At 39.7% G+C, this 144,179-nt stretch overlaps 1 protein-coding gene and 2 pseudogenes across 5 annotated transcripts; 1 reads left to right on the top strand and 2 right to left on the bottom strand.

Annotated features, from left to right (window-relative positions):
- Positions 1-35,081: 35,081 nt before the first annotated feature.
- On the top strand, positions 35,082-120,664 carry Ark2n (arkadia (RNF111) N-terminal like PKA signaling regulator 2N). Of its 5 annotated transcripts, none has more exons than XM_027935662.3 (5): positions 35,082-35,176; positions 75,021-75,805; positions 96,511-96,681; positions 108,385-108,511; positions 115,691-120,664. In XM_027935662.3, the coding sequence occupies exons 2-5, from the start codon at positions 75,091-75,093 to the stop codon at positions 115,878-115,880; spliced, it is 1,203 nt and encodes a 400-aa protein (XP_027791463.1). In that variant the 5' UTR covers positions 35,082-35,176; positions 75,021-75,090; the 3' UTR covers positions 115,881-120,664. The 5 variants fall into 5 exon arrangements, with proteins under 5 accessions (XP_027791463.1, XP_027791464.1, XP_027791462.1 ...); XM_027935663.2 differs by lacking the exon at positions 35,082-35,176 and adding an exon at positions 35,481-35,744; XM_027935661.2 differs by lacking the exon at positions 35,082-35,176 and adding an exon at positions 35,481-35,768.
- Positions 47,272-49,204, bottom strand: LOC114092967 (elongation factor 1-beta pseudogene; annotated as a pseudogene).
- A 3,809-nt stretch (positions 120,665-124,473) lies between the features above and the next one.
- On the bottom strand, positions 124,474-124,930 carry LOC114093045 (ubiquitin-conjugating enzyme E2 D3 pseudogene; annotated as a pseudogene).
- Between the last annotated feature and the right edge of the window lie 19,249 nt (positions 124,931-144,179).

Raw genomic sequence — 144,179 nt, 5'->3', positions numbered from 1 at the left:
CTGGCCTTGAACTTGGTACTGGGGATTGAATCCCCTGGTACTTTACCACTTTTTATTATTTTCATTTTGAGACAAGGCCTAAGTTTGCTTACGGCCTTAAGTTGCTAAAGCTACTTTCATTCCTCCTGCCTCAGCCTCTGGAGTCACTGGGATTACAGGAGTGTGCCACCAGGACAGGCTGGACTTGAATTTTTGATCCTCCTTCCCTTGGCCCCTGAGTAGCTGGAATTATAGCAGTCCTGTGCCACTGTACTGGGCTGGCTTCTGGTCTTTTTTTTGCTTTGTCTTTTGTTTTTGTGTTTTGTTTACTGGCAATTGATTCTAGAGCCTGGTGCATGAGTGCTCTACCCAGTGAATCACATCCCCAACACCTTTTTATTTATTTATTTTTTTGTACTGGAGATTGAACCCAGGGGCACTCAACTAGTGAGTCATATTCCAACACCCCCACCACCCCACCCCCCACCCCCTGAGATAGGGTCTCGCTGAGTTGCTTAAAGCCTTGGTAAGTTGCTAAGGCTGGCTTTGACCTTGCGATCCTCTTGCCTCAGCCTCCTGAGCTGCTGGGATTACACATATGCTCCACCATCCTCAGCTATCTATTTATTTTTTGAGGTAGGATTTCACTAACTTGCCCAGGCTGGCCTCAAACTTGGAATCCTCCTGCCTCATCCTCCTGAGTAGTTCTGATCACAGACAGGCATCTCCTAAATAGTTAGGATTGCTGTGCCTGCAAGTTTCTGGCCTTTTTCTTAAAATTTATAGGAACCCCTTATAGATTAGATAAATTAATCCTTTGTGATTTGATTTATAAATACTTTTCCAAGTTTTTTTCATTTGATTTAATTGCTGTGCTTTTGCTAAAGTAAGGCAATTTGGTAGGTTGATTACGGAAATGACCGTGTGACTTGTTTTGGCCAATGACACCATAGCAAATGTGACAAAAGCAAAGGAATAAAAGTTTTGTACATTGGAGCTTCCGAGCCCACCATGTAAAGAAGCTTGGACCAGCTGTGTGACTAAGACCTTCTTAGACTATTTAGACCTGATTGATCCACCAGGAGACTTTAAAGATCAACCAAACTGGCCCAAGTCAGAAGCTGAACTGATTTGGAATGTTAATTACATTTGCAAAATCTCTCCTACAGCAGCTACAGACTTGTGGATGGCTGAGTAACTGGAGAAAGGTAGGTACATGCCACAAAGTGTACCTGCTATTTTGTGCCTCATTCCTCCCCCAGCAGTAACTCTAAGCACCTGTTACCTCGGCTCCTGGAAGTCTAAGCATGAAAATCTTAAGTTTGAGGCTACCCCGGACAATTTAGCACAACCCTGTCTCAAAATAAAAAACAAGGCTGGGTAGGTAGCCCAATGGTAGAAATGGTAGAGTGTTTGCCTAGCTTGCATGAGGCCGTGGGTTCAATCCCCAGTTACCACCACCCCTCCCCCCCAAAAAAAGTGAAATAAAGATATCAGACAAACAAAAATGGATATGGAGTATGGAGACAGTTCATTGTCAGCAGACTTACACCAATGGGAATTCTAAAAACAAAAACAAAAAAAAAGGAAGGAAAATCATTTCAGATAGAAAGCTTAGAGCACATAGATCTAAGAGCAAAGAACATAGCAAATATGTAGGTAAATGTAATACATACTGACCGAAAAAAAAAAAAAAAAAAAGAAAGAAAGAAAAAGATGAGTAAGAGATTAAAAAAATAAAAGCCCTCATAAAAAATGCATCAATAGAGACGGGAGGAGGAAGCCGCCCGACACCAGCCAAGCCAGACAGGAGGAGGAAGGTTTGGCGCCAGCCAAACCAGACAGGAGGAGGAAGTCTGGCCCCGCCCCATGTGCTAGTCCGGAGGAAGCCCATCAACCCTTAAAACCCATCAAAGGGGGTGTGGCTACCAGCACAGTTCTGCGGCTGATCCAGGTACCCGGTTTCCAACTCCCCCACCCTTAGCTGCGATAACTCAAAATATTTCCCACAAGCTTCTGGGGGTTGTAGCTATCAACACAAAACAACAACTGTACAGGCACCTGGTTTCTACCTCAGAGACTAGAGTAGGGAAGATACAGGTGGAAGCTCATTTCCTTTCACACTGGCTATACCCACCACCCTGAATACAGAGGCTCAAGCTAGGAATAGACAACGCCACCTACTGGAAGCAAGGAAAACAGTGTTCTGAGAGACTTTTTTTTTCTCTTTCTTTCTCTCTTCTCTCTCTTCCACAACTTCAACATATGTGAAACCAAGAACTGTGCATGAATAACCGAATTACCAAAGTAATATAATATAGAGGAATTGCATATACCCCACCTTCCCCCCATTTTTTTCTTTATTTCTATCTTACTTTCCTTTTCCTTCTCTTATTTCTCTTTTCTTCCTTGTTATTTTTTTTCTTTTTTTTTAATTTGTATTCTCTCTATCCCACTTTCAATCTCCTAACTTTTGCTATCTATACATAGGGTAACTATCTAAATACAGACAGGAGGTTGAGTCTATACATTCTTCCATAAATTACCAGTCTATTGGTTAGAGTTCTCCAAAGGTGCTAAGTTAGTTTAACCTCATACTCTCACTCCTTTCCCTCTAAGTATAACATCCTTCGTCTGAAATTAAGTTTTCTATATGCCACCAGATATGGTATGCCTTTTATGAAACTAATGAATATATTCTTAAGTAATAATTAAAACCAATATCTATAGACTTAGAATCTAACTATAAATGTATTAATAATGAAAACTTGTGCTTAGATAATGTACTGTTGATATTGGGAACTGTTAACATTGTCTTTCTCTGCAAAAGAGGGATTTTGGAGCTATACAAGAACAATACAAATATATAAGGGGAGAAACATTAACACAACAGTTTCACAAAGCTAGAAAGAATCATGAGCAGTATGAAAAGACAAAGAAAGAAAGGACCACAAACAATACAGGTCAATTCAACATTAGATGAGGTAATATCTGCAGCTGATGGAATGTCAGACAAAGAGTTCAGGATATACATGCTTCAGATGATCTGGAGTCTCAAGGAAGACTTTATATAGCAAATTTAGACAATGAAAGATCACTTTGACAATGAATTACATAAACAAATCCAAGAAGCAAAAGATCAACTCTCTAGGGAGATAGAGGATATAAAAAACAAACAGAAATCCTGGAAATGCAGGAAACAATAAACCAAATTAAAAACTCAAATGAGAGTATTACCAGCAGAGTAGAACACTTAGAAGATAGAACTTCAGACAATGAAGACAAAGTTTTTCAACTTGAAAAGAACATAGACAGCTCAGCAAGAATGTTAAGAAATCATGAGCAGAACATCCAAGAAATATGGGATAACATAAAGAAACCAAACCTAAGAGTATTGGGATACAAGAGGGTATAGAGGTCCAAACCAAGGGAATGAGCAATCTATTCAATGAAATAATACTAGAAAATTCCCAGACTTAAAGAATGAAAAAGAAATCCAAATACTAGAAGCCTACAGGACACCGAAAGTACAAAATCGTAAGAGATCCACACCAAGACACATAATAATGAAGATGCCCAACATACAGAATAAGGAGAGAATCTTAAAAGCCACAAGAGAGAGGAAGCAGATTACATTTAGGAGTAAACCAATCAGGATAACTGCTGATCTTTCAACACAGACTGTAAAAGCTAGAAGATCCTGGAACAACATATTTCAAACGCTGAAAGAAAAAGGGTTCCAACCAAGAATCATGTATCCAGCGAAATTAAGTTTCAGGATTGAAGATGAAATAAAAATCTTCCACAATAAACAAAAGTTAAAAGAATTTGCAGCTAGAAAACCAGCTCTTCAAAACATCCTTGGCAAAACATTACAGGAAGAGGAAATGAAAAATAACAATGAAAACCAACAGCAGGAGGTAGTACAGTAAAGGAAAAACTAATCATAGAGGAAAAACAAATCATGTTAAGTAACATACATAATCAAATATGGCTGGAAATACAAACCATATCTCAATAGTAACCCTAAATGTTAATGGCTTAAATGCACCAATCAAAAGACATAGGCTAGTAGAATGGATTTTAAAAAAAGATCCAACAATATGCTGCCTACAGGAGACTCATCTGATAGGAAAAGACATACACAGACTGAAGGTGAAAGGTTGGGAAAAATCATATCACTCATACGGACCCCAGAAGCAAGCAGGGGTGTCCATACTTGTATCAAATAAAATAGACTTCAAGCCAAAGTTAATCAAAAGGGATAAACAAGGACACTACATACTGCTCAAGGGAACCATACACCAACAAGACTTGACAATCATTAATATATATGCCCCAAACAATGGTGCAGCTACGTTCATCAAACAAACTCTTCTCAAGTTCAAGAGTCAAATAGACCACAACACAATAATCATGGGAGATTTTAACACACCTCTCTCACCACTGGACAGATCTTCCAAACAAAAGTTGGATAAAGAAACCATAGAGCTCAATAATACAATTAATAATTTAGACCTAATTGGTATATACAGAATATACCACCCAACATCAAGTGGATACACTTTCTTCTCAGCAGCACATTGATCCTTCTCAAAAATAGACCATATATTATGTCACAGGGCAAATCTTAGCAATTACAAAGGAGTAGAGATACTACCATGCATTTTATCTGATCATAATGAAATGAAATTGGAAATCAATAATAAAATGAGAAAGGAAAAATCCTACATCACATGGAGATTAAACAATATGCTACTGAATGAACAAAGGGTTACAGAAGACATCAAAGAGGAAATTAAAAAATTCTTAGAGGTAAATGAAAACTCAGACACAACATATTGAAATCTCTGGGACACTATGAAAGCAGTACTAAAAGGAAAATTCATTTCATGGAGTTCATTCCTTAAAAGAAGGAAAAGCCAACAAATAAATGACCTCACACTACACCTTGAAGCCTTAGAAAAAGAAAAACAAATCAGCAGCAAATACAGTAGAAGGCAAGAAATAATTAAAATTAGAGCTGAAATCAATGAAATCGAAACAAAAGAAACAATCGAAAAAATTGACAAAACTAAAAGTTGGTTCTTTGAAAAAATAAATAAGATTGATAGACCACTAGCCACGCTAACAAAGAGAAGAAGAAAGAGAACCCAAATTACTAGCTTATGGGATGAAAAAGGCAACATCACAACAGACAATTCAGAAATACAGAAGATAATTAGAAATTATTTTGAAACCCTATACTCTAATAAAATAGAAGATAGTGAAGGCATCAATAAATTCCTTAAGACATATGAACTATCCAGATTGAGTCAGGATGATATAAACAACCTAAACAGACCAATATCAAGTGAGGAAATAGAAGAAGCCATCAAAAGACTACCAACCAAGAAAAGCCCAGGACCGGATGGATATACAGCAGAGTTTTACAAGAACTTTAAAGAAGAACTAATACCAATCTATTTCTACAATCTATTTCAGGAGATAGAAAAAGAGGGAGAACTTCCAAATTCATTCTATGAGGCCAATATCACCCTGATTCCCAAACTAGATAAAGACACCTCAAAGAAAGAAAACTACAGACCAATATCCCTAATGAATTTAGATGCAAAAATCCTCAATAAAATTCTGGCAAATTGGATACAAAAACATATCAAAAAGATAGTACACCATGATCAAGTAGGATTCATCCCTGGGATGCAAGGCTGGTTCAATATACGGAAATCAATAAACGTTATTCACCACATTAATAGACTTAAAGATAAGAACCATATGATCATCTCGATAGATGCACAGAAAGCATTCGACAAAGTACAGCATCCCTTTATGTTCAAAACACTAGAAAAACTAGGGATAACAGGAACTTACCTCAACATTGTAAAAGCTATATATGCTAAGCCTCAGGCTTCTAAATGGAGAAAAACTGAAGGCATTCCCTCTAAAATCTGGGACAAGACAGGGATGCCCTCTCTCACCACTTCTGTTAAGAGCCACAGCCGAAGGGGCCCCAGCAAACTTCCAGCTGCCATCAAACTTCCAGCTGCCGGCTGATGATTGGCTCACAGCGGCCCCAGCAACATCTAGCTGATTGGCTCCTCTGTGGTGATGCTCATTGGAGATGCTCATTGAGCTGTTTCCCCGCCCTTTCAGACTGCCAGCTGATGATTGGCTCACAGCGGCCCCAGCAACATCTAGCTGATTGGCTCCTCTGCGGTGATGCTCATTGGGCTGTTTCCCTGCTCTTTCAGACCATGGAGCTGCTCATTGGGTGACTTTTTTGGCTCCGCCCACGCGACCCAGCCAATCGGCCTCAAGAGCAGGAGGATGGGGGGAGGTGGTGAGGCTTGTGGTTGAGGAAGAGGCTTGTGGGAAGCCGGTGGTGGCGATTGGGGCTCTGAGGGTTTTTCCTGAGGAGCTGTTTTGTTTGGCGTGTGTGGTTCTAAAAATAAAGTTAGTTTCTTTTGACAAGTGGCTCCTGATTGTGCCCAGCCAGACTGTGGCATACTTCTATTCAATATAGTTCTTGAAATACTGGCCAGAGCAATTAGCAGACAAAAGAAATTAAAGGCATTAAGATAGGAAAAGAAGAACTTAAATTATCACTATTTGCGGATGATAGGATCCTATACCTAGAAGACACAAAAGGGTCTACAAAGAAACTACTAGAGCTAATAAATGAATTCAGCAAAGTAGCAGGATATAAAATCAACATGCATAAATCAAAGGCATTCCTGTATATCAGCGACAAATCTTCTGAACTGGAAATGAGGAAAACCACCCCATTCACAATATCCTCAAAAAAAATAAAATACTTGGGAATTAACCTAACAAAAGAGGTGAAAGATTTATACAATGAAAACTATAGAACCCTAAAGAGAGAAATAGAAGAAGATCTTAGAAGATGGAAAAATATACCCTGTTCATGGATAGGCAGAACTAACATCATCAAAATGGCGATATTACCAAAAGTTCTCTATAGGTTTAATGCAATGCCAATCAAAATCCCAACGGCATTTCTTGTAGAAATAGATAAAGCAATCATGAAATTCATATGGAAAAATAAAAGACCCAGAATAGCAAAAGCAATTCTAAGCAAGAAGGGTGAATCAGGAGGTATAGCGATACTAGATTTCAAACTGTACTACAGAGCAATAGTAACAAAAACAGCATGGTACTGGTACCAAAACAGGCGGGTGGACCAATGGTACAGAATAGAGGACACAGAAACCAATCCACAAAATTACAACTATCTTATATTCGATAAAGGGGCTAAAAGCATGCAATGGAGGAAGGATAGCATCTTCAAAAAATGGTGCTGGGAAAACTGGAAATCCATATGCAACAAAATGAAACTGAATCCCTTTCTCTTACCATGCACAAAAGTTAATTCAAAATGGATCAAGGAGCTTGATATCAAATCAGAGACTCTGTGTCTGATAGAAGAAAAAGTTGGCTCCAATCTACATATTGTGGGGTCGGGCTCCAAATTCCTTAATAGGACACCCATAGCACAAGAGTTAAAAACAAGAATCAACAAATGGGACTTACTCAAACTAAAAAGTTTTTTCTCAGCAAGAGAAACAATAAGAGAGGTAAATAGGGAGCCTACATCCTGGGAACAAATCTTTACTCCTCACACTTCAGATAGAGCCCTAATATCCAGAGTATACAAAGAACTCAAAAAATTAAGCAATAAGAAAACAAATAACCCAATCAACAAATGGGCCGAGGACCTGAACAGACACTTCTTAGAGGAGGATATACAATCAATCAACAAGTACATGAAAAAATGCTCACCATCTCTAGCAGTCAGAGAAATGCAAATCAAAACCACCCTAAGATACCATCTCACTCCAGTAAGATTGGCAGCCATTATGAAGTCAAACAACAACAAGTGCTGGCGAGGATGTGGGAAAAAGGGTACACTTGTACATTGCTGGTGGGACTGCAAATTGGTGCGGCCAATTTGGAAAGCAGTATGGAGATTCCTGGGAAAGCTGGGAATGGAACCACCATTTGACCCAGCTATTGCCCTTCTCAGACTATTCCCTGAAGACCTTAAAAGAGCGTACTATAGGGATACTGCTACATCGATGTTCATAGCAGCATAATTCACAATAGCTAGACTGTGGAACCAACTTAGATGCCCTTCAATAGATGAATGGATTAAAAAAATGTGGCATTTATACACAATGGAGTATTACTCAGCACTAAAAAATGACAAAATCATGAAATTTGCAGGGAAATGGATGGCATTAGAGCAGATTATGCTAAGTGAAGCTAGCCAATCCCTAAAAAACAAACGCCAAATGTTTTCTTTGATATAAGGAGAGCAACTAAAAACAGAGCAGGGAGGAAGAGCATGAGAAAAAGATTAACATTAAACAGGGACAACAGGTGGGAGGGAAAGGGAGAGAGAAGGGAAATTGCATGGAAATGGAAGGAGACCCTCATTGTTATACAAAATTACATATAAGGGGATGTGAGGGGAAAGGGAAAAAAATCAAGGGAGACAAATGAATTACAGTAGATGGGGTAGAGAGAGAAGATGGGAGGGGAGGGGAGCGGGGATAGTAGAGGATAGGAAAGGCAGCAGAATACAACAGTCACTAGTATGGCAATATGTAAAAACGTGGATGTATAACCGATGTGATTCTGCAATCTGTATACGGGGTAAAAATGGGAGTTCATAACCCACTTGAATCAAATGTATGAAATATGATATGTCAAGAGCTTTGTAATGTTTTGAAGAACCAATAAAAAAATGCATCAATAAAAAGAGAAGTAGAAATACATTGGTCTGAAAGGAGAGTGAGAGTTTATTTTGAAGCCAGACTGTTGGTACATACCTGTAATCCCAGCAACTCAGGAGACAGAGACAGGAGGATTGCAAGTAGGAGGCCTGCATGGACAACTTAGCAAGACCCTGTCTTGAAATAAAATATAAAGGGGCTGGGGTTGTGGATCAGTGGTAGAGCACTTGCCTTGCATATATGAGGCACTGGGTTTGATTTTCAGCACTGCGTATAAATAAATGAATCAAATAAAGGTCCACCAACATCTAAAAAAATAAATAAATACAATATAAAAAGAGGTGGGGATGAGCTGGGTGTGGTGGCACATGCCTGTAATTCCAGAGACACAGGAGGATCTAAAGTTCAAAGCCACCCCAGCAACTTAGTGAGGCCCTAAACAACTTAGCGGAGGATTGTATGTGGATGTCCTTGGAGCCTGTTTGATTGCCAGGAAAATTTTTCTTATGGGTTGTCACAGGAACACGTGACAGATGGCTCACCCCAGGCTGACTGTGGCCCTGTGCCTGGACTGCTGATGTTGCGGGTTGGCTGGGACACCACCCAGAGAGGCCAATCTGCCGGCTTTATTTGGGATCATCACGCACATACGTCCTTCTGATCTTAGCACAGCTTCCTCTCTCATTGGGCAGGTGTGTATTTTTAGGCTTATCTTGCAGTGCGCAGCTCCCACATTTACAGTTTTCTTTAAATTCTGCAGCAGCAGTTGTGGGCTGACAGCTAGCTGCCTCCACAGTGTTGGGAGGGAGAACTGCTCTCTCCACCTCTTCAGAATCCAGATTTTCTGCAGCGTGTTCAGACACTGAGCATGGAAGCTAGCCCTAATGCTACCTAGCAATGTGACCTTAAAGACACCATGTAAACTGCCAGATGTCAAATGGATAGCACAGCTGCCCACCTTCCTCATCCCTCATGCACTCCTTCCTGAACAGTATTGAACACTATGTGTTAGGTAGTGGGGTTATAAAGATAAATATGAATTCCTTCAATCTCAGAGAGGCACTTTATAAATTCACAAACTACTGGCTCAGTAATTTGTTCAACACAAAATTTAGTGTTATACAGCTCAAAGGAGGAAAATGACTGCCCAGACGTCATATCCAACCTGGATTGCTTATTTCCCAACCCAAAGATCTTTCCTCTGTATTACTTGCTTTTGACTAACCTATAAGGTCTCAGTTACCCTATTTAGCTTTTAACTACTTTAGAAATCTCAACTGGGCATGGTGGCCCATGCCTATAATTCCAGCGGTTCAGGACGCTGAGACAGTAGAACTGCAAGTTCAAAGCCAGCCTCAACAACTTAGCAAGGCTCTAAGCAACTCAGCAATACTCTGTCTCTAAATAAAATTTAAAAATGGGCTGAGGATGTGGCTCAATGGTAAAGCGAATCGGAGTTGTCCAAGCTCCTCAAATGAAAAAACAGTCAAACAGGGGCTGCGGAATATAGCTTAGTTGGTAGAGTGCTTGCTTCACATGCCCAAGGCCATGGGTTCAATCCCCAGAGTGCGCGCACACACGCACACACACAAAACAAACAAATAACACTTCCTTAAAAAAAAAAAAAAAAGCAGCAGAGCTGGAGTTATAGCTCACTGGAAGAGTGCCTGCTTGGCATGTGTGAATACTTGGGTTCAATCCCCAGCACCCAAAACAGTAAATACATAAACTCTGAACTACTCTGTTTTCCCCTGTGATCCTGGGGATTGGACCCAGGGCCACTAAGGTCCTCACAGAAAGGTAGACAAGTGCTCTACCACAGAGCTAAATCCCCAACCCCTTCTGTTTTTCATTCTGAGACAGAGACTTGCTAAGTTACCCAGTCTAGTCTCAAATTTGCCATCTGTTATGTTTTAGATATTGGGTGTATCAATATCTAGAAGCTCATGTGTTACTGCAAGAAAGTTTAGAGGTAAAACGATTAGGTGAGGAGACCCTGAACCTAATCAGTGCTTTGATTTGGTTGAATGGATTAACTGGGTGGTAACTGTAGGCATGCAGGTGTGGCTTGAGGAGGTAAATCATTGCGGGTGGGCCTTTGGGATATGTATTTTGTCCCTGGTGAGTGGAGCAATCTCTCTGCTTCTTGGTGGCCATGTCCTGACCTCCTTTCCTCTGTTGTACTTTTCTGCCGCATGTCCTGTCTCAGAGCAATGGAATCGGCCATTTATGGATTGATATCATGAGCTCCAAAATACACTTTTCCTTCTCTAATATTCCATCAGGTCTTTTGGTTACAGCAGTCAAAAAGCTGATTAAAACACCATCCTCCTGCCATAACCTTCAGAGTGACTGAGATTACAGGCTTGTACAATTTGGGTTTTTTTTCCTTTCTCACATTTTTTTCTTTATTAGTGCATGAAGGATATGGGAAATGACAACCCCCAAGACAGTGTGGCCAGAGACAAGAGAGGGAGGAAGAAGGCAAAAACATTGATCCTTCCCCAATAAATCCTTTCCCAGTGACAAGACAATCCCTGGGAAGGAGGCAAAAACATCAATCCTAAAATGGCAGTCCCTGGGAAGAGAGCAAACATTGATCCTTTCCCAGGAAATTCTTTCCCAGTGACAATGAAGCCATACATGAATCCTGTTCCAGTGACAACATGATGACCCCCAGAGGGAAAACATGAGCGCTGAGCTTTGGATCCTCCATCCTTTGCCAGTAACAAACAAGTTTCAAATTTTTACTACCTTTTTCCTGAATGCCCAGACACATACTGTTGAAGTCTCCAATGATTAAGTCACCTCTCAGTGCAACCTGTAAAAACACAAACCCCTCCTGTAACCAGTGGCCATTTTCTACCCAGAAAATGAGCCCCTCCAATGCCTGACTGATTGACTCTGCAGCTCAATAAACAGCATCTCTGATCTGGGAGGTATGCTCTGTCTCTGTCATTTGTGCTTACAGTGCATTATAATTATATGTGTGTGTGTATGTTTTATATATATATATATACATATACATATTACGTATGTATGTATGTAAATATTATATATATGTGTGTGTGTGTATATGTGTGTGTGTGTGTATCACATTTTTTTGTACCAGGGATTGAACCCAAGGGTGCCTAACCACTGAGCCACATCCCCAGCCCCTTTTTACATTTTTTAGAGATAGAGTCTCGCTAAGTTGCTTAGTGCCTCACTAAGTTGCTGAGTTTGACTTTAAACTGACAATCCTCCTGCCTCAGCCTCCAGAGCTGCTGGGATTACAGGCATACACCACTGTGACCAGCTATTATTTGTATTCTTGATGACTGCCATTCTAACTGATGTGAGATGAAATCTCAGTATAGTTTTGATTTGCATTTCCCTAATAGCTAATGATGTTGAACATCTTTTTCATATATTTGTTGGCCATTTGAATTTCTTCTTTTTGAGAATGTCTGTTTAATTCTTTCCCCATTTATTAACTGGGTTATTTGATTTTTTTTTGGTGTATAGTTTTTTGAGTTCTTAATATATTCTAGATATTAATCCTGTCAGAAGAGTAGCTAGCAAAGATTTTCTCCCATTCTGTAGGTTTTCTCTTCACATTCCTAATTGTCAGAAGCTTTTTAATTTGAGGCCATCTCATTTATTAACTCTTGGCATTATTTCCTGAGCTTTAGAGGTCTTGAGAAAGTTGTTGGCTATGCCTATATACTTGACGGTTGACCCTACTTTTCTTCTAGGAGGTACATAGTTTCTGGTATAATTCCTAGGTGTTTAGTACATTTTGAGTTGATTTTTGTGCAGGGTGAGAAATAATAGTCTAGCTTCATTATTCTGGATAAATGGATAACCTGTTTTCCCAGCACTATGTGTTTAAAAGTCTGTCACTTCTCCAATATATATTTTTTTTAATTTGGGGTTCCTATGAACAAAGCCACCATGTACAGTATTTCCGTATAACCCATATATATGCTCCCATATACTTTAAATCATCTCTAGATTACTTATAAAACTCAATACAATGTAAGTGCTATATAAATAGCCATTATACTATATTGTGTACAGAATAATGACAAAGGAAAAAGGGTGTACATATCCAATACAAATACACCTTCTTTCCCCAAATATTTTCAATCTGTGATTGGTGAATCTGCAGATGTGGACCTGCAGATATGGAGGAGAAGCTGTAGTTTTTGTTTGTTTGTTTTGTTTGCTGCACTGGTTGATGGACCCAGGGCTTTGCACATGCTAGGCATAACTTTATTGAGTTAAAAAAAAAATTAAACACACAGCCAGGTATCATGGAGCGTGCCTGTAATCCCAGTGATTTAGAAGACCGAGAAAAGAGCTGGGTATATAGCTCAATTGGTAGAGTGCTCTCCTCACATGCACAATCCCAGTACCACACACACACATAAAGACTGAGACGAGAGGATCACAAGTTCAAAGCCAGCCTCAGCAACTTAGTGAGGTCCTAAGCAACTTGTCTCAATCTTATCTCAAAATAAAAAATAAAAAGGGCTGGGAATATAGCTCAGTGTTAAAGCACTATGGGTTCAATTCCCAGTACTATTACTACTAAGTATACAGTGAATTCTTTCAAATGTCTTTTTAACATCTATGAAGAGTACATAGAGACAGCAAAATAAGGTAAAAATAAATGAATGGGGTTCCCATTGGGAGAGTAGTTCATTCATTTATTCATTCATTTTTTTGTACCAGAGATTGAGCCCAGTTCCTCACACATGCTAGGCAACCTCCCTGCCATTGAGCTACATCCCCAACCTTTTTTGAATTGTTTTATTTTGAGACAGGTTCTTAGTAAAATTGCTGAGGCTGGCTTTGAACTTGCGATCCTTCTGCCTCAGCCTCCCGAGCCCTGGGATTACAGGTATGTGCAACCACACCTGGCTTGAGAAAATTTTTGTCCACTGTCACCCCAGGTCCCAGTAACCTACCCTAGAAAGTTTCTCAGTCAGAAGGTGATCCCTCATCCAATTCATGTTTGAAAGATAGGAGCAATGACATATATAATTTTAGCCACCAGAGGGCAGTCATATCTTTAAAATACTTTCAAAGGATGTGTGTGGGGGCGGGAGGAGGGGGCACCTAAACCCAGTGCCTAAAGATCTGGAGCCAAAGTCAAATCACCGAGGAGACTCACTACCAGAGCGACACAAGCCTAGTACCCAAACCACTGTACTCAGGCCTAGGACTGTACCAATTTGTCCCTTAAAAAATGGAGGATGATATGATGAAACATGAGGAACTAGATGATAGGGTCTCCCAAACCAAACACTTCCAAGGAAGTTAACTGCACAGGAACCCCTGGAGGAGGCCGAGGGCACCCACAAACCTGCCACCAGTCAAGTACACTCAGGTGTCAGCCAGGGACCACTTACTGAGCAACATCTACTCTATTCAATAACCAGCTCTGCCCTTGGGCTGGAGAGAAATAGATTTATTCCACAAGGAGAGATCTGGTTTGCAAAACACTATAAGAAAGCAATAAAGGAGGGCCTGAGCTTCCAGCCAGAATGTCCCTTCCCTCCATTAGGTGGTGCACCTGCAAGCCGAGAGGTGCCCAAGACTCCAGCCTGACTAGACATCACACACAGCCCTAGTCCTGGGAGTCCTGTCAGCTGAGGATTGCCTCCTTCTCCTTCCACTTCTTTGCCTGGTATGGAGGATCTACTTTCAGTCTTTGGTTGGTTGGTTAGTTGATTGACTGCTTGGTGTTTCCTTATCTAAAGTGTTTTGTCAACCAGGCTCTGTGAAGCACAGTTGTAATCCCACTGACTCAGGAGGCTGAGGCATAAGGATCACAAGTTGGAGGCCAGCCTGGGCAACTGGAAGAAACCCTGTCTAAAATATGGGGAGGCTGAGGATGTGGCTGAGTGCTGAAGTATCTGGTTACAGTCTCTATTACCCCCCCCCTCCAAAATTGGTGAGAACCTGAGAGAGAGAAAAAAAAAACAAACAGTGTTTTTATCAAAGTCCCACATTCTCTCTGCAATCTGGGACATCAGCAGCATTGGGAAAACAGGATCTGGTTGTGCATGTCTCTAATCCCAACACTCAGGAGGCTGAGGAAAGAGGATCACTTGAGATCAGGAGTTCAAGAACCACTTGTGCAAAATAGCAAGAGAGACTTGGGCTCTACCCAGCCTCCTCCCACCTCTATGTCAATGGTGCAGACAGCCTACTTAAATGAGAGGAAGGGAGGGGGAGGAGATACAGGGAGGAAAGTGGTTTGTATGTCCAAAATATTATTCCCCCACAGGGCTGTGAGAATGCAGCTCTTTGGCCCAATTCGAGCAAATGAACTCTATGAACATCAGTTATTACAGGTTCACAGTTCCTTACTGGAATTTCCAAAGCTCCCCAAAGCTCTAAAAACCCAAAGATTTTTCATAATTCATTTGCAAAATCTGATCTGGCCTGAATCTATTTGGAAACAAAACCTTACCTGAGCCACCGTTTGGTCTTCTCTAAAGCATGTGAGGAGGACTGGTGCCAACCCAAATGCCAAACGGTGGTTATGGGTTTACGGTATAATCACGTGCTTTCAAGACTTTGGTCCGAGGACCTGCTTCTACATACAATCGGGGTCTCTGCCGTATCTCTGCTGTTTTCTAGCTGTGGGATGCTAGACATGGTGACAGATTCCAGGGTGTCCACAAAGTGCAGGTCTCCTGCTGCTTACGCCAGTATAACTCCTTCCTCTTGAGTGTGGGTAGATCCTTGTGGAGTTTCATGTTAGGAGTCACGTTGGCCAGATGAAGGGGCACCTAGAGAACTGGTAGAGCTTTGTTTCTGCTTGTGTCTGTGAGGTCGGTCTCCAGAGGAGACTGGCATGTAGGTGGGGGACTGAGTGGGGAAGATTGGCCCTCACTGTGGGTAGCTACCATTTAGTCCACAAAGGTTCCAGATAGAACAAAAAAGTTAGAAAAAACCCTGTCCTTCCTCCTCCTTTTCTTCCTCCTCCCCTCTCTTGAGCCAGGACCTTCTTGTCCTTCTGCCCTTGCAGGATTCCAGGCTCTCTTACACCAGGGTTGTCAGACCTTCAGCCTTGAGCTGAGAGTTACACCATCCTACCCTACAGGAAGCTTTCCAACTTGAACAAAGCTATTGGGATCTCTGGGTCTATTGTGGGACTCCTCAGCCTCCATAATCACGTGGGCCAAAATTCCCCTAATAAACCCCTTCATCTAGCTAGGGATGGTGTCACATGCCCACAAACCTACAATCCCAGCTACTCAGGACACTAAGGTAACAGGGTCACTGGTTCAAGGACAGCCTCGGCAACTTAGTGAGACCCTGCCTCAAAATAAGATAAAAAGGACTGAGTGGGCTGGGGTTGTGGCTCAGTGGTAGAGTGCTAGCCTAACGCATGCAAGGCTCTGGGTTCTATCCTCAGCACCACATAACAATAAATTAATAAAGTATTGTGTTCAACTACAACTAAAAAATTTAAAAAATAAATTAAAAAAAAGACTGAGCACTTGCCTAGCATGCATAAGGTCCCAGGTTTGATTCCTTAAATATACATATATAACATTTTGTGTGGGGCTGGGATTGTGGATCAGCGGTAGAGCGCTCGCCAAGCACGGGCAGGACCCGGGTTCGATCCTCAGCACCACATAAAAATAAAGGCATTGTGTTGTGTCCATCTACACCAAAAAATAAATATTAAAAAAAAAACCTTGTGTGTGTGTGTGTATGCACACACACACACACACACATACACATACACATATTTTGGTGGGCCTGACTTAATCAGGCAAAAGCCTTTAAAAGAAGGACTAGGCCTTCTCTGAGGTCGAGACTCTTAGTTGTTGGCTTTGAATAAGATGCCATGCTGTGGAAGACCCATGGAGAGGCTGCTTGGCAAGGAACTGTGGCCCAGTTAAAGACCTGTGACTGCACCCAGATGAGCACCAGCAATGAAACAGTCCTAGAACTGCAAGAAGATGAATTCTGCCAACAGCCTGAGGGAGCTTGGGAGGAGATGTTCCCCGACTTGAGCCTCTAGGGAGCCTGCAGCCCCGGCTGACACTTGGATTGCAGTCTGGTGAAACTGGGAGCAAAGTCAGCCACCGCTTCAGGCTCCCCATTCACAACACCAAGCTAAGTGTGTGTTGGTTTCCATTTGTTTTTTGTTTGTTTTATAGTGCTGGGGATGGAGCCCAGGGCCTTATGCATGCTAGCCATATGTGTGTGGGTTTTTACCTGCTAGATGGTGATAATCGTCTGCAACATGGAAAACTAGTACTTTAGAATGTCACTTCACCTCCCTGGGCCCCAGGTGGTCCTCTGTACATGAGGGAGATGGTTGGACTAGGCCATCTACCTAGGATTCATCAGGCTCTAGCTTTTGCAGACTGCGTGTAGGTGGCAGATGCTGAGCACTGTACCGTTGAGACAGGGAGAATGGTCTTCCCCTGGCGGGGGCGAGCAGATCGGCCAGGGCACTGTAGGTGCCAAGGAGGTTTGCTGTTGATGTGGCTGGTGCACAGACAGAAAAATGCAGGCAGCTGAGGACTCACTGAGTCCCCAGTGACCCATTTGCCAGGCTGGACACTGATCACAGCTGGCACCAGTCCTGGCTGCAAAGGCGATCAGCTTTCAAGAGCAGGAGAAACAAACGTTCTCTTTTCCCAGCTTGTAAGGCAAGCTCCACCATGCTGGACCTCTGCACCTGTCTCTGTGAATTTAGGAGGGGGGAGCAGCCCCCCCTCTCGACAATCTTCGTCTTGAGGCATCTGAAGCTCTTGGGCTTGTGACCTCTAGAACTTGGGGACCTGGTGGGGAGCTGAGTCAGGGAGGGCATCAGGTTTCCTTCTGGCTCTCGGCAAACTTGGAAACCAAATGAGGTTGTGCTTCTGTTTTCTCCCACCCAGTCAATCTGCCAAGCCTCCTTGCTTCCCATGTCTCCTGCCGTCTGTCCCATGGGTCCCCACTGCACCCCAAGGTGGAGCATCTACGTTTTGCCCTCCCTCCCCTAAATCCTCACTCACTTACACCTGCCGCTCTCATCTGACTGTCTAAAGGAACTGTCCCTTATTAAATTCCTTGGGGGATGATCTCATTAAGCCTTGTTATGGGTCACTTCTATTTCAGGGAGTATAAATGTGCTGCAATCTATGGGCAGCTAGTTAATTGAGACCCGAGGAAGGGGTTGGGGGGAGGGGGCCCCAGTGAGGTGGCAGAGAAAGCCTGAAAGTGTGGGGAGTGTCTGGCCCAGTGAGGAACTGGGTGCTGGCTGGAAGGAAGAGGCTGGGGGGTACCTGTGAGCGAGCCAATAAGGAAAAAGACCCAGACCTTGGAGTGGGAGGGGGTCAAACTCTGGGTCAGCTGCAGCCTGATTCACTGAGGTAGCTTCAAAGCCACCTCCCAGCCCTCTTTACTCACTCCTGCTCAGACACACGAGTCCAGACTAGCGCCAAGTGATAAGGGCCTGGGCCAGGATGTGGCCACAGTGATGGAAAAGAAGGAGATATGAGAGAACTTGGAAACAAATTTGATATGGGGATGATGGAGAGGAAAGAGCCCAAGATGACCTCTAAAGATCCCTGGAGAACGGAGATTGGTGCCACAATACAAGCCCAGCAGAAGCCTCAGATCAATGCCAAGTTTACTGCTCTGGTGCAAGAATTCTTCTCCACTAGTTTAAAAAAATTTTTTTTTTCCTTTCTGCAGTTCTTCCAGCTCTTTCACAATTCATTTATTCCTGTGTACATTCAACCCAAAGAAAATGAGATCTATGGTAGGTAAGACCCAGTGCTGAGCCCTGGCAAATATTAAAAAACACATTTCTTGGGCCAAACACCTTAGTTCTTATAGAGTAGTTAGGTGCTCTCAGCATCTCTCACTTGTTTTTGGCACTACCAAAAGTCACATGTTCATGTGACTTAAAGGCCCCCAACCCCAAAGCTTTATTCATCTTTGTATTCTTTTCTCAACATTAGCTCTCCGGAAGATTAGCACAACTGTTTGAAGAGAGGGCATTGAACCCAGGGCCTCAGTCATGCTAGGCAAGCACTACATCCTCAGCATTTATTTATTTATTTATTTATTTATTTTTAATTTTCAGACATGGTTTCACTAAGTTGCCCAGTTGGTCCTCAAACTTGCAATCCTTCTGCCTCAGCCTCCTGAGTAGCTGAGATTACAGGTCTGCGCCACAGCACCTGGCTACCTTTTCTTTCTATGCTCTTATTTTAAGGATGTGAAAGTGTTTTATGAAGTTTGTTTTCAGGCAGGTGTGCATGCCTGTAATCCCAGTGACTTGGGAGGCTGAGGCAGGAGGATAGCAAATTCAAAGCCAGCCTCAGCAACTTAGTGAGGCCCTAAACTACTTAGTGAGAGACCCTATCTCAAAAAAATAAATAAATAAAAGGGATAGAATATGGCTCAGTGGTTAAGCACCCCTGTAGTAAATCCCCAATACCAAAAAAATTAAAAGTAAATAAATTTTAAAAAGTTTGGTTTCAGGATGGGGATGGCAGTTCAGTGGTAGAGTGTGTTTAGCATGAACTAAACCATGGGTTCAATTTCAAGCACCAGCAAAAAAACAAGTTTGATTTCTAAGTAAATGTGGGGTAATTCTCTATTTCAGGAAACAATAACAATGTGAGTTTCCACAGAGTGGATGTGGGTTGTGACACAGAACCTCCACTCCTGACTCCTAGTATTTCCCTGGAGAGAGGGCTCCATTTGAATCCCATTCCTGAAATCTCTCTGGCCTGTCTCCCTTGGGAAGAAGAATGACTCTCCTGATTTGAGAGTTGCCAGGAAGGAACTGTGCTCACTTAGCTAAACTTTGCTGGGTCCTCTCTTTAGGACTTTGTCGTCTACAGAGAGGGTCTGTTCTCACTGTGCAAAACACCTGCCCTTTGTGGGAGAGCCAGTGTTGTTCAGCACCTGAGTACATGTCTGTCTGCTTTAGCAATGACAGAATAGGACGTGCCTAGGGATTATACATCTACATTATGTCCTCCAGTGGAGCTTTATCTGCCATAAATTGACATTCAAACGCCCACCCACACCTGTAATCCCAGCAGTTGGGGAGGCTGAGGCAGGAGGATCATGAGATCAAAACCAGACTCAGCAACTTAGGTAGCCCCTAAGCAACTTAGTAAGAACCTGTCTCTAAATAAAATATTTTTTTAAAAGTCAGGGGATGTGGCTCAGTGGTTAAGCCCCCCTGAGTTTAATCCCTGTACCAATAAATAAGTAAAAAAAAATTTTTTAAATATAAATGTCCACTTGTTTTCTATGTCTTATTTCTCAGTTGGTTGCAAACTTGAGGAGAGGAAGAGAGAGGGGGCGTTATTTATTACACACCCTTCCAGATCATCAAGGAGAAAAGAAATACAACCCATCATAGTCCAAGTTGCCCATGAACCTTCCTTAGGGAGTTCATTGTTTTTTCGGAACTCCTATCTCACCAGTGCCTCCAACCACTCCCAAATGGGCATCTATCCCCAGGCACACTCATTTCCAGAATGGCCTGACTCTCATTCCACGTGAATCTTTCTAGTCCCCACTCCTTTGTGCTGCCAAATTCTCTTCATTCTTGGAGTCCTGGCTCAGAGCTCTCCTCCCAGGACAGTCCTCACTGAAAGGCGCAGGCCACATTGGCACTTCCTTGTCTCAATTGCTAAGATTCTGGGTGCATATTTCTCTTATGCTGTCAGACAGTTCTAATGTTAGGTGACTTCATGACTGTCTTCCCCACTAGGGCAGACCAGGTTGAGGGCTGCACTGGAAGGACTTCCTATGGTTACACCTATGTCCCCAGTGCCTTACTTGGTGCTTGGCTCCAAAGCAGGTGCCCTGAAATCCCTGCTTCAGTGAATGAGTAGTAGATTGACTTTTTTTTGGGGGGGGGTGGGTACCAGGGATTGAACTCAGGGGCACTCAACCACTGAGCCCTGAGCCACATCCCCATCCCTATTTTGTATTTGATTTAGAGACAGGATCTCACTGAGTTGCTTAGGGCCTTACAGTTGCTGAGGCTGACTTTGAACTCGTGATCCTCCTGCTTCAGCCTCCTGCGCAGCTGGGATTAAAGGCATGTGCCACCATGCCTGGTGGGGATGACATTTTTGATATATTAAATTATATTTTTTTCTCATAGCATTCTGCTCTACCCCTTCTACTTCAATCATACCGCCAGGCAGTTGATTCCCTGTGTCAGGGATTTGGACTTAGTACAAAAACAGAAGGAACTGAAGACCAATAATTCTTCTTGTCTTTTTTTTTTAAAAAAAAGAAAGAGAGAGAGAGAGAAAAAGAGAAAAAGAAAGAAAGAAAGAAAGAAAACAACTCGGGTTAGGTGTGGTGGCGCACACCTGTAATCCCAGAGGCTTGGGAGACTGAGGCAGGGGGATAGCAAGTTCAAAGCTAGTCTCAGCAGTTTATCTAGGCCCTAAGTAACTTAGGACCCTGTCTCAAAATAAAAAATAAAAATGGGGGGTTGGGGATATAGCTCAGTTGGTAGAGTGCTCACCTCGTATGCACGAGGCCCTGGATTCAATCCCCAGCACCACAAAAAAAACAAATAAAATAAAACAGCTAGAGAGATGTGGCTCAGTGGTTAAATGCCCCTGGGTTCAATCCCCAATACCTACCGCCCCCCCCCCCGAAAAAAAAAGAAATGGCAAGTATCCCCTTCTCTCTTCTCTTTAGCTTCACTCTGTCCTTTGTACCTCGATGTTGAGACCTAAGCTCTCAGGGATCACATGGAAACGGAATCTCCTTCTTCTTCCCATGCGTGGAAACTGGGGACTAAAGGAGAGAAGGAGATGTCTGTCTGCGTGGGAGCTGTCAGCCTGGGGTCCCTCAGAAGCAGGCCTGAGATAAGAGCTTGCCAACTGGCTGCGACAAGTCCTTCTGTCACAGTGACTTTGCTGGCACTCCCTCTGGCACGCAGCAGGCAGGGATGGTTAACCTTGGCAGTGAGTGCACAGCCTCACCCCCTGTAGCTGGGGGTAGTCTCTTTGAGGCCTCCTGGGAAGACAAACTGTTTCCTTGGCATTCCTGGCTCTTCAGGTTCAACAGCATCCCTGGAGTTGTTCTGACCAAGGACACACCTCTGTGAAGGGACAGATGTGAAGACACATCATTACATGAAAGGATCAGGACCTGCCAGGACAGGAGCAGCTTCCTGCAGTTCTATGGCAGAGGGCTCTCCAGCTTGAGTCCCGGTTGCCCGCTCCCGGTTGCCCTCATCCTTGGGTGGATTGTAGATAAGTTCTTAAAGGTCTCTGGGGAAATTCTGGGAAAAGTAAGTGTTCCCGGGGAACTTCTTCAGTGCTTTTTTAAAAGATCTAAACAGTCTATATTTGGATTCTAGCTATGCTTTATTGTTATTTTATTTAATTTTAGCAGAACTAGGGATTGAAAACAAAGGCACTATACCACTGAGCCACAACCCCAGCCCTTTTTATTTTTTTGAGATAGAGTCTCACTAATTTTCTGAGGCAGGCCTCTAACTGGCAATCCTCCTGCCTCAGCCTCCCAAGTACTTAGGATTATAGGAAGTGCCACCATACCCAGTGCATCTACACTTTAAACCTAGTCTTATCCTTTCATAGAGGGAAAATTTGCCCCCACAACAGCAATCTTTTCCTTCTCTAAATTATGACATCAATAATTTTATAGCAAAGATTTATCTGTGTTTTTTTTAAGTTATTCTTGTCTTCTTAGATTGTAAATACTAGAGCTTGTTATTTTCCAGCTTTGGAAGAGTTGGGGTTGAGGATTGATATGAATACACAGATGTCTGTGTGTTAAACTGGCCTTTCTATGTCACCAGAATGTTATGATTTGAGGATTCTGTTTTTGGCATGGGGTACTGGAGATTGAACCCAGGGGTACTTAACCACTGAGCCAAGTTCTCAGCCTTCTTTTGCATTTTTATTTACAGACTGTGTCTCACTAAGTTACTTAGGGCCTTAAATTGCTGAGGCTGGCTTTGAACCTCCCGATCCTCCTGCCTCAGCCTCCTGAGTCACTAGAATTTTAGGTATGCACCAGTATGCCCAGCCTATGATTTAAGGATTCTGTAAAGCCTGGCTCAAGAAAAATATCTACCTCTCCCTGTCCTGTCTTATTATGTGAATTTCCTTTTTCTTTTTTGGTACCAGGGATTGAACTCAGAGGCGCTCAACCAATGAGCCACATCCTCAGACCTATTTTGTATTTTATTTAGAGACAGGATCTCACTGAGCTGCTTAGTGCTTCGCCATTGCTGAGTCTTGCTTTGAACTCACAATCCTCTTGCCTCAGCCTCCTGAGATTACAGGAGTGTGCCATTGTATCCGGCTCCTATTTGTCTTGTTACATCACTCTGACAGATTTCAGAAATGTGTTTGTATTAGTTGAAGAAAAAGTATTCCATCATGGAAGGGGTAATAGATAGTCAAATATCATTCTAGTAAGAATTAGTTTCCATAATGAATTGCTTAAATATGGAGACTTGGAAGGCTTAGAGACTGGGTCCTAGGCCAGGAAGGTTTGATTATTGAAAGGAGGAACAACAAGGAGAATTGAAGTTTTAGGGTCTTAAAAGATGAGAGAAAGTACTGGCTGGCTAAGTAGGGTCTTGAGTAGAGTGGGGAAACATACACTAAATAAAAACTTTGATTTCATAGTTTTGCCTTGGATAAGGATTCCTCAAGCAAAGGTTACTCATTTAGGAGACAATGTTCTATTTCATTAAGAAAGTCTTAGCTCTCTGAGGGTAAGGACCAGCTCTTATACATCTTAAGTGTCCCTCAATGTAAACCAAAGTTTTCATGAGTGTATATTCTTTTTTTTTTTTTGGTCAGGGGAGGGACCAGGGATTGAACTCAGTGGCACTCGAACAGTGAGCTACATCCCCAGCCCTATTTTGTATTTTATTTAGAGACAGGGTTGCTTAGCACCTTGCTGTTGCTGAAGCTGGCTTTGAACTCTTGATCCTCCTGCCTCAGTCTCCTGAGCCAATGGGATTACAGGCGTGCGCCTGGTGTTCTGGAGGCCTGTCCAACTGGCTGGAGGCCCCACCACCCACCCTGTTACCTCGCCCAGTTCTGTAAATCTCTGCTTTGTCTTTCTCTGGAGTGCCCATCCTGGTACCACAAGGTCTGACACCTTTGCCCCAACTCTTCAGGAGAGGGCTCACATGAAATACTTTGCTTTTTAGTTTTAGGAGATTGTTGCTATTTTTAGTCTACTGAAGTACTTCAATGAATGCTTGAATTGTTTTTATGCCAGGAGTTTTTTCAAATGATCAGCATATTATAAAACATAATAATGAGTCTAATTCCCAACCTCACAACACACACACACACACCATGGCATTGCTAAATCATGTATGTATGTATATATAAGTATGTATATGTATATATACTTTGAACCAGAGATTAAACCCAGGGAGCTTAAGCACTGAGCCATATTCCCAGCCCTTTTTCTTTATGTTCCTTCTTTCTTTCTTTCTTTCTTTTCTTTTTTCAGGGGAGGGTACTAGGGATTGAATCCAAGGGCACTCCACCACTGAGCCACATCCCCAGCCCTATTTTGTATTTTATTTAGAGATAAGGTCTCACTGAATTGCTTAGTGCCTCACTGTTGCTGAAGCTGTTTTTTTTTAAAATATTTATTTTCTAGTTATAGGTGGACACAATATCTTTATTTTATTTTTATGTGGTGCTGAGGATTGGACCCAGTGCCTCACATATGCTAGACGAGTGCTCTATCTCTGAGCCACAACCACAGACCTCTGAGGCTGGCTTTGAACTAGGAATCCTCCTACCTCAACCTCCCAAGTCTCTGGGATTACAGGCATGCACCACTGCACCTGGCTCCCCAGCCCTTTTATGTGTGTTTGTGTGTGTGTGTGTGTGTGTGTGTGTGTGTGTGTGTGGTGCTGGGGATTAAACCCAGGGCCTTGTGCATGCAAGGCAAGTACTCTACCAACTGAGCTATATCCCCAGCCCCTCTCCCAGGCTCTTTTTATGTTTTATTTTTGAGACAGGGTCTCACTGAGTAACTTAGGGCCTTGGTAAGTTGCTAAGGCTGGCTTTGAACTGGCTATCCTCTGCCTCATCCTCCATTCTCATCTTCCCAAGTCATTGGGATTATAGCATGCACCACTGCACGTGGCTACCTCCAGATATATTCTGAGGTAGAAAAAAATTGGGAATTTGGAGGCACAAGAGAAAAGCTAGCTCTCCTATTTAGCGCTGGTGGCCCTGGACAAATCATCCATTCACCCATTTGAGGCAGGATAGAAGAAATAAAAATAGGTAAAAAGGAAGCAAAAAAGAAAGAGGTACTAACTGGAAATCTAAAAGCTCCATAAGCACCATGATCAGACTAATCTTCAAACCTGATTTTCCTCCAGGCCAGTCACTCTCAAATTTCTGGAAAATCTGAAAATCTTACAGTTACTGTAAAATCACTTATTTATGAGAATTACCCCTCCTCTGCTTTTTTTTTTTTTTTTTTCAGTACTGGGGATTGAGTCCAGGGGTGCTCTACCCACTGGGCTATATACTCAGCCCTTTTTATTTTTTTATTTTGAGTCAGGGTCTTGCTAAATTGTTCAGCCTGTCCTTAAACTTGCAATCCTCCTGCCTCAGCCTCCAAGGTAGCTTAAATTACCTTATTTTGATTAAAGCTTGCGTATTCTGTTCACCTATAAAATATTTTCAGATTAGAATAAAGGAGATGTATTGGGGGGTGGGTACCAGGGATTGAACTCAGGGGCATTCAACCACTGAGTCACATCCCCAGCCTTATTTTGTATTTTATTTAGAGTCAGGGTCTCACTGAGTTGCTTAGTGCCTCATTGTTGCTGAGGCTGGCTTTGAACTCAAAATCCTCCTGCCTCATCCTCCCCAGCCGCTGGGATCCCAGGTGCGTGCTATGGTGCTGGCAAAGGAGGTATATTTTAAGAAAATTCATAATATAGGCATATTCTAAACCTTACTTAGATAGAGGAGACAATGCCAACTTGAAGATACAGGAGAGTGCCAGACCATCATAAAAGTCTTGTGAACCGTGATCAAAGAACTGAGTTTGCCAGGCTGACTCCTTCTCACATACCTTCCTTGGCCTACCTCTCAATCCCCACTCCCCATTCCCTGACCCATTTTTTTTTCTTTTTTTGAGACAGGGCTAAATTGCCAAGGCTTTCATAGTTTTTTTTTTTTTTTTTTTAAGGCTCTCATACTTGAACTTGCAATCCTCTTGCCTCAGCCTCCTGAGTAGCTGGGATTATAGGCATGCACCACCATGCCTGGCTGTAAATTTTCACTTTAAAGAACTCAAGTTGGGTGTGATGGTGCACACCTATAATCCCAGTGGTTTGGGAGGCCGAGGCAGGAGGATCGTGAGTTCAAAGCCAGCCTTAGCAACAGTGAGGTGCAAAGCAACTCAGTGAGACCCTGTCTTTAAATAAAATACTAAATAGGGCTGGGGATGTGGCTCAGTGGTCAAGTGCCCCTGAGTTCAATCCCTGGTACCCCCTCCCAAAAAATTCCCTGAAGCCCCCCAAAATGTTTCTTGCTCCAGAGGGGGTCTGCATTCTTCTCTGGGAATTTAAATGCATATCTTCAACTTTTACTTTCTAATAAAGCTCTTGCTCTTTACTAAAACCTGATGCATCCTTAATTTTTTTTCTGTTTTTCCTCCCATATTTTACTGGTGCATTATAATTAAATATAACAGTGGGATTTGTTGTTACATATTCGTACATGCACAAGATAGAACCAATGTCATTCCCCAGTCTTTCCCCTTTCCCTACTCACATTCTTCCCCCTGGTCCCCTTCCTCTACTGATCTCCCATTTTTATGAGCTCCTCGCTGGCTTTCTTTTCCTTTTTCCTATCTGGATCCCACATATAGGAGAAAACATACAACCCTTGACCTTCTGAGTTTGGCTTATTTCGCTTAACATAATGTTCTTAAGATCCATCCATTTTTCTGCAAATGATGTTTTATTCTTCTTTATAGATGAATGAAATTCCATTGTATGTGTGTGTGTGTGTGTGTGTGTATCACATTTTCTTTATGCATCATCCATTGATGGACACCTATGCTGGTTAAATAATTGGCCTATTGTGAATCTTAAATTCTTTTCTTCCAGGAGTCAAGAGTCTGGAAATTGCTAGCCCAGCACGGTGGCACATGCCTGTAATCACAGCAGCTCAGGAGGCTGAGACAGGAGAATCGAGAGTTCAAAGCTAGCCTCAGCAACAGTGAGGTGCTAAGCAACTCAGTGAGACCCTGTCCTCTAAATAAAATACAAAAAAATAGGGCTAGAGATGTGGCTCAGTGGTTGAGTGCCCCTGAGTTCAATTCCCAGTAACCCACAGCACCCCCCTTCCCCCGCAAAAAAAAAAAAGAAGAAGGAAAGAATGGCTGGGGACGTGGCTCAGTGGTAAAGATCCCTGGATTAAATCTCACTTCCACACCTACCAGAGGCAGAGTCTCCAGATTACAATTATGTACAGAGGATTGCAAATCCGGGGGTTCCTTTAACTGCCCTCTCAAATCTGATGATTCAACCATTCTTTCCCCTAGCGCTGGGGCTGGAACCCAGGGCCTAGGCCATGCAAAATTCAATAATTCTCTAGAATGAGTCACAGGATTCAGGGAAGCACTTTACTTATTACCACCCACTTATTATATTTTAATTTATGTACTTATTTTTTGCAGTACTGAAGCTCAATCCCAGGGTTTCCTGCATACTTGTCAAGTGCTCTATCACTGGGTCACCTCCTCAGTCCCAACAGCTTATTATAAAGAACACCACTCAGGAACCCACAATGACATGATGAAAGAGACAAGAGGGTGGCAGTGAGCCTGGGGACATGCTTGTTTGCTGCACCTGTAAGGAAAGAAGCCAATGAAGGAAATGAGGAGAGAGCAGAGGCTGCCCATCAATAACACAGGTTTATTCAGGACAAAGCTGCTAAGGGGGCCCGGGGGAGACTGAGACCCATCTTCTGCTTACAGTCTGGGGTAGATATGGGGGGGGTGGTGGTGGTGGGGATGGTGTGGTGATTAGGCCATTGCTAGTGGGCTGTCAGGCTGTCAGGAAAAGGGTCTTTGTGGTGTCACCTTCATAAGGAACTAGGTGTTTTTTAGGATTTAGCCCCAGATAACAGCTTCCTTTCTTATGATGATGGACTGTTTGGGATTTCTTTGCATGATGGTGGAGCATTGTCTGGGTTTAGGTCAGGCTGAGTCAGTGTGACCATGAGGTGACTCTTGTTCTAAGATAGAGGATATATTTCAAAATGGCGTTGCCTATGTCAAGTTTTGCCTAACGCCACGCACACCACCCTCCCAGCACTTCACCATGCTCACCAGCAGGAAGTTCCCCAATTCCCAGGTTTCCTTACAGGCCGGCGTGTGGTTGAATCATTGACCTTTGCTCCTAGAATTCAATCTCCATCCCCTTGGTCTTTCCCACGGTGCAAGTTTGGGGTTGCAGATGGGTGTGAAGGATGGAGCTGAAAATCTCAACCCTCCTCTGGTGACCATCCCCACTCCTGAACTCTGTGGGAACCTGCCAAGAATCACCTCATTAGCATCAACTTTGAAGTGGTTAAAAGGGGCTTTTTATGAATAACAAAAGACCCCTGTCAGGGGCTAGCGTTGTGCCTCAGTGGTAGAGCACTTGCCTGGCCTGTGTGGGGCCCAGGTTACATCCTCAGCACCACACATCAATCCATCCATCAATTAATAAAGATCCATTGACGACTGAAAAATATATTTTTAAAAAAGAGACTCCTATTAGGAAGTTCCTAGAGTGTGAGAAGCATGTGCCAGCAACTGGCATAAAATTCTACCACAGATCTTCTGACTTCCTTATTTAAATACCATAGATGTCAGAGACGGAGAGGGAAGGTGGTGGCCAGGCTGTTTCAAAGGCTTTAAAGCTAATAGAAGGGCCTGGCGATACAGCTCAGTTGGTAGAGTGCTGGCCTTGTATGCACAAGCCCTGGGTTCAATCTCCAGCACCATAAAAAAGAAAGAAAAGAAAAGAAAAAAAAAAAAGCTAATAGAAGCCAAAGCTTGAACTTGGTGTCTCCTGCTGCTACTCACGTGGAAGCCTCCTAGGGCTGGAGACACTTCCCTCCTTCCCAGTGTCGTCTTCTTCTTCTTCTTCTTCTTTCTTCTTTCTTCTTCTTCTTCCCCAGCCTGTTTCATCCTTTTCTTCTCCTACTAGCCTCCTGGGGTGGTCAGCATGAAGTCCTTTGCTTCTTTCTCTCCAAGCTGTCAGTGGGCTGGGGGAGGATCTCTTTTTCTGCTGGTCTTGACCTTGACAGGTGGAAGTTTAGGTTAGGCTGAGTGCCCATGGTACACACTTGTAATCCCACATACCTAGGCAGCTGAGGCAGGGGCACTGCAAGTTTGAGGCCAACCTCAGCAATTTAGCAAGACTCTGTCTCAAAAATTAAAAAGCTGGGGATGTGGTTCATTAGTAGAGCGCTCCTGGGTTCAATACCCAGCAGAGGGGAAAGTCTAGGTAAAAGTATCACAACCAGTATTTAAAAAAGAAAGCCCAGGGACCTCGGGGATGTAGCGCAGTGGTAGAGGGCTTGCCTCATGTACTCAAGGGCCTGGGTTCAGTCCTCAGTCCAGCCCTGGAAAAACGAGAAAACCCTGGGGGCTACGGGGATTGCTTTTGTGGTATAAGTCTTGCTTAGCATGCATGAGGCCTGGGCACAACCCTCAGCATCGAAAATAAAATAAAAGCTGGGCCTAGTGGCATACACCTGTAATTCCAGTGGCTAGGGAGCCTGAGGCAGGAGGATCACCAGTTCAAAGCCAGCCTCAGCAACTTAGCGAGACCTAAGCAACTCAGGGAGACCCTGTCTCTAAATAAAATATAAAAAAGGGATAGGGATGTGGCTCAGTGGTTAAGTGCCCCTGGGTTCAACCCCGGTCCAAATAAATAAATAAATAACCAAACAAATAAAATAAAATAAAAATTAATTAAATAATTGAAGCCCAGGCTTCTTATGTTCACATTCAGACCTCAGACTTCCCTTCCAAGCTCCTCTTTCCTCATGTTAGGGGACAGACAGGTATGAATGGAGGGAACGTGAGTTAAAGAGAATAATTCTATAAAATGCCTTATTTTCCCAGAAGCCATTTATCTGCTGTCCTGTCTTGCTTAAGTGGTCAGGATATATCACATTCGGCAAACTGCCTGCTATCTGCAGGAGGAAAGCAGACCGGAAATAATGTTGATAAGAGGAACCTAAGTTTCCATGAAGGGGATGAAAGGAAAGCAAGGAACCAGGAGTCGGTCAAGCAAAAAGTGAAAGATGCAGACCAGGCAGAGATACACATGAGAGTTTGTCAGAGCTGATAAATTAAGGCACAGCTCTCCATAGACAGGGAGAGGCAAAATAGGCTTGGGGTTTGGGACTTTTATAGGGCAGGCTCAGGGATTAGAGATGTTCAGGTCCTAGTGAGGGGAGGGGTTTAAGGATGGGGTTGGTATGAAGGAGTGGCAGGCTGTTCTCAAAAATGCCCTTGGGTGGGAAAGGGAAATTTTTCTTAAAATAGTGGTTGTCACGTAAAATGGCAATCCAGAGGCTAAGCAAGGACCTTACAGGGGAGATTTTGTGACATTTAACAGACCAGATTCCAAAACTCACAGATATAAGGATGATTCCTCCCAATCACAAAATCTGTAAGAATTTATGGTTCCAATTAGAAAGGGTCAGCATGACCTACTTTAGGTCACTTTGGCTCATGCTGACCCTGTCATGGCAGTGAGTATTTGAAAGTCTGATGTCATCTTGCTGTCAGTCAAAAGTCAAGAGGCGAATATGGGCAGGACTCTCTGGAAACTTTTCTGGGATCCCCAATAATACTGGGTGCAGGGCTGGGCATGGTGGCACACGCCTGTAATCCTAGCAGCTTGGGAGGCTGAGGCAGGAGGATTGCAAGTTCAAAGCCAGCCTCAGCAATAGGGAGGCACTAAGCAACTCAGTGAGACTCTATCTAAATAAAATACAAAATAGGGATGTGGCTTAGTGATCAAGTGCCCTTGAGTTCAATCCCTAGTACCCCTCCCCCCAAAAAACAAACTAGAGTGCAGAGAGGCATAATGTTCCTCTCTCTGAGAGGACCTGTTCTCTCCCTTGAGAGTGCCCCCTTTCCCTTTTGCTATCCCTTCAATAAACTTATTCCTGTTACTTTGAGCAGTATGTCTGAAATCTTTCTGACTTGATCGCAATAATTGGGGTTTGAAGGGGGATTCTTCCCTCTGACTCAGTTCCTCTGAAGTCCCCAACTCTGTAACATTGGCTTCTCTGATCAGCCATGGGCAGTCTGGCCCTCAGATCATTGTCCTCCAGATTTCCCAGGGACTCTTGCTCCCTCCTAAAGACATCAGCTGCTCTGCATATTTGTTTCTCCATTACAAGCTAAGTGTATCCTTTCTACCAAGTCCTTTGCTAGACAGCAAGGGGCTGAGGAGGGGAACATTTAATCAGGTAGGTCAACTGACAAGACATTCCCTGCAGCTTCTTATCTACTTGCCACCTGACACTGCATCCTTGTAGTTTCTTTTCTTCCTTTCTTTTTTCTTTCTTTCTTTCTTTTTCTTTTTTTGCAGTACTGGAGGTACATACCAGGCAAGTGCCCTACCATTGAGCTACATCCCCTGCCTTTGCCATTTTTATTTTTGAAATAAGTTGTCTAGACTGGCCTAGAACTTGCAATCCTCCTGCCTCAGTCCCCTGGGACAACAGGAGTGTGTCACAGTGCCTGGCTCATCCTTGCAAGTTTCTGAATCTCAGACATATTTCTTCCACTGACCAGAAGTGCACTCAGTGTTCCTGGGTCATGGTGTGAAGGCCTGAGCAGGACAACAGAGTCTGTCCTGTGGGGCTCTACTCTGGTTGTCAGAAGCATGAGAAAAAATAGGTCCCTAGAACACAGGAGGGGGAAAGTTAGGAGGTAAACACACAGGTGCTGTGATGGATTGTCAGGTGCTAGTTCGGATGGGATGTCAGGGGTCAGGTACCATATCATACAGATCACAAGGTCAGGGTCAGGTACCATATCATAAGGCTGATCCCTTCATTAAAAAATGAGAGGAAGCTAGGTACGGTGTCGGTGTCTACACCTATAATCCCAGCTCCCCAGGAGTTTGAGCCAGGAGGATCTTATTTGAGATCACTTTGGGCAATTTAGTGAGACCTTGTCTCAAAAAAAAAAAAAAAAAAAAAAAAAAAAAAGGTGTGTAGTGAACTGGCAGTGTAGTTCAGTTGCTAGGGTGCTTGCCTAGTATGTACAGGCACTGGCTTCAATTTTCAGTACTACCAAAAAAAAAAAAAGATGCAAAGATAAAAGAGAGGTGAATTCATACTTGCTGATAAATTTATAACTGTTCTTTATATTTATTTCTACCTGTTTAAATTACAGACTTTTGCCAGGTGTGGCAAATATATGCCTGTAATTCCAACAACACCAGAGGATGGAGCAGGAGGATTGCAAGTTCAAGGACAGCCTCAGCAATTTAGTGAGGCCTTAAGCAATTTAGTGAAATACTGTCTCAAAATGAAAAAATAAAAATGGCTGGGGATATAGCTCTGTGGTAAAGTGTCCCTGAGTTCAATCCCCAGTACAAAAAAAAAAAAAAAAAAGTTAGAGACTTTCTATATGCACCAGGTTTTAGGTAGATCATCTGATTGGAAAGAGGACATCGGAGCTGGGTTCCAGAGTCCTTTACTCAAGACAGCAGAGACTCCAACATCCATCCCAGAGGACAGGAGAAGTCCAGGGAGATGCCCTTTCCTGCCATTCTTGACCACCTCCTGGCTCCCCTTTCATGACATCTCTTTGCACTATTCCATTCTGGTTCTGGTTCTAAGGGAACTTATTGCTCTGGAAAAATGAGCCTGTGGTACATGCCTGTACTGTGATCCCAGTCTCTCAGGAGGCTGAGGTAGGAAGACCACCAGTTCAAAACCAGCTTCAGTAATTTAGTGAGGCCCTAAGCAAGTTCAAGAGACCCTGTCTCTAAACAAAAAAGGGCTGAGGATGTGGCTCAGTGGTTATTTTCCTTTCTCTTTTTCTCCTGAAAGAGCCTGGGCCTTTGTCAGTACCCCACAACTTCTCAAATTCCTTGAGAACTAAAGTAGCAGAAAATGAATGAACGAATTCATGAAATAACACAGATAAAATATTTGTTTGGCACATAGTATATTCTCAGTGAATCTCAAGAAGGCAGTTCGTGGTTATGGTTTAAAAAGTGGGCTATGGAGTCAGACTGTCTGTTAGAATCCCATTACCAATGTGTCATCTTGGGCAGGTCACTCAGTGCTTCAGTTTCCATCTTTGCAAACTGGGATTAGTAATAGCTTCAAACTCACAGGGTTGTTATGAGGATTAAATGAATGAATCCATTTTTTGTTGTTATTGTGGTGGTGGTGTTGGGCAAACACTGATAGGCAAGCACTGTACCACTGAGTTACATTCCCAACTAAGGTGGATGTAACTTCTAATGTTTTGTAGCAGAGAAGTATGAGTGTGATTGATAACAATTAGTTGAATATTTCAAAATAGGTACTAGAAGCCGTGAGCAGGCATGCAGGTAATCCCAGAAACTGGGAAGGCTAATGCAGGAGGGTCAAAATTTGGAGGGCAGGCTGGACATGGTGGTTACATACCTGTAACCTCATAAGCTCTGGAGGCTGAGACAGGAAGATCCCAAGTTCAAAGCCAGTGTCACCAATGTAGGGAGGCCCTAAGCAACTTAGTGGGACTCTGTCTCAAAATAAAAAATAAAAAGGGCTGGGAATATGGCTCAGTGGTTAAGTGTCCCTGGGTTTAATCCTTAGTACTAAATGGGGGAGGGGGAAAGTTGGAGCCAGCCTGGGTAAAATAAAAAAGACAGGAGGGCTGGGGCCCTGGATTCAATACACTGTGGTGATGGTGGTGGTAGTGAAGGATCTCAAAATAGCTAGTAGTGAAGATTTTGAATGTTTTCAACACAATAAGTGTCTGAAGTAATGGATATATGATTTACCTGACCTGATCATGACACATTATTTTTTGAAATGTCACACTGTACCCCATAAATAATACAATTATCATATGTTAATAAAAATATATTTAAGCCTGGTGCAGTGGCACACACCTATAATCTCAGTGGCTCAGCAGGATGAGACAGGAGGATCACAGGTTCAAAGGCAGCTTCAGCAATAGTGAGGTGCTAAGCAACTCAGTGAGATCCTGTCTTTAAAATAAAATACAAAATAGGGCTGGGGATGTGGCTCAGTGTTTGAGTGTCCTGAGTTCAATCCCCAGTACCCTATCTATCTATCTATCTATCTGTCTATCTATCTACATACATACACACACATACATACTAGAAAATATATTTAAATTCAGCTTTTTGGGGTGAGGTGGGGATTCTGAAGGGCCAGGTCTAAAGAGGAGACTGTTAAGGGGCTGGAGAGTTGTGGGATTTTCAAAATCTCTTCCAACACAACACACTAACATTCCGTACTGGGGATAAAATCCAGGCTCGCTCTATCACTGAGCAACATCGTTAGCCCTTTTTATTTTTTCTCTTGAGACAGGGTCTCATAAAATTGCTCAGGCTGAACTCAAACTTGGAATCTTCTTGCTTTGCCCCCCAAGTAACTGGGATTACAAGCATGGGCCACCACATCAAAATCCAGCTGTTTAAAAGGGAAATGTATGAATGTCATAACGAACCCCACTACTATGTATAATTATAATGCACTAACAAAAATATCAAGGTAGGAATAATAAATGTAGCAGAAAAATATAAATGATAAAAAAAGGTAAAGACTCTTGATATTTTCTCTTACAGTCCTTTATTTTGTCCCCTTTCAGAACTTTGTATTGCTTATAGGGAGCCAGATATTGAGTAGTGAGGTTGTGCTTCGCATCTCCTTTTCCTCCTTTGGAAGCCTTCTACTCTCCAGACGGCTGTGATCGCTTCATCTTTCTCCAGGTCCCCCAACAGGAACTAATCCCTCCCACCCCCACCCCCGCCTCCCTCCTCCGCCCCATCTCTGGAACGCGCCTGGAAAACTCAGAGACAGCGCCGTTGCGTCACTCTTCCCAGGGCAAGCTGCAAATGCAAGGAATGACTCTGCAGAGGTGGAATTTGGGGCGTTTGGAACGAACGTTGGGGCAGAGCGGGGTCTCCCTGGCGGATCCCATCGTACCAGCAGGTGGCGCGCTATCTGCAAGGCTCGCAAGGTTCCCGTGCGGAAACTTGAACAGGACGTTGGGGCCACGGCACCAGAGGAGCACAGCCTGGTCTCCCCAAGCCAAGGTGATGACTTCCGAGGAAAAGTGGGTAGAGAAGGGAGCCGGCTTCCTGCTGGAGTGATTCAAGGATTCAGATTTCGCTAGCATCGGGAAACCTTCGGGAGGGGGTGAGTACTGGGCAGTGCACGGGAATGAAAGCGCTATCCTTGGTTTGCACTGATTGGCTTTTCTACCCCCTCGGAAAGACATTTCTGGAAGGGAGCTGCCTGTACAGAACGAGATCATGTGGGAAAGACGCCCGCGAAGCCGGCGCCAACGCGCCGACACTCTGCAGCGGGAGGAGCGCGGATTCTTTCCCGCCAGATGGCGCTGTCGGGCTTTCCCCTGGCCTTCTATTACAGTCCTTAGAGGCTCTCGCCGCAGCGGCCGCTCTAGGCGACCCGCGCTAGCTCTGTGGTTCCGGGCGGAAGTGAGGCGCAGAGCGGAACGGCCTCTGGTGACATTTTCTTGGGGCGGCGCGGACGACTGAAGGGAATTGGTGGTGGAGGCTGCGGAGGCGGCGAGGTTCTCTTGGCCCCGGCGGGGGCGCTGACTGCGACCCTCTGCTGGTTGCCGGGATTTGTGCCTAGAAAGAGAAGGCGGCGGCGGCCGAGGCGTCTCTAGTCACCGCGACCGGGAGAGTCCCGGCCGGGGGTCCGTGCGTGCCCCGACGGGGCGCGCGGAGCGGGTGAGAAGGTACGGCGCAGCAGCGGAGCGCAGGTGAGGCGGGAAGGGGCGCAGGGCCGCGGCCTGGCTGCTGGTCTAGCCGCGGTGCTCGGGCTGCGTCCCAGGGAAGGGTCGGGGCGAGGCGGAGGGTTGCGGGCCGCGGGTGAGGGCTTTGCGGTGTTCGGGCGCGGGGTCGTCACGGGCCAGGTCGGCGTCTCGGAGGTTCGCTGGGGGCTTGCTCCAGAACTTGGGAAGCGCGGCCCGTACAGTTTCCACCCCGTGGCTTGCCTGCTGCTGGTGACCCCCGCGTCCTCCGGCGTCGCCGAGTTGCCCTTCGCGGCCGCTGGGGCTTGGGGCAGGCGAGAGGGGCCGCAGCCCCCAGGCCGCGTGGGGAAGCGACTTCGTCCCAGGAGTTGTCTTCACTTAACTTTTCGGCGCTCAGCGGGCAGGGGAAGCAGAGCCGCAGCTCCGCCAAGTCGGCGAGCCAGAGTCTGGCGCCGACACCTGCCCCTGCCGCGAAGAGTCCCGGCGGCCTCCCCAGCGCCGCGCTGCCGTGGCCTTGGAGAAAGGGCTGTCATAGGATTGGTGCTGCCTGCCTCTGGACGCTTCCAAGACTGTCCGACGGCAGATGCCAGAAATCAGTGGGAGAGATAAATCCAAAGTTGTCCTCTTCTTGGGAGTTTGCGATTTTCTTTAAAAGCAGGCTGGAACGTAAACTGACGATCCCCCGTTTAAAAATTTCTTGTCTTTCTTGATTTCCCAGGGTTTTCTATTCCTTTCCATAGTAGCATTTCATACATTTTTCTTACTGTCTGATTTGTGTATCGTACCGATTATCTAGCAGTCCCTATTGGAACTGTAGGTCATTCATTCTTTCTTTTAAATTGCTCTGTCCTGGTTCCAAAAGAAGAGATGCTTCTCAGGTTGAAGGAAGAGAGGGTTTTACTGGCTCTCTTAGATCCTTCACTGCTTGGCAGTTTATGCTTAAGTATGCTTTTCGGATTTTGCCTGAGCTTTTGCTTGCAAAATCCTTCCACCCAGTTGGATGAAAATCCCACTGATGATGCTTTATCAAGGTTGGACTTCTTAATTACAAATGCATCTGGCAGTTTTGCTTAGGTTATTATTGTGTAGTATCGCTGGGCATATGCTAACTAATAGTTTGAATCACTCCCTTCTCTTGGGATATTTTAAGGGTGGAGGCTATTAACTTTTTAAGGTAGTTTTGCTGATCCTGGCAATATGGATTTCTCCAGTAATCAGAGCATTGCCTTTTGGTTTAACAAGCATTTTTACAGACCAACAGGATAATTGTTACCTGGTGTCCTGAGGAATCACAATGATAATTTATTTTTTTTTTTAGTAGAAAGTATTTTGGCTGATTAATATGCCCAATACAATGTCTGCTAGAGTGCCTTGTGTACAGTAAATATAAAGTTATGAGTTATATTTGATTCCAGGTAACTAAGATTGAATTCACTGCAGTGAGCTGTATGCTACTTTAAAAAGAACCTGAATGAAATTTTTAGGCAGATTCATTAAATGAGAATTAAAAACACTTTAAAAATTTATAAGTCAGTCCCCCTCCCCCCTTTTTTCCTCCACCGCTACTGGGGATAAACACAGGCCTTCCTGCTTGCTAGGTAAGCACTCTAGCACTGAGCTACATACCCAACTCTTGCTTTTTTTTTTTTTTTTTTTTTTGGTGGTACTAGGGATTGAATTCAGTGGTGCTTTACCATTGAGCTACAGTCGTTTTTATTTTGAGACAGAGTCTCCCTGAATTGCTGAGATTGGTCTAGAACTTGTGATCCTCCTCCTGCTTCAGCCTCCTAAATAGCTAGGATGACAGGCATGTACCACTATGCTTGGCTTAAATCTGGTTCCTCTAGAGTGCTTTTCACTAACACCTTTATTCTTTTTTTTTCAGTACCGGGGATTGAACTGGGGGGACACTCGACCACTGACTGGGCCACATCCCCAGCCCTTTTTTGAATTTTATTTAGAGACAGGGTCTCACTGAGTTGCTTAGTGCCTCACCATTTCTGAGGTTGGCTGTGAACTCACAATCCTCTTGTCTCAGCCTCCCTAGCTTCTGGGATTACAGGCATGCGCCACTGTGCCCAGCTCAAACCATATGTTTTTTTATAATGTTAACATATAGTTGTAAAGATCAGAATAAGTGTTTAGGTCTGAAAGGCAAGGAGAAACTTCAAGGTACTTAAAAGACCAACTAAATCAGAATTTTTGTTATCAGGGATTGAACCCATTGGTGCTTAACCACTGAGCTGCATTCCTGCCTTGTTTTATTTTTTTATTTTGAGACAGGGTCTGGCTAAGTTGCTTAGGGCCTTGCTGAGTTGCTGAGGCTGTCTTTGAACTTGTCCTCCTGCTTCAGCCTCCTGAGCTGCTGGAATTACAGGTGTGCATGAGTCTGGCCTAAATCAGATTTTTAATGGGGATTTTTTTTTTCCCTGAACCTTTTTGTGGAAAATAGGGTGGACTGGATTTTGAAACTGGAACCTTACTCCCCATTGTTGGCTTCATATTAAATTCATAGTGTGCTTGTTTGTTATGTTACTCACCAATTCAGTTTATATTACTCTTTCATCCATTTATGTGAGAGTTACTGTCATAAAACTGTTTTATAGTTTTTATGATTTATTCAAGACCCATGTATTGCTGGGCACTGTGGTGCACATCTGAATCTTGGGAGGCTGAGGGAGGAGGATTTGCAAGATTGAGGCCAGCCTGGGCAGTGTAGCAGATCCCTTTCTCAAAAAGGAGTGAAACCCTGTCTGAAAACAAAGGTGCTTAAGGGTGTGATTGTGGACATCTTTAATCCCAGCTGCTCAGGAGCCTGAGGCAGGAGGATTGCAAGTTCAAGGCCAGCCTCTGCAACTTGTCAAGACCCTGCGTCAAAAATAAAACAGGCTGGAGATGTGGCTCAGTGGTTAAGCACCTCTGGGTTCGATGCCTGGCACCACAACAAAACAAATCAAAACGAAACAATGTCAAGGGGCTGGGTTTTTTTCTTGGTGGTACAGCACCCCAGGGTTCAGTCCCTAGTATCCTCTTCCCACCAAAAAACCCATATAAAGATAAATTCAGCTTTAGGTTATAATTTAATGCAGCTCTGCTAGAACTGTATGCTAATGTATTTCTGTCAAAGGTTGTTTGCTTTTAATATTTATATTGACTTTAGACTTTAAAAATCTCTTCACTGTATGACTAGCAACTTCTTTGTGATCTGCAATGTTATGTTTTTTTTTTTTTCCCTTTTGGTAGTGGAACTGAGCCCAAGTGTGCTTGGCAGCTGAACTACATCCCCAGGCCTTTTTTATTATTTTGAGACAAGGTCTCACTGAGGTGGGTAGGGCCTTGCTAAATTGCTGAGGCTGACCTGAACTTGTGATCCTCCTGCTGCAGCTTCCATAGTTGCTGGTATTAAGGCTTGTGCCACCTTGCCTGGCAAGTATTTTTTATTCTGTGGTTCTGAGAATCAAACCTTTAGCCTTGAGCTTTGAGCTTACTAGGCAGATTTTTTAAAGTTTGGAACTGGTATATTTTTAGAGACCCAAAACTTACATATGGTAACTTTGGTAAATTATCTTAGACTGTTTTCATTTTCTTGCATGTAACTAGGGACATGAAAATAATGTTATGTTGTGTTTGCTGAATTGACAATGCTTGAAACACCTATAACAGATTTTTTTTTTTTTTTTGTGGTGCTGGGGGTTGAACCCAGGGCCTTGTGCATGTGAGGCTAGTTATAATTGTGTAGGCAAAATGAAGTAGACATATAATAACTTGAGTAAAAGGTTGTGAGACTATAGAAGGGGTAATAGCTATTGAGAAAGCACAGAAGACTAAATATTCATGTGGAACCTCTTTTATTTTCACAGCACTAATTTATTGATTCCCTGTTGTGTGCCAGTAGTGCTGTAGTTGCAAAAGCTGTGGAGGAAATTAAGACCCAACAAGGTCCTGGTGCTTCTGAAACTTCAACATTTAAACCTGAGGTTTGAGATAGGTTTCTGGATGACATTCCAGTCTAATGAACAGACTAGGCAAAGTCATGAATATCAAGCTTTTTGAATTAGTCTTGTTGGGCGAGTGCCTTGAATTTTCAGAGGGGTGGATAGGATAGATAGAGGTAGGGCCTTGTAAAAGGAAGGAGCGGGGTGAAATGAAAAGATGTACTTCAGTCTGCTAACAAGTTTGAATTTTCTTCTTTTAGTGAAGAAAAACTCAGGTGGTATATGAAGGATGAGATAGGCCTTTTTTTTTTTTTTTCCCTTGTACCAGGTATTGAACCCGGAGCACTTAACAACTGATCCACATCCCCAGACCTTTTTTATATTTTATTTAGAGACAGTGTCTCACTGAGTTGCTAAGTGCCTCCCTCAGTTGCTGAGGCTGGCTTTGAACTCGGGATCCTCCCGTCTCAGCCTCCTAGGCTTTAAAAAGTAGAAATTGTACTGCTCCTGTTTATATATAGGATGTGTATGTGTGTGTGTCTGTGTGTCTGTCTGTCTCTCTCTAAAATTATATATATATACTTTAAAAAAAAAATTTGGTGGTGGTTGTTGCTGGGGATTGAACCCAGGGCTATGCACATGCTAGGCAACTTCTCCTATCACTGAAGAACACCCAAGCTCAGGTCTCATTTACTTATTTTGGGTTTTTGTTTTGGTACTGGAGATTGAACCCAGGGGTGCTTAACCACTGAGACACATCCCCAGCACCTTTTATTTTTTATTTTGAAACAGGTCTCAGTTGTTTAGGGCCTCACTAAATTGCTGAGGCTGGTTTTGAATTTGTAATCCTCCTGACTCAGCCTCCCCAGTTTCTGAGATCATATTCATCATCATGTCGGTTTAGTTGGATTCATGATCACCAGATTAAAGAAATTTAATAATCTCCCACCCCCTACTGCATAATGGATTGAACCCAGAGAGATGCTCTATCACTGAACTATATCTCCAGTACCCTTTCCCCCTGCTTTTTAAAAGACAGGCTAGCTAATTTGGTGAGGCTGGCATTGAATTTGTGATTCTCCTGCCTCAGCATCCCCCGTAGCTGGAATTAGTCATGTACCACTTCGTCCCAGTATTCTTTATCTTTAATCCCACCCACTTTCCTTATTCTTTTAAAACTTTTAGTGAGCTTAAGGGAAAGAAGCAAGTGTTTTCTTCTGTGTGGGCAGCTTCTCTCATAAGAGGTGGGATTGATGTTTAGTCAGTCAGTTTTTATACTCAGCCTACGGGGCCTTGTAAAAGGAAGAAGCGGGGTGAAATGAAAAGGTGTTTTGCTTGTTTTAAATCTATTCCTTAACTGCTAGGAGTGGAAACATTTTGTATATACTATAAACATTTATCAGAACATATTAGTAACAGCTGAGAATAGTAAAAATGATTTTAAAATACTTCATTTTTTGTGGTGCTGGGAATTTAACCCCAGGACTTTGTACGTGCTAGGTGAGCACCCTACCACTGAGTTATATCCCCAGTCCTAAAAATATTTTAAAATAACCAATGACTCATAGTCTATTGGTTTTCTTATTTAGAATTTGTGCTTTTAATTTACAGTGTTTGTTATAAATTTTGTTTTTCATGTCTTTATTCAAAATAAGGAAGCTCATTTCTATTTGCTTAGGCTATCACTTAAAATAGTTGGTAAATGGTGCAGATCTCTAAGTTATTAACTGGACTTATTTATTAGTGTACTTTAATTATACAGAATAATGGATTTCATGGTGGCATAGTCATACATGCAAATAACATAACTTTGATCATATCTATTCCTCAAAAAGGAATACTTTAAAAAGTTTTTTTGTGAGTACTGGACATTCTGTCCCTGAGCTACATATTTGTTGCGCCCCACCCCCCACCCCCCTTTAAAATGTTTTTTTTCTTTTTTGCCAGCGTGGTGGTGCACTTCTGTAATCCCAGGGGCTTGGGAGGCGGAGGCAGGAGGATTGTGAGTTCAAAGCTAGCCTCATAAACTTAGTGAGGGCCTAAAGCAACTTAGAAAGACCTTGTCTCTAAATACAATGTAAAAAAGGGCTGGGGATATGGTTCAGTGGTTAAGTGCCCCTGGTTTCAATTTCTTATTCCAAGAAAAAACAAATTTATTTTTCCTTTTTGAGATAGGGTCTTGTTGAATTGCCTAGATTGACCTTGAACTTGTGATTCTCCTGCCTCAGCATCCCAAAATACTGTGATTATAAAATTGGGCCACTCTGACCTACAACATTTTTCTTAAATGGGTCTCTAAAAGCTTAAAAGAATAGGACTGGAGACTTGAATGTGAATGTTCTTTTTTATACTGCCCATTCATTCCCAAAATATTCTTTTTTGAGGAGAGGGTAACCAAGATTGAACCCAGGGATGTTTTACACTGAGCTATATCCCCAACCCTCTTTACCTTTTGAGAAAGGGTCTCCCCAAGTTGCTGAGTCTGGCCTCAAATTTGTGATCCTCCTGCCTCAGCCTCCCGAGTTCCTGGGATTACAGCCATGTGCACTGCACCAGCTCCAAAATACTTTTTTCCTACCTGAAAATCAAGTCCACATTTTAGTTAATCAGTTCTGATTAGAGCAATAAAATTAAATCTGTTAAATTTATGTATTGGGAACTGAGCACAGTGTTGTATACTTACTACTGAGGAGGCTGAGGCAGGAGAATTGCAGATTTGGGGTGAATCTGGGCAATTTATCAAGACCTTATTTCAAAATAAAATTTAAAAGGGGGTCTGGAATGTAGCTCAGTGGTAGGGCACCCTTGGGTTCAAATTTACTTATAATAGTTATTCCTAAGAAAGATATAAACTATGGTAGTCTAGTTATTAAATTTTTATTAGTATGGTTAATACTTGAGAAACAAGCTACTGACCAAAGAAATCAGAAGTTATCTTTTTACTGTGTTGTCTGGGTTTTAAAAAAATAAGTTTCCTGATGTCTAGAGTCACTATTTTGTTAAGTTCCTTATAATTAGAGAAGAGTATTGTTGGGGATAGGGAAGTTGGGTGTGGACTAAAACTCTAGGAAAACAGGATTGTTTTCCTTTCTGTATTAAGAACAAAAACTTCATGCAGTCAAGTTTTAAGCAGTATCCTGCCTGCCTTAGTTTAAACATAAACTAAAAACATAGCATAGAAACAGGTTTTCTTTTTTATCCAGTGCTAAGGGTTGAACTCAGGGCCTCCACATGCTAGACAAGAGATGAAAGTTTTATTTGTTTTTGTTTTTTGGTGGTACTGGGGATTGAACCTAGGAGCACTCTATCACCCAGCTATATCCCTCGCCCTTTCTATTTTATTCTGAGGCAGTCTTGCTAAATTGCCCAGGCTTCTCGGGTGCTATGGTGCAGGCCTGTAATCCCACTGGCTCAGTAGTCTGAGGCAGGAGGATCACAATTTCAAAAGCCAGCCTCAGCAATTTACTGAGCCCTAAGCAATTTAGTGAGACTCTGAATCAAAATAAAAAGGGCTGGGCATGTAGCTCAGTGGTTAAATGCCCCTGGGTTCAATCCCCAGTACCAAAAACAAAAAGCAAAACAAAACAAAACAAAAATATTTATATTGCCCGGGCTGGTCATAAGCTTGAATTCCTCCTGTTTCAGCCTCTTCAGTAATTGGAATTACAGGCGTGTGCCATTGTGCCCAGCTGAGAAGCATGTTTTGAAGTCAACATTTGGCAGGGTGGGCAGTACCAGGGATTGAACTCAGGGGCACTCGACCACTGAACCATATCTCCAGACCTGTTTTGTACTTTATTTAGAGACGGGGTCTCACTGAATTGCTTAGGGCTTCACTAAATTGCTGAGGCTGGCTTTGAACTCTCTATCCTCCTGTCTTAGCCTCTGGAGTCACTGGGATTATAGGCATTCACCACTGCACCTGGCTTGAAGTCAGCATTTTATTAAGTGTTTCCCATTGTTTTTTCTTCTGCAATCCACTAAGCAATTTGTTGTATATGTACAGTGGATAGATTTTTAGCAATTTGTCTTGGGGACTTCAGGTTCCAACATTTGGTGACCCTTCTTTATGTGAATTGTTTTCTGAGGGAGATAGAAAATGACCAGAACAGAAATCTTGGAGAAATTTAGACCCTATATCTTAAATTATTTTTGATTTACACTAATTTTTTTGAGTAATGGGTAACTCACCTTTTTTTTGCACTTAGTAACTTATGTGGATTCTTATTTGATGTTAGTTTATTCACAGTCCCCGCGCTGGGCCAGGTACATGCCAGAAGTGGTAGTATCTTCAGTAATAAGTGATTTGAGCAACCATTATCACTTTTGGCCTATTTATAGGGCTTTAATCAGTGGAGAAAAGATTGGCTGGCAAGCAAGCAAAGCTGCTCTCTTTTCATATTTTCAGTCTCACAATTTATATTTCAGGTTCTCCATTGGCCTAATCCAGCATATATTACTGTGGACAGATTCATTTAGCTTTATTTATTTTAGCATTTCCTTATGTTGGCCAATTTATATTGTTATATTGTATGCATATACAAATATGTAATAACATCCAATAACTACTATATACAACTATAATCCACGAGTAAAAAAATGGAGAAAAAAGGAAAAAAATACAATTTTTAAGCATTTTTTCTTTCTTTTTTAATGTCTGTATTTTTAGTTGTAGATGGACACAACACCTTTATTTATTTATCTATGTGATACTGAGAATCAAACCCAGGGCCTCACACCTGCTAGGCAAGCGCTCTACCACTGAGCCACAACCCCAGTCCTTAGCATTTTCTTTATGTACTCTAACCCTTTAAACCTCTTCTCAGTCATTTTCTTTCCTGTTCCCCTTGCCCCTTTTAGTACTAGGAATTAAACCCAGAACGTCATGCATGAGTTCTTTACCATTGAGCTACACTCCCAGCCCTTTTAATTTTGAGACTGGGTCTCACTTTATTGCACAGGGTGGCTTCCAACTTCACGACCTTCTGCCTCCTTCCCGAGTAGCTGGCATTTCAGGTCTGTCATTGGGCTGGGCTCAATTACACTTCGTTTTCTAGTACTGAAGTTTGAACCCAGGATCACTCCGTCACAGAGCTATACCCCCAGCCTTTTTATTTTTTATTTTGAGACAGGGTCTTAATAAGTTGTAGAGGCCTGCCTTGCACTTGCAATCCTCTGCCTTATCTACTGAGTAGCTATGATTATATGTTTGGCCACTGAGCCCAACACAAAATTGTTTTCAAGTATTGGTGCTTATATAAAGTAGTAGTTGCCTCTCAGTGGTAGAATGTTTTGCCTGGGGTGTGTGAGACCCTAGGTTCAATCCCCAGCACTGGGGGGAAAAAAGTACTAGTAGTCAATTAAATAAGTTAATGTTTATATATAGATATTAGAAAAGAGGACCCCCCCCTCCAATATTTCAAAAGATTCAGAAACTTGGAGTTTATTGGCCAGCCTCAGCAACTCAGTGAACCCTAAACAATTTAGGCATAAGCAATTTAGTGAGACCCTATCTCAAAAAATAAAAAGGGCTTGGTGTGATAATCCCAGTGGCTTGGGAGGCTGAGGCAGGAGGATCACCAGTTGAGAGCCAGCCACAGCAAATATAAAAAAGGGCTGGATATGTGGCTCAGGGGTTAAGTGCCCCTGGGTTCAATCTCTGGTACCTGCCTCCCCTCTCAAAAAAGTGTTTGCTTTATGGTGTAGGACAATATTACATTACATAGAATCAGTATGATTTCTCATAGAGTAACTTCTCTTTGATTTTATTTTTCTCCATAAAACATAAGACAAAAAGTGACACAGTTGCTAATAGCCTAGTAAAGCTGTTTCCTTACTAGAATACTGTAAATAAAGTGACTGCATATTTATGCATAAAGCAGCAAAATCAGATACCATAAAATTAAATATCTTAAGCCACATGGCACAAGAAAGAATAGGGTAAAAGTAGTATCTTGTTAAATAGCAAAAGAAAGTCCCCTCCCCTCAAGATCTAAGGAGAGAATCCATTATATCCATAACTATGAAGTTCCTAAGTATTTTTTTTTTTTTATATACTGAGGAGTAAATCCAGGGGCACTTAGCCACTGAGCCACAACCCTAGCTTTTGTATATTTTTATTTTGAGATAGGGTCTCTCTGAGTTGCTTAGGGCCTCACTAAGTTGCTGAGGCTGGCTTTGAATTGATGTTTCTCTTGCCTCTTAGCCTCCCTAGTCACTGGGATTACAGGTGTGTGCCAGTGTGCCTGGCTACAAAGAGTTTTATTTCATTAGTGGCCATAGTGTTTTCTTTCTTTTTGTGTGTGTTTTTGGTGGTACTGGGAATTGAAACCAGGGGCACTCTACTCTGAGCTACATCTCCGCCCTTTTTATTTTATATTTGAGAAAAGATCTCTCTAAGTTGCTGAGGCTAACCTTGAACTTGTGATCCTCCTTTGTCAGTCTCCAGGGTAGGTAGAACTATGTATGTGCCATCAAGCCCATTTGGTCTTGGCAATTTATTTTCTTTCCTTTTTTTTTTTTTTTTTTTTTTTTGTGGTGTTGGGGATTGAATCCAGGGCCTTATACATGCAAGGCAAACACTCTACCAACTGAGCTATGTCCCCAGCTTTTGATAAGTATTTATTATGTGTTAGGAACTGTGAATGAATGGAATTAACATGATCCTTGTTTTTATGGGATATTATAAGGTAATGGGACTGAGGAGATGAGGAAAACATTTATACAAATAATTTGTTTCTTTTTAAATGCTTTTCTCATAATGTGCAATTTATTTTTCTCTTCCCCCAAGTATAAAATTAATCTTTTTTTCCCCTTATTGTGGTACTGGGGATTGAACCCAGAGATGCTTTAACACTTGTTACATCCCCAGCTTTCTCACCTTTCCTCTTTAAATTTTGAGATAGAATCTCACCAAATTGCCCAGGCTGGTCTCAAGTTTGGGGTTCTCCTGCTTCAGTCCTTGGGCTTTGCCAGGTATGGTAACACATGTCAGTAATCCCAACTATTTGGGAGGTAGACACTGTGGGATAGCAAGTTTGAGGCTGGGTTACATAATTTAGAGAGATTCTGTCTCAAAAAAGGGCAGGGTTGTGGCTTAGTAGAACTAATGTCTAGCAATTTGAAGCCCCGGATTTAATCCCCAGTACTACAAAAATAAAGTAGCATAAAATTCTTGTTTGTGTTTAATCTTTCAAACTTTTATTTAATTACATGGACCCAGGGTGGATTTTAGATCTTCCATGAAAGTAACCATGTCTAGGGATTGTCCTTAGTCCTCTACAGCAGTTATGTGCTCCTCTAACATGTGTGTTCCAACTGTATCATGTTCAACTACACACTATATTTGAAGTTTTTGTTTTTTTCCCAGATTTATATCGGTGCTTTGTAGTTATACATAATGGAGTGATTTGTTATCTATTAGTTCATGCACACAATATAACAGTTAATTTGGCTGCTGTAATTCCCCTGTATTTCCCCTTTCCCTGCCATCCTCCCTGCCCATGGTCAGTTTACTGTACTGATCTCCCTTTGACAGTATTTGAAACTTTAAACTTCATATCCCACCAGAAGTAGTTTTAGAAGTCCCAAACCAAGCTCTCTGTTTGAATGCTTCTGATACACTTCTAATTTTGCCATATCTATGTCATCATCCCAATGTTTCACTTCTAGTGAGAGGGAAGACTTGGCAAGAAGTATAGATTTTTTTGGCTATCTTTGACTGATTCTATACAAGGCATTCTTCCTTTAGCCTCCTGCTGCTTTGCTTATCCTCAGATCCAAAGAGACCAGTATCTTCATCATCTCTACTGTCAGTAGTTCCACATCTTATGTCATCTGTATTGGTAGAGCCACACTTGCCTAAAGCTTTCTTCACAAAAGGAAAAGTCTGGCCTTTTCCTTTTCACAAGTCTTGATGTGCTTATACTGATGTAGGCCATGAAAGAAGTCAACAGGCGATGGGCTGGAAACTGTTTCAAATACTTCCCACATCTGCTCGTAATGACACCTACCCCTCCATGTATCTCTTGTCTGCCAGGGAAATGCTGAGTAACTGGAGGCTGGCAAGATTTTTCATATCTCCAAAACCACAGGCCTTGGCCGTGTATGGGAGCTGGGTAGTAATAGAACGAAACAGTGTAAGAAATCAGTGAGCAGCTCTAAGAACAAAAAGACACTTATTTTTGTTTGCTTTAAAAATTACCTTGATGGTACACACCTATAATCTCAGCAATTCTGGAGGCTGAGGTAGGAGGATGGCAAGTTTGAGACCATACTGGGCATCTTAGTGAAACTGTCTCAAAATATAAAAAGGATTGGGGACATAACTCAGTGGTAGAGTGTCCCTGGGATCAAATAAAGAAAAGAAAACTATCTTTTTTTATACAGTAGACAGTGGAATGTATTTGTGTGCTATGGTCAGAAAAATCAGGTAATAATAGGTGATAATTTTCTTGGGTAGTTATTAGTATTGTGATTCTCCCCTTCCATTATATTTCACAGTACTCTATTTTGATAGCTAGCTTATCTAACACTGTGAAATATTAATAACTTTAAAACTTTTCGAGATATTGGCTAAAATCAGCAGAAAATAGGCACACAATACTGTTTGAAAGCTTTCATCTTTCTTATTTTCATGTTACAATTTGTCTGTTGCTTTCCAGTCTATGTGTTTCCTATCCCTGGTTTTTGGTTTATTTTTTTTATTTAGTTTTTGTTACCAGGGATTGAATCCAGGGGTGCACAACCCTCCACATCTCCATCCCTTTATTTAGAGACAGGGTCTCCCTAAGTTGCTTAGGGCCTCACTAAGGTGCTGAGGCTGGCTTTGAACTTGTGATCCTCCTGCCTCAGCCCCCAAGCTGCTGGGATTATAGGTGTGTACCACTGTGCCTGGCTATTTGTTTATGTTTAAAAAATAAAACTAGATAGAACTTCAAAATGTTTTTTTGGTTGTCTGTTTTTCTTTTTTTTTTTGGTACTGGGGATTAAACCCAGGGACACTTCTACCACTGAACTACATCTACAGGCCTTTTATTTTGTGTTCTGAGAGAGGATCTCACTGCGGAAGTTGTCTTGCTGCAGAAGCAAGAAGCTGGCCTTGAATTTGCAATCTATCTGCGTTAGCCTCCTTAGTAGCTGTGATTATAGGGGTGCACCACTGTGCTGGGCTTGAGCATCTTTTTTTTTTTTTTTTTTTTAAATCATCTAGGTATAAAGTAGGCACAGTTGAGCTAAGGCAAAGTAGCTAAATAAGTGATTTCAGAGACCCACAATTATGGGTGTGTAGCTCAGTGATTAGGCACTTGCCTAGTGTGTGAGAAGCCTTACGTTTAATCCCTAGCACTGCAAAAAGAAAAAGCAAAACAGAAACCTTTTTGTCTCTAAAGATGATTGATTGCTAATGGATTTCTTTTAAAAAATCTTGATCCAATTGAGTATGGTAGTGCATACCTGTAATCCTAACAATTTGGGAGGATGAGGCAGAAGAGTTGCAAGTTTGAGGCTCATCTGGGCAATTTAGTAAGTCCTTATCTGAAAATAAAAATTTAAAAAGACTGGGGTTGTAGCCTAGTGGTAGAGCACCCCTGGGTTAAATCCCCAGTAAAACACACACACACACACTATCTTGGTCTCAACTGATAGGGAAATTGCCACTGCTTTTGAAAAATGAATTCGCAGTTAGCTGGGCATGTTGGCAAACCAGTAAATCCCAGGTACTGGGGAGACTGAGGCTAGCTTGGGCAATTTTGTGAGATCTTATCTCAAAAATAAAAGGGCTGGGGATGTACCTTAGTGTTAGAACACTTCTGGGTTCATGTCTCCAACACTAGGAGGAGAAAAATCTATTAAAAATTGGATTTTGTGTTTTTAGGGAAAACTATGAAATCAGTAGCATAGCTTTTAAATTTATGAAGTGGCTTGGTATTTGTTGTTAATACATAAGTAGAGCGTGCACCCCTGTAATCCCAGGGACTCAGAAGACTGAGGCAGGAGAATTGCAAATTTGTGATTTTTTTTCTTTTTTTGGTATTAGGGATTGAATCCAGGGGTACTTAACCACTGAGGCATACGCCAGCTCTTTTTCTTTTCCTTCCTCCCTCCCCCCCCTCTACTTTTTGAGGCAGGATGTTGCTGAGTTGCTTAGGGCCTTCTAAGGTGCTGAGGCTGGCTTTGAATTTGGGAATCTCCTGTTATAGCCTCCTGAGTCACTGGGATTACAGGTGTGCACCACTGCAGCAGGCGAGAATCAATTTGCTAGGCTAGCCTTGGCAATTTAGTAATACCATATATCAAAATAAAATATATAAAAAATAGGATTGGGGGGTATAGCTTTTACTGGGGGTAAAGTGCTTGTGGGTTCAACTCCCAGTACAGGGTGCAGGGGAAGCCTTAGATTGTACTAATTGAGTCATAGATCCCCCCCACCCCACCATTGTATGAGGGATTGAATCCAGGGGTGCTCTATCACCACGTATATCCCCTAACCCTTTTCAAATTTCATCTTAAGACAGGGTCTTGCAAAGTTGTCCACGGTGACTTCCAACTTGCTTTCTTCATTCTTATAATCCCTAAGTTGCATATCCTGTGGTGTTTTTTTTTTAAAAAAAGATTTATTTATTTTTGTTCTTTTTGTGGTGCTGGTGATTGAACCCAGGGCCTTGTGCATATGAGGCAAGCACTGTACCAACTGAGCTATATCCCCAGCGTTTTTGTTCTTTTTTGGGTATACATGACAATAGAGTGTATATTGACACATTGTACTTACATGGAGTATAATTTATTCTAGTTAAGATCCTACTCTTGTGGTTGTACATGATATGGAGTTACCCTGGTCATGTATTCATATAAAAGAATAGAAGAGTTATGTCCAATTGTTAATTCTACTGTCTTTCTGATTCCCCTATCCCACCCTTCTTTTCATTTTTTTGTCTAATCCAATGAATTTCTATTCTTCCCCTCCCCACACTCCCTTGGTGTGGGTTAGCATTAACATATTGGAGAGAACATTTGGCTTTTGGTTTTTTGGGATTGGCTTATTTCACTTAGCTTGATAGTATCCAGTTCTATCCATGTATTGGCAAATGCCATAATTTTATTCTTCTTTATGGCTGAGATATATATATATATATATATATATATATATATATATATATATATATATATATATATATCACCTTTTCTTTATCCATTCTCCTGTGAAGGTCACTTGGGTTGGTTCCATATCTTGGCTATTGTGAATTGAGCTGCGATTAACATTGATGTGGCTGTGTCTTCGTAGTATGCTGATTTTGAATCCTTTGGGTATAAACCAAGGAGTGGGATCATTGAGTCAAATGGTTGTTCCATCCTAGTTTTCTGAGGAATCTCCATACTGCTTTCCAGAGTGGTTGCACCAATCTGCACTCCCACCAGCAATGTATGAGTGGCCATTTTCCCCCACATGCTTGCCAACATTTATTGTTACTTGTATTCTTTTTTTAAAAAAATATTTTTAAGTCATTGACATTGATTGATTGATTGTCGTGAGAATCCAACCCATTGCCTCACATGTGCCAGGCAGGTGTGCTACCACTGAGCCCTAGCCCCTTGTTACTTGTATTTTTTTTATATTTATTTTTTAGTTGTAGTTGGACACAATACCTTTATTTCACTCGTTTATTTATTTATTTATTTTTTTATGTGGTGCTGAGGATCGAACCCAGGGTCTTGCACGTGCGAGACTAGCTCTCTACTGCTGAGCCACAACCCCAGCCCCTTATTACTTGTATTCTTGATAATTGCCATTCTGACTGGAGTGAGGTGGAATCTTAGTGTAGTTTTGATTTGGATGTCTTTAATTCAGTGGCTGCTATTTTGAAAAAATAATTAATTTGTAAAGCCTTTTATCATTTTTATGTTCTTCTGGGAGGCTCATATTATGTTAATAATGCATCTGTTGGTAAAGTGAGGTAAAGGATAGCTGTTTACTTATAGTAGAGTTTGTCTTTACCATTTTTAAATGGTTTGGGAATTATTAAAATGAACATTTATAACAAATAATCTAACATTTTAAAAATGTCATCATAATGTTTAAAGAATCCAAATATCATAAAGGCTGGGAGTGGTGGCACACACTTGTAATCCCAATGGTTTGGGAGGCTGAGGCAGGAGGATCATGACTTTAAAAGCCAGCCTCAACTATTTAGTGAGGCCTTAAGTAACACAGTGAGACCCTGTCTCTGAATAAAATGCAAAAAAGGATATGGAATGTGGCTTAGTAGTTGAGCACCCCTGAATTTACTCCCCAGTACCAAACAAACAAACCCATCATAAAAAATCTATTTTGATAATTTTTTTTTGCAGTGCTGGGGATAGATTCTAGGGCCTTTCACACCTTAAACAAGTACTGTAGCACTGAGCTACATCCCCAGCCCTAATAAAACATTTATTTAATATTTATTTTTTAGTTGTAGTTGGACGCCATACTTTTATTATTTGTTTTTATGAGGTGCTGAGGATCGAACCCAGGGTCTTGCACATGCTAGGCGAATGCTCTACCGCTGAGCCAAAACCCCAGCCCCCCTAATAAAACATTTTTAAGGAACCAAATGTATAGTCAGGCATGGTGGTGCATGCCTATAATACCAGGTGCAGTGTAATCCCAGTGGCTCTGGATTGCAGCTGAGACAGGAGAGTCACTAGTTCAAAGCCAGCCTCAGCAGTTTAGTGAGTCCCTAAGCAACTCAATGAGACCCTGTCTCTAAATAAAATATATTTAAGAAAATGAAGGGCTCAGTGGTTAAGCACCTCTAGGTTCAATTCCTGGTATTAAAAAAAAAGGGGGGGGGATGGAGTTATAGCTCAGTTGGTAGAGTGCTTACCTCATAGGCACAAGGCACTGGATTCAATCCTCAGCACCCCCCGCACCCCCCCCCCCCCCAATTCAGATTTTCAGACCTTTCATGTTTGGTTAAAGAAGACTGCTTTGTAGCATGATCCAGTCTTAGGCTGAGGAACAGGCTGGAAATTCAGAAAGTATTCTAAATATATTTTTCTAAATATATCATGGCCATTGACCTACATATTCTTTTCTTAGAAATGAGGATTATTCATTGTAGGTTAACTATGAGCAGTAATTAATAAAAATAATTAAAATGTTCCTAAACCCTAAATAGAATTGTTTAGTTTTCAGTGTGGGTAGCCGTTTATCTTGTGTAGTGCTTTGAAATTGCAGTTTTTTTTGGGGGGGGGTGTCAGTATATGGATTGAACCCAGGGCCTTGAACATGCTAGGCAAGTACTCTATAACTGAACTACATACTCAGTCCCTTTTTAAAATTTTGATTTTGAGGCAAGGCTTTGCTAAGTTTCCCATACTGGCCTAGAACTTGGGAACTTCCTGCCATAGCTGTCCCCAGTATCTGGGATTACATATGTGTACCACCATGCTCATTTTTTTAGTGCATTTTAAAAATGAAATTGCATGTGTTTTTTTTTTTTTTTTTTTTGTGTGTGTATGTATATATTTTAAATATTTCTTGGAACATCGAAAACATTGAGGTCTTGGCTGATTCATGGTAAGATTATTTAGGTTAAGCTGGGTGAGGTGACACATGCCTTTTGTCCCAGTGGCTCAGGTGTCTGAGGTAAGAAGATTGCAAGTTCAAAGCCAATCTCAGCAATTTATCGAGACCCTAAACATTTTTGAGAGACCTGGTCTCAGGGCTGGCAATTGCCCATAATCTCAGCGGATCCGGATGCTTTGGTAAGAAGAGGCTGAGAAAGGAGGATCGGAAGTTCAAAGCCAGCCTCAGCAAAAGCAAGGCACTAAACAATTCAGTGAGACCCTATCTCTAAATAAAATACAAAATAGGGCTGGGGATGTAACTCAGGGGTTAAGCACCCTTGTTGTCAACCCTCCCCCCAAATTTAGATTTAGATTATGATTCATATTTTATTTAGATTGTGTTTAAAATTTACTGGAATGGGAGCAGGTTACCAGGAGCTGACACCTTAGAGTGTGGTTTAGAGGCACTACTTTTTTTTTTTTAGGTACCAGGGATTGAATCCATGGGTGCTTTGCCACTGAGCCGCATCCCAGCTATTTATAATTTTTTTTTAATTTTGAAATAAGGTCTCACTGAGTGGCTTAAGTCCTTTCTTAAGTTGCTGAGGCTGCTGCATATTGCTTTTTCGGACTTCATTTTCAGCCACATTTTCCTCTCATGAGGCAAAGTTGGCAGATGTGAGGTAACAAGTTTCCTCAGCATTTTGCCCCAGATCCTGCAACTCCTCCCTCTGTTCCACCTCCCAAGGTTGCAGTTTTGTTTTTTCAGTGCTGGGGATTGAACCCAGGACCTTGCACATGCTATGCAAGCACTGTATCAGAGATAGATTCTCAGTTCCTGAGTTTCTGGAATTACAGGCATGAACCATGAGGCTTAACTTTTTTTTTTTTCTTTTTTAAAAAATACACATTATTTTATAGAGCAGTTTTAGTTTGTAGAAAAATTGAGCAAGGTACAAAGTTCCTGTATTACCTCCTTTCCCCCTGCCCAGTTTGCCTTTTTATTAATTAATATCTTTAAATACATTTTTTTTTTTTTTTTTTTTTGGTACCAGGGATTGAACCCAGGGATGCTTTACCATCAGCTACAGCCTCAGTCCTTTTAAATTTTATTGTTTTATTTTGAGACAAGTTCTCACTAAGTTGCTGAGGCTGGTCTTGAACTTGCAAGGCTTCTACCTCAGCCTCCAGAGTCTTGTAATTACAAGAGTGAGCCACTACACCTCACACCTGACTTTATTAACATCTTGACATTACCTTGATAGTTTTGTTTTAGTACATGAGCCAGTATTGATATATTTTTACAGTTCATAGTTTATATGAGGGTTTGGCTTTTTTTTTTTTTATGTTCAATAACTGAGATTCTATGTGGATTAACTGTTATGATTTAGAAGTGAGGTATCCCCCAGAAGTTTATGTGTAAGATAATGCAAGAAAGTTTAGAGGTAAAATGCTTGGGTTATGAGATTCTTAACCTAATCAGGGTATTAATCACCTGATGACTGGGTTGTAACTGTATGCAGGTGAGGTGTATGGAGGACATGGGTCATCCAGAGAGTGTGCATTTGGAGTTTATGTTTTTTCCGTGGTGAGGGGAGTTTTTTGTAGGCTTCCTGATTGTTATGTTCTGAGCTGCTTTCCTCCTCCACACCCTTACCATCATAATGTTCTGCTTTATCTTGGACCTAGAGCAATGGAGTTGGCTGTATGAACTGAGACCTCTGAAACTGAGAAACAACTAAACTTTTCCTCCTCCAAAGTTGTTCTTCTCAGATCTGTTGGTTGCTACGATGAAAAAGCTGGCCAAAACATTTCACTGAATAAACAGTTCCATGGGTTTGGACAGTGCCTAATGTCAGATATCAATGATCTTCCACCACAGTGGTGCATTTGTTACAATCCATGAGCCTACATTGACAAATCTTTGCCACCTAAAGTCCATAGTTTATATTAGTTCACTTTGGGTATTGTAGTCTAGGAGTTTGAAGAAGAGAATCATGACATGTATCTACCATTACAGTATCATACAGAATAGTTTCTCTGACTTAAAAATATGAACTCTTATCTCTTCTTCATTCTTTCCTTTCCTCTAACTGCTTTCAATCGCTGATCTTTGACTGCCACTCTAGTTTTGCCATATCTAGTATGGCATGTAGTTGAATTTGTAGAGTATGTAGCTTGTTAAAATTGGTTTCTTTTAGCAGGGCACATGTCTATAACTCCAGCTACTTGGCAGATCAAGATAGGAGGATTGCAATTAGAAGCCAACCTGAGCAGTTTAGTTAGAACCTGTCTCAATATAAAAAAGGGCTGGGATGCACATCTGTGGTTGGGTTCAGTCCCCAATAACCAATACACACACACACACACACACACACATACACACACACCAGAATTAATTTATTTCACTTAGTAATATGAATTTAAGTTTCCTCTTTTTGTGGCTAGATAACTCATTTTTTTTTTTAATCACTGAATAATATTCCATTGTTTGGATGTACCAGTTTATTCGTTCACCAACTGAAGGATATCTTTGGTTGCTTTGAATTTTTGGCTGGATATTTTCAGCATTTTTGAATGAAAATCAATCTTAGGAGAATTATTTATAATAGAAGCACCCTTTATTTTGACTTTATTATCATTAACAGCATCTACTTATTGAGCAATTCATGATTGCAGGAAGTAATGTTCTATGGTAAATGCTGCAGAATGGAATGTGGTTAAGAATTTGGAGTCTGATACCATTTTGGTTTAAATCCTGATTCTCTCATATTCTGGGAATTTGTGCAAATTTCCTAACCTTGATTCTTTGGATAATTAAATACCTTGAAGTTATCTCAGATGATGGGGTTTTTGAAATCTTTTCTTGGGTGCCTATGACCTTTCTTGTTTTTTTCTTTTTTATTTTCAGTACTCGGAATTGAATCCAGAGCCTCATCCATGCTAGGCAAGTACTCTGCCACTGAGATATATTCCCTGTCCTTTTTTGAAACATTTATTTTGAGACAGGGTCTCACTAAATTGCTGAAGCTGGCCTGGAATGCTAAGCTACTTCCTTAGCTTCCAGAATAGCAGGGTTTACAATTGTATGCCATTGCCCCCAGTTCTTTTCTTTGTTTTTTCTTACATTTCTCTTGCTTTGTAATAGAGGTTTAAGATTCTGTAGTTGTCCATTAATCATTTTTATTTGCTTATTTATTGCAGTGCTGGGGATGGAACCCAGAGCCTCATGCATGTTCTAGGCAAACATTCTTCCACTGAACCATCCCAGGCCTCGTCCTTCTCCTTTTTTTCCTTTTTCACTGCTGACTCTCACCTTCATTTTTTTTTAACATATATTTTTAGTTGTAGATGGATACAATACCTTTATTTATTTTTATGTGGTGCTGAGGATTGAACCAGTGCCTCACAGGTGCTAGGCAAGCTCTCTACCACTGAGCTACAATTCCAGCTCTCACCTTCATAAGATAGCTTTGTTCAGGATACAGGATTTACACTTTTGTACTTTCTTGTTTTCTTTTTCTTGGTACAGGGAATTGAACCCAGGGTGCTTAACCACTGAGCCACATCTCTAGCCCTTCTTATTTTTAGACAGGGTCTCACTAAGTTGCTTAGGGCTTTGAACTTGTGATTCTCCTCCCTCAGCCTCTTGAGCCTCTGGGATTACAGGCGTGCACTACTGCGCCCAACTAAGATTTGCACTTTGTGCTATGCACAACTGTGGGCCTTCTTCGTTTCTGTTGAAAAATCATTTGTAAACTTTTTGGGGTTCTTGTATAGGTAATTAGTCATTTTTCTCTTCTTGCTTTGTAAGATTTTTTTCCCTTGTTTTTGGCTTTCAGCCTCCCTTGAGTAGGGAGGCACCCATAATTGAGGATTGAAGCCAGTGCCTTGTTCATGCTAAGCAAGCACTCCACCACTGAGCTATGCTGCCAGACTTTTAAAAAAATAACTATTTTTGAAATAGGGTCTCAGTAAGTTGGCCAGGCTGGCTTTGAACTTGAGATCCTCCTGCCTCAGCCTCCTGTGGCCTGGGGTTTCAGATATGTGCTGCCAATTTCAACCTAAATGTAGTTTTTAAAGGTGAGTTTTTATGTTGGTTGATAAAATAATTAAGAGGTAATATAATGAAAAATGTCTCTTCATCTTCTAAACTTTCTACTTTCCTACCCTCCACTATTGATTTCCTGTTTCCTTGTAATTTTTTTAAAATGCACAGATACACTTAGGTTTTCCTCTCACTATTACACAAATGGGACATTATACACACTTAATTTTCCTTAAAAATGAACCTGATGTGTACCTGTAGTTGGCAGCTACTTGGAAGGTAATGCAAAAGGATCACTTGAGCCTAGGAACTTGAGAATAGCCTGGACAACTTAACAAGGCCCTGTGTTAAAATAAATATATAAAGGATTGGGGATATAGTCCAGTGCAGAGATCTTTTCTAGCATGTAGGAAGCACTGCATTTGGTACCTACCCTGCTGCCAGTGGCATGGATTTGATAATGGCCTGGGAGTTGATGAGATAAAACAGAATCCAATTTGAGAATGGCCACTAGTCAGTATTGATGATGTTCTTCCTTGTCTTGCATTCCTAGACTACATATTCTATTTTGCTTTCTTAATATTTATGTTATCTTCTACATTGTTGTCATAGAAGTTTATAATCTCTCAGTTGGATTAGGCTGTATTGCCTTTGCCAGAATTTCCTTTCCTGTATGTTTCTAAAAAGGTTGGGCACGTACAGATTATTGTATGAGATTTGGAGGGCAGAAATGAAGCTGCAACGATTTTGTACTTTATGCACATTGTGGGCTATCTGTTGACTCACCTCTTTGTAATGAGATACCTTCTATGATTGCAGCTCTTCCACCTTCCCCTTCTTCCTTTTGCCAGCTTCTGGGTCAGGCATGAGTTTTATCTGTTTGGTAGGGTCTTAAATTTTTAGGACCTCTATGTCATCAAGGTGACAGGGCAACAAAATTTACACCAATTGCAGTGGTATTTGCCTGTAATCTTAAGTTATTCCTGAGGTTGAGGCTGGAGGATCCCAAGTTCAAGGTCAGCCTGGGCAATTGAGCAAGTCCCTGTTTCAAGATTTAAAAAAAAAAAAAATTTTTTTTTTTTTTTTGGTGGGGGGAAGTAGTTCAGTGGTAAAACCACTTGTATAGCTTTCTTAAGGCCCTAGATTCCAGTGCCAATACTGCGTGCACTCGCGCGCGCGCACACACACACACACACACACGGCACTAATTTTTTTTTGTCTGTAGTTTGCCAGAACTAGCACTTGAGTTAAGGGGGGGAAATAAGATATTTTCAAATAATTGCCACGTAAGGTAATATTTTAGTGTCACTAGAGTGATTATAGAGAAGGAAGAGAGTGCATTTGGGTGGGGACATTTTATTTGTTTTTTTGTTGCAGACACTGAAATAGAAATATTTTGGGCTGGGGTATAGCTCAGGGGTAGAGTGCTTGTACTAGGCCCTGGGTTCAATCCCCAGTGCCACGAAAAAAAGGAAATGTCTAGATTAGGGTTGTATTAGATCTGGTTATGTCTATTGAATAGGAAACACTTAGAGGGAATATTATTTTACTTTCAGTAGAATGATTAAATGTTTAAAAACAAGAACAATGCTGATATTCATGAAGATATGGGGGGGATGAAGATTTCTCAGACATTGTTGGTGAGAAGGAAACCTACCCCCCAAATCAGTGGCGGGATGGAACCTAGGACCTTGAACATAGTATACAAGCACTTTACGACTGGGAGGGAAAATTGACACAACCATTTTAAAAAACTTCTTCTGAACATTCTATATTGCTCATGGCAGCACAAACTGAAAACAACCCAGATGTCCATCAGAATGAAATGGATAGATAAGTTGTGGTCTAGTCATAAAATGGAATACTTTGGAAGAATGAAAATGAAATACTGGTATATGATTGAGTGTATATATGAGACATGATGTTGAACTAAAGTGGTTTGACACCAAAGAGTACCTGTTAATAGCATTCTCTTTAGGTGAAAATTGGGAATAGGCAAAACTTGTTTATGATGATAAAGTTTGAAATAGTTTGTTTTTTTGGGGTGGGTAATTGTTTCTGGCAGCTTAGCCCAGGGACCCTGCTGGAAACCCAGCTGGTTGGATTTGGCTGCCCTTGCAAGAAATAGGCAAAATGATGGAAAATGAAAAATATGCTTTTGTAATTTGATCAGACATGGGAGAAGCAACTAGATAGCTTTTCCTCCAGTTCCACAGAAGTGATTACACCTTATGGAAATAAAAGCCAGGCGGTAGTCGGGCAGGATGGCACATGCATATAATCCCAGTGGCTCTGAAGGCTGAGGCAGAAGGATTAGGAGTTCAAAGCCAGCCTCAGCAAAAGCGAGGCACTAAGCAAATCAGCAAGACCCTGTCTCTAAATAAAATATAAAATAGGGCTGGGGACCTGGCTAATCCCTTGCCCCCCCCCCCCAAAAAAAAAAATAAAAGCCAGGTGGTAAACACATGCAGATCTAGCTAGGCAGTCCTAGACACTGTTGTGGGAATAGTCTTCAGTCTCCACTTAGTGTCCTTGGCTTCTGCTAGGTTAAGAGGGGCAGCCTTCTAGTCTTTACTCTCAGTATGAGGAAGTATGGGGTGTGAAAAAAGTTATAAGGAAGTTCTCCTTAATTTCAGTCTGTTTTATAATGATTAGAGCAGGCATGAAAGATAGTTCTGGAATGTTGGAAATATTCTCTGTCATCGATGTTCATTTTGGAAAAAAATATCCATCAAATTGCACACTCGTAATATGTAATATTCTCTGTGGTGATGTTTCAAATTAAAAAAGAAAAGAAAAACAGATTTAAAGAGCAGAGAGCTCAGCCGCTTAAGTTTTATTTTTTTGCTGGTCTGGAACTGCTGTGTTTTTTAGGGGGAGAGGGACCAGGGATTGATCTCAGGGGCACTAAAACACTGAACCACATCCCCAGCCCTATTTTGTATCATATAAAAACAGCCTTTAATTTTACTCACACACACTACTCTTTCAAGGGGGATTGGTGTAAGCCATATCACTTAGTATTTGAAGTTATAGTAGATAAAATAGAAGGTGTCTGGTTTTGACAAGTCCTGCATTGAAAAGGCACAGACAAGATCAACTCTAAGTCTCTTTTAAAGCTTAAATTTCTATGACAAATTTTGGTGGTGGCATATATCTGTAATCCCAGGGATTTAGGAGACTGAAGCAGGAGGATTGCAGGTTTGAGGCCAGCTTGGGCAATTTAGTGAGGCCCTAAGCAATTTGGTGAGACCCCATCTCTCAAAATAAAATATAAAAAGTTCTAAAAGAGCTGGGGATTTGGTGGTGGAACACTCCTGAATTCTGTCTCCAGTATGACAGGAAGAATATAGCTTCTAGTGTAGTGGACGTCAAACATTCTTGTTTGTCAGTAGAAAACTGGCCCTTTTTAAAGCTTTTTTTTTTTCTTCCTGATTAATTAGAAAGCCATATTTAGTTTTGTGCAAAAGAGCAAAGCTAGAACTCATGAATTTGTCTAATGCTGTAGCTTATACATATGGAGCAGCAGTAGTTGACTAGTTCATATAGATTCTGTTTGAGACAGTAGCTGCTTATATTTCTTACAGTTCAAGGGTAGTGATGTATAGTTCCAGAAGGGCTAGCAATTAGAATGACCCATTCTATATGACTGGAGCAAAATTTTGTCTAAGAAACCATATTATTTATTTGTTTATTGTAGTGCTGGGGATAGAACCTAGAGCCTGTGCATGGGAGGTGGAGACTATCATGGAGGTAACATTCCGATCTTAGGAACAGTATCATTTAATGGGCTGTGCCTGTGTCAGCTTGTGGTTTAAATGGAAAATTCCTGTGGCAGCAGTCAACTTGTAACACCAAATGATTTCAGTTTGCATTTTGTCACCAGAAAGAGCAATAATACAATTAGTTTTCTCATTTATTTTAATGAAACTCTCATGTCATTGTTATGAAGGATGGTTAACGACAGTTGTTCATCAAGTGTAAAATTGAAAGGTGTGAAAGGCAAGCCTTTTTAATGTTGAAGGGTTTGTGATTTTATACACTGTTACGTCAAAATCCTCAGGAAAGTTTCCGGTAGTAGTTGGTCTTAGGTAAGACTCCATTAATCATGGTCCTTGCACACAATTCAAGTCTACATGAAGCTGTTAAACATAGAAGAGCATTTAGAGAAGGAAGGCTTCTCTATGTATTTTATGTCTTTTTTTTCCTCCAAAGATAATTATCTACTACTTTGTACATGAAAGCGACTGGTTTATATCTTTTTAATTTTTATGGGGTACCAGGGATTGAACCCAGGGGTGCTTAACCCCTGATCCTCATCCCTTGCCCTTTTTGTATTTTATTTAGAGAAAATGTCTCACTGAGTTGCTTAGGGACTCCCTACATTGCTGAAGCTGGCTTTGAACTTGCAGTTCTCCTACTTCAGCCTCCCAAGTGGTTGGGATTAGAGGTGTATGCCACCACGTCCCACAGTTCACATCTTTTTAATATTAATGTCTGTTAAACAAATTTCTTCATCCTGGGCTTTCTTGCTATATGTTTTCTGCCATCATGTATTGATGATGTTCAAGTCTGTATTTATTTTTGCACTGCAGTGGGTATGGAACCTAGAGCCTTGTGCATGCTAGGCAAGCTCTGTACCATTGAGCTATATACCTAGTTCCATTAGTTTTCTTTGAGGCTTGTATTCTTTTGTTTTCCTTTTCTTTTCTTTTTGGTGCTGGGGATTGAACCCAGGGCCTTGGGCTTGTGTGACAAGCACTCTACCAACTGAGCTATATACCCAGTCCCTAGGCTTGTATTCTTGTGAGCTAATATCCATTTCAAATTCAAGTTGATTCTTTCTCTACCACTAGACTCTTTTTTGGGGGGGAGTGTGTCCCGGGGATTGAACTCGATTGAAGTTGACCCCTGAGCCATATCCCCAGCCTTATTTTGTATTTTATTTAGAGATAGGGTCTCACTTGAGTTTTTTGCTGAGGTTGGCTTTGTACTCACCATTTTCCTGTTTCATCCTCCCAAGCCACTGGGATTACAGGTGAGTGCCACTGTGCCTGGTTTAGACTTTTTACCTCTTCTGTAGTCTATTCATAATCACCCAAGGAATGGTCTATCACTGAGCTACATCCCCCAGTCCCTTCCTTCTTTTCTTTGAACATATTTTTTTTAAAAAAATATTTATTTTTTAGGTGTAGTTGGACACAATGCCTTTATTTACTTATTTTTATGTGGTGCTGAGGATCGAACCCAGGGCCTCACATGTGCTAGGCGAGCGCTCTACCACTGAGCCCCAGCCCCAGCCCCTTCTTTGAACATATTTAAAATAAGTTTTGAATTTTTTGCTCAGCCCAACACTCGAGGACACTCATTTTTTCCAACTACTTTTTTTTCTTCTGTGAATGGGTCATAATTTCCTATTTCTTTGAAAGTGTTCATTTTTTGTTGTTGAAATGGGGCATTTTAGATAAAGTATTGTAGCCATTTTGAATTTTGATATTTTTCCCTTTAAGTATTATTGACGGTTCTTCCTCTTAGATCACTAAGACAAATCTGTGAAATATGTCTGCTGCAGTGTATAGTTACTTGATTTCTCTGCCCAGTTTATATATTTTCTCCTCTTTCTTCCTTTTTTAAATATTTTTTTTGCTTTATTTGAAGATGGACACGACATATTTATTTATTTATTTATTTTTATGTGGTACTAAGGATGGAACCTATGTGCCTGCAGCTATGCATATCCACCACTGAGCCACAACCCCGGCCCCCTTTCTTCTTTTTAATCTTAAACTTGACTTTTTTTTTTATGCTTATCTTTTTGCAGAGCAATTCTTTCTTTTTTAAAAAATTTTTTAATTCTAATTTGTTATGTATGATAGCAGAATGCATTACAATTCATATTATACATGTGGAACACAATTTTTCATATCTTTGGTTGTTCACAAAGTAGAGTCACACCATTCGCGTCTTCATACATGTACTTAGGGCAGTGATGTCCATCTCATTCCATCCTCATGTGTCTTTCCTACCCTCATGCGCCCTCCCTTACCTTGCCTCCCTTTTACTTTGTCTAGAGTTCGTCTAATCCTCCCATGCTCTCCACCCCCAACTCCATTATGAATCAGCATCCTTATATCAGAGAAAACATTCGGCATTTGGTTTTTTGGGATTAGCTAACTTCACTTAGCATTATATTCTCTAGCTCCATCCATTTACCTGCAAATGCCATGATTTATTCTCTTAATGCTGAGTAGTATTCCATTGTATATATATACCACATTTTTATTATCCACTCATCTACTGAAGGGCATCTAGGTTGGTTCCACAGTTTAGCTGTTGTGAATTGTGGTGCTATAAACATTGATGTGGTTACGTCCCAGTAGTATGCTGTGTTTAAGTCCTTTGGATATAGACCGAGGAGTGGGATAGCTGGGTCAAAATAGTGGTTCTATTCCCAGCTTTCCAAGGAATCTCCATACTGCTTTTTCATATTGGCTGCACCAATTTGCAATCCCATCAGCCATGTATGAGTGTGGCTTTTGCCCCATTTCCTCCCCAGCACTTATTGTTGTTTGTATTTTTAATAGCTGCCATTCTGACTGGAGTGGGATGGTATCTTAGAGTAGTTTTTATTTGCATTTCTCTAATTGCTAGAGATATTGAATATTTTTTCATATATTTGTTGATGGATTTTATATCCTCTTCTGAGATATATCTGTTCAATTCTTTGGCCCGTTTATTGAACCATAATGAAATTAAACCCCTATCTTTCACCATGCACAAAACTCAACTCAGTGGATCAAGGACCTAGGAATTAAACCAGAGACACTGCACCTAATACAAGAAAAAGTAGGCCCAAATCTCTCATATTGGATTAGGCCCTGACTTCTTAATAAGACTCTTATCAGAATTAAAATAAAGAATAAATGGGATGGACTCAAACTAAAAAGCTTCTTCTCAGCAAAAGAAACAATCAGTGAGGTGAAAAAAGAGCCTACGTTTTGGGAATAAATTTTTGCCAATTGCACATCAGATAGAGCACTAATCTCTAGGATATATAAAGAACTTGACTTTTTAGAGGTTTCTCCTGTCATTTCGTACAAAGTTCCATGGATTTTCAGAGCATTGAAATGGTTTTATTTGTTAATTTTGACTTGCTTTATAATAGTATTTTGGAGAGATTTGCACACTGTAGTACTTGCCCTTAGAATTCCTGTCCTTCCAATACGTACGTACGTGTGTGTGTGTGTGTGTGTGTGTGTTTGTGTGTGTATGTGTGTAGGAGTGGTGTTGGTGGTAGTGGTATACTGAGTATCAGATCCAGGGGCACCTTATCACAGCACTACATCCCCAGCCATTTTTATTTTTTAGGTTGAGACAGGATTTTGCTAGGTTGCCCAAGTTGGCCTTGAACTTGATTTTCTTGCCTCACTCCTGAGTTGCTGGGATTACAGGCAGGCACCATCATTCCCTGCTCTGCTAATACATTTTTTTTTTTTTTGGGGGGGGGTACCAAGGATTGAACTCAGGGGCACTTAACCACTGAGCCACATTCTCAGCCCTATTTTGTCTTTTATTTAGAGATAGGATCTCACTGAGTTGCTTAGAGCCTTGCTTGTGCTGAAGCTGGCTTTGAACTCACGCTCCTCCTGCCTCAGCCTCTCAAGCCACTGGGATTATATATATGCCACTACACCCAGCCACATGGCCTCTCTTGGGGAGTGCATCTCCTTGAACACCATCAAGCCATGCCTGTGACATATGCCCTGTAGGTCTTTCTATATAAGATCCCAGTCAAGATACAGACACCTGTGACCTCAGGAACCAGGTGAAACCTCTGCTGCACACACATACAATTAGACAGCATAGGCCATGGGGAAGAGTCCTGTGCTGGCCAACAGTGTAACTGAAAAACTGTGGTCTTCCACTCCTAATATTTTTAAAGCTCTGTCTATTCACAATCTTTCACAATTTTTTCCACTTACAGGTAATCAGTGTTCTGACTGACATTTGGGGAAACCCTCCCCACCCCCCGCCATGGTACTGGGGATTGAATCCAAGTGCATTCTACCATAGAGCTACATTTCTAGCCCTTCATTTTTTATTTTGAGACAGCATCTCCATAAGCTGTGGAGAGTGGCTAGCCCTGAATGTATGATCCTCCTGAAGGTTTCCCTTACCCATCCTAGGAACTGATGTTATAGTCCTGTGTTACCCACTGACTTACCATTGTTTTTGAAATTCATCCATTTTGATTTATTGATTTTCACTTGTCTACATTATTTTATGCTACTTCATTGTAGTAATGTACCATAATTTTCCCATTCTATTTTTAGTATATGTTTATTTTTGTTAGTATCTCACAAAACAAAGATGACATGAACATTATTTTACCTGTATATGAGTTTTGTTTCCCTTTCCTCCTCCCACCCTCCTTTCCTTCTTTTTTTTTTTTTTGGTACTGTGGATTGAACCCACGGGTGCTTAACCACTGAATCACACCCCCTCCAGCCCTTTTTTATATTTTATTTAGAGACAGGGTTTCACTGAGTTGCTGTGTTCCTTGCTAAGTTACTGAGACTGACTTTGAACTCCTGATCCTCCTGCTTCAGTCTCCTGAGCCGCTGGGAATATAGGTGTGCACCACCAAGACCAGCTGTATATGAGTTTCTTTAGACAGTGTTTTTAAAGGTTCAGTTGCTACCTGTTGGTTGTGAAATAAGCTGACTCAGTCATGATCTAAGTATATTACACATGTAAGGGTATCTTTTTGTTTCATGAATATCACCAGAAGACACCCCCAACTCCTAAGATAACCCTTTTTCTTGTATACTACCATCTCTAGAGAAAGCAATGCACCATCCCTATTCTGTGTCTTTCCTTCTGTAATGCCCTTTCATGTTGTCCAGTGAAGTTCTTCATCTGCAAAATCATCAGTACTATATTATCAACGTATTCTGAACTTTACCTTCTTACACTAACAGTGACCTGATTTTTCACTGAGGAAATGGCTTCGCCTTGCTAGTGGTGGTTTGTTTTTTTTTCTCTTGCAGTCTCTATCTTGTCTGTCCTGGAGGATGGATAAGTGGTTTTCTTGTTTTTCATTGCCATTTATTTCCTTCCTTCCTTCCCTCCCTCCCTTTCCTTTTGTTTCCTCAACTTACTTCCTTTCTTTCTCTGCCCTCCCTCCCTTCTTTTTCTTTCCTATACTAGGGATTGAACCCTCACAGTTTGGAGTCTGAAAATTCAAATGGCCTAACACAGACTCAGTGAGAGCTGCCCCTTGGCTGTATTTCCTCACAGCATGGTTAGCAGTGGTGGAGAAAGTAAGCAAGTTAGAGCAGAGAGCTGGGTGGGACCAAAGTCAGGCTTTTATAACAACCCTTTCTTGAGAACTACCAGAACTACTTTCTGAATGCCCAACCTCAGTGACCTCAGGACCTTCCCCAGTCCCCACTCATAGAAACTATCCTGAGACCAAGCCTTTAATCACATTGGACCCTTGGAGACTCTCAGACCATACTGTGGCATCATCTCCTTCATCTTCACCTTTAACTAGTAATCCTGCTTTCTACCTTGGAAAATTTGTAGTCCAGAGAAAACTTTCAGGGATTCCTCTTTTGTTTATCATTAGGCAGTGAAAGATTAGATAGGTTCCTGTTGCCTTGATAATAGTTTTTGCCTGAAGGTCTGCTTTGCTCGTTGCATACATAGGTAAATAAGCTGGGGGGTGGGGTAGGGGTTGATTATACAGTTTTTTTCCCTTAAAATTAATACATGTTCTTATATTTGGGTGATGGACAGTTTAAAATTGTGCCAGATGCTGTGGAGGAACATAAGGCTGGTAATATACACATAATAGGGGTACTAGTCTGTATTGTTCTGGTTTCTATGAAAAGTATCCAGCAAGAGGGCAACACAAAATGAGTGTGAAAGGCCAGAGATCTGAAAAAACTCTGTTTTTGTGACATTCTTTGTAGCTGGAGGGAGCTAGGGTGTGTGATGTCCCAGAGGAAACTGGAGAGGTGAGCAGGGGAGAGCAATCACATTCTCCACCCTACCTTTAAGTTTATGTTAATGGTTCCTACATAGTTTGAAAACTGAATATTTTAAATTGTTCTTTTTGACTTTATATAAATTAATCTACCCAGCAGTTTTATTCTGTCAGATGTTATAACTCGTGCCCCTCCCCAGCTTCTCTCTCTCTGAGCATTTCCTCTTTCCCCTGTGTCTTTCCTTCCCCAGGGCTGAGGATAGAACTCAGGGCCTTGTGCATGGTAGGCAAAAAGTGTTCTTCCACTGAGCTACATCAGGTTCCCCCTTTACATGTTTTGCAAACCCCCATGTCTATCCTTTTTTTCATTTTGTATTAAGCTTTGCTGGCCAAGAAGGACATCTGACCTGAAACAAACTCCCTCAACTTTTCTCATAGATCTTCACAATAACCTCATTCAGCAGGATACTTTCTACTTCCTGTCTCTTCCCATGGAGGCAGTTTACTGCTTTGATTCTATTAACTTTACCCCTGTATTCAGCTTCTGTTGCCTTAGTTTCTTAAGGTTTACAACATCTAATAAAACAAGCACGTTTTTGTTGTCCAGAATTAAAATTAATTTAGCCTTTTAGATTACTGCATACATTATTTTATTTTTTTGCCTTACTGGGGATTGAACATAAGGCCTTTGGATACTAGGCAAGCACTCTATCACTGAGTTACATATATACTTAGCCACTTTAAAAAAAAAAAAAATTCAAGGCAGGATCTTGCCAAGTGGCTGAAGTTGGCTTGAATTTGGCTTCTTTTGCTTCAGCCTTCCTGAGTAGCTGGGGTTATAGGTGGGCACATGCTCTATTCAGCGTGTGTGTGTGTGTGTGCGCGCGCGCATGTGTATATATATAGGTACTGGGTATTGAACCTAGGTGCTCTCTACCACTGATCTACACCCCCAGTCTCCCCCACATTCCTGTTTAAAATTTTGAAGTAGGCTCTTACTGCATAGCAGAAACTGGCATTGAATGCGTGATCCTCTTGCATTACCCTCTCGAATTGCTGTTATTACTGGTATGTGCCACCACACACAGTTCAGCTAAGTCCTTTTTTCGTACCAGGGATTGAACTCAGGGGCACTCAACCAGTGAGCCACATCCCCAGCCCTATTTTGCATTTTATTTAGAGACTGGATCTCACTGAGTTGCTTATCACCTTGCCTTTGCTGAGGCTGGCTTTGAACTCACTATCCTCCTGTCTCAGCCTCCTGAGCTGCTGGGTCTAATTCTTTTCTTTTTTTCTTTTTTTAAAATATTTTTCTTAGTTGTTGATAGACCTTTATTTATTTATATATAATGCTGAGAATCGAACCCAGTGCTTCACACATGCCAGGCAAGTTAACTAGTGCTCAGCCCCAGCCTCTCTAATTCTTTTTTAACAGGAGAGAAAAACATCTACCAGGCTTGGTGCAGTAATGCCAGCTTCTCAGGAGGTTGAGACAAAAGGAACTCAAATTCAAGGCCAGCCTTAGCAATTCACCAAAAATCCTGTCTCAAAAGAAAATGAGAAAAGAAATGGGCTAGGGATGTAGCTCTGTGGTAGGGGACACCCCCCCCCCCCCCCCCCCCGCCCCAGGACACGCAGTAATCCCTAGTAACCCAAAACAAAACAAAAACACAAAATCCCATGTTGCAGGGCTAGGGATGAGGCTCACTGGTAGAGCCTTCACCTAGCACAAGACCCCAAATTAGATCCCAGCACCACACATGGCACAAACAAACAAAGCTTGTGTTGTCTTTCTCTCCTCATGGTCATCTCTCCTCCATCCTAATTTTATATAGGACATTTATTCATTCGTTTTATTTTGTAAACTCTGGGACTGAACTCCAGGGTTTCATGCATGTGAGGCAAGCACTTTACCACTGAACCACATCTCCATCTCCTTCTAGGACATTTAAAAATACCTTTTTATATAAAGATGTGATTCTTTGTGAAAGTATCGTCCAGCCTACCTTATGAGAAGAGATTCACACGTAGGATCAAGATAGAAAGAGCATGAAGAGGGACAGAATATGACATCATTGCTTTCATTGAGAAATACCTGACAGAGTTTCTGTCTAGAGTGGTGAGAGTGGATACTGAGACTAATGGACAGGCTAGAAAGCTATTTAGAATTAGTCAACCTGAAGTGAATGTTAGAGATACCCACCTTTCAAAGCAAAGAGTTTGAGAGTAGTAGGAAATTATAGTCTTGATAAATGTGCTGTGGAGGACTGTAGGTACATCCAAAGGGGTGATGGCAAAGAGGAAACTTTAAAAAATATTATTTATTTTTAGTTGTAGTTGGACACAATACCTTTGTTCTTATTTATTTTCATGTGGTGCTGAGGATCGAACCCAGGGCCTCGGATGCGCTAGGCAAGCGCTCTACCTCTGAGCCACAACCCCAGCCCCAAGGAGGAAACTTCCAAAGACAAAAACAAGAAGTTTATGTAAACTGTTTTTTTGAAACAGAGACCATTGGTTGCAAACTTTCATTGCAAGAATTGACATTAGCTCGTTGGTGGAGACTGCAGTGTCATGGAATTATCCTTGTGAAAGGGCCTTATCTGGAATACTTTGATTTTTGAGGAATTCTTTGTATTATTTCCATCATAAGCACATATGAAAGAGGGCTGTTCCTTTATGTCCCACATACAAATGACTCCATTTTGATATTGATAGCTGTCACATTTTCCTCCTTTGATGAAGAAATTTCTCTGAAAGCATTTGTCGATCAACCATTCTGAAATTAGGTTTGATTGTTGTTGGACCTGTCATGGTGGTTCTCATCCAGGAGGATAATGGAGGGTAATGGCTAGCCATTAGGAATTGATTTAAAAACTCTTTATTGCCACATTGGAGCAACAGGGACTTTAGAAAGCAAAGCTCTCAGGCTACTCCACCTGGATTTTACTGTCAAGTTTAGTTTTATCTACTCTATCATTGTCAGTTAGCTATCATTGTAAAGTGTTTGGCCAGCACTATTCTGTTAGTAGTTGTATTTCTTCAGAAATTTGACAGGCAACCAGGTACCATGGTCAATGGTAGAGCATTTGCCCTGGCATGTACCACACAGTCCTTGAGTTCAGTCCCCAGTATCACAAACAAACAAACAAAAACAACAAACAGAAACAAATAACAAAAGATCAAGGGGGACTGAGTGAGATTAGTAGCCATGTGCCTTGTTCTTTTGTCTGTTTGGGTATCATCTTGCCTAGAGGAATGATCCAAGTACAACATGTAGTATTAACAACACAGACTTCACCTTGGTCAGCCAGGAAATAATCATGAGCTATTCTGTTAACTAAAGTCACTCTAGCAAGAGAATTGAATGAGTACTGCTGTGGAGCAATAGCCTCTGCTCCAGATTCCTAGATCTGGGTGCAGTAGCGCACACCTGTAATCCCAGTGGCTTGGCTCTAGAAGATTGCAAGTTGAAAGCCAGCTCATCAATTTAGTGAGACCCTGTCTCAAAAAATCAAACTGGCTGGGATGTGGCTCAGTGGTTAAGCACCCCTGGGTTCAATCCCAGTTTACACCCCCACCCCAAACCTCCCCCCCCAAACAAAACAAAACAAAAACCAAAAAAAGATTCCTGGAGTAACAAACTAAATTCTGTAATCATTTCTTCTTTAGTACCTACATTATACCATGGTAGAAAAGATTTTCTGTAGTTCTGTGCTTCACTAGGTAACTCAGGGTTGGAACCTTTAATGTGGTGAAAGAGGGTTAGTCAAATGATCACCCCAGTGATCAGTTTGGGATCTTTTGTGTTCTGACAACAAAATAGTGAAATATCTTGGGAAAGAAGAGAGTAATACCTGGAGAAGGAGATATGAGATTGGAGTGGTGGTAAGAAAAGAATTTCAGAGATGAGTGAATGAATGAGTGGTCCATTTACCTGATGCAATTCCCATTTGATAATCTTGTCGCTTTCTATTGCCATCTACTTGACTGTTCCTATCAAAAACAGCCTCCCTCAACCAAACTGATCTGTGCAATAAGTAGTCTGGTGATTGGGAAAAATTAAACTCTATGTATGACATCTTTTCCTCTTGTATTTAGGGAATTTCATTTTAATTCCACTATAGGGAGTTTTGTCAGAGCTTGGTTTTCCACCTCTGATGACTTTCCCCTGCTTTTATTTAATTAAATTTGTACAATAAGGAGAAAACCTAGTAGAATTCACTGAATAAAATTGACCCAAAAGTAGTTTGGTGTCAGGGCCAGAAAAAAAAAGCATAGCTCCCTTTTATTCAGAAGATTTTTCAGAAAATTTTTATGTCAGAGAGGAGTAAAAGACGATTTTTTGTAATATAGAATTCAAGAGGTACAAAACTAAGTGCAGTACCAAATCTTCTCTTCCTGTTCCTTTATCCACTCTTTCCTTACCAGAGCAGCTGGCATTACCAGAGATTCTGTGCTTCTACAAACAAATTCACATAAATAAATATAATTGCCTTTATACAAATTGTATAATTATCTCTTTTGTTCCTTTAAATTTTGTTCATGAGAATTGCTCCATGTCACTATATAAAGAGCTTTCTCATTCTTGTGGCCCTGTTGTATGGACATCCATAATGAGCTAACTGGTATCCTGTTTATGGTTGATGTTAGTCTTCTGTGATTGATTCGGGCAAATGTGAGTGGTTTTGACCACAATTCTGGTTGCTTATTTAGATAGCAGAAATTTAAATCTCATTTAATACTTAAATTTAAGGAACTTGAAAGATCATTTGATTAATGGGCCTTATTGAAAATAATTGGTATTATCATTTTTCTTTTAAGAAAAAGTCTATATTCATTTGTCTACCCACACAACTTGTTTCCAGAAGAAATAAGAGTTATGGTAGTTCAGCAAATTTATTTTTCATCTTTTTATTAAACATTTACAAAAGAAATTTGGTTGAAAAGACCAAAGCCCACGTCATCATGAGACTCCTCAGATTCTTTATTTGTTTCCACTTTCTTCTCCTCACCTGGAGAAGGACTTGCTGATGTAGCACCAGAAGCTAGAGCAGGTTTAGCATCACTTATGTTAACAAGAAGGCTACCAGTGTAGACTTTGGCCAGGGCGTTTGCAAATAAGCCAGGCCAAAAAGGCCTACATTTCTACTAGCTGCTCTTGTGACAACCTTGATGGTATTCTCTGTGTAGATTACCTCATTGTCCTGCATAAGGAGAGTAATGTAGATCTAGGTGATATGGGGGATCAGAAGACCATGGTGGGGCAGTGCCGGACTCCATGACACTTATCTCCAGATTAAGTGAGAGCCCCAACAAGGCCTTAGCTTCTTTGGAAGGACCAACCCCCTTGGCAGTTTCTGAATAAATGGGGCAGTAAATTTTATTTTTCAACATGACATTGTATTGTGATATTTTGAAAAGGTCTATCCTTGAAAAGTCCTGCCTTCTTTTAAAAAAGTAGAGGCTTGATGTTTGTTATTTATGGTTGATATTAATTTCATTTCATTATATTTCTCAGGTATTTTAACTTTAAGGAAAAAAATCTGTATTTCACTTTATATATGTAGTGAGTCTCAATTAGCATCCACAGAAAGTGACAAGCCGACAACTGGTCAGGTTTATTAGAGTGATTCCTCTAATCATTGCATGCTTTCCCCTTCCTCTATTGGTCACCTGGTTATATATCAACAGAAAAATCAATTTTCTTTTTTTGTTGCTGGGAATTGAATCCAGGGCCTCACACATGCTAGGCAAGTGCTCTACCACTGAACTTTTTATTTTTATTTTGAGACAGAGTCTTGCTAAGTTGCCCAGACTGGCTTTGAATTTGTGATTCTCTTATCTCAGCCTCCTGAGTTGCTGGGATTACAGGTTTGCGCCACCATGACCAACATCAAACACTCATTGTTAGAAAATCTAGGGTTAATTCTTTGTGCGCGGGAGGTATTTTAAATCGACAGTTTTTTTTCATGTTTGTATTGCAAACATACTTCATTTATGACACTTTAAATTTGTTGTTTTAACTTTTACTCTGTTGACTTTCAAAAGTGTTACATTACTTTTGAAACAGTGTTAGGAAAAACATTTATGCTTATTTTCATTTAATTGAAAAATTAGTAATGATACAAATATGCTTATGAAGTAGGCTATCCAAGGGAGTATTTTTTAAAACATTTTTTCCTTTAGTTGGACACAGTACATTAACTTTATTTATTTTTATGTGGTGCTAAAGATTATGGAACCCAGTGCCTCACGCATGCCAGTCGAGCACTCTACCACTGAGCCACAACTCCAGCCCCCCATGGGAGTATTTAAAACTTAATAAAATATTCCAGTAGCTGTGAATATTCTGGTTTTCACAAAAGTATTAAGGAAACCTATCAGAATTCCTGTTTTATTAGCAGTTGAGAACAGGGCTATGAAATATAAAAACAGGTATAGAATATCTCTGTTTGTATTAACAAAAAGGCTTAGCCTGTTAGACCAATAAAATAATTTTTCAGATTTTTTTTTGGTTATCTTCTATTATAAGTTGAACCATCAGGTAACTTGGTAGAGTCAACTGATAAATTTGCCACAGTGCACATGACTAACATTAGATTAATATTGTGTCTGTGATTTATGGAACATGATGGTTTTTGCCCTCTGTAATGTTCCATGGGCAGGCAAGATATTGACTTGTGTTGTACATTCTTAGCATCCTCTTAAAAACTTACCAGTTAATGAAATCTGCACTACATAGGTCACAGAATCTTGTGGTTAAAGATTACTTATCCCTGCCTCTTTCCTTCCCTGCCTTCCTTCCATTCACCCACTTCCTTTGGACTGTTTCTTCATGATTAATTAGAGTTATATTATTCACAGTGGTGGTGTGGGTGTTAAATTCTAAATTTAGCATGTAAGGTGTAAAATGTGTGTAGGATGCCTTCTCTTAAACCCTTTAGAGTCATTCATAGAGTAGAGTTTCCTGGGTTCACAAAGTAGTTGAACTGTATTTAGAGGCCATTATTTATTGGTGGTGGTGGGGCATTTGCTTAGACATTATACTCAAATTCAGCATGAGAGAGAGATGGGAACTAGGAAGGACCGAGGGAACAGTGAATCTGGCCATTCGTTTTAATGCTACTTTTGAGCAGTCTTACCGGTTTGATATGCATACTTTGGTTGCTCATTTGCCAAATGCATGTAAAGCACGCATTGTTTTGTAAAAAAGAGTTTACCTCGCTATTTCTTTTTTATTTATTTTTTGTTGTAGATGGATACAATACCTTTATGTATTTATTTTTATGTGGTGCTGAGGATTGAACTCAGTGCCTCTCACATACAGTGCAGGCGCTCTGCCACTGAGCTACAGCTTCAGCCCTCAGACTACTTTTTTTATTTAAGGTGTTCTTTTTCATTTATATCAAAGTCAAATATACATATTAAGTACATCAGAGTTTTGAAGATCCTTTTTCTATTTATTTAAAGTTCTAAACTTGAAAATTCTTGTTTATTTGCTGGCTTTGTAAGTTTAGTAATAGTGGAATAATGTGCCCTTCTTAGTAGTTGAATTTGCTAGGATTTTGCTAAGCTCTTTGAATTTTCAGACTGTTTAAAGCAAATGGATAAGGACATATAATATTTTAAAGGCCTTCAAAATGGTAATTTTGGTTAGAAAATCTTAAAAAGTAGGCATGTTTGTTGAATAAATAATCCTCCATTTCTTTTTATTGATTTTGTGTGTTTTTGTACAGGTTGCTTTCCTGTTGCATCTTTGATATCGTTTCCTAGACTCTGCTCCATGATTTAACTTGAAATTCTGAAATGAAGATGGAAGAGGCAGTGGGAAAAGTTGAAGAACTCATTGAGTCTGAAGTCCCACCGAAAACATCTGAACAAGAGACAGCCAAGGAGGAAGATGGATCTGTAGAACTGGAATCTCAAGTTCAGAAAGATGGTGTAGCAGATTCTACAGTTCTTTCTTCAATGCCTTGCTTGTTGATGGAACTGAGAAGAGACTCTTCTGAGTCTCAATTAGCATCCACAGAGAGTGACAAGCCGACAACTGGTCGAGTTTATGAGAGTGACTCCTCTAATCATTGCATGCTTTCCCCTTCCTCTAGTGGTCACCTGGCTGATTCAGATACATTGTCTTCTGCAGAAGAAAATGAACCGTCCCAGGCAGAAACAGCAGTGGAAGGAGACCCTTCTGGAGTGTCTGGTGCCACAGTTGGGCGTAAGTCTAGGCGATCCCGTTCTGAAAGTGAAACATCTACTATGGCTGCCAAGAAAAACCGGCAATCCAGTGATAAACAGAATGGCCGAGTTGCCAAGGTTAAAGGTCATCGGAGCCAAAAGCACAAGGAGCGGATCAGACTACTGAGGCAGAAACGGGAGGCTGCTGCGAGAAAGAAGTACAACTTGCTGCAGGACAGTAGTACCAGTGACAGTGACCTGACTTGTGACTCAAGTACAAGCTCCTCAGATGATGATGAAGAGGTTTCAGGGAGCAGCAAGACAATCACTGCAGAGATACCAGGTAGAGGATGTTTTTTAAACTGACTGTAAAGCAACTGATGGCATTTCTCAGCTGTCAGGCTCAGTTAGATGAGTGACACTTGAAAAAATCCAGGAGACCTGCAGCTCTGAGTAAATTTGAAGACTGCAGTCTGTTAACAAGATGTGGCCAATTAAAAAAACAAAAAACACCAAACCTTTTCTGAGGTTTTCCAGTGCACTTTAGCACATCAGCAGAAAAATTATTTAAGTTGTTACTGGTAGGGACAAGATTATTTTTTAAGTAATGGAATTTCTCACAAGTCTCTTTCTCTGTAATACATTACCTGAACTCCCATCTTTGCCTTTCTAGCACGGCTTAGATTTTACTATTCAGCATTATTATGAAGTATGTTTTCCTCAGGAATAGGCAACTTGCTTTATTATATAGTCACTGCACTTATGAAATGACACATTCTGTCTTTCATTAAAGTTTTCTAAGAACTGCTCCTCCTAAAATGGTAATTTTATGTTTTCCCCCAATTATGAATGATAAACTAGTTATCTTTGTTGCATACTCACATTGGACAGATTTTTTTTTTTTTTTGGCAGAATTTCCCGTTAATCCCCAAAGCTTTAAAAAGTTTGTTGGAAATTTATTTGTTCCAGCTGTCATTGGTGTAAGGGTCTGTAATTTATTACATGTTTGGTATTTCTACTTTCCCTGTATTATCACATCAGATACTGTGTACTATGACAGAGACAGTCTTGAAATTTCATAGTGGAAGAAAGATGATATATGAATGATTTTGAAGTGGGAAATTCTCACTGGTCAAGACTGATAATGATTAGAAAAATTTTGTAAACTACCTAATGTTTAATAGATCATGATAATATTGTTTATTGCTGCATTAAAGAGGGGGAGATTTTGGTTTTCTAAAGTTTTATAGGTGACTATGCTTCCCCCCCTAGTTTTCTGTTTCTACACACAAAGACAGCATATTGCTGATATACAAAGGATATTTCAAGAAAAATCATATTGGTTAATTAAGCCTATAACTAACCAAACTTATATAAATTCATCAATAAGAATGATTGATTTTAGAAGCACTTTATAGGTGTTCAACTTACAAATAAAAGCTTCATCCATATGAAATATTAAATATGAATTTTAAACAGTCTTTAGAAATGCTTTTTATTCTTTGAATATCTCTTGAAAATTCATTTGGTAGTTCCTTGTATAAAAAACACTCAGAGGGAATTTACATAAAGCTCATTAGAGAAGCAGACTTCAGGGTTGTTCTAAGGTAGGTTCTAGGTATATTTCAATTTTAGAGTTAGTAATGTTTTTAAGAAAGCCTTATTAACACCCATAAACTTGTTCATGAATTCTTATATCCTGTTCTCATGCATTCTTATATCCTGTTCTGATGTATTAATCAAGATCATGATAGCTCTCTTGAACAGTCTTTCATTCCACTAACCAAATAGTTTTTATGTAACTTCCCAATACATGACCCTTTTATGGAAAGGGAGAAGATGAGTGGACAGAATTCTCTTTGAAGGTGGAACCCCATTGTAGAAGTGCCATGATAAATATCTTCATGGGTAATTCTCCCTGTTTGGCTTTTTTAAATAGCTTAGGTATGCTTTAGTCATATTTGACTACCTTGACCATTGTTTAAAACCTCTAAAACACCAGTAGTCTCTTTCTTATCTATTCTGAATTGTATACTAATCAAACACCAAAGTAAATTAATCTGAATCTGTAGTTTCTATTTTTTTTTATACTATTTAGTGAATTTTTGGCTTTTGGAAATATGTAGAGTTTTCTAAGGTAATGATGAAGAATCAAATGACAGTTTAAGGTGCAGACCCACGTATACGACTACCTATGTTGGGCACTGCATAATTTTGCGGAGGAAGTACCATTCATATAAGACAACTATGAATGGTCTTTTCTGTTATTATGCAAAGCAGCAAAGATGGAACAACCTAGAGTTTAAATATTAGAGACTTCAGGTCAGCTGTCTATATTGTTATCTCTGAAAAAATGTGCATCATGCATTTTTAATATAAATTAGGTATACTTTAGTTTCCTGAGTTGATTATGACTTTGGGCAAGAAGGGAGACATGTTCAACCATATAGCAAGAGCAGTTGTTGAAAAGTTGTGTTATGAACTAACTTGAGTGAATAACATGGACATTCAGGGAAACTTAAACTGGATGTGCCTAAGAGAATATCTTGGATGTTGAAATTTGCATCCAGCTGTTTACACAGAGTGGAAACCAAGGGGAAAAGTAAAAACTTCTTACTACATGCTGTTTCATCAAGGTACAACCAAGTCGATAATTTAGAAAATGCTTTATAAGATTTTGGTAGCAGCATAAAAGTTGAAGGAATTATCTTGAATGTACTCTTATGCCAAGTAATATAACAATTAGTGCATTTTCTTTTAAAAAGTGCAAATAATGATGTAGACTAATATAGTGCATGATCAAGCTTAATAATTTATTTTCATATCTAGGCAACAGATGCTTATTAAGGTTTTAAAAAATAATATTAGTTAACTGACAGGTGGCTTGTTATTAGCATTTGACCATTTTCTTCTCGAAGGTTTTGGGAATATGGATGTTATAATAATCTGTTTGGAGATATCATACCAAGATAATTCTGGCAATTCTTTCATTTGGGTGACTTAGAAATGAGCCAAGAGTATTTTATAGTAAAATTTGTAGTATTTTGTAGTGAATTAATGTCAAAATGGTTATTCATGACTTTTATCAAGTGTCTGATTCATCTTTATAGATTTTTTGGTGTGTTTTATGTATTTCCATGATTGGAGCATTATTTTTCATGAGTGGGGCAGTCTCTCTGTAAAATCACTCCTTAACTCTATAAAATAAGCTGTTGGAGGCATTTTGATTTTTTAATATGAATAATGGGCGTTAGACTCCATTCAGTTCAAGCAATTCATTCTGTGAATAGACATGTACATCAGTGTACATGGGCAGCAGGAAAAAAATTTCATAATTAACATAGGGTGAACCCCAGGTAGCTTCATCTTGTCTTGGCTATAATTGCTTGCTTTTGTGTGGTCTAATGGTATACCAGATAAAATACCTAGAGTAGGGTTCCAAAAATGGTACCCATTGTAATAGGTAAAAGACAGTTGTCTCACCTAGTTTCCTCTCTTGAAGAATGTCAGAGATGTTGTTGGAAGACAGCTGTTTAAGGTCACCTGAATTCTCTAAATCCACACGAGCAAATCAGAGTAGCTCAGTCTGCTGAAGCTAGGATCCCAGCACCCATTATTCACCAGATTTATGTACTGAATGTATCATGACAAGCTGTTGTCTTACCTCACACTTTTTGGTAGAGATTATTATACTTGATCAATTTACTGTTACTTGGAAGTTAAAACAATAACAACAACAGCATTTCTTTTGAAATGGTAAATTCTTTGTAGAAAGTTTTGGAAATGGAAAACTGTGAAGTAAAATATTAAAGTCACCCATAGATTCACTTTTGTCAACATTTGAGTATGTTTCATTCTGTAATATATAACAAAATTTGTCACTAGATAATGCTTCTATTTCCTTTTCCTTTTAAAGTTATATTTTGAGCCTTTAACCAAAATGCTATTATCTAGGATATTTGGATTTTGAATAATTGAGCTAACTATAACTTCTTCCATGTCGGTCATTTGGGCTGTTTTTACAGCTTGCTATCATGAGTAAGAGTATGAACACCTAGGGCTCTTGACCTTATACTTCCTACTGCTTTTTAAATGTTTAAGATGGAAATGTGGATCAGTGAGCACTTGCTTAGCACGCATGAGACCCTGGGATCGGTCCCCAGTACCACACAAAAATAAGTAAATAATAAAATATATTTTATTCTATCCAGGAGTTTTGGATGTCTGTCCATTATATTCTTGCTATTGAGTATTTATTTTTCGAAAATCTTGCTGATGAAGTAGAAGAATTGTATCTTATAGTAATTTGCATTTCTTTGATCAATACAGTAAAGTTGAAAAATCATGTTTGGCCATTTGTATTTTTTTGATAAACAGTTTATTCTTGTTCTTTTCACATTTTCCTCTGGCGTGTTGTTTTGTTGCTATTGTTTTTCCTTATTAATCTGTGAGGGTTCTTAACCTATTGGATATTTAATTGTTTGGAATAACTTGAGCAGTGTGAACTCATAAGACCCTAAGCCCATAGAGAGAATTCCATGAAGCACATTATTGGCCTTTTCCTAGATTGACTATAAAGTTATTCTCTTAGTGACAAAAGCTCCATGTCCCTATTGTTGGCCTTTTGTAATCTGGTTATATTTTGATAGCTTTTTAAGAGACTTACTAAATAAAAAAACTGATAATAAAACACTGAAACAGAGTAATCAGGTAAAAACTGTTCAGTAAATACAAACCAGGTGGATAAAATTCATCCACTTTAACCTGGCTATATGTTAAAATCACCAGGGAGAATATTATGATGCTTGGGACCCACTTCATCCCAATTAAACTAGAATTTTTGGGGTCTGATCCTATGGCATTAGCAGTTTTAAAGCTCCCCAGGTGATGAAAGTGAATAGCCAGGATTGAGAGCTACTCTCAGTTAAATGAAAGGTGAGCTGGATGCTGTGGCATGTGCCTTTAGCTCCATCTACTTTGGAGGCTGAGGTAGGAGATCCCTTGAGCCCAGGAGATCAAGCCCAACCTAGGCAACATATCAAGACCTCCATCTGAAAAATTAAATAGAATAAAATAAAGTGATATGCTAAGTCTCTCATAGCAATGGGTATCAAGTTCTAAACAATGCAGCCTTGTTTTTTTTTTTTGAAATTGTATTATTATAAGCCATGCATTGTCTTATATTAATTAACAAGCATAAGCATCTTTTATTCTATTTAAATGAGTATTTTAAAAGCATGAATTTTTAAAATGTAGTTTTCTGTATATTAAAATATGGATGTTAACTTCAGTTTACAAGCTTTTAAGTTTGGTAGATATCCTACCTTTGGCAGTCTGTTGTGTTAAAGCAGTAAGATACTATTTTTGACTTGCTTTTCCTACCTTATTTTCTAAAATGAGTGCCTGCGTTAAGTTTTTATATATTAAAGCATAAATGTTGCTTTTGATATAAGTCTTTTTCTCAAAATAGGATATATCAGTGTTAATAAAAGTGGCCTGTGTCTTTAAAGTGAAAATATGGCCACTGGAATTTTTTATATGCTTTTCTTTAGAGCAGTTTTAGGTTTATAGCAGAATTGAGCAGTTTCTATATACCCTTGCCCTTATAAAAAGCCTTTCTCACTTGCACCATCCTGAACTAAAATCTAGATTTGTTACAATGATAAACATATATTGACATGTCATTGTCATCCAGAGTCTATCCTTTACTGTTAGGGTGCCCTCTTGTTCTGGGATCTGTGGGTTTGGGCAAATGTGTCCCTCTTTTTAAAGCCTCAAAAATGTCTTGGTTATCAGTGTTTATTGCTGGTAGTCGTCTTTATGAGGCTGCAACTTATTTCGTTGCCCCCCTGCACAAGTGTTTGTACACCATTTTCCCGAGTTCTGTAGGGTTTTTTTTTATTTTTTTATTTTGTTTTAAAGTCAAGACAGCATAGGGTAAGGAATAATCAGAGGAAAAGGAATAAGGTGAAGTTAGAGAGGTGTTAGGGACAAGCCTTTCTGAGATTTTTATTTGCTGGGTAGAATTGGGCTAAAAAGTTGTGTCATAGCCTAAAGGCATGGAAAATAGGTGATGTGACTGATTAAAACATTCTTGTTGTATCTAACTATTCTTGTGAGGTTGATATTGAAGCATTCTTTTTTATCTTCATAAACAGCCACTTTGTGATAAATAAGCCATTTTTTCAAAAGTACCCTGTACATAAGAGCCATTTCATAGGACAGTTCTTTATAAAACTTCATGCTAAGTGTGGTGGCACATGCCTGACTGAATCCCAGCAGCTCAGGAGGCTGAGGCAGGAGGATTACAAGTTCAGCAAATTAGTAGTGAGGCCCTGAGCTGCTTGGTTAGGCCTTATCTCAAAATAAAAAATAAAAAAGGTTAGGGATGTGCCTCAGTGGTAAAGAGCCTTTGGGTTCAATTACTAGTGTCTTCTCTCCACCCCCCAAATGACTTCTTTATGTAGGCAGATGGTATAAGGCCAAGATTGATTGATTCCATTGATCATTTATTCAGTGAATTTTTGTGCACATCTAATGTGCAGCATTGGGGATTGACTGGGAACAGAGTAGTCAAGAGTGGTCTGAGGAATGAATACTTTTAATAGGTCCCTGACAATGAAGAGTTTAATGTTAATTTTGTTAGAGACCTAAATTAGCCTAACTCAAGGATAAACAGTATGGCTTAGGACCATATCCTAAATTAAAATCCTAAGAAATCACTCCTCTACTGGATATTAATAGCTATATACATATTTACATGTTTGGAACTAGCTGCATTATATGTAAACAGGTTTTCTTTTCTGCAGGACAAATCAGAGCCATACTTCTCCACAGGAGTAGGATACGATTTGTATCATATCCCAATTAACCATAAAACTTTTTTTTTGATTGCATATATACATTTGAACATATTTCACAGATCATTGCTTATATAAAGCTAACCCAGAGGTACATATGGATTCTGTATGCCTTCAATGTGTTTTTCCATAGGTTTTTTTTTTTAAATGAAACTTTTGATGAAAACCAGTCAGCTGAGAATTATTATATAATAATTTGTTACAGGTCAGCTGCCAAAATAATTCTTAAGAATTTCACAGTCAAAGCACTATATTCAAGGATATAGTGGTTCTGGATCAAGACTGTTCATTAAAATCATCTAGGGAGCTTAAAACAAAATAAACCTCAGATGCCTTGTATCCATCCCAGGTTTTGGTATCGTTAAATTATTCCAGGTCTTAATGTTCAGCAAAGGCTAAAAACTACTGTTATATATTAAGTCTGTTGTATAGTAACAGAATACATGCTCCCAGGCAGAATCATTGAAGCTATGAAAAATGATAATGTTATCTTAGTCTTTTTTTATTATTTCTCTTGGAATTGGTTACTTTCATTTGGCTAATGAATTAAATGCTACTTATCAGTGCTGTATTTATCAGGCTTTTCTTAGCAACATTTATGCTGTTTTTTTTTTTTTTAGTAAGCATGTTTTATTAAAAATACAATTTTCAGAATTAATATTGTTTTTATCAAATGACCTCAATGTCTTTAAAGCTGACTTCATTCATGCTGGGGTATCTGAAGGAGCACCAAAGGAAATTCCAGGATTACTTGATGGGGATTCTGTGTGTGTTAGCAACTGCATAGGCAGTGTCCTAAAAGAGGCCCTGCATGAGCTGTTTTTCCAAGATGCAGAAGCAGACAGAAGAAATTCTGCATACGAATGAAAAAACTAACTCATCTTGATGCTGGTGAAGAGATCAAGTGGCTGCTGGAACCCAGGGTACCTAAAATGCACTAGTTGGTCAAAGAATTTCCCCTGTCACCCTATCAGGTGACATCCCCTTATAGATGGATGCCTGATTCCCAAGTACAGCCACAACAACCCTTTGTTGATTCTTATTGTGACTTGTTGAAATGTTGACAGTAATGTAAGAATTCCCAGAGAAACAACAATTTTCTAGGTAATATTTCTAAAAATGGGAATAATATGGAACAATTTAAAGGTCTATCACAAAATTGTTAACTGTCTGCTTCTTGGATTGTGCCCGTTGTAAGTTTCATTTCATAATGTTTTGAAAACTAAAGTAATAAATGGTTTATTTAAAAACATTTTTAAAACAGCCTCATTATCTGGCCCAGGCTCGCCTTACTTAAATGTGAAATCCTCTTGCCTCAGCTTCCTGAATAGCTGTGGTTATAGATGTAAGCCACTGTGCCTTGCTAAGGTGGATGCCAATGTGCCTGGCTAATTTTGAATACCTGATTTTTAAAAAAATTAAGTATTCAAAACAAAGCCACAGAGGGTTTTTTGTTTGTTTTCTTTCTCTCTCTCTCTTTTTTTTTGGTACTGGGGTTCAAACCTTGGACTTCATGTGTACTAGACAAGCACTGTCACTGAACCATTATATCTCCAGTCCTAAAGCAGTAGAGTTTGATAAATTTTAGTCTGACTTTGTTATGTAGATTGGAATGTAGAATCGTATTTATATAATAATCAGAGCAATTCTCACCTTTATACTCGTTCAGGCCAAAAAAATAATAACATTTAAAATTGGGAATTTATTGAATTAAAATAGGAAAATAGTTAATAATTTGAGACTCTCTTAGCATTAGCATTTATACTCTACCAACACTGGACTCCTTCTGATTCAAGTCTTATAATTCAGTAAAGATGAATGAGTGTACAGAATGAACGTTCTTATATCAGTGTTACCTATGTCATTTAAATGAACCTGTTTGTTGCTAGTCTTTATTTAGAGTTAAAATATTAAATAACATTTGAAATAGCAAGAATACATTAGTTTTTTTGAGCAAATATTGACTGTACCTACTATATAAGATATTGTAGGGAAAAAAGATTAGATTGCGTGTGATTTTTATGTACAAGAAAAATAGTACAGTAGTCTTCCCTTATTGGCAGAGGATTCCAAGACCCCTCGTAGATGCCTGAAATTGTGGATAGTAAAAAAACAAACTCCACAAAAAATAAAACCTTATATATACCCTACTTTTTCCTATAACTATTATAATGTTTAATTTTTAAATTAGGCACAGTAACAAATTAATAATAGAAAAATCAATATACTGTAATAATATTCTCAAAATATATTTTATTGTACACATCTTGTTGTGATGACACGAAATGATATAATGCCTACATGAGGAGACAAGTGAAGTAAATGATGTAGGTATTGTAGCCTAGAAATGGGCTACTATGTAAGGGTTACTTGACAAAAAATTGTGGTACTGAGTCACTCAGTTTTATAGCCAATATTTCTATTAAGTGACTTATAGACAGATAACATATACATTGTGGATACACCAGACAAAGTGATAATTCATGTCCTGACCTGGATGGCAGGAAAAATCACACTACTAAGAATAGTACACAGTTTAGAATTTGTGAATTGTTCATTTCTGTAATTTTCCTTTTACTATTTTTGGATCGTGGTTGACTTTAGGTAACTGAAACCACTGGGGGACTACTAACTATATTTTTCATCACTAAATGGATAAACTAATTTGCGCTTTAACTTAAAGCCCAGTACCCAAGGTAATAATCTAGCAAATATCATCCAATGGTACTATCTGGTACTGTAGTATAAAGGTACCTCTAGAGGACAAAGACAAAATGGTTACTCTATCAAGTGTATGTATTCAGTGGGTTTTTAAATTGCTGATGACTAAGTTTGTTGGTTTTCAATCTCTGTACTGAAAATAAATGTCTCTTAAGCTATGTTAAAGACCTATGGAGTGTGTCAAAGGAAAGAAATATCACAGGATTGAAAGTCTTGGAACCTATGTTTTTATATGTGGCCTGTAGTTGAGAAATACTGTCTCCCCTCCCTGCCCCAGGATTTGTAGGAATGTCATGAGAAACAGCTAAATTAAAATGAAAATTTTCAATAAGAATATGTAACTTTGCTAATGTAACTGGCTTTTTTTTAAAAAATGTGCTTTGTACTAGTTTCACTTAAAATAGAAATTTGGGCTTTCTCTTAGCATTTGTTAACTTAATGACTGTATTAAAAATGTTAATTTTATTACTTGATGAAGTGTTTTATAAGAGCTGGCCTATTTAGAGTTTAATATAAAAACAGTTTTTAATTTTTCTTCGTATTCGTCAGTAACTATACTTAGGAAAACTGTCATTGCTTTATTTTTTTCCTGCTGGGAATGAACCCAGGGCCTTTTGTGAATGCTAAGCACATGTTTTACCACTGTGCTATATCATAGCCCTGTCATTTTTAAATTCAGTTCTATGTCCAAATATTTACAGATTGTAAATTAACAGTAATAGACTAAGCCAAGTTTTTTCCTTTTCAAGTCTTGAATTGAAAAATAACTATGATTTAGTTTTTTCTTTTCAGAACTTGATGCATGAGAATTGGGAGTTATCTTTGGGGAAGACTTATTAATGTGCTCACTTACTTAAAAACATATGCATAAGTAGAGACTTTTATTGTCTAATGACTGTCAGAATTGCTGAACTTTGTATTTGACCAGTAAGCATAGGTTTTTAACATCAAGACTTTTCACCCTAAAATATATAGAAGCTTATTTATAATGATGGGTATTTCTTTGAAATGATAATACAACACTTGCACTCTGTGTCTGCTAATATATATGTATTTTAAGTCTTACATCAAAAAGAGCATACTGATGGACTGAATTTTAACTAATCTGCCATCTTAAAAGCTTATGTTTATTCTGTCTTTACCTTTCTCCCAGGATCACAGATTTTACTAGACATGAATTTTTGGACATTAGAAAATATTACTTTCATTTCAGCATGTTAATATGACATTAAAAAATGACTTTTAAAATGCATGTATAAACTGCTTCAAGCACTTAACACAGTTTTCTGTTTCATGATAAAATGTTTAATATATTAAGCATGTCTGAAATGCTTTTTATTTTTAAATTTTTTAATATTTATTTTTTAGTTTTCAGCGGACACAACATCTTTGTTTGTATGTGGTGCTGAGGATCGAACCCGGGCCGCACGCATGCCAGGCGAGCGCGCTACCGCTTGAGCCACATCCCCAGCCCAATGCTTTTTATTTTTAAATTATTTATCTTTTAAGAATAACATCTAAACAAATTACTGCCAATATTGTATTGACTGGATATATTCTAATTTTTCTTATCATTGCATAATTGGGTAAGAGCTCTGTAGATATTTTTCTTTAAGAAAAAATGAATACAATTTCAGTGGAATGGAATTTAAAACAAGTTTGAGTATTTGATATTCCAGATAAGAATATCATTTTAATATTTTACAAGGTTAGTTAGTACTAATAATTTTGGAGCCCTTTTCTACACAATTTTGCTTAAAGATGTAGAAATAGGTTTTGGTAGAAAGGAGTTCCATAATACACTGATTTTAATTAATAGATTATATGTCAAAAACTTACTATGAAGTAAAATTTGACATTCTAGTTTGGAGTTTAACCTTAAGAATAATTTTACAGCAAAAACATATATAAAGAATTTTTAATTCTGATTTTCATTTTTGTACAGTGCCTTAAAGATAATGTTACTGTCATAAAGATTGTTGTTTTGAAAAGCAGTACACTTGGCTTAAAAATATTAACACCTTTTCCAGATTGCACAATTTAAATTTTTTTTCTGCCAAAATAATTTGGTTTTGTATTATGGACATTTAAAGAAGTACTGTTATATGTTATTGAATTCTCCTTCACAGAGGCAACGTCTATATTCCTAAGATTACAAGTACTGATACTAGTGAGAATAACTTTTGCATTATGTGATGATGACTCTGTAATTTAGGTGTTATTTAAGTGCCTAGTGGTCCTTCCTTCATTTCCCTTGAATTCCTTTAGTTTTTCTAGAATTTTAAGTAGGATTAAGAATGTTTTCTATTTGGATTTATTTGCAGACTATGAAGGACTAATGCTGACAGGAAACATCTTTAACCTATAGCACTAATCCAGTCATGGCTGAAGTGCTTTCTATTTAAGAATAAAATACTATATTCTGAATATTTCATCTCTCTAACATGTGCATTTTTATCTAATATATCAGAAGATATTTTCACTTGTAGCTTTTAATTAAATGACTAAGTTATAGACTTAAAAAGTTACTGCATTAAAAAAATTACTTTTAGGGGCTGGGGATGTGGCTCAAGCGGTAGTGCGCTCGCCTGGCATGCGCACGGCGCTGGGTTCGATCCTCAGCACCACATACAAATAAAGATGTTGTGTCCGCCGAAAACTAATAAATAAATAAATAAATAAAATAAAGGTTCATCAACATCTAAAACATATTTAAAAAAAAATTACTTTTAAAGAAACACTTGAGAGATGTTAGGGGAAAATTTTAGTTATAACTATTACCAGCTGTTATAATTTATTGATATTTCATCATAGTATTTCTCTTTAGTTGGTAGTATTTAGATGGCCCTATCTAAAGTTAAGTGTATTTTCTGATAATCTGTCCACATTCGCCTTCTGCCTAGTTTTTACTAATTCGTTGTTTTAGAACATTAGAGACCTAATCATTGTAAGAGAATTTAACCAGCAGATTAGAAGGTCTGGTTATTTGAGCCACTTTCTTAAGCAGTAATAACTTTCTTAGTCATATTAATGCATATTTTATGTGTATTAAAATTGAGTATAACTTCAAATGTACAAATAAAAATTTAGAACATAACATGGTTAAATTAATAGTTTGATACTGAATATTTTGCATTCTGTTTTTTAAAATTAGAAGCTTATCTTTTTGTTGTTGTTCCCAAGTCAGAGAAATGAGCCTAATCTCAGGGATTTGTATATGAGTATGTATATGCACATGCATACCCATGATCAGAATTCTGAAATAATTCTGGCAATTGCTTTAATGTTATGTTTGACACGTACTGTAGGCAGTTAACTATGCTTTAGTCTACAGTGATTCTAATGGATACAGGTCACTGACATAATATTCATTCCCAGGTATGTGAGTAAAAAGTTGCCCACATGTAAACCTAGTTATGGTAATTAAATAGGAGGAAAGGGCTGGGGTTGTAGCTCAGTGATTGAGCGCTTGTCTTGCATGTGTGAGGCACTAGGTTCTATGATCAGCACCATATATAAACAAATAAAAAAGGCCCAACAATAACAACAACAACAAAAATCAGAAAAAAAGTCTTTTAAAAAATTAACCAAATATTTTGTACTTAATTTTTTTAAACTATCAGATTGAGTAGAAGAATATATGAAAACTAATTTATTTTGCTTATTGTGTTTTTCATTACTATTCCCCTACTAATTAAATAGATTTAACACCAAGGGTCTCTGGCTATAGTTATCTCTCAGTTTATATGAGATTTACATAAAAGCTATATGCAAAATCATTTGAAGTGCATTAAGTCTGTTAATGATATATATATATCTAATTTTTTTGTTGGGGGGGGGGCATTAGTGGTGGTACTAGAGATTGAACCCAGGCTAGGAGTGCTCTATCACTGGACTTGACTCCTAACCCTTTTAAATTTTTTATTTTGAGATAGGATCTTCTCATTTGCCAAGGCTGGCCTTAAACTTGTGATCCTTTTGCCTCAGCCTCGGAGTAGCTGGGATTACAGAAATGTGCCAGAACACCCTGGCAATGATATTTCATTTTTAATATACAGTTGATTTTGCCTGATAATATAGGTATCTTAAAATTATAAGAAAGAAGGTAAGCGGACTTCATGCTATCATCATTTGTTTAGATTAGAAAATTTATAAGCAAGTTACTTGAGTAAAAAAAGTGACATTTTATTTTGGTTTTGGTACTGAGGATTGAATCCAGGGGCATTTTATTAGATCCACACCCTCAGCCTCTTTAATTATTTTTAATTCTGAGATTGGTGTATGTGCGCACTCGTGTGTGTGTGTGTGTGTGTGTGTGTGCGCGCGCGCGTGCGTGTCCTGCAAAGTTGTTAAGGCCTTACTCAGTTTGCTGAGGCTGGCCTTGAATATGGGATTGGGATTCTCCTACCTCAGCCTCCTGAGTCTGGAATTACAGGCGCTTGCCACCATACCCAGCAGAAGGTAACCTTTTTAACGTAATTGTACCTGTTATATTTTTATTGAGCTCATGTTGATTTCCTTCTTCTAAAAGTTGTTTGTATAGTACATTGTGGGCACGATGAAAAAGATTTTGTGGAGTGCCACATGTCAGAAAATATAACATCAGAAGAATAATTCCAGCTGGGTGTGGTGGCACATGCTTGTAATCCCAGCGGCTTGGGAGGCTGAGGCAGGACAATCACAAGTTCAAAGCCATCCTCAGCAACGGTGGGTGCGGCACTAAGCAAGTCAGTGAGACCCTGTCTCTAAATAAAATACAAAATAACATGGTGGATGTGGCTTAGTAGTTGAGTGTGATCCTAAAACTTTATTTCCATGTTGAGTTCCTCTGTGTTCAATCCTGGTACCCCCCCCCCCCAAAAAAAATCCAAGTTTATTAAACTTACACATTCATAATATAGGCTTTACTTTTTTGGTGAAATTTTGAATATTATTTTTAAAAATTCTTAACATCCTCTTCAAAAATGGCATATATTATACTTAAGTACAGCGAAGTAATGTACCATTTTAATTTGCCTAGAAGTTATATGGACTTATGAATTGTAAATAATATGAAAAACTTTAGAACTCTATACTTTTCATTTTTTTCTTTCTGTTCCTATTCAGAAGTTTGGGAAAATTAGTGGGAATTGGCACCAAACTAGTAGTTTATAAGCATTGAGTAGATAATTTCATATTGTATTAAGTTTCCACAGTATAAAATAGAGGATGTCATAAAAAATGAAAGGATGGTCCATTAAGTGTATTTGGTAATGAAGTCGTCTTATAACTTTTAAGATCTGGGAAGAATATTATCAAATTATTGTTTCTATCTTCTACACATCTGTGCATTTGAAGTGTAACTAACCTAGATAAATAAAAATTTTAAAAAAGAAATGTTTCTTGTTACTCTTTTGAGGACAATGTTGTTCTATTAGTGATTTCATATTAGGTGTTCCTGAGTAAAGAAACCTGCTTTTCTTTAATGAAATAAATGGTTTTATAATTAGAATAATAGATAATTGATTTTGTCTGACTTTTTTCAGATGATTTTCAGTTTTATTATTTTTACATTGAAAAAATACCACCATCAACATAGAAAGTCAAGATTCTTTTTTTGTTTAAAGTATATGCCCTACTAAATTATCCTGTTAAAAATTAAGGAATATTTGAAAAATGGCAAAATTTAGACTGGCTACTTCAAGGAGTAACAAGAAAGCTGGAAAGGATGTATCTTTAGCAATGTAGTATACCTAGGAATGTGGCTAATCTAATGTCTGATTTTTGTACTCTTAGGTATTATACACTGTAGTGCATTTAAATTTTATTCTCTACACATGGTAATTCTCAAAGCAATATCATGGATGGTGATCTCTTCAAATGCCCTATTTCTGTATTTCTAGGTTCCCTTAAATATTCAGATATGTTATTTAGTTATCTTTTGAATAACCACTTGATTCAGAGCTTTTCTAACTTTGTAGCTTAAAGGTATGTTAAAAAGTATGTCTTTTCATCAACTTTGAACTATTCTGAAAATCTTGAGTCTTCTACTTCTTTGATTCTTTCTTGAACTCTTCATTTAGATCATTCATATATAGCTTTTCTGGGTATAATAAAATGACCAGTTATTTACCATTATGACATTAAGACCAAGTGTGATCCTAAAACTTTATTTCCATGTTGGAAACTTTGTCAAGTTTAAATTTTTAATAGTTGAGATAAGTGCAATGGGAAAAGTACAAAACAGATATTGATTCAGTTTTATTTTTAAGATGACTTAACTCCTAAACATAAAACTTAAGTACATATTGTTGCATTTTGTTTTCATTTAACCCTTTGTTCTTGTTTTGTTTTTTGCTAAAATAGCTTTATGATATTATTCTAAAGAAAATATGTATGTTTTTGGTATTTAAGATTTTTTTTTTAAGGACATGGAACTTTTCTGTATAAGTTTTATTAATGCCTTTGGTTAATGTAGTTCATTTGTTTAGAGTTGCTTTGACAATGACTGCTTTCTGTTTTTTCAGATTATTATGCGTATATTTTCTATTTGACTTATTGTACTGAAAATGTAGCGGAAGTATTTTTGCCATTTGCAAATATAAATTTTCACTTTAGTAAGCATTCTAGTAGGTAATGAAAATGGCATTTTTTTTCTTATGTAGTTTCTTCTAAAATGCAAATTCCCTTCTACATCTCTTGAGGTTTGCCTGTTTCCCTCTATGCCTCATGCCCACACCTTGGCACCATTGCACATGTGTGCACATAATCCCCTGTTTTAGGTCCCTTTGTTAATTTCTAAGAACCCTTTTTCTGATTAACATTTTTGAGTCTTACTATCTAGATCAAGGCTGAGTATAGTATCTATCCTTTCCCCCTTTCTCTTGATGTTCTTTAGATAATTAGCCCTGGGCCTAGTTCCTTTGAAGATTGGGGAGGAGGAGCTTTTGTATTGTTCTTCAGTAGCAACAAGACAGAAGTTTCATTTCCTGGTGAGGGGATTGGAGAGCTCAGGTATGGCAGAGAGAAAAAGGAATTTTCTTAGAACTTATTTGTGTGTTACTACAGCCACAGAAATGAGGTCAAAGGAGCCATTTAGTGGTGCATTGCACCACTTTTCCTTGAACCTAAGATGTCACAATAGGGAAGGAGAAGTGATGTTTCTAGGTGTCTCTGTGGTACAAGATCTAATTCTGTTCTAGATCTAATTAGATTTTATAAAGGATGATGCTAAATATGGACAAATGGAAAATTGTTTTCTGGTTTTTTTTTTTTTTTTTTTTTGGGTGGGGCATGTTGTTAATGGGAATTGAACTTAGGGCCTCAAGTATGCTAGGCAAGTGCTCTACCATTGAGCATATCCCCGTCTGTTTTTAGTTTGAGACAGGTTTTGCAAAGTTGTCTGTGCTAGCTTCAAACTTGCCATTGTTCTGCCTCAGCCACTTGAGTACCTGTGATTTAGGTCGTGTCCCCTCTCAACCCCTACCCCAGTGCTGGGGATTGAACATAAGGCCTTATGCATGCTAGGCAAGCCACATCCCCAGCCCTTGAAATACTTTTATATGAATACAGTCTAAAATTTCACTTCAAACAAAAATATGTCACATTTGTGATGACCTTATTTTGTTTAATCCCAGAAAACCATTTATTTAACAATTTGGGTTTATGTATGTGCAGTGTAAAGTATCAGTCCAGGCAATGATGTTTCCTCAAAGCTTTTTGAATGTAGGCTGTATTCAGCAGAGTGTATATGCAAGAAGACGCAAACAAATAACGAAGTGGGCAAGCATTACTTGTAGTCAATGGAAAGGTAGGGCAGTGGGACCAGTATTTGAAGTCCTGTTTGATCCTGTATTAGGACTTTCTTAACCCTCATAATAACCTGTGAAGAAACTGAGGAGTGAAATAATTTATCAGAGTCACACATTTAAGTGGAGGGACAGGGAAGGGCTTCAATTTGTGTATCTGCTTACAGAAATCTGTAGCTCCTGTGCATTCCAGGCTTTAACTGTATGTTAGTCTTTCTTTCAACAATAAGAACAACTGTAGTCTCTTTTGGTTCTACCTAACTCGTATTTCTCGACTGTACATAGGAGTGGCAAATTGCATCATTATCTTGTGTAGTTTAAAATGCTGTACTTATGGTCATCAGATTTGAACAGAGAAATGTGTCATGGATAAACATAGTAAAGGAAAAGTTAGGTTTTGTTTTGCTTTGTTTTTCTTTTTCAGGCCCCCCCCCCATTAGAATATATTTGTTGAGGTAACTAATTTCATTAAACATTTAATGACAGTAATGTAGGTTTGAGGTCATAAAAGAGGAAAACTGTATAGGAATGTGTGACCCAACAGATACGTAAGCATTTTGGTATTTGGAAAGTCAGAATTTATTTATGTAGGCTAGGAGATTAGTAAGAGATTACAAACATCTAGCATAGTATATATGAATCGATGTTCTTAAATAAGAAGTAGTTTTAGATTGCTTGACTTTTTTTTTTTCTACTTTGTAACAAATGGCAAAAATGTTTCCAATTAGAGAAGCAGTGCCTGGATTAACTGTAGATTGAATAGTAATTAACTAATTGTGTTAAATTTACCTTTAAAGAGAGATGTTTTTAATGATTTAGGAAAGCTAGTAAGTTCATTTATATTTAAAGATTGTGACACATATCAGAGTTGGCAGTTGGGAGAATGTGCAGATTGGGTAACCTTAAATGTTGTAAGCATGGAATGTGTTCATGTTAATGACTAAATCTTAAATTGGACATGTTTTCATGTAAAATTTAAATGACTATTTTGATGTTCTTGAAAGTCAAAACAGTCTGTTAGCAGTGCAAATGTTTTAACAGTATAGAAGAATAATCAAGTGAGAGCAAGGATGGTGTCCTCACGTTTGTTCTTTCTTGTAATGAATTGAGAACTCCTCCTGTTAGTGTTGAGTTTTCCTAGTTACTACTTTGTGGTTTTTCTTTCTTTCTTTTTTTCCTTCAAGAGCTACTTTTTCTTAAAAGCAGATGAAATCACTACAAAATATCACCTATCTCATCATTCTGTGTAGCAGGAATCTCCTTTTTTAAAAGAATATCACAGCCAGGTATGGCATACACCTGTAATTCTAGTTACTTGGGAGCCTGAGACTGGAGGATGACAAGTTTGAAGCCCTCCTGGGTCATAGTTAACTGGTATTCATGTATTTGTTCAGAGTAGAAGCCCTTGATGCCAAGTGCTTTAAGCATGCTATTTAATCTTGGTTTGCTAATGATAGGTATGAGATGACCTTGAAATACAGGATCATTAATTGTGATTTATCTTTTAAAGTTGGAAAGGCAACCATTATCCTTTCTTTTTAATTGAAGTTTATATAGTATTGCCTTGTCATTGTTTGAATATATTTGAAATGAAAAATGACAGTGGTCATAATTTAACTGTTATATGTATTTAAAATATGAAAATTTTGCTGTCTTTGTTTATGATAAACACTAAATTTAAGCTAAGTTATAAGGTATGCTGTTTGGAAATATGGAAGATACAAGAATGAAGCCACATAACAAGTTTTTGCTTGTATTTTCTACTGATGAAGACTTTCAGACAAGTTATTTCCATGGGTAGGTGATGTCACTCTGCATGGATATATACACTTAAACCTTTTTGCATGATTATACATGTAGGAGTGGTACAATTTTGACTTGACTGTTGACCTGGTTCCTCAATTTAGGGGTGGAGGTGGGGAATGTGAGGACAAGAAGTTCAGAATGGTAATAGTGATAAATTTAAAATAAATCACTAAATAATTTATTGCAAATTCCTGAAACATCCACAAAGCCCACTTAAATCGAATGTATGGTCAAATAGTCAATATTGTACTTGGCCCTCATATCTTTTGCACCTAAGTATTTGGACATCACACAGTATCTTGATTCCATAATAATCATTTTGAACTCTGACGAAAATTCCATGAATCATGAAACTCTTTTCTTTCTCAGAAAAGAAAAATCTCAAACAACAACAAAAAAACAACAGTTTTTTTTTTTTTTCTATTTGAACTAAAATCCATTACTAGCTGATACCAAGACCACACGGTCTTTGATGAACTTAATTGACCCTATTAGGGGAACTGGAAATTATTTTTGAGTAGCCAACTAAAATTGCCATGATCGTCAGAATTTCATTTTGTGACATGTCTGTTCTTTATACAGTGGCACTTAACAATTCATTTGCTTTTATGTTTGGTCACCTTTTGTTTTAAAGATGTTGCTACATAAACCTATGGTTCATTAGGTGCTCAGTTGTAAGTAATAAATACCCCAGGTGTGTTCTGTGTTATTGTTCAATGACAGTTTACACAATGGATGTATGTATTAAAATAATAATTCTTCATTGTTTATATTTTCATTGGCATATACATTTCTTAGACAAAATTTCATAAAGTAGGAGTGTTATTATTTTTTGGATGATATTAGAAAACCAGAAATAAATGATGGTTTGCTTGCATTTGATAAATAGCTGTTGAGAAGGAAACAGCATTCCTTTATTTTATCTTTATTCTAAAATGGGGGTAGTAGAGGATGTCTTGAACGAAAACTATTTTTGCTTTCGCTCTCATGCTAGGAAAAGGGTAGCATTAGCATTTTAAAGCATGTATGTATTTTACACGCATGAATATTGAGATATATTAGCATGAATTGCTGCAGTGTAATTACTTTGAAATTCAACTGTTTTTTTTTTTTTCCCCAACTAGTTAAGGTGATTTGGGGATTGGAGAGATCTCTTATTTTTCCAGTAAGAACTTTTATGTCTCTCTCTAAAATCATTCATAAAATTGCATATCATTTACTTGGAGTATGAGCTGGTTGTCTGTCTCAGGAACTATACATACATACACATATAATCTATATAATTTTTTTCTGTGGGTATTGCTGTTTTGTAGAATGTTGTAGAGTATATAACATTACTATAAAAGGGTTTTACTAGATAAATAAGTAGAGCTCTAGTGTTAACTTTATTTCTTTAGCAAGTAGGAAAATATAAATTTGATTTTCTTCTCTGAATCTATTAGTGTCTTTTAGTTATAAGGAGAACTAGATTCATTTTCTTAAAATAATAAATTGGATTTTAATAGTTTACACCAGATTTTTCCTTTAAAAAGTCACTTTCCCTTTCTTTGTGGAGTCATCCCTTTTTTCTTAATCTGTTGCTCTTTAGGAGTCTGACAGGAATTCAGTGTAACATTGTTCAGTATAGTCTTGTCTTTTGTTCTTCATAATAACACTCCTTTTCCTCCTTCCAAAATGTGTTCCTCATCTTTGTAAACTTGGATTATCTTTTTCACTTTCACATCATGACAAAATATTAGATGTGTAAAGTTCAGCTTTTCTAGTGAGATAATAATACGGTAAAGGTAATAACATTTAGAAGATTCTTGTTTAGTTTCAGAAGTATTTTTCACCCCACAAGTTAGATACAAGTATACATTTTCTTTCCTCCCTAGATGGACCTCCAGTTGTAGCTCATTATGATATGTCTGACACCAGCTCTGACCCAGAAGTGGTAAATGTGGACAATTTATTGGCGGCTGCAGTAGTTCAAGAGCACGCTAATTCTGTAGGCGGCCAGGACACAGGAGCTACCTGGAGAACCAGCGGGCTGCATGCCAAGGCAGGTTGGTCTCTCCCTTCTCCCTTCTCTAATGATGTAATCTGCATGTGTCCTGGTAGCTGTATCTCCTGGTGGTGGACCCTGCTGAGGAGAGCAGGCCATACCAGAGCCATCTAACATCAAATGGTTGTGACTAATGAGGCTGCCACTGATAACTGAAAAAATTGGGTAGCATATCATCTTTTTTAATCAGAAGGAAGCAAAAATAAGAATATATAAGACGTTAATTGTAGGCATCAGTAGATTTCAGTAGGCGTATTTCTTGAGTTAAAAATGCCCAACATGTGTAAAAACAATCCAGATACTCTTGCACTCTTTGGTTAGTTCTTTTTTCGTCACTTAACTCTGAATTGTAACCTGTAACAGGGAGCTTTTCATCTGCAATGCTGTCACTGTTTCTTCTGTTTGATGGGGAATGTCTCTGTTAGTTTCTTTTCAGTAAGTTCTCTTTGTCTCTTCTAACCCTATCTTTCGATTTCTGCTTCTGTTATTTCAGGGGAAAAAACTCTTCTCCTTGTCCTTATCTCTTGCATTATTTATCTTGGTTCTGTGATTATTCTTAAGAGAATTTATTCACTAAAAAGCCCACCACTATTTCCTTTGGAAAATTCTCACAGTGTCTCCATGTTTCCTTCAATGTCATCCTTAAACATTCTTTCTAACTTAAACCTTAAAAAAAAAAAAAATTTAGTTAAAGATAAAGGGAAGAGGGAATAAGAAAACAGACTGCTTATATAGTGTGTATTTTCTTCAGTCCTTTTGAAGGATTATGTGCATTGACTTAAATACCAAGTCTCTTAGTTTAATCATTGTTGAAAGTATTGTTTTTATGAAAAATGAATTTTATTACCCAAAAATGAGTAATAGTTTAGAATGTACTATAGTATAGCAGTGTGCCTTTGGTCATTGTCCTGAATTCTTCCTCTTATAATCTTTGTTGACCTTTTGATTAATTTATTGAGGCTGATTTTGAACCTGTGCCTAGATTTAATTTTGGCTTTGTTTTGATTGCTAACTTGCTCATTGATTTTGGATCAGTCATTTCTCCTCTTGACTTTGGCTTTTATAAATAATTTTTTTTGGTCCAAGCAGGGTCTTTTTAAAGGATTTACTAATACAATGAATATGTGTAAGTATTTTGAAAAGTATTCAATGATGATAATACTTTATATCAAAGGACAGTAGTTTAATCACATTTTGTACAATATAGGTTTGTAAACTATGTAATTTGTTCTGTATACTAGATGGTTTATCTTTTTTTAATCCATTGATAATCCAATCAATCATTCTACTTCAGTTTTATTCCCCATTCCCTTAGTGTGTCACTTAATATGGACCATGTTATAGTAAAGTTCTTGTAGGAAAAAGAAAAAAATGAATGACTCTCAATATTTTGCTTTTCATGTAGAGAATTCTTCAATAGTAAGTAGAACCATATAGAATTACTAATTTAACTTTTTGATCTATTACAATCCTAGCAGTTTTATTTGTTTCAACCAAATAGTGAAGGTTTGAGGTCTTAAAACATCATTAAAGTTACCATTATCAGGGATAAGGATAGCATTTACATTTTCAGATTCAAATATAGTCCTTTAGTATCTATAAGAGATTGGTCTCTGAAAGTTCTGGGACCAAGGATGCTCAAGTTCCTTATATGAAATGGTACAATATTTACATATAACCTGTGCATATCATCTGTATACTTTCAATCATCTCTAGTTTACTTATAATACCTAATACAGTATTAGAACTTTGTAAATAGTTTTTATACTATATTGTGTAACCTGAAAACACTGTATGTGTTTAGTACAGTCACAACACCCCTGCCCCCAATATTTTTCATTTGCATTTGCTCGAATCTGTGGATGTGGAACCTGTGGATATGGAGGTCATACTGTAATTGTTAGCTTGTTTATTTAAAACATCTTACCCTGGTACTCACCATTTTGTGTCGTCCCTAACCCTAACCCTCCCCACCGTGGTGCTAGGGATTGAACCCAGGGCCTTGTGCATGGGAGGCAAGCACTTTGCCAACTGAGCTAAATCCCAAGCCCCCTACCATTGTTTTTAAGAACTGTAGCATGGCAAAAGTATGTGAGGAGGGAAGCACCAATGGTTTCATCTCTGCTCTTCCATTTTCCCCAGAGCCGTCCTAAATTTGACATTTAATGTTTGATGTTCCTATGTATTTCTTGGTGTATTTTTACTTCATGTGTTATGTAATTACAAGTGTGTTTTAAAACTTTGTAGTTCACACTGCAGGTAATCATTTGAAACTTTCATTTAGTTCATCATTTTGTGAACTTTGAGCTTGTTTTATGTGGTCTAGTTCATTGAGTTTTCCCTGCTATTTAGTATTCCACTATATGAATATATTCCAATTTACATATTCTCGTTGGATGTTTGGGAGCTGTTTTAAATGATGTTGTTAACATTTCTTGTATGTGTCTTTTGATATGTGTGTGTGATAATTTTTCATAGCATATAATAGAGAGCACATGTCTGTATTGGGCCATTAATTGTGTGGAGGTTTTTGTTTAGGATATAGAATGTAGTCACCATTGTTTAGTAGCTCCCAGTGATCTTTTCTAATGAAGCCATTTGCTCTTTCAAATAAATTAAAATTTGATGATGTAGGAATGTGAATAATAAATAAAACAATATTGTCTTTATTTTATAGAGGCAATCCATCTTACGAAGCTGAGTATATTTACATGGTCACAACAAAATAGTTAAGAGTTTATGCTTGTCAGTTTATAATTTCAAGATTTGGCCTATTAAGATTTGAATTTAAGATAAATATTCTTTTTTTTTTTTTTTTGGTCGTGCTGGGGATTAATAAAACCCAGTACTTGCCCTGTGTGAGGCAAGTACTCTACCAACTGAGCTATATCCCAAGCCTTAAGATAAATATTCTAATGGTTAGTTGGATCCTCTGTGTTCCCTTCATAGTGAAGTAGAATCCTACTGACTGAACAGACTAACTAAGGGTTCATTTCAATCAGTAGTAGCATCTCAGAGCAGTTCTACAGCCTTTAGGGTCATGTAAGCAGTAATTGGAGATAGAATAACTTGCTGCTTTTTCAAAGCAATTGGGTGAAGTTCTTACATCCAAAATAGATGTTGCTATTTAATAGTTTTAATTTTAACCTAAAAGTTGAATAGCAAGCAGATTTAAAAAAAATAAGTTGAAATCAGGGAAGCCTCTGGTCAACAAAAGACTTAAAATTTCAATTTCAACTCTTGCCATGTGTTTACTTTTTCTTTACTTGATGCTAGAATTGTATAGGGTGGTTTTCAACAAGCAGCCACTTAGAAACTGTGTGACCTTACTTAGGTAAACTGTGAAAAGCCTTAGTTTTCCTTGTGTGCAAAAATTGGGATAAAAGTAGTATCTATTCTAACTGCTGGGCGCAGTGGCACACACCTGTAGCCCCAGCAGCTTGGGAGGCTGAGATAGGAGTTCAAAGCCAGCTTCAGCAAAAGCAAGGTGCTAAGCAATTCAGCAAGAACCTGTCTCTAAATAAAATGTAAAATAGGGTTGGGGATGTTTCCCAGTGAGTGAGTGTCCCTGGATTTAATCCCCAGTACCTAATAACAACAACAACAACAACAAAACCAACAACTAGTATCTATTCCAAAAGATTATTGTTGCTGTTAAGTGAAATAATATAACAGTGTGCTTAGCATGGGACCTAGCACACAGTAGCATTTAAAGCCCTCGGGAAAGCATTAGGTTAATAAATACTGTGCTGAAGTAGACTGAATAAGAAAGGGATTGATGGGTCAGTCAGTGCATTTATAGTTCACTGTCCTTCCCTGGCATGAGTTGTTCCTGCTACAATGTTTTCTCAACTTTGCTTGAGCCTAGACATTATCCAGTGTTCTAATAAAATTCAGAATCCTTCACTTCTCCCTGAAGATTTTATTAATAGATATGAAATGGAGTCTGGGAATCTGTTTAATAATAACTCCCTGGTAATTCTTATGTCTAGCATATTTAATGAATGGACCTGCATAGCTGAAAAATGGCTTTATTTTAATTGTTAGTAATTACCCACTATAAACGTAATTATAGTTGGAATTACAAAAAGAAGTCTGAGTTATACTCTTGGTAAGAAAGATCTGTAGTTGTGATGATAAACAGAATTTGTTGGTTTTGTCCTGGGAAATGATAAATTCTAAACATCTCTATTTTTCCATCATGCCTTTCTGGTCAAAGTTAGGTAGGCTGTGAACATTTTATCTTATCCTTAAAATAGGGATAGTAATCTTGATCTTTGCATAACAGAAGCATAGTGGCAGAGAAACAAACCTTGATTTTCCTGTCCCTAATGTAGGATTTTCTTTTTTAATAATCTGACCAGAATGGCCCTGTTTCTTGATAGCAGATCAGAGAAGTATGAGTCTTGTGAAGGAGGTGATGTGGTCAAGCCTCTTTTGATCATAAGTAATAAGTTTAGGTTCTCATCTCCCCTTAATGTTCTTGTTGAAAAAAGTAAGCACATAGTAATAATTCGCATGTTTTTAAGGCTAAAGTGATTTAAGGTAGTAACCTTGTTTTACCTAGCCTTCCCTTTGTCATCCAGTATGTAATACTTTGCTTTAATGAGATGCAAACAGGCAAAGGCCTAGTGCTTGTCCATTAGACTGAATAAGAAAGGGATTGATTAAAAGTAGCTGCATTATTTCTTTTGAAGACAAAAGAAACTGTTCACCAGTTCACCATGGTATTTTAGTTACTACTTTTTCTTTGCTGCTGCTGCTCTCTCTCTCTTTTTTTTAAGTCCTGTCTTAGTAACTCTTATTTATGTCTGTAGTGGGAGGACAAAAATTTAGAATTTTTTCACAGTGAATGAAATTCTCCCAAAGATCTACACAGGCAAAGACCTATAGGGAGACAGCCAGCTGCCACAATAGCTAAATATGCGTACTCTGCTTTATTTTCAGTGTAATATACGGTAATCATGTATTCATATTTTTTGCTACAGGGCTTGTTCTTGTCTTAGAACTGACAAAGATAGTACCACTGACAGTATGTGCAGAACCTCATAGAATCTTTGCTATGCTTTTGTTTTTATGTATGCTCTAGAGACTGTTCTACCATTGAATTCTTGAGAGTTCCTAGAGGGGCATGGGATACAGAGGAACCCCAACTGCAGAGAAAGTCAGGTTCCACACAGAGGTCCAAAAGGAATGTGTTGCTTGCTCTAGAGGGTTATTTTGAGAGAAAAGGACTATTGTCTCACCTCTGAGATAGAACAGGGAGAGGCATCCATGAATGCCTTCCATGTCTCTTGTAGAGTATGACATGTTTTTGTTGAACGAATTAAACACAAATTAATAATTGTTATTTTTTGAAGCTAATACTGTTGTTTTTTTTTTTTTAAATATACCTAGCAGGCCACTAATGTGGTTTCCAGCCCACTTGTTATCTGTGTGGCTTTGTGGCCCCTTTTATCTAATGACTGTGATGAGAAATGGTGCAAAACTCTTGCACCATTAGTCTGAGGGTTCTTTTTTAATTTATTATTGTTATTATTATTATTTTTTTTGCAGTACTGAAGGTTGAACTCAGAGTACTCTCCCACTAAACTCCATCCCCAGCCCTTTTTAGTTTTTGTTTTGAGATGGTCTTTCTAAGTTGCCCAGGCTGATCTTCAGTTTGTGATCTTCCTGCCTCAGCTTCCCAGTAGCTGGGATTATAGGCCTGTGCCACCCCTCTAGCTTAGTCTAGGAGTTATTAACACTTACCAGGAAGTTTTATTTAGGATCCTATCACTTTATCATGTCCCTTAATTTATTTCATATGATTTTTCGACTAAATAATGTTAGCTATAAGAACAGACCCTTATTTTAAGTGATCAGTTTTAGAGCATTATGCAGGTTTTGTTATAATTCTAAATGCCAACAGTATTGGGTTGCAATTCTGTGGCCAAAATTACACTGTCAAATTTGCTTGGATCTAATAATGGGAAAGGAGGGCATAAGTTAATAGTTTTGGGATATGTAATGGATGAATAAAGTTAGAAAAATCTGAAATATTGGTGATAGGTACCTTGTTTTTCTTAAGACAGTGTAAGATGAATACACAGCATAGTGACTTTTCTTTTTCCATTCTTTGAAAGCAAGAAAAATAAAATGGAGTGATGACATTTCCAGCTCTGGAGTGGAAGTGTAGGGTCGGGGTGAGGGGCCTACTCAGTAAGATTGGTTATTCAGAAATATTGATGACTGAGACACATCAGAAAATATTCCTACCAAAAAAGTTGGAATTATGAATTTAAACTGTGGTGCTAGAACTGGGGATAGAAATACTAAATCCTGGTTGGGCTCCGTAGCACATGCCTGTAATCCCAGCTTGGGATGCTGAGGCAGGAGGATTGCAAGTTCAAAGCCAGCCTCAGCAAAGTTGAGATGCTAGGCTGGGTTATGTATGGCTCAGCGGTAGAGCACTCGCCTCGCACATTCAAGTCCCTGGGTTTGATCCTCAGCACCACATATAAATAAATAAAATAAAGTTATTGTGTCCAACTACAACTTAAAAAAAAATTGAGATGCTAAGTTACTCAGTGAGACCCTTCTCTAAATAAAATACAAAATTGGGCTGAGGATGTGACTCAGTGGTTGAGTGCCCCCAGTTAAGTTCAATCCCGAGTACCCCTGCCCCCCCCCCCAAAAAAAAAAAAGAAAAACTAAATCCTGTTGTATTCTTGTGTTTACCTAGCTACTATTGTTAAGAGCATTGAGTAATCAAGGAGAAAGAGTTTGGTTATAGCAACAGTGACTCTTCAGATTTGCATTTTAAACTTGGTTTAATTTAATTCACATTGTTATTTTTAGGATCAAGGCAGACTGAACCCCTTGATATGAGTGTCCACAAGTGACTCTAAGTGGCTTTTGGAGCTCACCTCCTTGCTTCTTAGTGAGTAGTCAGTGACAGTTTTGAAGTTGTGTACATAAATAATTATTCATGAAGCAGGATTGGAAAGTAGAAATAGAGACTAAGCCAGGTACCAATAATGTTTAATGATGAAGTAAAACTGTCATGGGTCACTGTAAGACAGTGAAAGGTAACACCCTGGAGCATGTCAACTGCTAGTGTTGGTGCAGTAGGATGGATGATAGTCACTTACAAGTGATGTCAATCCCAGAATAGGGGTCAGAAACAGTTTCCTCTTAATAGGACTGCAGGGGAGGCAGCATTTTCAGGAAAGGCTGTTTCCACAGGGAAGTAGAACATTTAGTTCAGTTTTTCAGTTTACCATGGAACTGGGATTCCGAAGGGCAATGGAAAAATTGTAGGAAGGTGAGTTGTAGGTAGTCACAGCAAAGAACAACAGAGTAGAAGGAAGACAGGAGAAAAGGAATGGTCCCAGGACTTGGATTTTGTGGGTAGCTAAGAGGGTGGAAATACAGTTTTCTCCTAACCACTAGTTTCCTCCTAGCTCTCTTGACTGCATTCTCTTTTTCCACTGGAGGGCTTTTCTGTACTCTCATACTTTTATTTCCACTATACCATTTTTACTTTTTCTGTACCTCATTGTACCTGTCCCTAAAGCCCTTTATTAGTCCCCTCCCAGCTTCACTTTCTTTGTCAAGCCTGCAATTGGGCCAACTCTGCTTTACCAGTATCCTTCCTCTTCTGTCTTGTAGAGTTGACTTTTCAGATGTGCCCACCTGACAAAATCTGATCCCTTGATGAATTTTTAGAGTCTTGTGTCTACACTGCTAAGGTAAGCTGGAGAAAATCACGTATCTGCAGCTTCATTCTTATTCTCAGTGCTGCCCAGCAATTACCCCCTTTCCTTAGGGGCATTCTCCTTTTAAAATGACTCTTACTTTTCTAAGCTCCTGCTACCTTAACCATATTTGTGCTTTGTAGATGGCCTCAGCACATTCTTCACAGGTGACTATCACTTCAGCTTTCTGCCATCAAACCTGTTTTTTGCCTTTATTCTTATAAATATGACCAGGTCTCTCCCATCTTTGTGTGTTGGGTGCCAGGAGGGAGGGAGAGAGGGATTTGGAGATTTAACCCTAGGGTGCTCTACCACTGAACTATATCCCCAGCCCTTTGCCTTGAACTTGTGATTCATCTGCCTTAACCTTCTAAGTTGCTAGAGTTGCAGGCATATACCACTGTACCTGTCTCACTGTCCTATCTTTAAAAACTGTACATACACACACATCTCCTTCTCTCAAACCTGCATTCTCACTCAGTACTACCTGTATCCTTCCTCCAACTCAGACTTAAACTTCTGCTTTTCCTTTTCTTCCATTATTTTTCAGCTTGCTTTGCCACATTGACTTTGGGCCCTATTACTCATGAGGCTCTGCTTGTCAAGGTCATTTATAATTGTCTTATCATTGATTCTAGTCAGTCTCCTGGATCTCTTTTCTTACCTGATTTCTCAGTGGGTATTATTAATCACTTCTAGAAATGCTCTTTGTTATCCATGATGTCATTCTTAGGTTTTTCTCTCTTTGTGGGTTCCCCTTCCTCTGCCCATCTCTTTAATTATTGCTGTTCATCAGGGTTCTGTTGTAGGCGTCCTGCAGTCCTGTGGATGAAATTTCTCTTCCCACTGTTATCAAAGACTTATGAAGTCTCTTTTTCTTCTCTAGACCTCTGATCTGAGCTTTAGAAGAGTACCTCCAACTACCTGCTGGACATCTATCTTAAACACATATTTAGCAGCTCCACTTTCATTAGTGCATTGAATAGTACTATGACTCTACACAGTTACCTAAATCAGCAATCTAAGCATCATTTTTTCATGTCCTGGTTTCTTCTTTCATTTGCCCAATTCCCAATACCTCTAACCCTCTGAACATACATACACACAGTTGCCTTTTCTAATTTAGCCACAGTCATTTGTCCCCCAGGAGAATGCAGTAGTTCGTTTGGTTCCCTTGCCTCCTGTTTTGCTGTTAGTTTCATTTCTATGCTCCAGAAGGAGACTCTTTAAAATACAAAAACAGATCATGTCACTTCTCAGCTTAGATCTTTCAGTGGCTTCCCACTTCTCAAGATCAAGCTCAGACTGTTTACCATGCTGTTATCTTTGCTGACTTTGCCAGCTTTGTTTTTCATTGCTCTTTTAGTACTCTTACCCCAAATCTTGATAAACCTTTGGACCCTCAAGGACAACAAAGTGTTCCTTGTGCTACTTCATATCCTCACCTGTGCCTAATTTCCCTGAGAACTTAGCTTCCCAGATGGCCCTCAAATCTGGGGACTGTGCCTTTTCTGTATGTTTCTGGGCTATTCTTTATCTCCATATCAGCAGTTTTTAAGTCACAGTGCAATGGACTATTTTTTACTGTCCTTGAATGTGTTGTAGTTTCACAGAGGATAGAGATTATGCCTGCCCTTGCCCTGTAGTCTTGGAGCACCTGGAATAGTGTAGAGCATGTCACAAACAAGTGCTTTTTGAGGAACAAACAGATGAATTAGAGAGTAAAGGGCTGGGGATGTAGCTTAGTCGGTAGAGTGCTTGCCTTGCATGCACAAGGTCCTTGGTTCAATCCCTAGCACCACAAAAAAAAAAAAAAAAAAAGAAAAGAAAACAGTAAAGACCATGGATAGGTTGAAGGCTTGACAGAGGATTATCAATATGTATTCCTCTAGTAGAACATTTGGAATAGTGTGCACAGTGGATAGCCATAATTAAAACATCAAGTCAATTGGATAAGACTTGGCTATATAGCAAGGTGTTGGGAGCCAGAGCAAGAATTAGGTTACGAATTCTAGACTTAACCAAAGTCCATTTAAATAACCACACTGGTCTAGATTTTAAAAAACTGGGTGTTTTCGGATGTACCTTTTATGTGCTGTAGGGTTCAAAGATTTGTGTGTATTGCCTGTGCCACTGTACAGGATCCTATCTAGGTTACAGACCCATATATCTTAGTCTATCTATGTAGGTGTGTCTAGGGTCCATTTTAAGCTTTCCAGTTTTCTGTTTTCTCATATGCACATCTTTGTCAATTGAAGAAAAACAGGTAAACATAACATTAAAGAATGGTGAGCTGTGTGCAGTGGTGAATGTCTATAATCCCAGCAACTCAGTAGGCTGAAGCAGGAAGATTTCAAGTTTGAATCCATCCTGAGTAATTCAATGAGACCCTGTCTCAAAATTAAATAAATAGGGCTGGGGAATTGTAGCTCAGAGGTGGAGCACTGCTGGGTTTAATCCTCAGTACGGGGGATTGGGGGAAGAATTGTGAAAAAGACCTACAGTCTCATTCATTTTTTTCCACAGCTTTACTCCTCATCTACACATTTTTTAGTATGTGATAATTTGTATTTTATGTGTAAGACCTTCCCAAGTTTCCCATCTAGTGTTACAGTGAATGTCTTTGGACATTAACGTATTGCTTATTTAAAATCTTTTCCCTTAGGGTAAATTCTCAGGGATGGGTTTACAGGGTCAGAGAATATAAAAATTGTCAAGTTGCTTTGAGACTGCCTATACTTTTGCAGAAGTATAGGAAAGAAGTATATTGAAAGTTGACAGGAGGAATATGAAAGTACAAGATTTCTCAGTGACATTGAAATATTGGAAAAAGTGAAAGGAGGGGAAAGGGAAAGTTGTATGGTAAACTTCCTTTACATTGATATAGTTTATGTAAGGTGTCATGAAGAATTTTTTAAACATGGAAAAATCGCATTGTATCATGTATCAATATATAAGTACTCTTTAAAGGAAGTGAAAATTTGTATCTATTGCAACTCTGTTTATTTCATCTTAACTTTTAGACATTTCCATATTCGTGTTTTTAAGTTAAAACATTCAAGTGCTGGGCATATAAGCTGAGTTATTTTAACTAAAATTGTTTGTAGAGCCATGTACTTTGATTTTATGTCATTATCCTTTATTGAAAGAGAGAGGTCTGTGAAGCTCATGCTTCTGTAATGTTGGAGAATGTATTTTATTTCATCATGTAATAAACAACTTTATGAGCTGTTGTGCTTTTCCAGTGTGTGTGATTTAAGTGTAATGAGAACTATCAACAATATACAGTTACTGCTTCAATTGCTCAGAGCCAGAATTGTGATCTACCTGTAGCTTTCCCTTTTAGATATAGTTTGGGATCAGGATTTGTCAAATCTGCATTCCTTTATTACAGAGAAAAATGTTAAGTCTTTCACAAAGCATCCTAGTATAAATATGGTACTAATGAAAACTTGTATTATTTCATTTATGCCTTTATATTGCCTGGTTTAGAATTTTATTCTATTACAATAAACAGCAGAGAACTACCCCATTGTCCTCTTGGTGGTTATGTAGGTCATTAAAAAGTAGGCTAGAATTGAATACAAAAAGCATTGTGAAATTTTATGTATTTTATATATATTTTATATATTTAGATAGAGACATTTACTAAAGTATTGAAATTTTTTTTTCTCCTAAGGAATAAGAGTATAGAGTGAGTGACTTTGAGTTCATGCCTTTATGTACTGACAAACTGTTAGAATATATGTGATGAGCTTATATTTTATTTGTGTAAAATGAATTTAGAAAATGGTAGAACACTGTGAGCTTATTTGACATGGGTGATAGTTTTGCTGAGGCAAAAGCCGTCATAGGATTATAAGGTTACCATTTCTTTGATTAAAACTGGAAAGAAATCTGTCAAGTTGTTTCTGCTGTTTGTAAGAAATTAAACTGTAGTGCTTCTCTCTCCTCTTTTCTCTCAGGTCACTTGGATCCAGGATTCCTAGCAAGTGACAAAACATCTGCTGGCAATGCACCACTTAATGAAGAAATTAATATTGCCTCTTCAGATAGTGAAGTAGAGATTGTGGGTGTTCAGGAACATGCGAGGTAGGTTATTAATTGAAAAATTCTGGTGTTTTATTTTGTGAATTTTATTTTAACCAGAAAATAAGTGATAAGAAAAGGGCAGATCTTATAGTATGGCTGGCATGAACTGTTGGCCTCTCATCTTTCTTTGGTTTAAGAAATGCTTTTTTTGTTTGTTTGGTTGGTTTGGTTTTTGAATTTTTTTAAAGTTCTCTGTAGGTATAAATGGCATAAAATATATTTTGACATATCATACATACATGGAATATAACTTTTTCTAATTAGGATCCAAGAAACACTTTGTTGAAAATATGACATGAGCCTCAGAATGTTGCATATTGTTACATCCAACATCACAGGCTTCCGTGTCTGTTGAGCTAGAGCTGATTTTCTCTTATATTTTAAGCAAATGTCTAAATAGCTTGACAGATTTTTCTCTTAGGGCAGAAGTATTTCTGCTTTCCTGCCCTATCATTTCTGTTTTCTTTCACCCTTATCTTGAAATATATTGAGAACAAACATCTGGAAACCATGTGTCTGATATCATATCCCTTCCCCTGTGCTGGGCGTGGAACCCAGGGCCTCATGCAAGTCTTCTCACTGAGCTAGCATGTAGTATTACACACATCAGTTTGGCATTCTGTAACATAGGGGTCAGGAAACTATGACCCACAAAGCCAAATCTGACCTATTACCTGTTTTTGTATGGACTGAATACTAAGAGTGGTTTTTCTAGTTTTATTTTTATTTACTTATTTGTTTGTTTATTTTTAGGTGTAGATGGACACAACACAATGCCTTTATTTTTATGTGGTGCTGAGGATCGAACCCCGGTCCTGCCCGTGCTAGGCGAGCATTCTACCACTGAGCCACAATCCCAGCCCCTCTAGTTTTAAATAATTGGGAAAAAGTTATATTTTGTGATGTGAAAATTAACATGAAATTCAAATATCAGAGTCTATAAATAAACTTATAGAGTTATGCTAGTTTGTTTATATCATCTGTGCCTACTTTTTGCTCTCCAATTGCAGAGTTGAGCCGTTTCAATAATGTATGGCCCCCAAAGCCTAAGATTTATTGGTTGGCTTTTTGCTAGAAAACATTTGCTGACTCCTGCTTTTATGTTCATAAGAATTGGTTTTAGCCCTCTCAGAAATATTCTTGATATTTAACATATACATGTACATACAAATGAAAAATTTTGACTTTAGGTTGTATTTTATGTAGCAAAAATCTTTTATTCTATGATGCAAGGGTTAAGTTGTGATTTTTCTGATAAATAGGCTTATAGTACAGTAACTCTGTTTCTTTGCTGTTTTATTTTACTCTTTAGTTAGTAAATTAATAAAGCATTTAGCAGCATTTCTTTCATTTCTTATATATAAAAAAGGTGAACTTAGGAGTATAGAGGGAGTGAAATACAAATTGCATATAAATTGAGGTTACCTTTTTCTAGTGATATCAGATTATACTTTCTGAGACACATTATACTATCTTCAGTTGTTCTTAGAGCACATTTTCTATACCCACTAACCCTTAGTTACATTTCAAGAGCGTTTTTCAATTAAACAAATGGAACTCAAGAATATAGAGTTGCTTTATAGTTTAACATGCAGATTCCCCGAGTGGCCAATTCTTTCTTTATTGGAACTAGTATTGTTCTAGTACCTCATCCTTGATTCTACAGCAATGCCAAAAGTATGCCTGAGTAGCTCCCCTCCCCCACCCCAATTTTTGTTTTTAATGGTTAGTTTTTTTTTTCCTGTTTTGATGGGGAAGAATTTTTTGTTCTTGTTCCGTGTGTGTATGTGTGTGTGTGTGTGTGTGAGAGAGAGAGAGAGAGAGAGAGAGAGAGAGAAAGAGAGGGGGGGTGGGGAGGGAGGGAGGGAGAGACAGGGAGAGAGAGAGACGGGATTGAGCCGAAGGTCACCGTAAGGTAGTCTCACTAAGTTGCCGAGGCTAGCTTAAACTCATGATCCTCCTACCTCAGGCTCCCAAGTCATGTACCACCATGCCTGGGAAGAATTTTTATTATTTTTTTTTCCTTAAATATTTTATTCTTTATTATTTGAACATTGAGGCAATAGTAACCACTAAGTTGAAATTCCTTATAATTATTGTGTCAAATGTTAAACATTGATTACATAATGTGTTGAAAACTAAAAATTTCTTAAAGATTTATTATATTACTTTAAACATTAGAAAGATATACACCAAATTTACTATCCTATAGCATGATATACAACCCAGTACATATATTTTGACAAAATTCATGAAGATCGATACTCAAAGAGTATTTTTAGTTTTAAGTCTTTTAAAATAATATAGAAATTTTATGCAAAAATCATAAGTATTAGCTGTTTTGGCAGTGGTTTTCCTACAGTGTTGTTTTTAAAATAATGTGTTATTGGTATGAATAAAAAATTTCCTCAGTAGCAACAGAAATTCCTACAATCTAAGCTACTCTGTTATGATTCTGCCTGGGTCATTGATTCCATTGTTGTTGGCCTCATTAAGTTGTTACCATTATGATTTTTTTTTTTTTTTGAGGGGGAGGGTACCAGGGATTGACCTCAGAGGCACTTGACCACTGAGCCATATCTCCAGCTCTTTTTTTTTTTTTTGTATTATATTTAGAGACAGGGTCAGGGTCTCACTGAGTTGCTTAGCGCCTCACTTTTGCTGAGACTGGCTTTGAACTTGAGATACTCTTGCCTCAGCCTCCCGAGCTGCTGGGATTGCAGGTGTGCTTATCATATTTTTATGAAAACTTGGAAGTTGAAATTCTGGATTCCATTTCCTCCCTCCTTCTCCACACACATACACACATACTCATTCCTATACACACTCCTACACACACACACACACACACACACACACACACTCACTCTCTCTCTCTCTCTCTCTCTGTCTCTCTCTCTGTCTCTCGTACATCCCATCTCTGAACTGTTGGTCTTTTATCCAGATTGTTGTTTCATTCTGGAGACATGCTCATTCTACTCTTGAACTAATGACTTTGGCTACATTTTAAATACCTTGCTATATCATGACTTTCAAGGACTTTTTCTTACATACCCTGGACATAAAGCTGTACTTCATTCTGATCCATTGGTTTGAAACTTGGGAAAATAGTGTCTTACAGGTGACCAATCCATTTTGAAACCTCATTGGTAGCTATCCATACAATGGGTTGTAGAAGTTACAGAGTCTATTGGAATATTTTTAACTAAATCCTCTATCATTTTTAGGATAGATGTTATATGGTCTTTGAGTCTAGGGCTGGGTAGAGGCTTACTGACTCTGTTCTTTTTTAAATTTTTTTCCCAGCAGTTTCTTTAGAAGTAACCTGATAAATCTTTCAGACATTGAGATTCAAACACTAGGAAGCAGGTAGGGAAGAAGCTTTCTTCTTGGTAGCTTTACTCCTTTGGCTACCTGTGTCTCATCTGGAATTTCTTTTTTTCCACAGGTCTAGGGTTGCAGTTGCAAAGTACTGAGGTGTTCCTGGCAGGGCTATCGCTTGGAAAAATGCTTTAGGTTTTGATCCATAGCTTTTTGTTCTCATTTGATTTACATGTATAGATGTTTTGTTTGGATTAGTTGCACTGTTCTTATTTTTCTTTTGATAGTCTACATTGTTATGGGCTTTCTGAAAGTTTTAAAAACTCATACTTGGTCTTTGTTTTCTTTAGGGTTGTATTCTCTGACTTGTGTTGGGTGCCATTTCTTTATATTTAAGAATTCAATTCTGGTTGTGATATGCATTCCCCCTCCCCCATAAAGTTTTTGTTGTATGCTGGTATTGTTCACTATTCTTTTATTTCAGATTTTGATATGTTCTCTTGGCTTCTATGTTTCATCTAGCCATAGATGAGAGGCATGCTTTCTGAGTTAATGGTTGAATGCATCTTGTATATCTGCCTTGTAGTGCTGTAGTGACCTCCTGGCATCTAAATTGTTATTTCTAGATGTTAATTTTGGGACAATCCAGTTTCAAAAAATGTTGCTAGAAAGATGAAGACTTTCCCGAGATGTCTAGTTGTTCTCTCTAGTGCTTATTCTTGCCACAAGTTTCTGATCCTCATGCCGATATTTTCCTTTGTCCTTTTCTTCTGTTAGCCTCATTGGTAGTTTTCCTAGGAAGATGAATGCACATAGCATAGATCTTTGTTAGGGAACTGTTGGGGAACAGTTCCTTTGATACCTGTTCTAAGACTTGTAAATAAGCAGGCTATAAATTTATTTGAGTTTATTAACCCTGTGGTCATCAATATTAATGTTGGTTAATCCCTCAGTAAATGAATTGGTATATTAAACTTTTGTGTTTAAGAACAAGTTGATAACATTAACACTAGAAGCTAGGAAGAAAACAAACTTTTCCTAAAGTCAAAAGAATTCATTTCAGTTAAGAAAACTAAGTAAGAATATTATCTAAGAGGTCACCTTCATGATCTGTAAATGAAAGCAAAAATAATCAGTTTAATTAATTAATGCATACATGCATACATACTGGGGATTGAACTTAGGAGAACTTTACCACTGAACTATATCCCTAGCCCTTTTTAATTAGAGGTAGGAAAGCTTTGGTCCAGAAATGGTCTCTTTTTCTTCAGAGAATCTTTTTTTTTTTTTTTTTCCCTGTGGTGCTGGGGATTGAACCCAGGGCCTTGTGCATGTAAGGCAAACACTCTGCCAACTGAGCTATATCCCCAGCCCAGAGAATCTAAAATTTTAAGGAGAAACAGACATGAGTTGGGGCTCATTCTGTCATCTTTAGGTTCTTTCAGGTGCTTCAGTGTCCTTTTATTAAATTTCCTCTTTTGCTTAAGAGGCCTAAGTTGGTTGGTGGTAACTGTCACACTTGTTGCATAACTTTAAAAGTGATCTGTTTTAATAGTTGAAGAAGTGCTTCATCTCCTTATTCTTTTCTCCTTCATCCATTCATCGGTAGTAAATACGGTCTCTTATAAACCTATTATTCCTAATTGTTTTCCTACCAGGTGCTCTGTACAGTCTTCTTTGCTGTTGTCATATGGCCCCGGGACCATGCATGCAGTGCTCCTGTCAGTCACACATAGTATAGTCCTTTAAGCTACATCTGAGGAAAGCATAGTAATTTAGTGGAAAACAAACCCCTGAATGGAGACATGATTTTGTTTTAGTTCCCATTGCTTAAGATCTAGGGCAATTGTCTTTTGGCTCTGGTTTTCTCTTCTGTACTATAAACAGATTAGATTAGATCTTTTTTTAAAAAAACACTGCTTTATATATTACATAGTGGAGTTACTTGGAAAGCGGTGCATAGTAACAATTGGGACTTTTAATTCCTCTTTTGCTTCGCAGTTTCTAAGATTCTGCTAAAGATAACATTAATTCTCTTGGTAGCCATTATCTTTGAATTCTTACTAGGTTTCTGGATAATTTGACTTCAGTTAATGCTTATGCAAATGAGCTTTTGAATTGTTGAAAAACTTTATTTTTTTTTTTAATTGTTAATCTGGGGGAGAGGGATGTAGCTCAGTGGTAGAGCACTTACCTAGCGTGTACAAAACCCTGGGTTAGATTCCCTAATACTGTTGGACTGTTGGGGGGGGGGCCCAAATTATTAGTTTGGACCCATCTTTGTACTCTTCTGATATCTTGCAGTTTTACTCCTCATATAATACAATACACACATTTGTAAAGTGACAGAGCATTTTGGGGCCTGAAATCAGTCAGATTTGCTTTGAAATTCCTTGGCCTACAACTTTCAAGCAATTTGACCTGTGCAAATTATGTAATCTATTTAAGCCTTAATTTCCTTACCTATAGAGTATGGATAATAACTTCCATGTCTCTCTCACAGGTCTGTTGTAACTGTCCAGTGAAGCCATGTGAAACTACCTTATAAACATCACGTTCTGTTGGTCATTGGTCATTAAAACCATCTCCATAGATGCTGAATAGACTCCTTTGGTGGACATTATTTCATGACTGTAGTTTACTTAATCATTTGGACAGCAGTGGATTAGATATTGTCCCCTACTTTAATGCTTTTTACTAGGTAATCTAGCCTATTACTATCCTAGCCTATTCTGGCCTATTACTAGCCCATTTCTGAACAGATGGCGGGCCTCTTTCCAGGAGTCCAAGGGTCCTTGGGGCAGTGTCTTCACTGAATCATGTTTGTTGTCACTTTCATATTCTTTTAAACCTTGTGTGATACAGGTAGCATTTAAATCAAAATTGGAATTCTCAAGTGACCTGCATTACTCACGATACACTTATTGACAGAGTAACTAGTCAGGAGCCACTTCAGGAGTTCAGTTAATAAAACTCATGCCACTTGACATTTCTCACATAAGCTGAGTGGGTACTAGTCAGTGATATAGATGTGAGGACATAAGTGGCAGTGGTAGCTCAAGCTGCCTGCTTTCCACTCATTTGAGTCAGAGCTTACTCACTGCTTCATCTTGGAGGCTCTGAGTTCTCTCATTTGACTGGAATGTGGTGTTTAAGCTGTCAGTGTGAAATGGTTTTGATTTGTCAGCAAGGCAGTTCTGAGTCTCTGATAGGTCCTTTTAGGGGATATAAATTGATTACTTCAGCCTTGTTTTTTTTTTTTTTTTTTTTTTTTAACCAAAGCATAAGCATATCTAATTAATGAGCTAAGTGTTTCTGTTGTGACTTTCAGGATGAGATGGGTAAGATGATGCTTTCCTGGATGCATTTGTTAAGTCATACTTAGCAAACATTTAGAAGTCTGATCTGTAACGATCTTAAAGGTATTATTACTCAAATATAGAAAAAAATTTACTTTAAGAACAAATTTTACCTATTTTGCTTACTCTTTCATTTGTTCCAACTAAGATTTGGAATCTTAATTTTGTTGTGGATATATGTATTGTCCCTTGATGAAGATGCCAGAGATTTAAATGCATCCAGGAAAGCATCATCTTACCCATTGTTAGTTAATTTGGACACAAGAGTTTATGACTGAGACAAGGCACTTGGCCTTTTTACTGCTAAACTGAGAGACGGAGAGGGTTGGGAGGTAGGCCAGATGTGGAGGAGGAGAGAAAAGGAAGAAGAATATCGATTATGGGTTTCATGAAACTTGCATAATAGTAAAAATATTGATCAGTACAACTAAAGTAATGTTGTCTTTTGGTTTTCCTTTGGTGGGGTTAATGATGCTTTTATTCTTCATCTTTGTTGCAGGTGTGTTCATCCTAGAGGGGGTGTGATTCAGAGTGTTTCTTCATGGAAACATGGCTCTGGCACACAGTATGTTAGCACCCGGCAAAACCAGTCATGGACTACTGTGACCCCCCAGCAGACTTGGGCTTCACCAGCAGAAGTTGTTGATCTTACCTTGGATGAGGATAGCAGGCGTAAATACCTACTGTAATACAATGTCACTGTGTTTCCTCTGCACTGTTTCCTCCCACTTCCCACTTCCTCCTCTTCTTTGTGACACAGAAGTTCATTGTCATAGCTTCAGCTTCAGAAGCTGTTTGTGGCATTTGTAGAATTGAAACTCATGGAAACCTCTCCACACCTTGTTTTTTTTTTATGTTTTTTTTTTTTTTTAATTAAAAGAAGTCACTTAGGAAAATAACTTATCACAGAGAAAATAATTTCTTCTTTCCCTCAGTAGGAATATGAAAATGATGAATTTCATTAGACAACTTCATTTTACTTGGTGACTTTTAATCTTAGGAAAGTTGCCTTCCTTTTAGAATAATAGTTTAATTGCCAAGTAAAGTGGATTTCAGTTTCCGAATCTTGTATTTATTTTTCTGTATAATGAAATTAATATCTAGATTTGACCACTATCTGCCCACTTCATTGTAACTCCCACCTTAGGGCATTCGCACACATATCACTCAGGTCCTTATTGGCACCTGATAGGGCATGTGTATTTTAAAATCTGTCCTTAAAAATAGAAGACAGAAGTATTACAAGTGTTTTGTTCTTTCAGCTTAAGTCTTCTGCCTTCTTTCCTGACTTTACTCCTGGTTGACTTCCTCACAACACAAATAATTGACATGCCCCTTTGTATTTCTAAATACTGTTAAGGTGACTTAGTTAGTCTCCTTGCTGCAATAATTCATAATGTTCTAAAGAATGTCTCCTTTGGAGCAGAAGCATTCTGGATTGGTAACCATCAAGAGGTTTTCTGGGCATGTGGAGAGAGTATTGAGAGATCAGTGGGAAAGTCTTTTTTCTTTAACTTTTTTCCCTGATTTATTAAAATAATGGGAGAACTTAGAAAACTATTACCGAGGAAGACTATGAAAAACTGTGTGGCTTCTGAGTCTTCAGGCGCTTGCAAGTCTTGAGAGAAAAGTACCTTTTTTCAGAGCTGATCTCTCCATAAGGCGTGTATGACAACTGTTCAGTACCTACGCTGAACTGGACCTGATATCATATTTGGGTATATTTTTTCTCTTCCTTCTAAAAAAAAAATCATAAGAAAAAACAAGTCATAAGAAGTCAGTGCAAACCATATTAATGGCACTGTAAGTCTCACAGTATCAAAAAGTAATAATAGCAAAGGGTAGTTGAAACTTCAGGGAATTCAGGAAATGCCAGCATTGGAGTTTTGTGGCATTAGTTACTACCTTTTTTCCTATAACACGTAGATACTAGTGAATTATTTTAAAAGCAATACCTAGAGTTAGAACACTATGTATTGTGCACAGGGAGGTGTGAAGTAATATTGGCTCAGAAGACTTCACCTTTTGTTTTTCAGTGTTTTTGTTTGCTTCTTAAATTGTGTTTTTGTTTCCATTGTTATGGTATGAAGTTGCTATGCCCTTTGCTTTTTTCCCCAAATGCCTTGGTGGCTCTTACTGATCATAAGACCACGAGATCTGCCGTTTTCAGTTTCCATTCAGTGAACACATATTTACCAAGTGCCTGCTCTGCATCAAGCACTGTGCAGGGTGGGTGCATGGAAGCCCTGAGATGAATGAAGGCACAGCTTGCATGTGCATGCATCAGAGTCTGCCTGGCTCTACCTGCCTGGCCTTTTCTTCTTTTTTTTAAATATAAAGACAAGTTTATTCCTTTACCCTACTTCCTGTTACTTGAGTTCTTCTGTATGCCCCTTTTTCTACAGAAATGTACTTCAGCATGTGTTCTTTGATTTTTCTATTAGCATCTCATTTGATCTGGCCTCTGTTCTTCTCCAACTTTTGATTTTTTTCCAACCTACTTTTAATTGGTCAGGCCTTTAAGATCACGAACCTCCAATTCTAGCGCCTCATGTATCATTCTTTCACATGGCTGTAATCCTAGACAAAAACCAAAGACCCAGAGGCCAGAGCGAAACAGGACCTTCTGAAGATTCACTACTGGTGTATCCTTGGACCTTCACATCTTACTTTAGGATTAATTTATTGAATTTTACTGTTACACATTTTTTTTTTACTTGAATTAAAATACTAGACAAAGCAGAAATGTACAATTTCTGGTCTGTGTTTTCCAGGAAAATCATTGGGAAGAGAGTAGAGTGGAGTATATAACTTGAAGTTCTTGCAGCTTATTTTCCCCCCAGTATCAGGTCACAGCCCCATTTTAAAGAATGTTTCTCGTATTATCTATTTTAATGTTAATAGTATGTTTTGTCCAGTTATTTCCCATGACACATTTTCTTTAGCCCCTAATAGTCATCCTCTAAGAAGAATACTTTCTGGTGTGCTTTGTGCACTGTGGATTGGGGAAGAAGTTGGATTGCAACCAAGCCCTTTTCTGACCTTTTGCTTTTACATTAGGTTGCAGTTTTTTTCCTCACTTGTTCTGTTTCCAGCTTCTTCATTACCTCACCTGATATACCAGAGCAAAGATTCAAGCATTAAGGTGCAAAAAGGGAAAGGGAAGGGATGTTAGAGGCAGTGAGCTTTTTCCCCTACCTATTAGGTTGGGACTTTTCCACCTAACAACTAGAGGATGTTTCAGCTCTTCATTCATTGCTATTTCTAGAAGAGTGGAGATGTGGTTTCAGGCAAGGTATTAGTGATAAAATTCTTTGATACACAACTCACGTGACATTTGAAATTTCTTTTAAAGGAATCGTTTTCTTAACCAAACTTTTGCATTTGGTAATGTAAGTAGTTATGCTTACAGGACTTTTTTCAAAGTAATATCTCTGTTACACTCGTACAGCTGGGTCATAGATTGGCTGATCCCACCAACTTGATTAAATTCTCTGCCCCTCCAATTTGAAAAAATAGACCAGCAATCTAGCTATGCATCATCATGACTGCCCTGTAATTTTAAATTGCTGCTCACCAGTATTGTCTTTTCATTTTGATGGTGGGGCCAGACCGAGTGGACTTCAGAATTTACGATTGAGCATCCCATAAACTGTTTTTGTTGTTACCAGTTGCGAACACAAACCATATGATTTGATAATTTAGCCATTTGGTCATCTTTACTTTTGCAGATTAACACCATACATAACTTAAAATAATTGTGTTGCCTGCTTTTTTTATACCACGTCACAGGTGTTTGAAAAAGCTTGGGACACAGTTTTGTCTTTTAATCTTTTTGTTTTCATAAAGGCAAAGAACAGAGCCCCTAATCCCTGTTCTCCAGTACGTGTATATATAAAAATGATTGCACCCTAACCAAACTTCCTCATATTGTGCACTGTTTGTTTAAAATAATCACGTATTTTAGTCCAATGCTGTTGTAATTTTTCATTTTATTTAAAACACTACTTCTTATTATTTTAAAAAATTTTAAAGGGTAGTGATCTTAAAAAAAAAATCACTGGATAACTAGGAAATATTTTTGTTGTTGTTTTGTTTTAAAGAGTACAAGGTCATCTAACCTTTTACTCCCCTTACCGTGAACGAGAAATGTCAGCCATTGTATGGCTAGGAACCAATGCACTTGGCGGTTAACAGATCTGCTGTTGCTGGGGTGTGAGCGTGGACTTGATGCAGTGACGACAAATCATTGCGTAGAAGTAATGTTTTCAAATGTGCAACTCTAGTTTTTAAAATGAAATTTGGTTCGTTACATTCATTATTTAGTTTTTGTTTCCATTTAGTATTTAATGGTCTTTGGAGAAAAAAATAATAAAACAGAGTGTTATATATATATTTTTTGGTGCAAGATAAGATTTTCTGTTTTTTGAAATAAGTCTGTAGCATAAAGGTTAAACTATTTTAAGACAAAATAAAATAGAGTGTATTTAAACAATGATATTTTCTGAGGATTTTTTTTTTCTGTTTGCTTCAGTTAATTACATGGTTCCTGGAGCAGCTCCCAAGTTACCTTTTGGATGTGAAAGTGGATGTTTTGTTAATAGATCATAATAAGATGCCTGATTTTTTTTCCAAGAGAGATCTGTATACTACTACCAAGATATTTTGCCAGGTATCCTGTTATCTGTCAGATCTAGAAAAAATAGCTTTACAGCTGCTTTCCTGTAGACTTTACTTCCCCTCCAGCTAGGACCAGGTTTTAGAGAGGGCTGAAAGCTTTGTAGTGCTGGGGCACCTGTGCTCCTGGGAACCAAACTCACCTGCTGATCATTTTCCAGAGACTGGCACATCCGGATAAGATGCATTGACTTCCTATACTTGACATACCGTGTAGACTGTTTCAGAAATAACTTTATGAACTTTCCCCCTAGTTTGGCCCAACTTTCAAATTTTTTGTTTATCAAAATGATAGGGGCTATCATATTAACATCTCATGATTCTATGCTACACATTCAGAGGAGTGGAGATGTGGTTTCAGGCAAGGTATAAATGATAAAATTCTGTGATATATAATTCCTATGACATTGGAAATTTCTTTTAAAGCGGTTTTAACTTCACATGAGGGAGAATTAGGAGGCAAGGAGAATGAAACTTATCTTTATTAAATCACCCAACTCCTGAATCTTTTATTTACCTCAGAAATTTTTAGTTCTGGCTGCACTGAAAGAGATTGTTAACAATTAGATTTTAACAACTGTTAAAAGTAGGAAATGTTTTCAGTTTTTTTTTTTTAATGCTTCTTTTATACTTCATTGTATTTGAGATCTAGGCATATTAGTGCCTATGGGAAACTCTTCTTTGACTCTAGAATAAAATTATTTTTCTGGGACCTTACTTTTGAATTGTTTCATCCTTGAAAACTGCCTTTAAAGGACAGATTTAAGTAAGTAAAGTCTGTGGATAGTTTTTGTTGTTGTTGTTGTTTCTTTTGTGGTGCTGGGATTTAACCCAGGGCCTTGTGCATGCAAGGCAAGCACTCTACCAACTGAGCTATATCCACAGCCCTCTGTGGGTAGTTCTTGATCTCACTTGGGCTTCTCCCTTCTATTCTGTTGGCTCTGGGCTTTTTCTTCCCTCAGTGTTTTTCACAGTAGATGCCAGCTATTTATAACTTTAGTCTAAACAGAAGAAAATTACAAATAAAACTCTTACCGAATACATACATATTTCTTCAGCTTCATTTTTGCAACCAGAGTAAGGTGAATTTCTTCTAGATTTTATTTCAACTTTGTTACTTCTCTGTGAAGGAATATTCCTTGACTTTATTGGTAGGTTTGATTTTCTTTCCTGACTCCATCTTTGAAAGCAGTGATGCACAGAAATAGAGAAGGTCCCCAGCTATAGTGGAACTTTGGGAGAATCTGTCTGGAGCAAAAGAAGGCAGGAGAAGGTAGCAGATGGAGCAATGAGCTCATAAAAAGATGCAGATGATTGTCATGAATGTCACAGAGTCTGGAAAGAGCTCTTACTTGCCCAGGATGTCATACGATGCTATCTTGTTTGCTCACTCCAATACTGCCTATATATAGCTCTACAGGTGAAATGCCCTCTAGGTGGAAGTGGCTGTAGGCAGGGATCCCTTTGTGTGCTAAGGCTTTCTGCCAAACCTTGAAGTACCATTTGGTAGGGTGGATATATAAAGGATGGAAATGAAAGTGAGCAAAGTCAAACCTCAGTAAGGAGGGGTGGCAGCAGTGACAGGTGTGATCTTGCTCCTAGATCCTGACCTACTGGTTGGGACTATCGCTTGGTTGTAAATTGAACTTGTCTACTTTCTTACTGTCCGGTGAAAGAAGCTATTTGATACCAGTTTTATCCTTTGTGCTTTGATGAAGGGGTGTCAGATCTGTTCCTTTCTGTGACTGTTTCATCCTGGGAGTGGGAAGGTGAGATATTGAGTTCTAATTCATTTGGCTGATTTCTAAAGCAAAACTGACTTTTGGGTGGAAGGGGATCAGACCAGAAGGTGGATGAGTGAGCTATAATAGTCCTTGATCCAGGAAATAGGAGACCCCAGAAAGGCTATGTGTCTGCTATAATGGATTTAGCAGACACATGTAAAATTGAGACTCTTAGATTTCTAGACTGAAAATTCGGGCTGTGTAATTTTAGGGGATAATTCATTGTTCTGCAGAGCCATTAGGTTTTCAGGCAAGAACTCAAGAGAGCGACTCACTCCAAAAAAGCTGTTCAAAGGGCTTCAGTTTGCTCCTCTTGCTTAAGCTTTCGGAGGGCACTGAATGACTAACACCCACACAACTTTGAATTTCTGTGAAGTTTTTATTTTCAAAGTTTTAAAAAACTGTTTGTTTCAAAGTTTCTACGTGGGATAAAAAATGGTACAGATTGTTACCCTGATTTTACAGATGGGAAAACTGAAAACTGAACAGTAACAACGTACCCCTTGAGCAGATTTTTTTTTTTTTTTAGTATAGTACAAGGGAGGACTTTTTAAGAAAAACAAAACCTCACTTCTCTACCTAGTTTTTCATCATTCTTTTAGCTGATTTTGCTGTCTTCTGGTCTGAGAAGAAGTCTTCCTAAGTAGGTAATGCTTGATTAGTTCTCTTTTTTCTTGGACAAGTGGTCACAATTTTAAACATCATAGATCAGAACTACACATCTGAGTGTTTGTTCCAGCTCTCTCTCTGGAATAGCCATGGAAACTTTCCATAGACAGATTCCCTATCTCATAGTTTATGGAATAGGAAAATACAGATGACCAATAAACAGGAAAAGATGTTCAGACTCATGATTAATTATGGAAATACAAACTTATATTTCACATAGGTAGGACTATAATTTAAATCCAATAGAAGTCAGAATAATGGCAACTTGCTTGTCTGTCGATGGCAGCATACATAACTTTTTTCAGCAATTAAGAAAACTGGAATTGTCTAGTCAAGCTTATTAATAGTGTAGCCCCATAACCTAGCATTTCTACTTCTTGGCATAATAACCATTGGGCATTGTGGTTGTAGCCTGTATAGGGAAGTCGTGATCAGTTCATTATCTATGAATCCACTTTCGCTTAAGGAAATAGAATAGTAGGAAATACTTGCGAACAGTATTATTATATGAAACTTTTGTTATATACTGATATACATCTGTACAAAAAGATTGCACGCACATAGCACACTGAGAGGTAAAATACACTGTGGGTTGCAGTTAAAAAAAAAAAAAAAAAAAAGAAAGCCATGGTTTTAGGGACACAATGTGCTCAAAATGCTTGATGTCAGTGTTTGCATTTTTTGGCAAATTCCATCAAGAGGATACATAAAGTATTTATACAGTGTTAAGCCATTGTGGAAATTAATGAATTAGAGCAATATTTATACACATATATCAGTTCCACCAACATGGATTAATCTCAGCAATGTAGACTGGAGAAAAAACAAATTGTAGAATATGTACTATATGATACCATTTGTACAAAATCTCAGAAGACAAAATAATACTATATATTGATATAGGATACATACATCATAAGAATATAATGAAATGCACAAGAAGAATAAACAGTAAGGTTTGTGTTCCCCTTTGGGAGGGGGAGATGGAAGGGACCCAGGGACTTCAACTTTATTAGTAAAATTTCTTAAATTGGAAAATGAAAACATAAGATATATGTTATTATTTTTGCTTTTTCTATATCAATTATTATCATAAAATCAAGTTTTTCCTGTCTTAAACAGAATAAAAGCCATTTTATGACATTCCCAGTTCGCTAGTAGAAATAAATAAAATCTGAAACTGATTCCTTTTAGATGCCTAGAACTTTGTAGATGTCACTCAAAACTTGTACAACAACAAAAGTAAATTTGACAAATTGGACTTTATTAATATTAAAAGCTTTTGTGTTCTAAAAGACACCATAAGAAATTCAAAAGATAACTCATAGAATGGAAGGAAATATGTGCAAACCTTAAATCTGATGAGACTTTTTTTAAGGGATGGGGATCGCTCTGTTGGTAGAGGGCTTGCCTTGCAGGCACAAGGCCCTGGGTTTAATCCCCAGCACCACACACACAAAAAAAGACTTTATATATTAATATACTAAGAACTTATATTAAGAGCTTCTTAATATATTAAGAACTCTTACGAATCAGTAAAAAGAAAGCCTAATTTAAAAATGGACCAAGGATCTGAATGATAATTTCTTTGAGAAAAATATATACTGGTTAATAAACACAGGAAGGGATGTTCAACATGGGAACATGTCACCAGAGAGATGCCACCGCATACTCAGTAGGATGTCTAAGAGCAAAAAGTCAGAACAGCAAGCAATGTGGAAATAGAGAAATTGGAACCATTGTACACTGCGAGTGGGAATAGAATTGTACAGCCACTTTGGAAAACATTTTTGGCTCATGGTTAAGCAATATTATTTGGTCATACATGATACTAATTACATGAATGGTCCTTGAAATTATGTTAAACCAGTTATGAAAGACCACATATTCTTCCATTTTGGGAAATGATTAGAACAGACAAATCAATAGAAACAAAGTAGATTAGTTGCCAGATGCTGGGGGAAGGTAAAATGGAGTGACTGCTAATAGGGGGTTTCCTTTTGGGGTGATAAAAATATTCTGTATGTAGTAGTAATGGTCACACCCCTCTAGAAAACATTGAATTGTACATCCTGAAAGGACAGAATTTTTTTTAACAGCGATTTAAAGTTTATTCCAGCTATAATGCAGTTTATTCTGACTTAAGGTAGCATCACATGGCATATTTCTGAGTCCATTCCTGAGATAGTCTTATACAGATAAGTCTTGTACTTAAATGTATTTTATAGATCTATGCAGTCTCCAGCACTAAAGGGTCATCTGGGTTTGGATCACATAGCAGTGAACAAATGGATAAAAGAACTTTAGAAATAGTTAAAGCAGGAGACCATGGTGATCTTAGAATATGGAGACAAATGCCGCCATTACTGTTGATATTTGGATGATAAATTCTTGTTGTAAATGCAACCTTAGGTGGTTTGAAGAGGTAGACTGTAGGAAAATGAATTGTCAAAAAAATGCACCACCTTGACAGCCCATAGGCTGTCATTAAGTCCCATAATTGTGGCTTGCCAAAGAAACATATTATCCCTAACTGGATCTGCAGAACATTGTGCTGGAGGGTCACAGACCAAATCACTAAGTTCCTCATTAATCCATTTCAGTGTCATAGTCTGTGCTTTTTGTCTGGCTTCTCTCTATCTCCGTGTATACTCAAAGGTTCGGCCAAAACTCTTGATTATCCAGAGAAGGATTGTCTCATTGTCTCACACCGGCTGTGCCAGACACAGTCACTAATCATAGGTTGCTCTGGGAGGGCAGGGGATGGAGGCCGGTCATGGGCTGAAGGGGTGGGAGAAATGAGTGGGGGAAACCCTTAGACTCTGAGAAGCATTGAGAACCGGAGGAAAGGATGAATTTTATAGTATGTGAATTAAAAAATACCAACAACCTTTTCAATTCAAGTTACTATGCTTTAAACTATTAATATTTTGGCATAAGAGCCACACACTTTTCTGAATATAGGTGTAAATAGTGGGGACAGGGGCTGGGATTCTAGTTCAGTGGTAGAGCACTTACCCAGCATGTGTGAGACACTTGAGTTCAATCTTTAGCATCACATAAAAAAATGAATAAATAAATAAAGGTATTAAAAAAATAGTGGGGACAAAGGTATTAGGAAGGTACATCCTAGTTGCATGAGACTAAGAAGACTAAGATGACTGTAATTGAAGGCGTGACCAGCTTCCTCACTGGTTACAGACTGGTGGAGACCTACCCTCTGTGAAAGAGATGTAGCTTGCTGGGGTTTCTGTGCCATTTATATTTGTCGACCAACGTTGAAGATTATTCAGGGAAAATCCTAACCTCTATTCCCTCCTGAACTGTGAGTGCTGACCATATTGCAGCAAAGGCTTGAAGCAGGCTTTGTGTGGGAGGTGGGTCGATGAGTACAGGTGCGTCTACCTCAGGGACAATCTTGAGCTCCTGAAGCCTGCCTCTGGCTCAGACCCTGGCTTTTCCCAGAAAGTTTTGTGGCCATTCTGAGAGGGCCCATTATGATTTAGGTTATGAAGTATTCCCCAAACAGTCATGTGTTGAAGGCTTGGTTCCCAATGCAGCAATGTTCAGAGGTGGGAATTTTGGGAAGTGATTGGATTTTTAGGACTCTGACCTTATCAGTGTATAATCCACAAAGGGATTCATATTTAATAGCATTTGGGGGAGGTGGTAGAAGCTGAGGATCAGGGCCTTGCTGGGGAAGTAGGTCATTGGCAGTGTGCCCTAGAAGGGTTTATCTTCTCTTTGACCCCTTCCTTGTTCTCCCTCGTCTTCCTGGCTGCCAAGATGTGAGCAACCAGTGTTCCACCATGCCTCTTCACCATGATACTTTGCCTCACCACAGCCAGGAGACAATGGACCGAAACCTTTGAAGCTGTGAACTGAAATAAATCTTTCCTCCTCTAAGTTGACTTTCTCAGGTGTTTGTCACAGCAATAAAAAGCTAACACAGGGGCTGGGATTGTGGCTCAGAGGTAGAGCGCTCACCTACCATGCATGGGACACTGGGTTCGATTCTCACCACATAACAATAAAATGAAGATGTTGTGTCCACATATAACTAAAAAATAAATATTAAAAAAAAGAAAGAAGCTAACACAGGATCATAGGTGACAGCTGACATTCTGCTGGAATGGCTGTAACTGTATCCATTGGGTGTTAGGTTGGGTTGGAGATAATCTCTTTCTATACTTGACCCTTCCCACTCGAAGATTCTGCTACGGCATTTTCCCATTCTTTTACTTGGTTGTAAGCTCTGGAAAGTCACTGTTACTGAGGAGAGTTTGTGGTACCTGTCAGTGGTACTGAGGCAGAAAATAGGATGTTGACTTTAGGCAGTGTTGGGTACTTGACTTTCACCTATGTAGTGGTCTTCCATGATCTCCTTTAAGTCTTGGCTAAATTCTGCTGATGCTCTTTGGGTACTTGCCAGAGTATATTTGTTTGTTGTTACATTAAAAATGTATAGTGTTAAAAATGCAAACTGATGAGATGTGCAAAATCTTTGGGGTTTTTTTTTTTGGGGGGGGGCGTTGGTGATGCTGCAGATTGAACTCAGGGTGCACCCCCAGGTTGATTCTTTTAGCATTCTTTCAGTCACCAACCAGTTAGAACTAACACTGGAGAGATGGCTGCCACATACTCATGGGACCCAGTGTGTGGCAGATATGATATCAACCCTATCACTGCTAGACAGCGACCAGTGGAGTGGGGAAGACACTTCAGCAGCTTAGGGCAGGGGCTGTTTCCTAATCAGAATCAAAGGGCATCACTAGTATGATAGAACCCACACTGGTGCATTCACTTGACCTCTTTGTGCTTCAGATTTCCTGCTAAAAATGGGAATAATAGTATCCAACTCCTTAGATTGTCGTAAAGAGTACATAAATGGTAGGGCACTGTGGCACATGCCTGTAATTCCAGCAACTTAGGAGGCTGAGGCAGGAGGATCACAAGCTTGAGGCCAGCCTCATTAACTTAGTGAGACCCTGTCTCAAACTAAAAAGGACCAGGGATATAGCTCAATGGTAAAGCATCCCAGAATTTAATCCCCAGACTGAGAGCGGGTGTGAATGAGTAGAGGCCAGGTCTATGTCATGGGTCTTTCAGCCTTGCACCAAAGCTTGTTTGGCTAGCTCAACTGAGAAGTATAAACCACATAAAATTTGTCTGTTGGCCTGCTGATAATTTCATAGCAACTACATGATAGTATTACATGTGTTCTTGGAAATATGAGTGAAATATTTTATTAAAGGAAATAGTAAGCCAGACTTTGGGATTGTGATAACTTGCATGGAGTAGTGAAAAAAGTCCCAAGAATAGGGGCTACCTTCTTTACTGATAAGCTGAGACCTACAAGACCTCATCTTCATCTGTGCAGGGGGCCTATTTGTAGGCCTCCCAGCATCCCTAGACTTTGAGGGGATTGAATAAGGTAATAGGATAGCATAAGATAATTGACAGCATTACAGCATTTTTAGAAGTTGCAAACTCATGACTACAGAAACAAGCTTGTAACAGAAGTAATGCATTGGGCCAGATAGAAGAAGAGAGTGGCAAACTCTAGAGAGAGCATTTGTTTGGCCAAAGGGGAAAACTTCAACTCTTGTTGGGAGCCAGTATAGTTCGATGTTGCCAGATCCCTGACTTTTTCCAAAGAAAATCAAAGTATGGATTTTCAAAATGTAAATGTGAAATTTCTGACTCATAAATGTGTGTATTTGGCCACGGTCAGGCCTGTGGAGGGACAGCTTGATAGATTCATTGGTTGGAAGAAGTCAAAATAGGGTGGACCCATCACTAACTTGCCACCTCCCCAACTTCCTATCCTCAAGCCCTCCTGATATGGGGTAAAAAACGAGTCTGGAGTGCCTGCTGTTCCAACCTTCATTTTTTGTAGGCTTCTAAAGTTTTGAGCTATAGATGAGCCACTCCAACAAGGGACAGAGTGTACTCAATAAGAGCTATGGCATCTTATGTCCTTGGTCTGATGTATTTCCTGAATACAGCTTTGGCTTTTTAAAGAAACATCCAAAGAGAATGGAGGCCAACTGTGTCATAAATCTTGCCAGCCACATAACCTGAATAAATCCTATTTGGCCCAACTCGGGAACTGTATGGGCCAAATAAAACGTATGAAGGCCTCATTTAGCCTGTGGGCTACTTGTTTGCTACCTCTGTACTGTACCACTTTCACTGGTTCCTCCAACACTTAATTGTTTGCTGTGCTAGGCATTGGGACAGACCCTTGGGTCAGTCCTCATTCCTCATGTAACTGGCCTTATCTTGTGCAATAAACCATTGTCATAAAACCTGACAAATGCTAAGTTCAGAGCTTGATGCATGGTGCCATGGGAACAAAAAGAAGTCTCCCCAAGTCAGTTGGTGGGATGGGGTGAACGAATGATGGAAATGCTTTTGCAGAAGGCTGAGATTTCTTCAGCTAAATTGGTAGAAACTATGGTTTCTGGCAAAATAGAGGGTCTAGGGTGAGGGCAGATGTCATTCAGGTACAGAGCTCAGGCAAGGCATGGAGGTGAGAGCATAGAAGAATTTCTAGTTGAGAGAAAGGGGAGTAGTAGAGAATAAGCTGGAGATCTAAGAGCCTTGTGGTGAAGGGCCTTGGATGCATTTTGAACACCCCACGGGTACACTGGCTGTGGAGACTTTATTACCCTGAAAAAGCCTAAATTTAGAGATAGGAATTGGACTTCAAAATACATGACTGCAATAACCAAGCACTTAGGAAATGATGGAGAGTACTAAGGTATTGTATGGAGGAAGGAATAAGAGCAGTGCTTCCTGACCCCAAAGTGAATGAGAGGACAGTTAATATTTAAATGTGGAAGATTTTATTAGGAAGCTTCTACAGGAATCAAACATAAATGATAAAGTGGAATCAAAGCAGTGAGGGGGAATGAAGCAAAGAGCAGAATGAAGAAATATTTGAGAGTTTGAATCTACAGGACTTATGATGCACAGGCCGGAGAGATGCAGAGCATGTGGGTGAGGAAGAAGTCTGCCAGTGTTGCATCCACCAAGTAGGAAATAAAAGGGATCAGGTTTGGAGAGCCTTGCAGATGCTTACGAGTGTCCCATTCAGAGCCCTATTGTACCTTCTACTTTAGGAAGACATTGAGTGCCCTTTTTTTGGAGGGGGGGTGTGTGTGCATGCTGGGAATTGAACCCAGAGGTGCTTTACCACTGGGCACATCTCCAACCTTTTTCTTTTTTTTAATTTTGAAACCGTGTCTTGCTGAGTAGCTGAGGCTGGCTTTGAACTTGCTGTCTCTGGCCTCAGCCTTCCGAGCCACTGGGATTATAGGTGTGCACCACTGAGCCAAGCCAGGGATTGCCCTTTGTCTTTGGAGCAAGTACATACCTTATTTAGAAGTACTGCTCTGACCCATTCACTGGGTGACTTGGAGCAAGGGTTACAGAAAATCCAGGCTACCAGCTACTTGGACCACATGACCCAGCAAATTCACTCGTGCTGTAGATATTTATGGTGGATGTTATGGTTTGGATGTGAAGTGTTCCCCAAAAGCCCATGTGTGAGACAATGTAAGAAGGTTTAGAGGAGAAATGATTGGGTTATGTGAGTCTTAACCCTGTTAGTGAATTAATCCCCTAATGGGATTAACTGAATGGTAAGTGTAGGGTGTGGCTGAGGGAGGTGGGCATGTGGTGGGTGTGGTCTTGGAGTATGTATTTGTACCTGGTTAGTGTAGTTTCTCTGTTGCCTGATCTTCTGAGCAGCCTTCCTTCACTAAACTCTTCCACCGTGATGTTCTGCCTCACTTCAATCCCCCAAGGAATGGAACTGGCCTTCTATGGACTGAGGTGTCTGAAACCGTGAGCCCCTAAATAAACTTTTCCTCCCTCAGAATTGTTCTCATTGGGCTGGGGTTGTCACTCAGTGGTAGAGTGCTTGCCTTGCATGTGTGAGGCACTGGGTTCGATCCTCAGCACCACATTAAATAAATAAATAAAGGTATTGTGTTCATCTACAAAATTTTTTTTAATTGTTTTGGTTGGGTCTTTCAGTCACAGCAGTGAAAAAGCTGACTAAAGCAGTGGACAAGGATGCAGAGTGGAGTCTGGACACCTAAGGATTTTGGAGCAAGGCTATGCCTGAAAAGCAGCTCCCAGCATGCTTTTTGGTCCCTGATAGATACAGAGCATCTGACCATGGGACATTAGTTGACCAAAGCATCAGAGTTGTTCATTGTGGTTATATACCACTCAGATCATAAATTCAGACTGACCTAACACCAATCCATTTTAAGATGGAAGAGGAACATCTAGGGTTGGGCCTGAGCAGGTTCAGAAGGCACAAGTAAACTGCATGAACAGATTTCATTGCACATGCTTCTTCCTTGGCTACCAGGCCCTTACTCTGTTGAACTGAAGACTTGCCTTCAGATCATGCCAAGGATTTTGTTTTCTTGTGATCAGCTGATGGAAAAATAACAACCCTGGACCTGGTTTGTGATGTTGATATTGGCCAAAAATGGACTATTGTTTGTATTTTAGCCCAATTAAAGTAGCCCTAAAGACAATGGTTAGGGGAACCCCTCCCTGTGGGTGTAGTTCAAAACCTGCTCAGGTATACCTATTCAACTCAGTGTAGAGGGAAAAGTAGCCAGGGGCACAAAAAGAAGTCTCTGTAAGCTAGTTGGTAGGATGGGGTGAATAAAAGATACACAAGCTCTTGGAGAAGGCTTCTGTAAAGGTGCAAAAGGAGTCTTGGGCAGTAAGTGGTCATGGGCCTGAAAGACAAGAGGATGAGAAGAAGGGCTATGAGGTACAGGGAAGAGGCATGTGGATTATCCTATGGGTATAGGCACAAATGCCTACCAGAGAACATTTACTGTAGAAGAAGTGCCAGGTAACCAGGTAGACATGTGACTCACCCTGTGGCAGTCAGCCTTGTCCTCAGACTTAAGCCTTGAACCTATGAATGCGGTAGCCATGGTGATAAGGATGGAGGTTAGGCATGGGCCCAGGGATCAAACTACTGCCATTGCTGATGGGTCTGTCATCACAGACAGGCCCTGAGCCCTCCACCAACCAGCCACAAAAGGCATATTGATTACATTAGGCCCTTTCCACCTTGGAAAAGGCAGCTAAAAACATTTCCTAGGGTTGAGAACTACTCTGGTTTTAATCTAAGATTTTCTTGGGTGTTTTGATTTGTCCACGTACTATGTCTCCACCATCTTAGATCAGGAGGCCCATTTTATGGCAAAAGAGGTAAATCAGTGGGCACATGACCATGGAAGCCAATGGTCTGGTGTATGTCAAGTTGGTGGAAGTAGTGGACCTACCACAATGAGAGGAGAGCTTATGGACAACAACTAAGGTATGCACTCGAGGATAAGACTGGGGTTGGCTACTGTCATCCAGAATACAGCTGATACATAGTTCTAGGTCCCCAATTGTCTGAATATACAGGTTCAGGAAGCAAGTAATGAATGTACGACTGGTCCCTCTCACTGTTATTCTGTGATCCACTTGCACCAAGTTGAAAAAAAATGCCTGGAACTCGGGGAATTTGCCCAAAAATTATGCCTGAAATTCAGGGGAATGTCTTTTGGGGCTTCTGTGACTAGTGACAGCAGAGAATAGGTCCTTGCAGCAACCATGGTGTGATCGGGCAAGACAGAGGAGGGCTTGGACCTCTCAGGGATGTAGGTCTGGGTCAACAACCCAGTAAAACAACCTGGATCAGCTCAAGTGCTGGCTGATATCGAGGAAATTGAGTATGAGAGATGGTCAAGGAAGATACTGAACAGCAGTTTCAGCTTCTGGACCTGCTACAGCAGTTAGTGGGTTATAGCTTGTCCACTGTCTTTCTTGTACAGAGCATTTTTACTAGATGTCTGTACCACATTGAAGACTCAGTGACAGGATGGACTTCCTGTGGGTCATGAGTGAACCGTCTGGGTTGTCTGCATTGCATCCCCTTCGTCAGCTCCAGGTTCCAGCTGCACTACTGTGTGAGCAGACACAAGGCTGGCAGCACTCCAATCCAAGCACATGGAGTATCCATCCAATTTCTATTCAGGGCCTTCTCCAAAGCCACAGGAGTCTGTTTGTCTTTTGTGGCTCAAGCCCAGAAGTTAGGGGAGTTAATGGCCCTGGGACAACCCTCAACAGTGGAAGATGGGATGGGAGCCAGATGATAAGTGTCCCAGCCTCACATGCCCCAATGATGGGATGAATGTCCCAGTCCTCTCTTGGTTGGACAGTTCTGAGAGGCATTCTGTATGCTGCTTGGAAGATCCCAGTGGAACTGAGCCCTCAGTGTGTAGTGTGGGGACCTCAGTGATGGGCCTTATATTGGCTTTTCCTCCTTCACTTTCATACCTCAGTTCCTCACTTTTACTTCCCAAGGCCATCCCCAATTGAACCACCTACACTCAAGTCCTTGCCTTAGGCTGTGTGTCCAGGAGAATCAAACTAAGACAGGAAGGAAGAAGTGGCCTTCACCCTGAGCTTTACTGGCTGAAGAAAGATCCACCAAAAATGGGCAGCAGGCAGTGGCCACATGACTTCTGGAGATGTACAGTTATGCATGGGATGGCAGATAAAAACCACAGACCTAGGGAAAACTCATCTGTAAGAGACTAGTGGAAATAAAGCACCCTTCTAAGATACTGGTTCTCAACCAGGGGTCATTTGTCAGTGCCTGAAGACATTTTTAGATGTCACAAGAAGGGAATGTCTGCTGCTGCTGGCATCTACAAGTATAGGTCAGGAACACACCATACATCCTCTAACACACAATGCACGTCAGATCCCATAATAGAGAATTATCCAGGCAAAATGTCCATCATGCTGAGGTTGAGAACAGCTGCTCTAGGAGACTATAAAGGAGCAGCAGGAGGGCACTGTGAAAGCCAGAGTCCAGAGGAGTAGCAGGACTGTGCTGCCCAAGGGCTCCAGGGAAGTAAAACCCAGTAGCAGCCCATTAAGTTAGCAACCCAGACTGTTCGGCCAGTTTGGAATGGGAGAGGCCATGACTGGAAGGCAGTTAATGGAGGTGAGGACAGAATCTTCCTAGGATCTCGGAGGTGAAGGAAAGAAGTGGGTGCTAGGATTGTTTAAGAGCTACTGGGTCAAAGAAGAGTTTGAAAAGAGTGGAATGACAAACATCCTGGATGTGCCATTATAAAGGGACACAAGAAGGAGGATGATTGATGGGGACAGAGAGCAGGGACATATGTGGTACTAAGAAGCCGAGTACAGGCAATATAACTTGGCCTGGGGAAGAAAAACTTGCCCTGAGGCTGGAAGCAGACCGTGGGGTGAGTTGTATCTGTGGTTGTGGGGAGGGAGTGTCCACGTGAGGAAATGAATTGCAGGCCTTTTTTGTTCTCTGCAAGTCCAGGAGATGGATCTGTAGGACACAGGGGAGAAGGTTAGAGCAGGAGGCCTATTATTAATAACTGCTTGTGGATTCATTACACATGGTTGTTTACTGTGCTGAAATTTTTATTGCTCTGCTCTCCCAAAGGGTCTCCAAGATGTTTGTCCTTTTTATTGCCTGATGAGTTCCAGAGACTAGCACAGGGCTATTGGTAGAAGCTCAGGTTTCCTCTGAGACATCAGCTGAAACACCCCTGCTTTGTGGCATGCCCTATAACAATCTAGAATTCTCTCCAAGATGTTTATAAACTTGGTTTCGGTTCTTGGGGTCATTTCTGTCTCTGGTTCCTGTGTCTGCATGTGCTGTTTTGCCTTCGACTTAAAACTGAGACACAAAACCCTCTGTTCTGCAGAACCCCCTTTTTGCTGGGCATGGTGGCTCACGCCTGTAATCTCCAATTACTGAGAACGGTAAGGTAGAAGGACTAAAACTTCAAGGCCAGCTTCAGCAATTTAACAAGGCTCTGTCCCAAAATAAAATATAAAAAAGTGTTCTGGGGATGTAGCTCTGGGGGTTAGAATACTTGCCCCCCCAAAGCAAAACAAAACCCCACATAGCTGCCTCCTGCCTCTTCAAGCCTCCTGGTGAGTAGGGGTCTAGGGTCTTGGAGTACCCACTCTGTCCTTGTATGAGCACCTTGCTCATCCTTTTCCCTTTTTATCAGTTCCTCATATGTTTCATTTATTGTCTCATGTCCAGATCCTCTGTTTACCCAGCTCTCCTGATCTCCACACCTGGAAACAGGCTTCACTCAAACCATCATGGTACACAGTACACAAGATGGCCTTCTATTAGATTCTTCACCAATAGAAGGCAGTTATGGTTAAAAATAATGACAATGTGCTCTCCATAAGATCACAAATTAAGCAGTGGGGTTTTCGAAAGTTTAAGAGTTATGCCCAAATCTACTGAAGCTACTCACTAATTGGGAAGGCGCCACTCTACCAAGACCACTGTCTTGTCTTCTAAGGTATTAGAAGGGACTGTGTAGGGAGAAATTGAAAGGCAAGCACAGCTGGGAGAAGGGTCCCACCCACCCCACCCCAACCCTCCTATTTCCAGTGGGCTAGCCTAAAAGTTGCCATCTGCTCATAGGCCTTGTAATGGGACCTCAGGCCTGGTATTTGCATCCATAAAGGGAAAATAGGGAGGCAGGAATGAAGGTTTAAAGAAGTAGGAGATCGGATTACCTGCCTCAAAATGTCTACCTAATATATTCTAGACATCATATTCCTTCCTTTGCTTTTGCAACATAAAAGAGACATGAGCTTTCATATTTCCTGCCTGCTGGTTGAAAAGCGTCAGCTAAGTGATTCTCTGAGATTAGCTCAACTATTGGACAGCCACCTTTCACAGTGCTCCTGGTTAGTGGCCACAGTGGGGATGTAAGAATCCCTGATGCTCCTCAGGAACTTCTGCTGTACCTGGGAAGGTGAAATGTTAACGGACAAAGCAATTGTGGACAGACCACAGTGAAGACTGTGGGACTGATAACCAGGGCATTATTTATTTTGGAAATAAATAATGTTTGTTTACCATTTTGTTTATAAGTTTGTTTTGTGTTTTGATATTCTGCCTGGAGGAAACCTGTTTACACGCATGACCAGGCAGGGTCTTCACTTCCTCCTGGCTTTGCTGTAATGCTGAAGATGCCCAGAAGAGGGCAACCTAACTCTTTCCCAGCTTCTGCCTGGCTGGAGAACTGCTGACTTGCATGGAGATCTGATGCAGGCTTTTTCTCTAAGGTAGTATTTTAAAACTTTTTTTTTTTTTTTTTTTTTTACTGTGATCCACAGTAAGACATGCATTTTACATCATGATGCCCCATGGATTTAAGCTCATGCTTACTTTTACTGCTTGGGTGCACTCGCCTGTTTCCATTCAGGACTTTTGGAGACTTGTTCATTCAAAAAATTACTGCAAGTCATTTGAAGGGCAGTGGTGCAAGCCTGTAATTCCAGAGAGTCAGGAGGCTAAGGAAAGAGGATTACAAGTTCAAGGCCAGCCTCAAAATTTAACCAGACCTTGTGTCAAAAGGTAAAAGGGGAGGGGCTGAGAGTGTAGCTCAGTGATAGACCTCCTTCCCACTGCTGCCCCACCAGCCGATGGCTCAATACCCAGTACCATCAAAAAAAGAAACAAAAAAAAAGGAATTTTGACTCTGCCACTTTGTCCATCTGGAATCTGATCTGCTTTCCTTGTCTTTGAAATTGAATGATAGCACTTGCCTCCTTTTGGTGCTTGTGAGGATTCCAGGAGCCCTGGATGTGAGCTGCTAACCACAGTACCTGGCCCCCAGGAGGCTCTCAGTAAAAATGAACACTGATTGTGACAACGGCTCCTTTCCACTCAGAAACAACAATAGCTGAGAAGCACGTGCTCACCTGGGTATCTCATGGATTCATTGATCTGACCTATGTCGACACTTATTACCAAAGGTAGCAACTAAGTAGAAAGCTCTGGGCCTGGGCAGTGTGGGAGGAAACACAGACAAATACAACAGAGTGATATGGATTTAAGTGTGCTTAGCACTGAGTGCTCTGGGAGCACATGGGCACCTGGAGGACACCTTAGCTCCCTGGCTCTCAGGATGTGGTTTCTGGATCCAAAGCAGCAGCACCCTTACCTGGGGACTTGCCAGGTACACATTCTGGGTCCTTAACCCAGGTCACGAACTCATGGGATGGCCAGCAATCTGCATAGTGCTCCCAGAGACTGATTTCTGCTCCAATCCCAGCGGACTTTGCTGCACGGCCATCTGGGGATTTTGCCCAGGGTGCACCCAGTACCAATTTAACCACAGTGTCTAGGAGTGGGAGTTAGGCATCATTATTTGGGGGCAGGTACCTGGGACTGAATTTAGGGGCTCTCAGCCACTGAATCACTCCCCAGCCCTATTTTATATTTTATTTAGAGACAGGGTCTCACTGAGTTGCTTAGCGCCTTGCTTTTGCTGAAGCTGGCTTTGAACTCCTGGTCGTCCTGCCTCAGCATCCCAAGCTTCTGGGATTATAGGCATGTACCCCCATGCCCAGCATTCATCAGTATTTTTTTAAAATATGTTTTTAGTTGTTGATGGACCTTGATTTTATGTATGTATGTATGTATGTATTTATTTATTTATATGTGGTGCTGAGACTCGAACCCAGTGCCTCATACATGCTAGGCAAGTGCCCTTCTACTGAGCCACAGCCCCAGTCGACTTGCATCAGTATTTTTAAAAAGGTTCCTAAGTGATGCCATTGTGCAACCAAGTAGGGAGACTTCTGCCCTAACTCTGACCTGAGGTGGGCTGTTAGAGCAAGTTTCCTGGACAAATGTCATATAAGCAGAAATGGAAGTCAGGTAGGGGCTGGGAGTGAACCTGGAGTGGAGGGGAGAAGGGGAGGGCCTGCTGTGCCCACAGAAGTTTCTGAAGAGGCTATGAGTGTCCCTGAAGCTGGGGAATGAGCAACTTTTCCAACAGAGGATTAATATCCAGAATATATAACCTCAAAAAGTAGCCTCTCCCCCCCCCCAAAAAAAACATATTCAATGATTGGCAAATGAACTGAACAGACACTCAAGTACAAATAGCCACATTTTAAAATGTTTAGTGTCTTTAGCTATCAGGGAAGTGCAAGTCAAAACTACATTGAGGTTCCTTCTCACCCAGTCAGAGCAACTATCATCAAGAGCACCAAAAATGGAGGCACAGTGGTGCATGCCTATAATCCCAGTGATTTGGAAGGCTGATGCAGGAGGATTGCAATTTCAGGACAGCCTCAGCAACTTAGTGAGACCATATTGGGGATGTAGCTCATTGATCAAGTGTTCCTGGGTTCAATCCCCAGTACAAAAAAAAAAAAAGTTTACAAAAAATAGTAAATGCTGGCCGGGATACAGGGGGCAGGGCAGGAAAGAACACTGTTGTTGAAATGTAAATTAATACAGCTATTATGGAAATCACTGTGGAGGTTTCTTAAAAAACTACCTTGTGATCCAGCTATACCACTCCTGAGTATATACCTGAATTAAATATATACCTGAATTAAAGTCAGCATACTATAGAGATCCCTGCACACCCGTGTTTATCACGGCACAATTCACAATGACTAGGTTATGGAATCAGCCTAGGCACCCCATCAACAGATGCATGGATGAAGAAGGTAAGATATATACAGGCAAAGGAGTTTTGTTCAGTCATAAAGAAGAATGAAATCATGTCATTTGCAGGAAAACAGAACTAGAGGTCATCCTGTCAAGTAAATAGCCAGACCAAAAAAAAAAGATGACATGAAAGTAGAAGACTATTAAAGAACAGGAAGCGGGTGGGGGGGGGGGGGTCAGAGAAATCAAGAAGGGGAAGGAAATGGGTGTGGATATAATCAAAGCATATTCCATGCATGTATGAATATGCCACAAAGAAACCCATGGTTCTGGGCAATTAATGTGCACTAATAAACATAAAGCAAAAGAAGCCGGGCTGTGGAGACAAGCCACTAGTTGGGTGAGCAGTGGCAAGTCTCTTAACCTCCCTGTTTCTCATCCACATGGGATTAAGGGTTAAGCACATCTACAAAATGGGAGGGGGACAATAATAAATTGAGTGAAAGGCGCAGAACTAAGCCAAAACATTTGGGAGATCTCAGTGCATCAAGAGATGGCCCTGGAGAGGTGGGGGGTCAAAGCCACAGAAGACTGGACCTAAAGGCACTAGGGAGCCACTGGAGAGTGCCAGGCCCTGGGGAGGTGTGCGGGGATGTGAGAGGAGAGTGCAGGAGAGCAACAGGTGAGGGGGAGTGAGGGGGGACGTCCAGGGACAGCCTGCTGGAGAAGGAATAAAGAACTGCTGAAATGGCTTGGAGGTGCACTGGATGAGGTGTGGGAGAGGAGATGAGGAAGTGCCCCTGTTTCTGGGCTGGAGAGACCTGGTGGCTGTGTCCTGAGTTGGGGAGCACCCCTGTGCACCCAGTCCTAGCACCAGTATTTCTCTTTGTTCTGGGTATCAAAGCTGGATCCTGGGCATAGTGACAGTGGACATTTGGCATGCCTCCCTCCACCTCCTGGGGACTGGAGGTGGAGTCATTTGTCATTCTTTGGTTGAAGGCTGTGAGGGAGCATCCAGGCAGGGTCACTTACAGCTTGAATGTGTCTTGCTTATTCCCATCTCCAGGCCTCTGTTTCTCCCTTTTCCCCTATCTGCAGCAGGAACCTGTTGTCAATCACCCCCACTCCTCCACAGACACACCATGCTTCACCTTTTTGAAGCCCTCCAGACCAGGGCTGGTCCTGGGGATGGATAGCAGTCACAGAGGTGCTGCTTAATTGCATGTCAGTCCCTGTGTCTGTGGCACCTGAAATAGAGGTTCATGGAAGCTGAAAAGGGTCTCTCAGGACTCTGTCCCTCCCAAGATGCCTGACCCAGTGTTTTGTGAAGCAGATGTGGGGTAAGGCCCCCTGGTTGGGCTGGGAGGGAAACAGAATTCAATTACCAGTCAGGAAGGCCTTGGTGAAAATTAGATTATCAGAATTGTCAGCTGGGGCCTCAGCCCTCTAGGGGCTCAGTGGGAGAGAACAGAAGGTGGAAATGTCTCACAGTGTCATCCTTCATCCTTCCCAGCCCTCAGGGGGTTGGGCACATCCCTCCAACATGCTTCCTCTCCCATCCTTTAGACGAGGTTGAGACAGCCCTGGGGCTTCTGCCCAACCCCTTCAGTTGGCATCTCCCAGTGCCTGGCATGAAGGTGAAGGATTGGAGCAACAAGCAACACCAGGTCCAGTGCTCAAGAAAAACTTACTGTATGCATATGGCCATGTTAGGTCTTGCATAGGAGAGGCCAGGAATACTACCATGGAAACCCCAGAAACAATGTTGGTGTGATGGTGGGGTAAGTATGTTAGCTTTTTGTTGCTATGACCAAAAATCTTGACACAAACAACTGAAAGGAGGAAGAATTTATGTTGGCTTATGGTTTCAGAGGTTGCAGTCCATGGTCTACTGGTTCTAAGGCAGAAACACGTCTGAAGGGCATAGCAGAGGGAAGCTGCTCAGCTCATGAAAGCAAAGAGAAAGGAAGTGGCCAGGGACAAGGGCATGCCCCTAGTGATCTGCTTCCTTCAACCATGTCCCACCTGCCCATAATTTCCTCCTCTTTCCAGTAGTCCATTCAAATTATTAATCCATCAAGTGGATTAATCCACTGATGAGGTCAGAGAACTTCATGATCCAATTACTTTCCAAATGTTCCACTTCTGGACATTGCTGTATTGAGGACCAAGCCTTCAAACATGAACTTTTAGGGGACATTCTAGATCCAAACCATAATAATGAAGATGTAAGAACTTGGAACCATGACTCAGCGATTGTTCTCTGTCTAAGGGTTGGTTACAGTGCACAAGTGTAAACCTTTCTGAATCTCAGTTTTCTCATCTGTTAAATGGACGTTATCATAGGAAAGGCAAAGGCTATCTTGGCAAGGAACTGCTGTGTGGACCTGAGAGACAGATGTGAACAGGAGATGCTCCACTGCGTGAGGTCTGTAACCCTGGACCACAGGGCTCCAGTCCAGTCATTAAAGAGTCAGCATGGAGTGGGGAGGGATGGCATGGCAGAGTACATTGGGTCTTAGAACATAGGGGGTGTGGGGCTGGGGATGTGGCTCAAGTGGTAGCGCGCTCGCCTGGCATGCGTGCGGCCCGGGTTCGATCCTCAGCACCACATACAAACAAAGATGTTGTGTGCGCTGAAAACTAAATAAATAAATATTAAAAAATTCTCTCTCTGTCTCTCACTCTCACACTCTCTCTAAAAAATAAAAAAATAATAATATAAAAGATCTGTGCCATTAATGACCAGTTAAAAAAAAAAAAAAGAACATAGGGGGTGTGTTCAAAAACTCCCAAAGGATGCCTGAAACTGTGCCTAGGACCAGCAATAAATACACCATGTTTTTTCTTTACAGAAATACCTATGATATAGTTTTTCTTTTTTGAATCCAGGACCTTGTGCATACTAAACACACTATAATCATTGAACTGTACACCCAGCTCCATGATTAAATTTAATTTATATATTAAGTAAGTAAGAGATTAATAATAACTCACAATAAAGTAGAATCACAACAACAAACTTTAGTAAAAATTATTTAAAGCTTATGAGTTGTTTATTTCTGGAATTTTCCATTTAATATTTTTAGAATGAGATTGACCATAGGTAACAGAAACTGAGGATAAGAGATGATTGCTATACATCTTTGGCACTGAAGAATTTACCTATTTAAGCCTGGTATGGTGACGCATGCCTGTAATCCCAGTGGCTTGGGAGGCTGAAGCAGGAGGATTAGGAGTTCAAAGCCAGCCTCAGCAATGAAAAGAGGTCCTAAGCAACTTAGTGAGGCCCTTTCTCTAAATAAAATATAACAAAAGGCTGGGGATGGTATGGCTTTAGGGTTAAGCACCCCTGGGTCCAATCTCTGGTACTCAAAAAAAAAAAAAAAAAAAAAAAGAATTTACCTATTTAAGGGCTGAGGATATAGCTCAGTGGTAGAGTGCTTACCTATCAGGCTGGCAATAAATATGTAGAGTGAAAAAAAAATCCTTTGATAACAAAAGCCACTGGGAAGTTGGTTTGACATGATTTAATGAATTAATTCTGGAATGAGTATGGTTCTTTGTAAAGTGCTCCCAGACCATCTGTTTAATAATTCTAGAATGCTGTTGAGTGACATTAAGCTTACATGCCAAGAATGTATTCTTTTCTTTTTGAAAATCAGGACATTTTGCTCCCTTTGGCTGCGAAGCCTTCCTCTCTTCTCTAACCCACTCTGTAAGTCCTGTCTCCTCCGCAGGCCGTTCAGGATCAGCAGACATCCTTTCTGGAACTCCTATAGGTCACCAGAACCAGAACAAAAGAACAGCAACCCAAGAGCCACCTCTTACTAAGCACTTGGTCTCTGTCGGGCACTGTACTAACGGACTCTAACTCACTACTTATTTATCACTGTATCATACTTTCGAGCATATATAAAAGTTTTAATTGTTTGGCTAAAAGATGCTATGATAATGTCCATTTAGCAGATGAGAAAACTGAGATTCAGAAAGGTTTTACACTTGTGTACTGTAACCAACCCTTTGCCAGTAAACAATGGCTGAGTCATGGTTCCAAACCATGTGTTAGCTGGGTCATTTTTAAAAAAGAAAAAATAGGGGCTGGGGATGTGGCTCAAGCTGTAGTGTGCTTGCCTGTCATGCGTGCGGCCCGGGTTCGATCCTCAGCACCACATACAAACAAAGATGTTGTGTCTGCCGAGAACTAAAAAAATAAATAAATAAATATTAAAAATTTAAAAATAAATAAAAGAAAAAATAGAATTTATATTTTTCATGAGGCTCTGGGTTCAATTCCTACCAATACCACACACACACACACACACACACACACACACAAAAGTTACTTAAGAGCAAAGAGTAACTAATAACAGAAAAAAAGAGAAGTAGAAATGTTATTTTTTCTTTCTTTTTTTGGCATTGGAGATTGAACCCAGGGGTAGTTCACCACTGAGCTACCTCCCTAGCCCTTTTTTTTTTTTTTTAATTTTGAGACAGGGTCATGCTAAGTTGAGGGGTCTGGCCATGATCTTGTGATCCTTCTGCCTCAGCCTCCTGAGTTGCTGGGATTACAGGAGAGTGCCACCACCATGTCTGACTAAGTTATTTTTTTCCTAGTAACAAAAATAATGTAAGTTCATGGTAGAAAATTGGAAAAATATAGAAAATCATAACAAAGTAACTAAAAGTCACTCTTATGCTCGAATCCGGGACCCCCCAGAAGACCACCAGAGACCAAGATCAATGTAAACAGCAAAGAGGTGTTTATTGCGAGCTAGCTGGGTCCTCCACGCACACACACAGCAACTGGTGACCTGAGAGGCCCCAAGCCCAGGGTTTGCAGCAGTTTTATACATTCTTTGGAGAAGGCAGGGACCCCCACATACATCATAGCATCTCTTAGCAAATCATCACACACCGCGGGAAAATCAAATAACAACTCTAAAACATGATTAGCACATTCACTGGCAGGAACAAGTTGGGTAGGGGTGATTGGTTACTACAAGAGGGGGATTCATTTGAACTGATTGGTTTAAGCCAAGAGGGGTGTTCATGCTGAATTACATGGTTTTCCAACACCATTAAACTACTGGGAGGGTCATCTGGCATCCCAGGTATTTCCCTGTCTCATGCCGATTGGTGGCTGCTAGGGGGTTGCTATGGGTCCCTACCTAGCCTGACTGAGACAGGAACACCAGGTGCAGCAGATCTCATTTGTAGATAAACAATTTAGCAGGGTGGGAATGTGCCTAGGAGTGCGCCGTGGGTCTTTCCAAGGACAAAGGTGATGTCCCTTCCTTGGACAGGCTTTGCTCTGAGGTAGAGGCTGGTTTTTCATCACTTGTAACTCTACCTGAGTGGCACAGTTTAATGGCATAACTGAGAAGAATGGCAGTGACAGCGGATCTTGGGGGACATTTCTTGGCGGGGGTTCGGATTATTGAACCTACAGAAGGAGCCCTGCTGTCAGTCTTTTAGAGTTGATAGGCAGAATCCATCCTGTGCTATTTAAGAGGGTGGAACTAGAACACCGAGGCTCAGAGGGGCCAATTTTAGCTCACAGAAAACTGGAGGGCCTTCTAGGAAGCAATTCTGCGGGCCTTGAGAGAGAGGAAATGCTCTTTTGTTGGGAGAATTCGAGCCGAAGTTGGTTCTTTGTCACTTTCTCTGAATGGCACTGGAGATTCCCCATCCTGCTCTGGCTCCTTTCAACTCTAAGCCCTGTGCCACTGCAGGTGAAGAAGGGAACAGGAACTATTTGGTTACTGCTAAGAGAGATGAGTGTGTCACAGAACAGTGTGCTCTCAATGTTTTAGAGGCATACGGTTAAGTACATATTCATTGAAAAAAGATGGCAAGCTGGGCGTGGTGGTGCCATGCCTATAATTTCAAAAACTCCAGAGGCTGAGACAGGAGGACTGCAAGTTCAAGACCGGTTTCAGTAACTTTTCAAGGCCCTAAGGAACTTGGTGAGACCGTGTCTCAAAATAAAAAATTAAAAAGGCTGAGGATGTGGCCCAGTGGTTAAGTGCCCCTAGGTTCAATCACCAGTACCAAAAAAGATAAAAGAAGAGATGGCAAGTGGGATGGGGGTGTGGCTCAGTGGCAGAGCACTTTCCTAGCATGATTGAGGCCCTAAGTTCAATCTCCAGCACGGCAAAAAACCAAGAGTGCCGCAGTCCGGCTGCAGCAGAATAACCGGGGGGTGACGAACAACTTGTGTGCATTGATACAGCAGGAGTAGGAGCCGTTTATTGAAGGACAGGAGCAGTATTTATACATTCCACACAGCTTATCTAATTAGCATAAACTAGATACATCAGTCAACCAATAAG

The sequence above is a fragment of the Marmota flaviventris genome, chromosome 16 (genome assembly GCF_047511675.1).
Source record: "Marmota flaviventris isolate mMarFla1 chromosome 16, mMarFla1.hap1, whole genome shotgun sequence".
Lineage (NCBI taxonomy): Eukaryota > Metazoa > Chordata > Mammalia > Rodentia > Sciuridae > Marmota > Marmota flaviventris.
The sequence above is the reverse complement of the archived record's forward strand: the minus strand, read 5'-3'. Positions and strand labels throughout refer to the sequence as shown.

Bases quoted from the DNA above. Each gene is read 5' to 3' on its own strand.
- Ark2n (XM_027935662.3), top strand. From the start codon at position 75,091: ATGAAGATGGAAGAGGCAGTGGGAAAAGTTGAAGAACTCATTGAGTCT. The intron at 75,806-96,510 runs GTAGAGGATGTT...TTTCCTCCCTAG, and splicing joins AATCACTGCAGAGATACCAG to ATGGACCTCCAGTTGTAGCT. The intron at 96,682-108,384 runs GTTGGTCTCTCC...CTTTTCTCTCAG, and splicing joins CGGGCTGCATGCCAAGGCAG to GTCACTTGGATCCAGGATTC.